The sequence below is a fragment of the Diabrotica virgifera genome, chromosome 1, assembly GCF_917563875.1.
Source record: "Diabrotica virgifera virgifera chromosome 1, PGI_DIABVI_V3a".
NCBI classification, from domain to species: domain Eukaryota; kingdom Metazoa; phylum Arthropoda; class Insecta; order Coleoptera; family Chrysomelidae; genus Diabrotica; species Diabrotica virgifera.
Window position 1 is genome coordinate 286,998,663 of NC_065443.1, and position 110,930 is coordinate 287,109,592.

Consider the following 110,930-nt stretch of genomic DNA (forward strand, 5'->3'; position numbering starts at 1 on the left):
TACTATCTATCTAAATAATTAATAACATAATTTAACCTTCTCCCTTTTTCTTTTTCTCTTGAAGTGCACAGATATTAATATTCTTCTCTTTAAATTCTTTGGATATTTTTTTGTAGTTAGTGATTTTACGTTCCACATACCGATTCTAAGAATAGTTTTCGTTTTCGTTTCTCTTAATTACATTTTTTTGGCAGTGTTTATCAAAAATATATATTTTGATAGTCTTCTAATAGAATAATAATTTTACTATCAAATAATAACCAAACATTATAAAATAGTGGTTTATTCAAAGATATACAAATAAATAAGTGAGATTGATACCCATGTACACCTCAAATGACTCAACTCAATCATCTGAAAGGAAAAACTTAAAGACAAAAGTCGTTTAACGAAAAGTCTAATAAATAAATACAAAATTCTAATAAACTACTCTAAGTAAATAATATTTTATCCAAGATTAAAAACAAAAGTATGTATTCAATTCTAAAGATGTACATGGGCAAAATTGTAACCTAACATAAAATATAGAAAAAAAATTATTCGTCGCATTCCTGTATCGTGGGAGGAATGGAGATAAAACTGACTTGCTGACTTAGATCAGTTAATCCGATTGGTACAGGCATGGGCACTAGATCGTGACCATCTTGCATCAAATGATTCTTACTTGATTCGTAAGACAAGTTCGTAAGATCAGTCGTGTTGGATTCCGTTATTGTCAAATCGTCCTTGAGAGATTCGTCTTCTGAGGAACCCTTCTGGTCGTAAGCATGCTCTAACGCCATCAGCTTCATTTGGAAGTAGCGTTTTTCTTCGTTGAGGCAGTTAAGGTCTTTTTCCTGTTCGGTTATGATCTGTTTGAGATCTGAAATAGTATTTATGTCCTCTTGACGGGATTCTCTACGTTCGTACCTTTGCCTGACCTCCTCGAATCTAAAATAGAGAAGAAAAATAAAATAAATAAGGAAAAGCTTTCGGAAAACTGCATATAAGAGAAAAATACATATTCTCTGTATAGTAGGAATCCCACTCAATAAATAAACTGATAGAATCGAAGAGAGAAAATGAATAGTTAATGAAAAACACGTAAACTCGTTTTTAAAACTAGTAGTTAATAATTTGACGAAAGGATAACATTTTTAAAGATTCATTTAGCAACTTTTGAATAAAAGACAAGAAAGTGTCATAAATGCAGTTGAGAAAAATAGCTGGGAAGACGAAGCTGGACAGGGAAAGAAACGGAATCAACAGAAACGTGCGAAGACAGGAACCAATAGAGAAAAAAATTGAAAAAAGGAAACTGACTGGTTTGGAAATATAACTAGAATGAACGAGCACAGACTAGTAAAGAAAGTGATATGCCAAGGGACAAGACAGAAAAAACGAAAAAGGGGCAGACCTAGAAAGGGGTGAATGGAACAAATCCAGGAAATCGAGACCAAAGAGGGAAAACAGCGCAACAGATGAAGGAAATGGTAGGTGATCGGAAGGCGTGGAAGAAATGGGTAAAAGATGGATAAGTGAAAGCAAAGTCCGACGCTGTTATTGGGCATAAGGACAGAAGAAGATTTAGCAACTATGAGTGTGCAAAACAAACAGAAAGAATAGCCCATAAGAGAAAATCAAATGTGCCTAGATACGTAGCTTACCACTTCCTGTTTAGAGACCCGAAGCAAGTAAGATTACTAGAGATAGTGAAAGAAGAAAAATCTGCTGAGCTTAAAATTCACTCAAACGAGACCCTACAGAATCAATAGGGTATGATGTTTTCCAAAGATCGAAACACAGAAAACCAAAGCAGCTAATAAGCAAACGCTTAAACAAATAACAAGATGACAAAATAACCATTTATCATACATAATCAATTACATTTTCTAAAACTTTTATTTGGAGTCAGTTCCAATACAGCCAGATGATGTTTTCTAGTTATATAGTCCGTCTAGATCCTTATCCGGAAAAAAGAAAGCAGAATTATAATTTTACGGTATTTATTTCTATCACTTGAAATATAAAATTTCAACAAATAATTCATCTCATTTACATATACAACCTCCATTTAAATCTAAACACTTAACTAAACGTCCAGGTACACCCGAAACTAGGTCAAGGCCATAATTTTCGGTAATGGTGTTCCAGGCCTGTAAAGCTGACCGAATCAAACCTTCCTTATATCGTGGCGCTGCTCGTTCCACTTAAATCTTCATCAGTCCCCATATGTTTTCAATGGGGCTAAGATCTGGAGATGCTGCTGGCCACGGAATTGTTGCCAATTCGTGTTCTTGCATCCAAGCTTGAGTATAAGCAGAAGTATGGCATCTTGCATTATCTTGCTGAAAACGCCACCCCTCTGGATATAAAACATGAGCCGTTTCAAGAAGAAAACCATTTAGTATGTCACAATATTTCGCACTATCAACAGTACCATTAACTATAAGTACACAGAGGTGTAGCACCACGCTAAGATATTGATCCCCAAACCATTATTTTAGTGGGAAATTTGGAAATTTGAACGGTAACATTTTCTCTTAATAAGACTTTTAGTTGATTTGCACCAAGCTGCAAACAACTTTCATCAGATATAAAGACATTATTAAAATTATCTTCTCGAAAACGTTGACAAAAATCTATTCTTCGTTGCCTTTGCAGAGGTGTCATTGTAAGGATTTTTTTTTATTCCTTGATATGTAGCCTTGCTTTTCCAGTGACATGCGGACAGTTTCTGGGCACACTTTTGTTCTTCGTTGATTTCCAAATCTGTTTCTAATTTTCGAAACCCTAGGCGCGGATTTTGTCGTCCTAAAGCCACTAAAGCATTTAAATTGTTTCCGCAAATCTTACGCGGTCTACCCGAAACTGGTCTATGTCTCATATCTATGCCATTTTTTATTATCTTTATTGTCTCATATACTGCATTTTTTTCCGAGTTTAGTCAATTGCACTAATTTTTTAACGTTTCGGACAACCTGTCTATACAAATATTCCATCACTTTTCTTTTTTCTACTTGCGACATTATTTCACAAACCTTAAGTCTCTTTACAAACAACAATATTTGACAGATGGTGTTGTCATGCGATTTTGTCCATAACCTACTATCGGCGCAACTTACTTGATGCATTACTTTTGTCTTAAAATGTTAGAAAAAGGAAATCTATTAAAATTGGGAAAAATATAAAATTCCGGATACTTTCTAGACGAACTATACCTTAGGCCCAATCACGGTATTTCATTTCCTTAGTACGATCCAGATTTGGGAACCATTATTCTATCTGTCATATATACTATGGAAACGCTGATATAGGGCTAGTAGAATAAATATTTACTATAAGATTATCATAGATTTTCCAAAAGACTCTGTCTGATACATATTAAGATATATTTCTCTTAAAATAAATAATATCCAGATAAAAATTCTTGTAGTAAAAGCTACGCCGACCGCTTTAATAGTGTTTTGTTAAAGAAAATCCGAAAATACGCCTACATTTTAAAAAAGAACAAATTATAAGAAGTAAAGAACAAAATAAGTACTTCTTCTTCTTCTTCTTCTTTCTCGAAACTCCTTATGCCCCTCAGGGACGTCGGAGAAAAATAAGTACAAGAGTATTATTATAGAAGATATTGAATGAAATTGTAAATCTAGATCAACTTAATATAGCTATGGAGTTAAAAGAATACTTACAATTTTGTTAGACACTGGTACTTTCTTTGCATGTGGTCTATGGATGTTTGATAGTTCTTCTGAGAATTTATAAACTTTAGTCTATATGCTTCTTGCTCCTTCTCGTTATCCTCTTGAATTTTTTCAATTTTAACCAAAATATTTCTAAAGACAAAATTATTAATAGGTGGTGAAGTTAGCAAATATCAGCGAAAAAGAAACTACAAGCCAGTTTTATATGTCGTCAAATAAAAATAGAACAAAAAAAGATATCAGTTTTAAAAAATTTAAACGAATTCACAAGGTAGTGTTACTGTTTTTATAATTTATATTTTATGGTAGGGGAGCCCAAGCGGGGATTTTTGCAGTTACTCGAGCGCGTCAGATTAGCATATAGGGAGAAACCTGGTACCCTGCAGATGTACCTCTACCATACATTGGTTATTAATATAGGGGGTTCGTTAAGAAGGGGTCCGAAAAAAAAGTCATTTTACGGAAAAAATGTTGCAGAAAAGCATGCTGGGAAAGATGTTGAAGATTTAAGTTCTAAAGGTAGATGTTTGTATAGGTTTTTTGCAGAATATAATATAGATTTCTTTACTAATTCAGTGGACGATATCGGTAAATAGACTTCAACGGTAGAATTTATGATGGAGTAGTCATGCTTAGATTTTTCTAGAAAGAAATAGAAAGCATATGTTTACGAATTAAGCAAACAATTTCTGAAATATATAAAGAAAGAAATTTTAAAATATCGTGACCTTTGAAGTAGCTTCTGCAATGTGTTGTTCTTCTTAGGCCAAACAGATACCTTATTGCTCTTTTTTGTAATTTAAAAGTAACATCGGATTGGGCAGCTGTACCAGAGGTCCAAAAAGGAAGACCATATCAAATATGGGACTCGAACAAAGAAAAATGTGCTATTTTCTAAGATGCTAAATTGAGTTCCTTTGAAAGAGATCTTATTGCAGAGCCAGCTGAGCTATGCAATAAGATTGCATTTGCTGAGCATTTCTTGCTTAGATATTAAATCGATATAAAGGGGCCATTAATTGAAAAATACCTTAAAGAGCTCCTCTATAGGATAATGCTACTGATTTATCGACGTTAAAAGATAGTAAATTAGAGTCGGACCAGCTTTTATTGTAAGTAGATCATAAGTTATAGTTGCATGAAGAATTGCAATATTTGAGTTGTTCCAAGTTACTCCAATTTTTCTATCGATTTTTAAATTAGTGATGTTATTAATAAAGATAAGGAAATTTAGAGGAGCCAATATTGAGCCTTGTGAAATTCCACATAAAATATGTTTGAGACTAGAATCTTTATCATTTGCTCCAACCACTTGTTTTCTAATATCCAAGTAAGATTGGAAGTAATTTAAATAAATACCTCGAATTCCGTAGAAATTTAGTTTTTTTAAATGTCGTGATTTACACAATCAAAAGCTTTGGCATAGTCACAAAAAACAGTGGCAGCGTAAAAATTACTATTCAACGCTTTTAGCATTGAATGCAATTTTATGCATCACTGAATTTGTTTAGAAATACGTTTCCTTCAACATAGTCATGAGCTTTTCAAAATATTCATTATCATTTTTCAAATGATTGCGTCGAAAGAATTTTGTTACGTAAAGGGGCAACACGGGCCCGTCAGACCCTATTTGTATTTATACCTAAAGTCTAAATCTTTGTTACAGAAGTTAATCTGGCAGTCAGGTAATGTTTTTGTGGATTATTTAAACTACTTTTACGATTCCGGAAATCCAATAATAAAGTCTAAACGTGAAACAAAAAACGTTAACATCTGTTTGATACGAACATTAAAGAGATGACATTACAGTAGGTGATATATCTATTGTAAATTAATTTTAAAAACTGATAATCATTGTTGAAATGTAATAATATTGTTAGGTAGGTACCTATACATATTTTGAAATAAATAATGCATCTGATATAGCAGTCGTTTGATATCGATGTTAGTGTCGACAACTTTGCTCCTAAAATTATATTGAATTACATTGAAAGAAGATAGTGCGAATAAAATGTCTTGAAAACCATTATCAGCTGCAGAACTGCAAAATATTGCTAATAATTTATGGGATTCCGATGATGAAGAATCTCCTGAAGTAGGTGGCTTTGAAAGTGACTCTGAAATTGAAGATCATCTTTCGGAAGCAAGTCAAGAGGATAATCAGCAAGTAGTATTGAATGATAATGAAGAAGAATGCGTAGCTACATGTTCCCAGCTTTCAGAGTGTGTAATTGTTGAAACTAAGGATGGAATTAACTGGAAGAGTCAACCACAACCGAGAGGACGTATGCGATCCGAAAGTGCACAAAGTAATGTTAGCCCCTGGTCAAAGTGTAGATGATCCTGTTGATTCCTTTTGTTTGTTTGTGGACGAAAACACTGTGAACGAAATAGTGAAGTATACAAATAAAGAAGCCGAAAAAGTCCTGGGGATAGAGGACTGGAAATATTGCGACTCTACAGCCTTTATTGGACTACTACTAACTGCAGGGCACCTGAGTGCCACCATCCATAATGTAGATATACTTTGGAGTAAGGTTTATGGACCTACTATATTTAAAGCTACCATGGGGTTAAAACGATTAAAAAATTTGCTAAGATTTGTTCGATTTGACGATAAGGACACGAGGTCTGAACGAAGAAGGAACGACAAATTAGCAGCAATATATAGCTTTCAAGCAGTATATGTCTTCAAAGCCAGATAAGTATGGCATGAAAATATGGTGGGCCATTTCATTATTTTGTGCAAATCTTTCAGGTAGATCGCACCCTCGAGGTAGACCGCATACTATAATAGCACCTTGTGCTAATCTAGACAACTTAAATTTAAGTTTAATAAAAAATCAAAAAAGAATATTAGACATATATGGGTAAATATGAATAATACATTCAAGAACAGTGGTGGGCCCAACAGACCCGAGTTACCAGGTTAAGTAAGTAAAATGTGTTTCTCGGCTAAGGGTTAAAAAGCCAAACTGTATTCTGAATATGGATTCGGTCAGTGAAATCTGAAGGAAATTAGACAAATTTGAGATGAACGGATGGCGTCGATAACGATGTCAGGAAAAACAATGTTGCAAACTGGCGCTAAACTGCAAAAGAATCTAGGACTGAATGGAGAAATAGACCTAAGCAAATCAAACCACAACTAGGGCCTTAGAACAAGGGATAACGATGATAAATAATTTAGTAAATGATTATTACGTACTTTAATTTTTGTTCAGATTCCTTCTTCTCCTTCATCATGACATCATTCTGTTCGGCTAACTCCTTGTTCAGAACCTGAATACCACCTTCCAGCATATCCATATTACTCTGCATATCTTGTATGATAGATTCTTTGCTTTGCACTTCGTTCTTCAAGGAATCTACAGTCTTTAAAAGCTCCACTTCACGGCCACTGTGAGATTTCTGGAGCTGGTTAAGTTGGTCCTCTAGCTGGACGCATTTGGCTATGTATTTTTCTTCCAGGAATTGGATAGCTTCCTTTTTCTGTTGAATGAGATTCTCCCACTGTTCTTCTAGAAAAATGATGTTGAGATTTTTATACAAGAACGGGTACATGCAACAGGATGCGGTTTTATAAATTTTATGTGGTTAGTATCAAATGAATCAGCCAAAAACTAAATAAAAACGAAACGCCAAAATAAAACAATAAAAACGACAGAGAAAAAATTAGTGAATTATAGAAATTATAGAGATTTTTATACAAGAACGGATACCATGCAACAGGTTGCGCTTTTTAAATTTTATATGGTTAGTATCAAATCAGTCAGTCAAAAACTAAATCAAAAACAACGACAAAATGAAAAAAAACGACAAAGAAAAAATTAGTAAATTATATAAATTGTAAATAAAAACCATTAAAATAAAAAAAAACAACACTGTTGCGTTTCGATTTAATTCGAGTGCCTTACCCTCCTCTAACACATGTTTCTAGGTCTACCTGTTATCAAAGAGGCTCTTGAGAAGACTGAACTGAATCAAAACGCACAGCTAGACTGATTGGTAAATATATTGAAATATTATACCAATGCGTCCTCTAACGAGGATAGATGAAGTGAGTTGCGATAAAGATTAAAAGGTAGAAACTCAAGGCTTAATCAAGTCATCAGGCGATGCTATGAATCTATTCAGCTAATGCATCAACAGTTTACCCACCTGATTTGACCTGATTGTCTATGTTTATTTTTGTTTCACGCTATACTCGGTGCAGAGTACAAAATAATAGCGATTTAGATGGGTAAACTGTTGATGCGTTAGTGGAATAGATGCCTAGCATTGTACGATGGCTTTATTAAGCCTTGGGTTCACAGTTTACTTTAATCGTTATCGACAGTTACTATTAATATGTTAACTAAAATTCTCACAATGACCTACCCAATTCACTTTGATGACTCTGAATTAGAACTTTTAATTTTTCTTGGTTTTCGTCCTCTACTTGTAGCCTCATGTTTGCTATCGTTGAGTTCAGTGTATCTATTTCTGATTTCCAATATTGTTCTCTATCTTCCACCATAGTTTCATATTCTTCCTTCATTCGTTCTAAAAATTATTTCAAAATGCTAATAAAAAATGCTTTCCGGGTTAAAAAGGGATGTCCAAGTCCAAAGAAAGACAATGAATGATAAGACGAAAGAGATGATAGAAGACAAGCAGGATACGAGTTAATAAATAACACAAAAGAGAAAAAAAAATATCGATGGCAAAAAATTTAAGAATACAAAGCTAAAGAATGTCTTCTTCTTCTTCTTGTGTATACATGACTATGTATATTTTTCAATGTTCCTCCAGTAAATTGTCATTTCATCGTCTTCGTTGTCTTCCCACTGATTGTCTTCCTATTGGGAAAACGTCTCTAGCCGTCGTTGCTGCTCTATTTGTTGTCATTCGGCTAAGTAAATTTGGAAAAACACTAAAATTTATACAAATTTAGAATAACAACGGAATTAAGACAATAAAAAGAAACATAGACGATAGCAAATTAAAAGCAGAACAGTCAGTAAAAAAATACAAAGGAACTGTAAAGAAAAAGAACAGACATAACGATAAATGTAATATCTTACCAACATACCTAATTCTGCTTCATGTTTTTGGGTTAACTTCTCATATTTGTCGTGATGTGACATATCCAGCTTATCCATCAATCTTCTTAGTTCAAAAATGTCTTGGTCTGTTATAGATTGCTGTTTCACAATTTCATCTTTGTAGAACTTATCTTTCTCTTCCAGTGCATTTTGTAGTGTGTGAACCTGAAACAATGAAACTTGATGATAATGGTTGAAAATATAGACAAAACTAATGTAGGTCTTGATCATTTTGATTGAATATTCTGTGTTACCTTTGACGAGGTAAAACTTCTTGAACTAAACAGTTGTTGGAAAATAAACATTTTGTTCTAGATTAATAAAGAGTTTTGTCATTTATTGCCATGTTTTATTCAAGTTTGTAACAATGTGATTTTGGAAAGTTTTATTGACACTGACAATTTTAATGTGTTTGTTATGACAAAAAGTCATCATTTCATATCGCTAGCTTGAAAAAGAAGACTTAGTATATCAGAAAATGGCAAAATTTAAAAAATGAAGAGAGTAAAAATATAGTTTAAAAAAGAAGAGTTATTGTATCAAAAAATTGTAAAATTTAAAAAAGAAGAAAGTAGCCTAGAGAAGACAGATAGTAGAGTAGAAATGAAGAAAGTAGAGAGATGAGATGAATTGACATTCAATCATATCATAAAGTTGCGGTTAACTTGTTAAATGAATTAATAATTGATAAATATGTTAAAATATTTTAATTTTTTTCTTCGGTAATATTCTATAGTCTCTTGTTTTCCTATCCTTCCCTTTTTCTTCTCTTATTGTGCTTCTTGTGCCTTATTTCGAAGGTTGGCCATCATATATATTTCCTATTAGTCCAAGTAATGAAGCTTAAAATAGGACAAAACCTCGCAATTTTTACAGAATGGATCGATTTGCTTGAAAATTTGCGAATAAGTAGTGGTTAGTCCAAGGATCAAAATCTATATCATGCCAAGAGGCGCTTTTAACATGGGGTTGGTTGCCACCCCATCTCGGGGTGGAAATTTTTTGTTATACTTTAATCGCAAAAGTTGGTAAAAACGTTCATTCTAAGCAAAAAATGTTCTATACATTTTTTTGATAAAATTGATAGTTTTCGATTTATTCGCTATTGAAAGTGTTAGTTTTATATCGAAAAAATCAATGTTTTTAATAAGTTTTCTGCTAATAACTCCAAAAGTTTTCGATTTATCAAAACAACTTCACTTAACGAAAATGTGCCGAAAAAATAAACAAAACCAATTTTTTAAATTTTCTTTAAGACCAATAGTAATCGAGCTATACTTTATTATATGTTGGCTCTTCTTCGTTAAATGCTAAATATTGTAGTTCCAAAGTCAAAAGACGGGAAAACTATGCATTTTTCGAGGAAAACTTGTTTAAACTAATTTAAAGAATTTAAAAATATCTCTCACCAGAAATAAAAAAAGTCGCTAGCTCAAAAATTAAGTGACATAATGAAAAGAACGTCAGTCCCCATTTTTTTTTCAGCGAAAAAGTGATCGCAAGCAACCCTCTAATCACCACCCTAATTAACCCGCCATTACACGCGCTATGAGGGAATCCCTCACCATATTTGTTTATAACCAATGAAATTGTGTAAACTAATACGATAACCTTAAGCACCCAGGAAAGCCTTTAGCATGGTTCATGAGAGGGTATGAAAAAGTTATAGAATATTTCAGGCAGTCAGTGTGCTGTGTGATAGTTGAAAGAAGAGACATCCCTCTTCAAGTGAGGGAATTCCTCATTGCGCGTGCAATCACGGTGAAATCACGTTTCTGTTATCTGAAAGAAACTTTTAGGTTTTTATTTAATATTTAGGTAGGTTTAATTAAAATATTATTGTTTGGATTAGATTAGGAACAGTGGCATACCGAGCGGGGGGTTTGGGGGGTTAAAATCCCACCCAGAGCATATAGAAATATATATAAAAGAAAGTAGGAAAATGTAACTTGTCTTTCACAAATAATACAAAAAACTTTCGGTGCCCAAGCTAACCCCCCCTCCCCCCAGAGGAAAATTCTAGATGCGCCACTGGTTAAGAACCCATTTTTAAATTTACTTATTTTAATTGAGAAATAAGCCACAATTAACTTGAAAAATTGATTTTATTGACGTTTCGAATTCCACCTCGGACGTCGTTATCAAAAACAAAATATTAATAGTTAATTACATAAATGCCACAAAGAAATAGCTTCAGAACAGTTCTTAATTTTAATTTGTATTTTTAGTAAAATGAATTCGCGTAAAGAACGTTAATTTCTTCAGTGGCTTGCTGAAATTGAAAACTAAGAAAACTTGCTTTTGATCTATGTATATTATGTTTACTTTTGCTTTTGTTAAATTATTAAAAATATTGGTTTACGAGACTTTCTATAATATGTGAGTACAACCCATTTTATATTTATACATGTTGACATTCATTCTTCCTCGAAATAAGTCGAATTGATGTAGGTGAGGGCGACGCTCATACGCGTGCAACCACGTCACAATAGAAGACGCGTGTAACGGCGGGTTAAAATTAGTCATTAACCTTGTTTGGTCTTTTTTACTTATGTATTATTAATAGGTTCTAGAAGTTTGGCCGGCTTAGAATGATTAGTTTTTAACAAAATGGAATTAAAAGCGAATAACGAATTTTTGTAGTTAGGAAAAAATGGCCTCTTAAAAAAAAGAAAGAAAAAAATATAGCAAAATTAACATCAGAGATACAAAAAAATGTTTAAATATGAAATTGTAGCTTATTTAATTCCCAACAATCTGGTTTACAAAAATTTTTACGGAAAAATACGGAAAAAATTGAGTGAGCTATTGACAATTAAAACTTGTAATAACATGCAAGAACCACCTTTACCAACCCTTTCAAAGTCACCTCTTTTTGTGACTGAGGATTTTAAAAAGATTTAATATAAATAGGCTTATAGACCTGGTAAAAACCTACAAAATTTTATTTTTATCAATTTTTCTAAGATAAAAATAAAGTCGTTAGCGGTGTTTTTGGTCATTGGGCTTATTCATTCTTTTTAATTTATGTATTATAAATAGATTTTAGAAGTTTGACTGGCTTAGAATGATAAGTTTTTAAAAAACTGGAGTTAAAAGCGAATAACGAATTTGTGTAGTTTGGTAAAAATCTTTTTTTTTTTTTTTCTTCGGAATATAAAGATTAGCGTCAGAGATACGAAAAAATGTTTTGATATAAAATTGTAGGTTAATTAATTCCCAAGAACTTGGTTTAAAAAAAATTTCTACGGCAAGAATTGAGTGAATTGTAATATCGAAAAACATTGATTTTTTCTATACAAAACTAACACTTTCGATAACGAATAAATCGAAAACTATTAATTTTGTCAAAAAAATGTCTAGAGCAGTTTTTGCTTAGAATGAATGTTTTTATCAAATTTTGCGGTCAAAATATAATAAAAAAAATTTCACCCCCGAGATGGGGTGGCAACCACCCCCATGATAAAAACGGCTTTCGGAATCATATAGATTTTGATCCTTGGACTATCCACTACTCATTCTCAAATTTTCAAGCAAATCGATCCATTCTGTAAAAATTGCGAGGTGAAAAGCTTTGGTTCCTGGACTATATAATATTTTTTCCACCTACCTCTACCGAAAGTATACTTTTCCGAACCTGATTGTAGGGAGCAAAGTTGTACTTTTCCTCCCTATGGAGAAAAATATTTTTCCTCCCTAGGGAGGAAAAGTAAAAGTGACGTCATGGTATTTCATTTATGAAATATAACTTATTGACGCCCTGTACAATATCTATTTTCTATTACGTAAGTATCTATACATTTTAACCTTTATTTATAAAACACCCTATATTTTGCAGAATGGTAAAAAACAGTAAATTGTTATTTTAATTTAACAATGTTTACATTAATAATTTGACTTATATTTGACAGTTGACAGTTATATTGTACCTACTTGTTCGTTTTAGTTCTAATAAACTTTGTTGGTTAGTTACATAAATAAATTAAGTAAAAATGAAAAAATGACTTGTTATTTGAGGAAGGTGGAAAAACCATATGTATAACATGGGAGTAAAGTGCCTTTTCCTCCCTTGGGAGGAATCTTCATTCTCGGGAGGAAAAGTAGCACTTTCCTCCCTTGTTATACAAATAGCTATTGTCTAACTGATGGTCAAAGTATTAAAGTTTCCGAAGTAGGTACCTAATGATATTTCTCTTGTTGTCCCAACGAAGAACAAGTAAAATATCTATTTCAAGAAAAAATTGGACAATAAATCGCAGACAGATGGAAAAAAAATCCGCGGGTTCCGCGAAACCAGGGCCCGAGCCCCGCAGGGGCCCGCTCTAACCCGATTTTTGCTCCTTTTTTTCTATTTTGATGGGGACATTTTGAACTACAAGTACACACTAGAAAAAGTAACTGCTTAATCAATTTTTATATTGTGTAGGTACAATACTTATAAATAAAAACGAAGAATTAGGGCCTATTTTACCACTAGGCCCTTGAGGCCCCACCCTCGGGCCCGCATTTTAATGAATCCCGAAAAAATCATTAAAAGAAAATTTTTATTGCAAAAACAAAATATTTTTAAAATTATTTCATTTTACGAACAGGAAATGATATACATGAAATGAACAATAAAAGTTATATTCATAAACCATGAAACGTTCTTATCATAAAACTGCAATAAGGGTGGGTAGATTGCCTTGTCGGCAAAGTCGGCATCAATATCAATAATTAAATTTGTTAGACACCACTCGACTTCCACTTCTACTTTCTATTCTGTTCTAATTTTTAGAACTTTGACATTTTAAAATTATAACTTCTTTCAAACCACAAACCTGTCAAAACTTTTATTGTAATTTATTGCTCATTATGTCATCACCATGACAACGCGAAAGTTAAGGATATTGGATTATATGAAAGTGTGCCAAAAAAGAGTGCGAAAAGGTAAATCCCATTTAAAATATGTACATTGTTACTTCACGTACACTTTAAACCCTTCATGCCCTGCTATCTATAATGACAGTTTTCACAAACTAAAAACTTGTACATAATATGACATAGAGTAGGTAAAATACATTGAGCAACGAATAGTTTAATCAGATTAGATGTTCCTACGACAAAGTAATAAACTACTGGTGCAAAAAAGGATGTAAAAATGCGCTGGAATAAAAACGATGATAGCTTATTAATCGAAGAATTTTCGATTATTCTTACCTCATTTAGATACTGTGCGTATTTCTTTTCCCACTGCGCTTGCGCCTTTTGAAAACACTCATCCTTATTCCTCTTAATGTTCTCAATAGCCGTAATCTTCTCTTCAATGTAAACCTGCTCCAGCTCATCCTTCAGTCTTGAAATCTCGTTCAGTAGCTTTTCCTCCCAGTAGATTGCAATCTCCACCTTCTTCTCGTTTAGAGTTTGTTGCAGTTTCCTCTCTTTATCTAAGATGTCTTGGTGATGTAGCCGTTGCATGTGCTGTAGGTTTTCTTTTTCGAGATCAATCATGTTTCTCAGTTTTTTGACTTCGTTTTTGAGGTTTTCTTCGTTTTGCTGCATTTTTTCGTGCTCGTCGTACATACTTTTCATTAATGTGTTTTGGTCGCTAGTTTTTTCTCTCAGTTCGTTTAGTTCTTTTTCTAGTAATGTCAGACTTTCCATCTGAAAATAAAAAAATATATCAAATGTATTGTGGGTGGGAACTTAATTATAGAAAACACAATAAGCAAAACCTTATCACCTTTATACCAACAAAAAGTTTAGTCTCGTTGTTATTGAAAATATTGCTGGCTCCTTTTTTGCCTAATATAGTTGAACCCGCTTATTAGAATACCGGTTAAAGGAATATCTCGGTTTAAGGAATAGAAATTGGGGGTTTCGAAACGTTTCTACTAGCCACCAATGATTGGTTATTAGAATTTCCCGGTTATAGGAATACTTTTGCTTGGCACGAAGGCTATTCCAATAAGCGGGTTCGACTGTACTGCAATATATATACCAACTTTACTCTACACCTTCTTCTTCTTAAATTTATTCACACAAGACTCATTTAAGTATCTGGCAATTGATTGTGAGACATTTGTACTATACCTTGTTTTTCCTTAAACTCTAATAAGTTTTGTGGTCCCAGCGAAGACCAACAGTTTTTTTATTAGTAGATTTAGGAACTCTTTTGGTTCAAACCTCGGTTAACCAGTTAATTCCTGCCTCACATCACTTAGTACACTGAAATGTGATGGGATGTGTATGGCAGTATCTTCTTTCATTTCGCACTTTTTGGGCCATAATTCAGTCACCTCACCTAGTTTTTATAGGTGTTTTCTTAAACGGCCATGTCCACTCACCATTTCAGTGGCGGTTTTGAACTCTTGTTTATCGAGCATCATCAAATTTTTCGATGGTTTTTTATCAATATTCTTGATTATTTTTTTAGTCTGGATTTGGTCTTGAGTAGCTCTCCATTTCTTTTGATGATTCCTTATCAGCCACTTCTGAACCTTGTTTTTGCAGCATCTTTAGTGATGCAACAAAAAGGTTCTGGGTCCACAAAGGTTTCTCCCAAGCCTTATTTTGCCAACAGATCTGCTCGTTCATTCCCATGTACCACTTCACGACCCGGTACCCATAATAAAGACTTTATTATCTTTTGACAGGTTGTTGAGGAGATATTTGCAGTTCCTTGTCAGTTTTGATTTGGGGAGTGAGTTCTTTACTGCCAAAATGGCCGCTTGGCTATCTGTATAAATGTTAATTCTCTTTGCTTTGGGATCTCCATGTATGATTTCAACAATACAGGCCACCAAAGCAAAAACTTCAGCATGGAACACGGTTGTATATTAACCTAGACTGTAAGATTTATTGTAATTGCATGTCTGAGCAAAGACTCCTAATCCAATACCATGGATTAAATTAAGAGACTAAAATTAAGTCCCTATTAATATTTGGACTTTTTGTTCTATAGATGGTATAATTATTTTAATCTTCTCAGTGAAGATTAGTTATGATATCATCATAATATCTGAGTTTATTATAAAGACAGATCTTTATTCTACATATTAAGCAGGATTACAAAAGTTGCGTATTTGTGGAGAAAATTTAATTGGTCAAAAAAGATTCAAAGAACTAATATTACCTTTTTGGTCAATTCTTCGGTCTCCTTGTCCTTATTCTGTGAATGTGTGAGGGACATCTGTAAAATTTCCTCTTTCTCATCAATCTTTTTCTTGCAGTTCTGCTGTACATCCCTCAGCTTCCACTCGAAATCGTCCAACATCTCCTGCTCCCTAACCATATTGACCGTTCTGAGATTCTCGAAGTCTTTTTTCCATTTTTCCTCCAGTTGTTCTTTCTGTTTCTGTGCCTGTTCTAGGTTGTCGGTTATCTGTTTGGTTTTTTCATCTCTCTCGAGAAATATTTCTTCTTGGCGTTTGGTTAGTTGTAGTTTTTCTTCTTGGAGGATCCGTATTTGTTCTTCTAAGCTTTCTATTCGCTTTCGAAGCTCTCCTATAACATTTTCTAGGTATTCTATTTTGGATTTGTAGTCTTTCTCTGATATACTAAACGATTCTGAAACAAAATGAAAAATAGATTATATATAACGAAAGAAAACAAAAAACTTGTTGAATTTGTTTCTTACCGGTTTTTTCTTCTAATTCCCGATTTATTAATATGTTGCGTTTCTTTTGGTTTTCGAGGTCATTTTCCAATATTCGTATGGTTCGACCGATAGTTTCGCATTCTTTTTGTGCCTCTTTTAATTCTGATTCTAACCCTGAAACAATATTTTCGTTTAAAGCAAGGAAACTGAAGGAACTCATGTCTTAGGCTAAGGAAGCACTAAACGAAAGAAAGATAACTAAAGGTAAGTCTCTTCTAAAGCAAAAAAAAACCGTGGTTGTGTACAGAGGTGAAGGAAAAATGCAAGGAAAAGAAATACATGTCACGCAAAACACAACAAGCGTACGAATATTACAAGAGAATAAGAAATGAAACACATGCAATTGTAAGAAGAATTAAAACGGAGCACTTGGAACTTTTCTTAAAAGACTGCATGATTTTTATGGTTTACAAAAAATGGTTTACATAAACAAGTAGAAAGTAAAAAGAGTTGGAAAAACTAACGAACAGAAAAGCTTCACGTAAAGAAGAGAAACGATGGAGCTAGCATTAAAAAGTAATGGAGATTGAGTACCTAGGAATTACAATGTCCAGCTATGGAGAAGTTAAAAAGAAGTAAGAAATCAAGTCGTCTTCTTCTTCTACGGCACTACAGCCCAAATTGAGCCTTGGCCTTCTTTATTTTTTGTCTCCACTCTTGCTTGTCTCTGGCTGTTCTTCTCCATACACGGACTCCTAAAAGGGCTTGTGCGTCGCTGTTTACTGTGTCTTTCCAGCGCTTTCTTCGCTTTCCAACTGGTATCTTTCCCTACATTCTAGCATTCAGTGCTCTTTTTGGTAGCCTATCCTCTGCCAATCTTATCACATGTCCGGCCCATTGCAATCTTTGTATTCTAATGAAATCTGACAGGGATGCTTCCTTATAAGGTTGATAAAGTTCGTTGTTGTATCGACTTCTAAAGATTCCGTTTTCTCTCACAGTTCCTAGTATTCTCCTCAGTACTTTCCTTTCGAATGTGTCGAGTTTGTTTTTGGATGTTTCTTTCAGGACCCAGGCTTCACTGCAATAGCATGTTATTGGTCGAATTAAGGTTTTATAGATTCTCATCTTTGTATTTCGGTGGACACTTTTAGACCGAAATATATGGGAGACGGCAAAATAAGCTCTGTTTGCCTGCGATATTCTCTTCCGTATTTCTCCATCTTCTGATCCGTCGGCATATTTTTCTACTCCCAGGTATGTAAACTTTCCAACCGTTTCAATGTCATCTTCATGTATAATGTTTTGTGTGGCTATATTTCTTCTCGTCTGAGTCATTATTTTTGTTTTTTCTGTGTTAATTTCCAGACCGAGCATTTTTGTTTGTGTTTTTAACTCTGCGTATGTTTCCTGTGCTCCTGTTGATGTTCTACTCATATTAATATCATCGGCATAAGCGGCCAATTGAACAATTCGGTTGGTCAGTAGGTTTCCTCGTCCAGTTTGCGTTTGCCTAACCGCATACTCTAGTGCCAGGTTAAACAATGTTGGGGCCAGCCCATCTCCCTGCTTTAGCCCCTGCGAAATTTTGAAATAGTCTGTTCGGTGGTTTTGTATTCGTACACATGCCTGAGTTTCGTCCATTGTGGTCTTAATGAGTTTTATTAGCTTATTTTTGCTATATAGTGTGGTATTGACAATTCAGCCAATATATAGTATAGTTTGTTCCTTTTGACTGAGTCGTATGCCTGTTTGAAGTGTACAAACACTTCCCATGATTCTCGTGTTCCCATGATTTGCACAAGATCTATTTGACTGTAAATATTTGAGCCAGTGTCGATCTTCCCCGTCGGAAGCCAGGTGCTTCTGCAGAATAAATCAAGTACAAAGAACAAATATACTACCAGGATGCCTTTTAACACAATATGGCGTAACCGACAGATTGAATTCACAAAATGAATTCAAGATGGATTCAAGATGAATTGACAAGATGAATTCAAGAGTCCAAATGGCCAGTATAAGACGAATAATGGTACACACAAGAAACAAGACCCGACACAGCCAAAACACAGATGCTGGAAGCAGCAGAAAAATAAGAATATTCAGAAGAATTACAGTAAACACACTAAGAGACCGACTAAGGAATGACAAGAGCAGAAGAAAATCTAATGTACAGGGTATAGACGAGTGCACACGAAATAAACAATCACATCAGGAGAATTGCAGAAACACGGGATGTTAAAATAGCAAGGGAGAAAGTACCAAGTGGTAGACGAAATATTGACCGATCGCGCAAGGGATGGAGTGACAATCTTTCATAGCTGAGTCACAATGAACAAACCTAATTGCTTATACAGGGTGTTTCATGGGAAACGGAAATACTTTAATGGTGAATAGAGGTCACCGAGCCGGTTCTAAATATACTACAGTTTTTGCCCTACCGACTTTTATAACCGAATTACAGGGTGTTTTATCGATTTTGCCCATTTTTTTCCTAAGCCATAACTTTAGAACCAACCTGTATATTTTCTTGATATTTGGTACACATATGTCTCATTCAAAACCCAAACGACCGACCTACTAACCATAAGAAAAATCCAGGTCCGGATTAACAAAAAATTATAAAGTAAATGTGACCTTAAAAAAACATTGAAAATCTGTTTGCATATTTGAAAAGAGCACAAAAAAGTAAGTTTAATGGTTCTCTTCAATTTTTCGGTCAGACAATTTCATGACTTTAATTTTGAAATTATATTGAATTTTTTAAGAACTCTGATATTAAAAAGCAGGTATTATTTATTACCTTTTAGTTATAAATTATTAAAGTTAATGAATAAATACCCATGTTATTCAATACTTATTTACCACATTGGAACGACCCAATTACTAATGACAAGAAAAATCCAGGTCCGGATTGACAAAAAAATATAAAGTAATTGTGACCTTGAACCAACCATTAAAGGTTCATTTTAATTTTTTCGCCGTTGATTTAGTTGAATCAATTTTGAAATTATATTGAAATTTTAAAGAACTCAGATTAAAAACCAGGTATGTATTATTAACTTTTAATAATTTAATGTTAATGAATCAATACTTATTTTGAAAATACTTAATACTTATTTACTACGCTGGCTTCATGGATTCTCTGGATTTGTAGCTGTATGCACATCATTAAAAATTAGAATTGCGAGAATTGTGATATTTTAATGATTTAGTAAATAATTAAAAAAACAGCTATACGCTCTGAGCTTCGCTGGTGTCGCTCCTAGCGGTTACTAATTCAACTTTCACCGGTAATTTTTAAATTTATTATTTAATTGTTATCGCTTAATATTTACAACGCTAAAAGTAATTAAATTGTAATAGATTTTTTTAAGATTTTGCTAATCATTTTAACGTTATATTGATGAAATATTAATTTCTTACTTCGGATACTTTCACAATTATCATGTAGATGGCGCCAAGATTAATTTATAATTACATATTACAGAACATTAAAAAACGCCAATTCAGTATTTAAAACGTAAGTATATTTAAGGTAAAAATATAAAGCACAGCTTTGATCAACTAATATTTTTTATAATTAATGTTTTTAATTTTAATTTAAAATTAATCACTTTGACATTTATGTCAAATTTCCGGTAAACGTTTACAGACTTGTCACTACTGGCGCTCACGAATTTATAAATATCCCCTCTACGTACGAGCTCACAGCGTATATCTAATAAAAAAAATTTGTTTAAACAATTCAACAATTTAACATAAATTAAAAATATTTTAACTATATAACAGTTGCTCAAAATGTCCGCCATATTGTTCGATGCATTTCCTTGCTCGTTTTAAAAGATTTAGAATCGATTTTCTAATTCCATTGGGATTGTTCTTCATTTTTCTGGCAGCTTCTTGTAAACTTGACAATTAATCAATATGATTTCAAAATTGCTGTAATTAAATTATCTGCACCCTTGACATGCACCCTTTAACGCAGTTTTCGATGCTCTTTTAAAATACACAAACAAATTTTAAAAATTTCAATATACAGGGTGTTGTTTCAAGGTCACAATTACTTTATATTTTTTTGTTAATCCGGACCTGGATTTTTCATGTCATTAGTAATTGTGTCGTTCCAATGTGGTAAATAAGTATTGGTTATTTATAAAATGAGTATTTATTCATTAACTTTAATAATTTGTAACTAAAAGTTAATAACATCTGCTTTTTAATGTCAGAGTTCTTAAAAAATTCAATATAATTTCAAAGTAATAGCTGTAAGTTTCATAAAATTGTCTGGCCGAAAAATTTACTTTTTTGTGCTCTTTTCAAATATGCAAACATATTTTCAAAATTTGAATATACAGGGTGTTGTTTTAAGGTCACAATTACTTTATAATTTTTTGTTAATCCGGACCTGGATTTTTCTTATGGTTAGTATGTCGGTCGTTTGGGTTTTTAATGAGACATATGTGTACCAAATATCAAGAAAATACACAATGTGGTTCTAAAGTTATGGCTTTCTGAAAGAAATGGGCAAAATCGATAAAACACCCTGTACCGCGGTTATAAAAGTCGGTAGGGCAAAAAATGTAGTATATCTAGAACCGGCTCGGTGACCTCTATTCACCATTAAAGTATTTTCGTTTCCCAATGAAACATCCTGTATAAAGGAAGAAGAAGAAATATTTCAGCGGTATCAATACGCCTATATACAGTAGGAAAAATGAAAGAATACCCATGAACGAACATATAAAACACGCTGTATTTTCCTGTCACCGTGTCACACAAAAAATTGGCCAGCGCAAGTACATGTAATAATTATTGTTACATGTACTTGCGCTGGGCAATTTTCTTTGTGACACGGTGACAGGAAAATACAGCATGTTTTATATGTTCGTTCATGGGTATTCTTTCATTTTTCCGACTGTACTTAGTCTCGTAGATGATATTCAGTAGGAGATAGCATACTGTATTGAGTTGTTTGCGAATCAACTTACGAATAATGATAAATAAAGGATCATTTCGTTGTAAAACGAAACAAGAGCCGTCTTATATTCCAGTTTATTAAGAGAGCATCATAAGCACCCTAATTGGTTTCAATCCTTATTATCATCAGAGAGTGCGTATATGATTATCTCTAAACAAACTAAAATTCGGGCCGCCATCAAGTATCAATTCACAACGAAATAACATGATGGTAGGGATGTATGTATGTAGATGTTTCTGGTAACACCTTTGTGGTTTCTAAAATTTGCAAACCAACCAATTGCCGGAGCAAAGAAAGCTAAGGGCGATCTATACTAAAAGTTGCATCTCACATCTCGCCTGTCCAGCGCGGTAAAATTCCAACGAAAAATGGTCACGCGTACTCAGATAGGAGTAAAACTAATATAAATAAATAATGTTGTTGTAAAACGAAACAAAAGGCTTTTATAATAGATAATGCTCAGTATAAAGTAATGTTCCCTATACATTACTTTATACTGAGCACTATCCATTATAAATGGCTTTTTTTTCGTTTTACAACAACATTACATGGAGTATAGGGAACAAGAAGAAAAAGAACAGGCTGGTTTCCGCGCTGGAAGGACTTGAACAGATAATTTCTTCTGCCTAAAACAATTAATTGAAAAAAAATCTGCAACCAATTAAGAGACCCATCTCATATTTGCTGACCTCCGTAAAGCATACGACAGCGTTCCTGTGACTAAATTGTAGAAATCACTCCAAGAAACTAACATCAGCTACACTCTAGTCAAAGCCTTAAGGTGAAACAGTAGCGATCAACAGGTAGCGAAAACGCGTTCCAAGATTGCGGCTGTAATTTTGAATATTTTTTCGAGATATTTGGCACACGTATTTGTAATATAATAAAGAATGGCGGTACAGAGCCCAATTTGAAAAATATATTAATATGTGGAAATTACTCTGTAATTAAATACAATATTAAAAAAACGAGCCTGTACCGCCATTAAGAAGAACAAAAAAAATACACTTTCTTCAAATAAACTTTTTTATCCGATGCCTAGATTTTGTGTCATTTTGGAACTACTAATGAAATAAAAAATTTTAGTAGTTCCAAAATGACACAAAATCTAGGCATCGGATAAAAAAGTTTATTTGAAGAAAGTGTATTTTTTTGTTCTTCTTAATGGCGGTACAGGCTCGCTTTTTTAATATTGTATTTAATTACAGAGTAATTTCCACATATTAATATATTTTTCAAATTAGGCTCTGTACCGCCATTCTTTATTATATTACGAATACGTGTGTCAAATATCTCGAAAAAATATTCAAAATTACAGCCGCAATCTTGGAACGTGTTTTTGCTACCTGTTGATCGCTACTGTTTCCTCTTAAAAAATCTATATGAAAATTCTACATCACAAGTAAAAATTATCAACACACTATCTAAAAAGTTCATAGTTAACAAGGGTCTGCGCCAGGGCTGCTGTATTTCACCAACTTTGTTCAAGATATATGTTGCAAAAGCACTAAACCAGTGGAAACGTAAATGCCACGGTATGGGTATAGACCTCGGAGAGGTTTGTTTATATACTGGGGCTTATATAAGTGGGGCTTGGAAATTAATGTGGAAAAAACTAAATGCCTACCCATAGGAGCTGAGCTATCCAATATCGAACTACAGGATAATGAACAAATCAGATCCTGTAGTGAATACATACCTGGGAGTAATCTTCGGGAAAAGACGATGAAGAAATAAAGAAAAGGGTAACGCAAGCTAGAAGAACAATTGGCTGCCTAAATGGAATACTTTGGAGCTCCGAAATAGGAATACAGCGAAAATACAATATCTATGAAACACTTATTAGAAGCAGTCTACTTTACGGAGCAGAAACTTGTAGAATAGCCGAGAACAACAGGAAAAAATAGGAAGCTGTAGAAATGGATGTGTTTAGAAGATTGTTAGGTATATCCCGTAGGGAAAGAGTTCGAAATGAGGAAGTAAGACGACGAATTGGAATAGATGGTTACTTAACAACAGACATTGAGAGGAAACAGGTGATTTGGTATAGTCATGTTCAAAGAATTGACGACAGAAGATTGCCCAACAAGATCATGCATTGGGTACCACCAAACCGCAAAAAACGAGGAAGACCCAAAAAGACATGGAAAGAAGGGGTAACCAAAGCAATGAGTACAAGGGATCTTAGAGATGGCCAATGGGATGATAGGAGGACGTGGAAGTTAAGCATCGGACAACGTCGAAAGACGTTCTAAAACCGATACATACATAAAGTAATGTTTTGTTAGATTAGCTTAGTTTACGCAATACTGCATTTTGTGAGATTATATTGTCAGTTTACCACAAGTTAGTTAACCATAGGTATGAATCAGAGGTTAGTTTAGCTTACTGTCCATTCCAGCTGATTTAGCAAAAGCATCTCTTTGGAGTTCTTCCATCTGAAATTTGAGTTTATGTGCTTCAGCATCTCGGATTGCGAGCTCCTTCGTGAGTTCATTGAGTTTACTTTGGAATTTGGCTTCCTGATTCACCAGGCTTTTCCTGTAAAAGACACAAAAGTTACCAAACAATAAACAAATTTGGATTTTTACCAAGTTTTTTATTTATTCTTTTATTTTTAAATATAGCTGAATTTTTATTTGTAATACCGTAACATGGCTGTAATAGTCCAGGAACCGAAGCTTTTCACCTCGCAATTTTTACAGAATGGATCGATTTGCTTGAAAATTTGAAAATAAGTAGTGGATAGTCCAAGGATCAAAATCTATATAATGCTGAAAGGCGCTTTTACCATGGGGGTAGTTATCACCCTAAGTCGAGGTGGAAACTTTTTATTATATTTTGACCGCAAAACTTGATAAAAGTATTCATTCTAAGCAAAAAATCTACTATACATTTTTTTGATAAAATTAATAGTTTTCGATTTATTCGAGATCGAAAGTGTTAGTTTTATATAGAAAAAATCAATGTTTTTTGATATATCCTCATTTACTATTCACTCAATGTTTACCATAGAAAAAATATTTTAACATCAAGTTCTTGAGAATTAAATAACCTACAATTTCTTATTTAAACATTTTTTAGTATATCTGATGTTAATCTTTCTATGCTGAAGAAAATGACATCTTTTCCCAAACAACAAAAATTCGTTATTCGCTTTTAACTCCAGCTTTTTAAAAATCAATCACTCTAAGCCAGTCAAACTTCTAGAATATATTACTAATACATAAATAAAGAAGTCTGAATAAGGCCAATGACTAAAAACACCGCCAACTTACATTATTATGCATCAAATTTGATTCCTCCTTTTTTTTTTTTCAAAAAAATATATTGATTTTTTTACCGTAACTTTTTTATTTTAACTTAAGAAGTTTAGTAAAAAAAATTTTTGTAGGTATTTACAAGGTCTATAAGGTTGTTGATATTAAATCCTTTTAAAATCCTCAGTCGCAAAAATTGGTGATTTTGAAAGGGTTGGTAAAGGGAGTTTTTGCATGTTATTACAAGCTTTAATTGTCAATTGCTCACTCAATTTTTGCCGCAGAACAAATGTTTGCAAACCATTTTCTTAGAAACTAAATAAGCTACAATTTTATATTTAAACATTTTTTCGTATCTCTGGTGCTAATCTTTCTATTTTGAAGAAATAAGCATTTTCTAGCAAACTACAAAAATTCGTTATTTGCTTTAAACTCCTTTTTTTTAAACTAATCATTATAAGCCGGTCAAACTTCTAAAACCTATTAATAATACATAAGTAAAGAAGACCAAATAAGGTCAACGACTAATATTAATTAGGGTGGTGATTAGGCGGTTGCTTCCGATCACTTTTTCACTGAAAAAAATAGAGACTGACATTCTTTTCATTAAAAGTCACTTACTTTTTGAGCTAGAGACTTTTTTTTATTTCTGCAGATAGATATTTGTAAATACTTTAAATTAGGTTGAACAAGTTATCCTCGAAAAATACATCATTTTCCCGTCTTTTGACTTTGAAACAACAATTTTTAGCATTTGACGAGGAAGAGCTAACATAAAGTAAAGTATAGCTCGATTACTATTGGTCTTAAAGGAAATAAAAAACAACGATTTTGTTTATTTTTTGACAAGTCACATTTTTGTTAAGAAAAGTTGTTTTGATAAAACGAAAACTTTTTGAGTTATTCAAATCAAATTTTGAGTTAATCAGAAAACTGATTAAATACATTGATTTTTTCGATTTAAAACTAACACTTTCGATAGCGAATAAGTCGGAAATTATTAATTTTATCAAAAAAATGCATACACCGTTTTTTGCTTAGAATGAATGTTTTTACCAACTTTTGTTGTCAAAATATAATAAAAAATTTCCACCCCCGAAGTGGGGTGGCAACCACCCCCGTGGTAAAATCGCCTTTCGGCATCATATAGATTTTGAGCCTTGGACTATCTACTACTTATTCTCAAATTTTCAAGCAAATCGATCCATTCTGTAAAATTTGCGAGGTTTTGTTCTATTTCAAGCTTCATTACTTGGACTATAATAGCTTTTCTCTAATTACGTACCGTAAAATGGGGCTACTTTGTGGCAGTTTTTTTAAGTTTTATGATAATATAGTTAATACATTTTCGGTTTATTAAAATGTTAAAAATACCACCTGAAAGCTCAATATTTCCTCTATGTTCAGTGAAAACTATAATGCGCTATATGTTATAGAAATCAAGACACTGTCAAAAAAGTTGTCACGAAGACGCCCCATGGGTGGGGGTTTCTTTGTGACACGTAAATTTTTCTGCGATATTTATATGGAATTCTAACACATGTGGCACGAAGAAACACCCGTACATTTTGTACAGACAACATTTTAATATTAAATGGAGGCAACATATTATTGTGTTAAAATATAAATTTACTTTGGTCGAAATATCTTCTGAAAATTTTTCTAGGTAAGTCAAAGTTTGCGCGCCAAACTAAAATCGCCTGTTTTGACGATGATCAAATCAGCTGTGGCATGACAAGCGAAGTTGCACTAAGAAATTTGTGTAGTGTCCCCTAGATAACGCACTAAGGGCCGGTTGTTCGAACACTAATCAACATTGATCACTATCAAATACTTAATTACTGTCACAACTGTCAATGTCAACTTTATTTGGGTTGCCGAAAACATAATTATTGATGACAATTATGAAATTAGTTAATCAATTATGTTAATAATTGTTATGTTAATTGACTAACTAATCTCATAATTATAATTAACTATGTTTTCAGCAACCCAACCAAAGTTGACATTGACAGTTGTGACAGTAATTAAATATTTGATAGTGATCAATGTTGATTAGCGTTCGAACAACCGGCCCATAGTCTACTATTGAATTAAAACATTTTAATTAATCCAGCATTTCTTATGGCGCAGCCAAGTTAATAAGTTTAACTTTAGAAGCCACTGTCACAAAGTAACCACATGTGTCGTCACAAAGTAGCCTCACTTTACAGTACCACAATTTTTCTCTGGTATTATTAGCTTTAATGGCTAAAATTAGCTAAAATGGAAAGAGAACTTAATGGAGAACATAGAAAAAAAACAGACTTGAAATGTCTAAGACCATACTTGGTATACCTGGTATTGGTGTTGAACAATTAGAAGATTTTCAAAATTAAAGGCACCAATAGAAGAGAAGTTGAAGACAAAACTTTGTCCAGCCTAATCAATCGACAAAAGAGAACGTTAAAAGAAAAATAAAAACGTTGGATTAAACATATTACCAAATATAGAATGATTCGAAATAAAATCTTTTAAGAAGCTTAAAAAATAATAAAGATCCAGGACACGACGCACAGCACAATAATTATTGCTGAGCTTTTGGATTCAAGCAAGTCACTGACAATCCTATTACTAACTAACCTATTTAATAGATATCTTCATAACGAACGAACAAATTTGTTGCAAATAAAAAAGAAAATTTTTGTTTGTTGAATAATTGTTATAAATAAGCATGTTTCTCTGGTAAACTTTGGGAAAACTTTTTACTGTATTGTTGCAGCATCATATCCTTTCGAGTGAAACAAAATCGAACTTCTAGTAAGAAATTTAAACGTTAAAATTCAGATGTTCGTCAAGTCTATATTATAAATAATATATCCCGAAACACAACAGTATTATATTAATATTTATATACACATTTGTTGATGAATTTTTTAACTGACTTATGCAATATAAAATCACAATGGAATAGGGCTTTTTATCGCTTCTCCTTTGTTTCGGGCACTTGTCATATAATATATATGATATATTACGTCGTATAATTTTAACATATCTACGTCATACGTTATTGGTATATGTATACCAATGTTATACATACCAAGACGTATGACGTGGATATATTAATATTATACGACATATGACAAGTGCCCGAAACAAATGAGAAGCGATAAAAAGCCCTAAGGAGCAATTTGAGTGAGTTTTCATATCTCATATTTTTTGTGTTGATAAATTCGGTGTCCAACCAATTAAAAAATGTCGAAAAACGCTAAAATTTACATTTTTGGCTTTTTTAATTGTTTATTTTCATCATACGTTTAAAAAAGCATTTTACGAAAAAGTTACAAAAATAACGTTCGCCAAATCCAAATAATTGGATAATAATCCAAATTATCAAAAAAAAGTGATTTCTAAACTGCCCAAATTTCAGTTCTTAATGTTTATAAATAATTGCGCTCTGTATTTAAAAAAAAACATAAAAGATATTTCTGGTTCTATGGGTCATACAAACTTTTTTTAAGATGTGTTTTTCAATAACCTATTTAGTCCAGAAAGCCACTGCGCATCCGCTAGGAAAAATATTCCGATTCGATTGTTTGCACAATCTTACTCAAAAAGGACTCCTTTTTACAAATGTGCATGTTGCCAGGACCAAAAGTGGGTCAAAAAATTTTTAAACGTTTTTTTTTTTTGTTTTTTTTTTGCCTAAAATTATTTTTTTTGCATGGAACAAAGATTTTTTAGGTTTTTTGGATGATTCCAGACAGAAAAGGTCTTAAATGACATTTCTCTAAAGTTGATAGTTTTTGACATAATATAAGCGATTAAAAATTGAAAAATTGCGAAATCGGCCATTTGTAACCTTCAAAAACTCTGTGAAAAACTGAAAATTTGAATGTTAGGTAGGTAAATATTCTTTAGACATCTATTGATGAAATCCCGATGAGTTTTTTGCACTATAATATTCAAAACTCCTTTGTTTTTTAATTGCTAATCAAGCGTGCGCGACACTATTTTCCATCGACAGTATGGTGCAAATGAAAGGAATAAATTCGTTATTTCGTAAACCGGCGACTTTAAGGAAAAATCCCGAAACAGGTCGATTTTTATTTTTAAGTTATGATATTGTGGCATATATTTTATACTAGTGATGTCATCCATCTGAGCGTGATGACGTAATCGATGATTTTTTAAATGAGAATAGGGGTCGTGTGCTAGCTCATTTGAAAGGTTCTTTAATTATCTATTCAGTAATATAAACATTTATATAATTATTTATACAGGGTGTCCTTCTACTTCTTTTTTTGTCAAATAATTTAATTTAATAAAAATTTTTTTGAACACCCTGTATAAATAATTATGTAAATGTATACATTATTGAATAGAGAATTGAAGAACCTTTCCAATGAGCTACCACACGACCCCTATTCTCATTTAGAAAATCATCGATTACGTCATCACGCCCAGACGGATGACGTCACTAGTATACCATATATGCCACAATATCATAACTTAAAAATAAAAATCGACCTGTTTCGGGTTTTTTTCTTAAAGTCGCCGGTTTACGAAATAAGGAATTTATTCCTTTCATTTGCACCATACTGTATACACATAGGTACAACGCAACGGTGGAAAATAGTGTCGCGCACGCGTGATTAGAAATTAAAAAACAAAGGAGTTTTGAATACTGTATTGCAAAAAACTCTTCGGGATTTCATCAATTGGTGTTTAAAGAATATCTACCTACCTTGGCAACTTAAGTTTTTCACATAGATTTTGAAGGTTAAAAATGGCTGATTTCACAATTTTTCAATTTTTAATTGCTTATATGTCAAAAACTATCAACTTTAGAGAAAAGTCACTACATACATTTTCTGTTTGGAATTGTCCAGAAAACCTAAAAAAACTTTGTTCCATGCAAAAAAATAATTTTAGGAAAAAACAAAAAAAACATTTAAAAAATTTTTGACCCGCTTTTGGTCCTAGCAACATGCAAAATTGTTAAAAGGGGTCCTTTTTGAGTAAGATTGTACAAAAAATCCGAATCGGAATATTTTTCCTAGCGGATGCGCAGTGGCTTTCTGGACTAATTAGACGGTATATCTTTTTTTTGGAAGGTTTAAAACGGCGCAGTTAATTTAATTGTTTATAAGGCGAAAAATGGTACTGGTACTATGGAAAAAACAAGAATATACTTTTTAAGAATATAAAAATTTGAGACCTTACGAAGAGAATGAGATCAAAAATACCCTTCTAAATATTGACGAAGCATCTATACAGCCATTTTAAAATGGCCATTTTTTCTCAAATGGGATAAACAAATAGAATCGTTTAAAAACTACTCGACCAAGTAGACGGACGGGTCTAAAACTGCAGAAGGTTCGGCGCAGGAATATTCTGTAGTGGTGGAAACTTCAACATTTCTATCCCACTGGGAGAATATACCTCTGTATTTTAGCAAAAAATTTTTGCAATCTTGCAGTGTGCAAGAGAAAACGACTTGAGGGCCTTCGAACTGCAGCGAGTTAACATATGCACAGATAGCCAAGCAGCCATTGGGGCTCTTATAAGCCCTAAGGTGAACTCTAGGCTAGTGTGGGAATGTCGACGAGAACGTGACAGACTGGCACAACATAACAGTGTTATACTGGTATGGGTTCCAGGTCATCGGGGCATAAACGGCAACGAAAGACCTGATGCACTTGCCACGAGAGCATCAGCTACAAAATAACGTTTGATCCAAAATTATTGTCACCATAAGTGGCTCTGAACGGCAGAGATAGCTATACAGTGCATGTATATTGTATATTCTTAATTCAGATAAACTTTCCAGTTTACGTCAACTTTGCAGTGTACGTCAACTTAACAAGAAAAGTTAGGATATTTAGAGATGTTGGTGGTGGACATATACAGCATATTGTTTGATTTTATTTATTATTGCTAGTTATAATTTTGTTAATTCTTTTTATTTTTGATTAAAGTTCTGTGTTAAAGGTTTTGACTGATTTTTATGTTTTATAATGTTAATCAAAATTAATATAAATAATGCAATATATTCACAATGATATAAATTCAGATTAAAACAAGACATACGTACATAATTTTAAAGTTCAAGCCTTATTTTATCAGGTACCGATAAGTAATTTGAACTTGTTTTATATTAAAATATTTTTTTAGTTGTTAATAGAGAGTTATTGCCACCGGCAAATAAAGGATCCTTTATTACAGGATACTTTAATAAAGGACAAATACAGGACGGGTCTAAAAGAGTGGTATTGCAAACGCAGTTAAAGAATCTTTTATTTTGACAAATGACATGAAATATTTTTGTAAATAGAAAAATAACCTATAAAATTCCATTTGTCGATATAAATTAAAATAAGATAATTGAAGAGTAAAACGTTAAATTTAATTATTTTGTCATTTAAAGATGTTTAGAGAACAACATAATATATCCCATAATACTCATCGTTCAATAAAATGGAAGTGCAATAAATTGGAAATACTATTTTAGGAGTTTTTAAATACTTTTGCATTATGGGTATATGTAATGGGGAATTTCTGGAGAATATATTATTAGGGAATAGTGGATATCCATTCCTCAACTACAACTACCGAATGACACCATTCCAGAATTTTCAGACAGAAGTTGTGTTTTTATAATCCATCACAAATCCCTTCAAGAATTGTTATTGAAAGAACATTTGGTATTGTGAAGAGATTTCCCATTTTACCATATGTAATGAGATGCAAGTTACCTTTTATTCAAAGAATAATATCAGTTTGTTCAGTTTTACATATTGCAGTAGTACATAATAGAGAAAACGTTGAAATACTGGCAAATGAGTGTGCTGTTGATATTGATATAGAAGCTGTGGCAGTACATTTTCAACCAGGAGCTAATCTAATGCCACTAAATTGTGTGTGTGTTTGTTTAAAATTATTGTTCGACATTTAAAGCTAGCGCTTAAACTAATTTTATTTTTATTGGACTGCAGTTTGTTAATAAATTTATAAATAAATATAAATATTATATTGGTGACTGATTTTAAGTATTTTATGATCATTAGCAGGTTTTAAATAATAAATTTATAAATATATACATACATGCTATTGGCGTTTGATCTTTTATCCATTATGGCCCTCTCTTTCTTTCTTTTCACCTCTGGATGACTAGTTATCAGGAAGTTTATCTGACAGATTAGATACTAATAGATATCTGACAGAGAAAAACTTCCCGTTAACTAGTTATCCGGAGCTGAAAAGACAGATACTAAGGATACTGTTATATAAACTTCCCAATAATTAGTTATCTGAAAATGAAAAGACCTCTAATCTGTCAGATAAACTTCCCGATATACAAAAAGATAATAGAAGAATTAGGCTTTATGCTGGTTTTTATTAATTTTTTTGGCAATGTTTAAATAAACAAATACTGATGGCATGAAATGGATCACGAACAAGGAGGAATGAAGAAGGAATTGGGAGATTGTGTTTACCGTTAAACGCATAAAACTGCAGTATCTGGGACACATATGATAAATCAGCACCGTTACTCCCTGCTGCAGTACATATTGCAAGGTACAGTCAAAGGTAAGCGAAGACCTGGTAGAGGGAGAATATCAATGAAACTGTTTCGAATCGCAGCTAGCAAGGTTACGATTGCTATATGATTTCCAACATTCGAAATGGATAAGAACCAAAAGAAGAAGTTGGCATGAAAATGAAAGTGTATTAATATTTTTGATTAAAAACTTTATAGATTCTAATCTATAAAAGATTAAATTTTCAAAAATAAATACTTGAACCTTTGTTTTATTTTGTTAACCTGTTGTTATATATCTGTTGAATAGAACTCTATTTTGAATCTAGAATTTTAACAAATCCCAACTTTCATTAAAATTTATTGATCTTATATCTTCAATCTCTTATATCTTCAATAAATATTTATTTCTATAGAAAAATGTAAAATATATTGAGTTTAATAAATGAGTTACTGATATTTTAAGTCTGATCATTGTAATTAGTAACAATTTAAAATTATTTACATAATATTCCTTTTTACAACTTCTTGTAATAACTCGAGCTTCAATAAAATGTTCTTTTCTATATTCGTTTGGGTCAAAACATAAATAATCTATATCTCAGAATATTACTTAGAGTTGTTTTTAATAAATAAAACCCAACATACAACTTTAATGATGAAAGTTTAATCAAATATCAATCCCACAATACATAAATTATCAATCCAAAGAAGCGACAAGATAAATTCAAAATACAAGTGAAGTTAGACCTTTCTTCACATTTTTGACACGTTATGTCAAAATAAAGGAACTTTTATTAAAATAAAGATGTCCTCTAATTTTCCTTAAATACAGGCGGCCTGTATTTTATTAAAAGACAAAAATAAAAGACGCAATACTGCGCATGCTTATATGTCAAAATAAAGGATATTTTATTACAGGTCGACTTAAAAGACGTTGGCAATAACTCTCTAATAAAGCCCGATCGCCCGTCCTCTCATATGCGCTTTATTAACAAATTAAAAAGCGATGTTTTAGAATAAAACGTGCCAAAAACTCTTATGGCGAGCTCCTAGAAAAAGGGTTGAGCTTGAATTTAGGTACTTCGTAATTTCTAAATTTATATTTTTTATTTGTGTTTTTGAACCTTGAAAATTATCATTATTCGATTTTTTTTTCAGTTTTAAATAATTGTTTATAACTCGGAAACGATTAATTGTATAGAAAAATTACAAAAAAACTTTGTTCCCAATGATCCAAAGAACCTAAAGTAATATTTACCTGAGCCGAAAAAAATGATTTTTATAATTTGTTTAAATTTTGTTTTTTAAATAAATGTAGCAATAACTCCGAAATTATGGCATTTAGGTATAGGGCTTATAACATGAAAAATAATCGGTATTTCTTAGGATTTCAAAACGCACAAAGTATACAGGGTGTTCCGTTTAAAATAAGAAAGTTCATTAGATTTTCAGAAAAACTGAAAATCTGACAACAATGTAATGGCCACTATAATATCAGCCGCCTCAGAAAACCTTTACTCACCAAAATCTATAAAAATAACTGCAGAACTGCAAAAGTAACTGCAGAAAAACTGATATTGTGAAATATATTTTAAATATTAATAATTTTTATTGTTTATTTTAATAATTATAAACGATTGAAAAAAAAATGCTTATTTTCGGGTTTAGTTTGCAATAACTTTTTTTGTGTATTCATTATTTTTTAATTCAGAAAATCTCATTTTGAAAATCAAGTATTTTCAAGAAAGTTGTCTGTTGAACTTATTCATCTACAATGCGTAGTTTTTTAACAATATTGAAATGAATGAAAAAGTTGCTTTTTTGCTTAAATGTTAATAAAAAGTGAAAATTCCGATGCCTACGAGACGGTACGCCTTTTCTATTGACTTCCCCCAGATATTACATTTAAAAAAATAGCGGCCAGTAATTTTTCGATTTTCAAGTGCTTTGTCGGTTTTGTTTCTTGGGGTAAAAATTAAAAGTGTAGGTATTAATTGTGGTATATTTCGATCAACACATTTAAAATAACGTATTAATAATATCTATAAAAAGCCCATCACAAATTAAGATCCCCGGAAACTTTTTACTGACGTAAATACAGACCCAAAATTTATGAGTTTATCTCAACTATGTAGTTGAGATTTACCAACACATCAACACTTACAATCAATACAAAAATAGACCACTAGATGCACCATTCTGCTTGTCTGTTTTGCGTCTGTAGCGATAAGGTTAAAATAAAAATGTCAGTTAAAAAAATACACATTTGGTTTGTCGATTAAATTCTTTGGCTCGATTTTTCCGTGACGAATTTGATGTATACAGGTGTACATTTTGCGCAGGTATCTCAGTGGTGTTGTCTGTTAATGTTATTTTGTTGCTGTCTTGTCTTATAATAGTCCAGGGCGGATCTGTTTTGAGATGGACGTTGAGAGGTGACTCAAATTTTTTTGCAGAAATTGCTTTAAAAAAATTCAAATAATAATATTTGAGTTATCCTCCCACTCAAAATAGTCCGGAACATTGTTTAAATAATCAAAATGTCAAAAAATGAAGGAAAAATTCGATTTTTTTTCTTCGTTTTTTGATTATAACTTTAAAAGTATTCATTTCCGAGAAAAGTTGTACTGATATAAAAGTTGCGTAATTAAATTTCCTACAATATAGGAATGGTTCAAAATTTTAAAAAATAGTCACCCTAGTTTCAAAATAGCAATAATTGCGAAAAAAACATACAAAAACAAGTATTTTCAATTTACGTTTTTCAACCATTTATGCTACACTTAGGACCTTCATATTTCACCCAGAAAAACTTTATGATACATTAAAACAATACTGTAAATTTCATTAAGATCGGTTCAATAAATTTTGCAAAATACATTTTGAAATCCAGCTTTCGCAAAAAAAATTCATTTTTTCAAAATGTTACAGGACTGAAAATAAAGCAGATAGCAAGTTGAATTTTTTTTACTTATAGAAGTGTACTGTACCTTTCATTTGCAATTTTCAAAATTAAAATCGATTAATTACCACGGCGTCAGGAAATTTTTGAAATAAACAATAATTTTTGGTGCTACGCGCAGGACAGCGGTGTTCGATTCACACAAGTTGATTTCCACCAAAATTTCTTCCAATCTTTATCTAATATATTATTTCCTTACTCTCTATTTTGTTGTATTTTAATATTTTAATTCCACAAAAATCAAACTAATTTTATTATTGTTTGTGAAATATTGTTTAAACAATTTCATATGTTTAAAAATAATAAACTTTTATTTTTTAAGTTAAAATATATGAACAAAGAAAGTTTTTGCTAATAAAAGTGTTATTTCAAAGGATAGAGTATGTGTTTTTTTTGCAATAAACAAATTTATTTATTTATATCGAAATGAAATAAAAATTAAAATGTATGAATCATTATCGAAGGTCATTGAAATGCCCAATCAGAGCAAACTATCCGCTGTCCTGCGCGTAGCACCAATAATTAATGTTTATTTAAAAAAATCCTGACGCCGTGGTGTTAATCGATTTTAATTTTGCAAAATTGCAAATGAAAGGTACAGTACACTTCTATACGCAAGAAAATTTCAACTTGCTATCTGCTTTATTTTCACCCCTGTAACATTTTGAAAAAATGAATTTTTTTACGAAAGCCGGATTGCAAAATTTATTTTGCAAAATCTATTGAACCGATCGTATTGAAATTTACAGTATTGTTTTACTGTATCATAAAATTTTTCTGGGTGAAATATGAAGGTCCTAAGTGTAGCATAAATGGTTGAAAAACGTAAAATGCCAATACTTATTTTTGTATGTTTTTTTCGCAATTATTGCTATTTTGCAACAAGGGTGGCTATTTTTTAAATTCCTAACCAATTCTATATTGTAGGAAATTTAATTACGCAACTTTTATGTCAGTGCAACTTTTCTCGGAAATGAACACTTTTAAAGTTATAATCAAAAAACGAAGAAAAAAATCGAATTTTTCCTTAATTTTTTGACATTTTGATTATTTAAACAATGTTCCGGACCTTTTTGAGAGGGAGGATAACTCAAATATTATTTGATTTATTTTCAAGCAATTTATGCAAAAAAATTTGAGTCACCTCTCAATGTCCAAATGTACTAATATTTTTATAGATGCGCCCTGGTCTATAAATCACTTGGTGATATTGAATAATATGTATGTGTGTATAACATTAACAGGTCTTTTAGGCCCATTGCTGGATGGATAATTTCCATCGTTGTCTATTCGTAGTTGTCAGATTCCCAACTCACTGATATCTTACATTATTTCATATCTCCATTTCCTTCTTGGTCTTCTTCTCTTTTTTTTGCCCTTAGTTGCTCTCCAACCAAATCTTGACTTGTCTATGCTCCTGCATTCTTTCTAGATGGCCGAGCCATTCTAGTCTGCGTTTTTTCACTATTTTTGATATCGGCAGGTGAGCATACAGTTGGTACACTTCTTCGTTCGTTCGTCTTGTCTATTATCCCTCTGCTACTTTTCCGCCAAATATTCTACGAAGTGTCTTTTTTTCCCAGACTTCCAATCTATTCTGTATGATTTTATTCATAGTCCATGTCTCGGCCTCGTATGGCATTGTGAGTCTAATTATCATTTTGTATACTCTTATTGTGGCATATACTTAGAGAAATGGGTACGCCAGAACATCTAATATATCTATTACACGCACTTTATGTAAATAACACCGCTAATGTAAGAGTTAATAATGTGGTTTCGAAAAAATTTAAATTAAATTCTGTAGTGCGGCAGGGATGTATAACATCCCCCATTCTATTCAATATATATAGTGAACACATTATGCGTCCAGTTTTTGAGGAATAGCAAGGTGGGGCAACTATAGGAGGAAGAAAAATAAAAAACCTACGTTATGCTGATGACACTGTTATATTGGCGTCTTCACCAAAAGAACTGGAAGAAATTATGAATAGGCTAGGAACGGTGAGTACGGAATATGGTTTAAAAATAAATATACAAAAAACCAAAGTAATGATCATCGATAGAATCAGAAACAACCAATTGGAGATAAGAGACTTGGCAGGATACGAAGTGGTCAGACAATTTAATTACTTAGGCTCCGTTATTACTAACAGTGGAGGATGCGATTGATGCGAAGACAAGATCCGTAGGCGCGTTATAATGGCCAAATCGGCAACAGCCAAACTCACAAAAATATGGAAGAATACTGACATTACAAAAAACACAAAATTACGCCTTGTTCGAGCATTAATATTGCCTATCGCCACCTACGCTTCAGAGACTTGAACCATCAAAAAAGCAGATTCAAAACGTATAATGGCATTTGAAATGTGGGTCTACCGGAGAATGTTGCGCATACCATGGACAGCACATCGCACAAATAATTCAATATTAGCCGAACTTAACATAAAAACTAGACTCAGCACAACTATCAAACAAAATATACTGAGATATTTTGGACATATAACTAGAAGAAGAGAAGGCATGGAACGAATGATAGTTGAAGGCAACGTAGAGGGCAGAAGATCCAGAGGAAGATCTCCATTACGATGGTCGGACCAAATAAAGGACATGACTGGTTACTCATTCTCCGAAGCAAAACAACACGCACAAGAGAGAGAGAATTGGACAGAAATAGTCAAACGACTTACATGACGCCACTACATTCTTACGAAGGAGAACAGATAGAGGAGGAGGATACTCTTATTATTGTTTTACGCGATATTTCTTTAGCCTTAATTATGTTGTTCATAGCCCCAGCGCACCTATTACTCTTAGTCAGTCTTAACTGGATTTCTGCTTCTTCCCTACATGTCTGATCGATAAGTACTTCAACGATCTGTCTGATAGATAAGTGTACCCAAATATATATTCGTTCTCCTCCCAAATTCTACCTCTGATCCATTCTCCACCTCCAACTTAAATGTGTCCTTTGCTGTTCCTTTTTTCTTTCCTCGCAATTTCCAGGTAATTGAATTTAGTTATATTCACTTCCAGTCCAATCTTAGCGCTATCCCGAAACAGTCTTTTTGTCGTACTTGCCAGTTTTTCTTTACTTCTTGTAATGAGAACCACATCATCAGTCTGAACCTACCCCAAAATCCCGACAGGTTTGATAAGTTCCTTTTAGGAACTAGGATAGGGTTTTTCATAAATATATATGATTATTGCAACATCCCTGCGGAAACTACCCCTATCCTTAAAAATAAACTGCAGAAACTACCCCTATCCCTTGTAGAGCATCTTTTGACGATTTTCTCATTACCTATGCATTTTTTAAAACAAAACTTATACAGAATTAAAGACCATTATTTTCTCTACAAATCAGGTCCTATGCATTTTTTTCGTATAAGTGAGCGTTACGGCACAGTGGCGCCGAAAACCTCAGAAATGCTTTGGCGGGCTCCAGTTTTTTTCGTCACCTATTAATTTTATGGATAACGTACTTATGGAAAATAAATGAACACACTGTCTGCTAGACATTATGACCTATGCATTTCTAAATAGCACTACTACATGGATAATCGCTGAAAGTTTTTTTACTCTAGCATAGGCGGTACAGATGGTATAAAAAGGGGTTTTTTAAAATGTAACATCCTGTAATTAAAAAAATTGCAATTGTCCTTAAATGAAACCTATACCAAAACATCAGCCACTTATTTGTGATTAATTACCGCAGGAATTCTTCTTAATTTTGATTACAGTTAGGAAAAAATAATTTTTTTAATCTTTTTTTAAAATTTGTCAACTTTGGGGCGCCACCCCCGCTAAACGGTGGGTGATAGACATATGCTGTCGGAAAATAAATACATAGTAGAAAATATAGTCCTCTTCATTTTACTATTAAGTAAATTTTTTGCAAATCGTACAGGAAGGGCTACGTTTCGCAAAAACCACAAATTACCCCCTTTAAGGGGAAGAAAAGGGGGTTCCGGGGCGAATTTTTTTAAGAAAAAGTTAGTCACATAATAAGCACCCCATGATATACCAGAAAAAAAATAAAACCGGACCTGTGTCCATTTTGCGAGTTTCAACCTCTGTTTCCTACACTATTGTTAGTCTGAGCAGATTATGGGAGAATAGGCCATTTTAGGGAAAAGTTATTTACCAGGAATTTTATGATTGTATATATTAACAATATAGGTATGCAAAGTCCGCAGATGGTGTGCTACTTTTTTTATAAACAAAATGACGCCCGAAAATCGTGTTTTTTCAATTCTTGCTCTATAACTCTAAAGATTTTAACTTTACACCAAAAACACTCAAATTAAAAATTCACCGTAATTAAATTCTGCATAGAGACGTGTTTTTCCCGATTTACTTCGACAAAAATTTTCCCCAGAAAATTCGGGTTTTTCCAACAAAATCTTTAATTTTCAAATAAAATGTTAGATAAGTAATTGTTTATTAATATTTAAATAACTTGGCAATATAAAAGTTCTTTTCGTATAGATTATAATTCCAAAAGCCGATAGAAATTGAATGAACAGTTTAGCAACAATCGAATTTTTAATTAAAAATTTACGGTCACTACAGTGCTTCCATAAAGTAACGCATAAATTCGTTATTTCGTAAACCGGTTACTTTAAGGAAAATTCCCGGAATAGGCCGATTTTTATTTTTAAATTACGGCTTTTTGGCATATATATCATACTAGTGACGTCATCCATCTGGGCGTGATGACGTAATTTATGATTTTTTTAAATAAGAATAGGGGTCATATGATAGCTCATTTGAAAGGGTATTCAATTCTCTATCCAATAATATAAACAACATTAACATAATTATTTATACAGTGTGTTCAAAAAACATTTTTTTAATTAAAATAACTGAGACAAAAAGAAGAATATAATGTAATTATTTAATTCAAAATACATTTTACTACTGTCAGTAAACAGAAAAAATTTTATTTGACAAATAAACATTGATTTTCTCTTAAACGAAATTTCTCCCAAGCGACAAGCGAATTTAAGCAAAAAACAATATTTATTTCTCAAATAAACATTTTCTTCCTGTTTTCTGACAACAGGAAAACGTATTTTGAATTAAATAAATTAGGTACTTTCTTCTTTTTGTCTCAATTATTTTAATTAAAAAAATGTTTTTTTGAACACCTTGTATAAATAATTAGGTTAATGTTTATATTAGTGAATAGAAAATTAAATACCCTTTCAAATGAGCTATCACATGACCCCTATTCTCATTTAAAAAAATCATCGATTACGTCATCGCGCCCAGATGGATGACGTCACTAGTATGATATATATGCCAAAAAATCTGAATCTAAAAATAAAAATCGAAACGTTTCAGGATTTTTCATTAATGTCGCTGGTTTACGAAATAATGAATTTATGCGTTACTTTATGGACGCACTGTATAATAACCACAATAATTATGATACATAAGAATAACTATGATTTTTGTATAACAAGACACTGTACCTATCTCATGTACGTTACAGAATTTAAATTGGACTATATAAGCGGCCTATAAGGAATATTTTAAAATTATAAACAATTCTTTGGCTTATAAACAAATAGAATATCACGGGAAATATTAAATTAAATTAAATCATAAAAACGGTCATGGAAAAAAGCCGCAGGACGCTTCTACTAGAAGAAGAAACGTTTAATTGTGATGACTGGTTCCTGAGATACAACTGGTCAAAGTTGACCGGCATTTACGGCAAAGATATAAACAATAGGATCATAATTTTTGAACCATCACCTTTTTATTTCGGATCTCTTTCTCCACATTAATTTTCATATAATTAAAATACTCATAACATATATTATTATAATAAAAACTATCGATATTACGAGTAAAAATTGCCAAAAATATCAAAATTCCAATCAAAAATTAGGTTGAAGAAAATGTAATTTCAAAGTTCAAAATCCGTATACGTTAAAAAAATGCATTTTCTCGGCTTCCCATGGAGCAATTTTCTTCATTCTTTTTTTGTTCCCAAGTAGGGATGGGAAAAACCTACCGGTTTAAACCTAAAACCGGTTTTTACTTCGCAATAACCGGTTTTACCGGTTGTTTTTTTTGTCCCGGTTATAACCGGTTTTTTCTTTTTAAAGTAAAAACCGGTTATTATGTTTTTACGGTGATTAGAATTAGGTTAGGTATTATTTTGAATCCCAATTATAATTATTATTCTCAAGTAATTATTCCAAACAAAACCATAATTCAAATTTTATTTTATATAAAATACAGAAGCAAACTGAAAGTGCAATCTCACATCAGCCAGAAACAATTAATAAGTTTTATTATAATATTTACTTGAAAAGGTATTTGTAATCATAATATTTACATAAGAAGTGATCTGGTTGAATTAGACGCAAACAACATCTATTTTTCACACTTAACTCTTGACATTGAAAGTGGGTGAATGACTTTTTCTGATTACCAAAAATAATGCTCTGACTATGAATATCGAATTACTGATTACGAATACGAATCTCCAAGAATTTCGCTACGTTTTCAAAACGACACACTCATACAGGAAGTATTCAATGAGTAAAAATGTACCTATTCTACAAATATACAAACGTGTTAAAAGTAATACATGTTCTTTCGATAGTACTAATTTTGATCATATTGATACGATATCGAGTCGAATGGAGTATCGTAAACTAAAGTGTATTGTAAATGTAAATTTGTAACCTATTAGATTAAAAAAACCGAAAACCGGTTTTTCCAAAAACCGGTTTTTCGGCCGGTTATGACCGTCAGGTTAAACCGTAAGCAGAAAAAACCGGTATAACCGAAAACCGGTGTTTTGTCAAAAACCGCCATCTCTATTCCCAAGTAACTAGAGTAGAGCCATCTAACTAATGCATTATTAAATGTCATAGTTGCTTTTGTTTTGTTATAATAAGTTTATTTATTTATTATAACAAAAATTTTTAATTTGTTTAAATAAGGATTGTTTAATAATTATAAAGCTTTCAAATGAGAATATTTGTGTTTTTAACGTTGAAAGGTACACTTGTAGTAAGTTTATCTAAAATCAGTCTACAAATGGAAAAAAATATGTAGTTTTCTTTTCTTAAAAATAAATTCTATGATAAGAAATTAATCTATGATAACAAAAAAAAGCAAGTTTGACATTTATTAATGCGTTAGTTAAATGGCTCTACTTGGGAACAAAAAAAGAATGAAGAAAATTGCTCCGTGGGAAGCCGAGATAATGCATTTTTTTAACGTATACCGATTTTGAACTTTGAGATTAACTTTTCTCCAACCTAATTTTTGATTGGAATTTTGCTAGTTTTGTCAATTTTCACTCGTAATGTCGATAGTTTTTATTATAATAATATATGTTATGAGTATTTTAAAGATATGAAAATTGTTGGGGACAAAGAGGACCGAAATAAATAGGTGATGTTTCAAAAATTATGATCCTATTGTTTATATCTTTGTCGTAAATACCGGTCAAGTTTGACCGGTTATATCTCAGGAACCACTTACCACAATTAAACGTTTTTTCTTTTAGAAGAAGCGCCCTGCTGCTTTTTTTCCAATATCGTTTTCATGATTTAATTTAGTTTAATATTTTCCGAGATATTCTATTTGTTTATAAGCCAAAAAATTGTTTATAATTTTAAAATATTCCTGAGGCCGCTTAAATAGTCCAATTTCAATTCTGTAGAGCACATTAGATAGGTACAGTGTCTTTTTATACAAAAGTCATAGGTATTTTTATGTATCATAACTATTGTGGTAATTATAGTGACCGTAAATTTTTAATTCACAATTCAAGTGTTGCTAAACTGTTCATTCAATTTCCATCGGCTCCCAGAATTATAATCTATACGAAAAGAGCTTTTATATTACCAAGTTATTTAATTATTGATGAACAATTACTTATCTAAAATTTTAGTTGAAAATTAAAAATTTTGTTGGAAAAACCCGCATTTTCCAGGGAAAATTTTCGTCCAGGTAAATCGGTAAAAGCATGTCTGTATGCAAAATTTAATTACGGTGAATTTTTATTAGGGTATTTTTGGTGTAAAGTTAAAATCTTTGGAGTTATAGCAAAAAATTGGAAAAAACACGATTATCGGGCGCCATTTTGTTTATAAAAAAAGTAGCACACTATCTGCGGACTTTGCATACCTATATTATTAATATATACAATCATACGATTCGATTCCAGCAATAAAATTGCTGGTAAATAACTTTTCCTTGTAGTTTACTAATTAGCCCAAAGTATGTTAGATTTAAGAAAGGGAACACACGTAGATGTTAGCCAATCTTGAGGAATTTTGCAAGTTTTATATTGAAGAATATTTACTAGTAGATAGTTATTTATTTCCCCTTTTTACAGCAAATAAAAGTCATTCAGCCAGTTGCAATAGATTCTTCAGTCAGCCAAATATACAATAATATCTCTAATACTTTAACGGATCATATTAATGGAAGAAAATACGATAAGGAAACTACGGCTCCCACTTTTCCTTTGGGAAAAAACTCGAACAAACTTACAAGTAGGTACTACGTATACCTGTGAATCTTGTCATAAACATTTTAACGATTCTTTTTATAAAGTCTTTTACAAGCTCATCCTCACATAATCCTTTGTTACAGAACTTAAAGAATTTTATCCGGACATTTATGTAAAATTACAGAGTCTACATTTGAGTTATAAAATAGTAGCAGTAAAGTGAAAGCTGTTAAAAGTTTCTCACGAAAATAATTGAAGCTTGCAGAAAGTAGGAGATAGCCCTAACGAAAACGATACTTGGATAAGGTTTAAACAAATTGTGTTTATGAAATAGTGGATGGTTGGTAAAATGTAAGAATAAAAAATTTTAGGGTAGCTGGTGATTGTACTTTTTACGCGACTGTACTTCCTGCTATTTTTAACGAAAAATGCAAATTTAATTATCAAGCACTGAACAACACACTGCCACTGTTTTTTGAAATTATGCCAAAGCTTTTCATTGTGTAAATCACGACATTTTGACAAAAATACTAAATTTCTACGGAATTCGAAGTATTTATTTGAATTGGTTCCATTCTTAGGTACTTGAATAATAGGAAACACTAATTAGAGTAAATAATAGAGACTAGTCTCAAAAACATTTTATGTGGGGTACCACAAAGTTCAGTATTGGGTCTTCTACTTTTTCTTATGTTTATTAATGACGTCACCAATTTAAAAAACGATAGAGAAAATTTTCTTTTTGTTGATGATACCAGTACCACTTAGAGCACCACAAATTCTGGAACTCCACAAGCAAATATAACTTCTGATCTACTTAAAATAAAAATCTGTTCCGAGTCTAATTTGCTCTCTATTAACGAAGATACAACTGTAGCATTACCCATTAAAGGAGCTCTTCAAGCTTTGCTTCTTAAAACAGTAGCGATCAACAGGTAGCAACAAACGCGTTCCAAGATTGCGGCTCTAATTTTGAATGTTTTGTCGAGATATTTGGCACACATATTCGTAATATAACAAAGAATGGCGGTACAGAGCCCAATTTTAGAAATATGTTAGTACGTGGAAATTACTCTATAACTAAATAAAATATTGAAAAAAGGAGCCTGTACCGCCATTAAGAAAGACAAAAAAATAAACTTTCTTTAAATAAACTTTTTTATCCCATGCCTAGATTTTGTGTAATCTTGGAACTACTAAAAATCGATTATTTTATAACAAGAAATCGAACGTCACTGACTAGGCAACATTTCGCGCCTATGTGTATAAAAGTTATTGTTTTTGATAGTATAAACGTCACTGTCAGTGTCGAATTACCGACGCATTGTTGCCTCACTTTTGAAAGTTCGCAGAACTTTCGCAATCGTGGACCGCGTTTGTTGCTACCTGTTGATCGCTACTGTATCACCTTAACAACAGGCAAATCAGGACCATTGATTTCGTAAAATTTCTTGGTATTTTTTTATACAGCAACCTTAACTCGTCTCTTCATATCGATTCTTGACAATTTATGTAATTTTAGTAAATTGTGTTAGTTATTGTTTTTTTTTTCTCTTTATCAGCCTTACCCATAAAATTGTAAAATTTACAATAAAAATAGAACATTGCTATATATTCTAGATGAATAGAAGCGCAAAGGTTCCAACAAGACATAAAAATGATGGGCACGGTAGATTATTAACATGATATATGTGAATTTTATTGTCCGTTGAGAACAATAAAATCGCACTGGAGAAAATGTTAAAGGAAAAACTTTATAGGGCAAGGAGAAAATAAATTTAAAAAAGAGAACCTAAAATTTGCGTATTTTAGTTGTACAGCTATAGCAAATAAAATCGTAATTGCTATCTTTACCTTTATCCCAACGAGGGGTTGGCTTTTATAATCACATTTCTCCATAAGTTTCTATTTTGGGTCATACCATTAAGGACATAGCCGCAAAATGTCGTCTGTAAACATGTTCAATGTGTTTTAAATGTATTGATTGTTTCGAAAGCTGAGAAAGCTAATAAATATTTTTGAGAAATTTAAACACAGAATGAAAGATTACATATCATTACTGAGGGCCAAAAGTCCCTTAAAACGTCTATAACGTTTATTTTAATAAGTTACAGGGGTGAAAATAAAAGGGAAAATTTAGTGTGATTTTTAATTGCAAATACTTTATTCAAAAGAAACTTTTTATTTATTCTAAGGGACTTTCGGCCCTAGGTAATAACGTAATCTTTCATTCTGCGTTTAAATTTGTCAAAAAAACTTATTAGTTTCTAAGAATTCGAAAAAATGTTTACATTTAAAAAACATTGAAAATTTTGACAGACGATATTTTGCGCCTTTCCCCTTAATGTATGTAGAATGCCACAGAATATATTCATCTTTTTGTGCTAATAACATTTATTTTAAATTTGAGAGCACACTGAAAATAATTTCCATCAATGCAATATAAGATTAGTTCAGGTGATGCCAGATTATGATTTTAATAGACATGAAGAGTTTGCAGCCATAATGATGGAAACATGTTTCAACCAAAACGATCCAAATTTTTCAAGTAATATGTTTTGCGATTAGGCCATTTTTTTTTTAATTAATGGAAACGTAAATTTGCATAATTGTATACGGTTCACATAACAATCCTCGTTGGATGCGTGAATACCACACCGTATCCAGAGGTTAGAGAGATTTCTCTCCAGACTCCAGGCCAACAACCGATATAGTTAGAAGTTATACGTTACCATTATGTAAATGATGTTAAAGTTCAAACATCATATAATCTGATCTATAACAATGTACTATAATAACTAACAATTTTATACCCATTGAAGGGTTTTCATCCCTATATTTTTAGTGGCTTTACCAAGTGTAAGCGAATAAATTTCCTCTTAAGCGAATGACTATGGATGGATCTCGAGCTAAAGTAACAACAGAGGAAGGTAGCACAAAATCAATCGCAATAGAAAAAATTATGCGACAAAGCGATTCCCTGTCAGCCACATTATTCAACATAGCAGTAGAAGGAACAGCCAAGGCCAGCAGAATTAAAGTAATAGTATAAGAGCTGTGAGACATTTTTGAGTAGGTATTTTAGGCAACCTGAAAATTTTTCAGGTGACTCTTCTATGATAGCCTAATACAAAAATGCCGGTCTGGCTGGAGGGTAGCGGTTATTTTCCCCAAAAATCCCCCCCAAATTTAAAAAAAGAGTAAAAATTTTTTTACAAAAAAATATCATTGATATGACTTGAAAGTAAATTTAAATATTCAAATATAAAGAAAATAAACAGGCCAGCCGATTTGATGGCGATTTTAACTCTGCAAGACACTTGCATGGGCGCCCCAGGATTATTTTCAGGGGGTGCATCTGAACTTCAGAAGATTTCATCTGAATCTGTACATACTATTAACGAGTATAAAATATACAACTATACATGCATAGCTATGTACATTCCTTCCGGACAGGGAGGGGCAATTGATATTTTAACAGGGTATTTTTTAATTTAAAAAATAAATATTCTAAAAAAGACAGGTTTTTTTTGGTGAAATTTTCCAATTGCCATGTGATCAAACAAATTACGCTTGCATATAAATGAAAACCGCTATAGGTAAGCAGAAGTGTGAGAAAGAGCGTATACCGATAGCTGTTTGCGTCCTCTGTTGTAGCTGAGCGAGTCCGTTCGCTCGAGAAAATCACGTGACCTGGCGATATCTATGTTGTTGTGCCTTGAAACGTTAGAGTAATTATTATATATATTATAGTTTTTTAGGTAGTTTTTCTTAATTATAGGAAAATAATACGTACTATACAATAGATTTTGCAAATATGATAGACAAAGACAAATTTATTATTATAAATATATAGGTAGAAAAGTGTAAAACTATAAACTAAATTAATTCTGTGTCCGAATCTTGTACTTCTTCTTCAAACTCCTCATCTGAACTTAAATGTTCATTCTCTTCTCCTTCGTCAGACTCCCTTCGAAACTCAGATTCCTCTTCTACATGATCTGTAAATAGTTGTAATATGTATTTAGAACTAATAAAAATTAATCGGTGATTAATTAATTGAGTTGCTACCTATTCCCTGTCCTTTTATACAGAGTCGAAGCCTGGAAAATCACGGGCGCATCTGAAGAAAGACTTGCCATTGTTGAGATGTGGTGTTATCTAATAATGTAAAAAATATCATGGACACAACACTTAACAAACACGGAAACATTAAGAAAGATGGAAAAGGCAAAAGAAATACTCAACACTATGAAGGAAAGAAAAATGAGCTAAAATAAATATACATTCTCTTCTTCTTCGTCAGACTCCTCTCGAGACTCAGATTCTTCTACCTGATCTGTAAAGAGTTGTAATATGTATTTAGAATTAATGAAAAATTAATTAGTGATAAATTGATTGAGTTGCAACGTATTCTTACTTATAAAACCAATGCTTAATACTTTTCCTTATATAACCAATCACATCACGTTTTTTATTTCTTAGTATATGACCAAAGTAGATCACGTTTCTTTCCTTTATAGTGTTGAGTATTTCTTTTGCTTTTCCATCTTTTTTAATGTTTCCGTGTTTGTTACGTGTGTCCATGATATATTTAACATTATTCGATAACTCCACATCTCAACAACGGCAAGTCTTAACTAAAAATTTAACTAATTAATCACTAATTAATTTTTAATTAATTCTAAATACATATTACAACTATTTACAGGTCATGTAGAAGAGGAATCTGAGTCTCGAGGGGAGTCTGACGAAGAAGAAGAGAATGAATATTTAAGCTCAAATGAGGAGTTTGAATAAGAAGTACAAGATTCGGACACAGATTTAATTTAGTTTATAGTTTTATACTTTTCTGCCTATATAATTTATAATAATAAATTTGTCTTTTTCTATCATATTTGCAAAATCTATTGCATAGTACGTATTATTTTTCTTTAATTAAGAAAAAGTTACTTAAAAAACTATATTTACTCTAACGTTTCGAGGACAATAACATGGATATCGTCAGGTCACGTGATTTTTCTCGAGCGAACGAACTCACTCAGCTACAACAGAGGACGCAAATAGCTATCGGTGTACGCTCTTTCTCACACTGCTGCTTACCTATAGGGCTTTTCGTGTAGGTATATGCACGCGTAATTTGTTTGCTCACCTATCAGTTGGAAAATTTCACCAAAAAGGAACCTGTCTTTTTTAGAATATTTATTTTTAATATTAAAAATACCCTGTCAAAATAATAATTGCACCTCACTGTCCGGAAGGAATGTACATAGCTATGCATGTATAGTTGTATATTTTATACTCGTTAATAGTATGTACAGATTCAGATGAAATCTTCTGAATTTCAGATGCATCCCCTGAAAATAATCCTGGGGCGCCCATGCAAGTATCTTGCAGAGTTAAAATCGCCCTCAAATCGCCTGTCCTGTTTATTTTTTTTATATTTGAATATTTAAATTTACTTTAAAGTCACGTCAATGATATTTTTTGTAATAACAATTTTTACCCTTTTGTTTAACTTTGGGGGGGATTTTTGGGGAAAATAACCGCTACCCTCCAGCCAGACCGGCATTTTTGTATTAAGCTATCATGGAAGAGTCACCTGAAAAAATTTCAGGTTGCCTAAAATACCTACTCAAAAATGTCTCACAGCTCTTGGACCATAACTATAGCCCACTCCTAAACACAAATAGTTGAATATGCGGATGATTTAGTTCTTATGGGAAGATTAAAAAAACAGTAACAATCCTGGCAAAGGAAGCACGGAAAAGAGGTCTAGAAATTAACGAAGGAAAAACAAAATATCTACTCTGCTCTAGAAGAGCAGATAACAGGACGAAAGAAATCAAAATAGAAAACTACACTTTTGAAAGAGTCCAATAATTTAAATATTTGGGAGTAATAGTGAATGACCAAAACAAGAGAAGTGAAGAAGTAACGGAACGAATACTAGCAGGCAACAAAACATAGTCTAGATATCACAAGCTTATGAAGGACAAGAACTCATCCAGAAATACAAAACTGAAAACATACAGAGTTGAAATCAGGCCAGTAGTTACGTACGCAGCTGAGACAATGTGCCTCACGGAAAAAATTAAGAAAAATTGAGAATATTCGAAAGGAAAATCCTCAGACGGATTATGGGCCCGATAAGAATGGACAACGGAGAATTGAGAAGAATAATGAACCATGAACTAAGAGACATAATGAAGGGAGAAGATATAGTTAGATTTGTTCCGTGGTGGTTGAGTTGCGTGTAATAACCATATTGTCCACGGAAACAATTAAATGAAATTAAAATAAATGTAAAAACATTTAACTGTCTGTCAATAATATATTTATTTCAATCGTTAAAAAGAACGTGAAAATGTCTCGAAAGGGGGTTTGTTATTTTAGCGAGAGTGTGACCGCACGGGGTGCCCGCTGTGACTCTACCCAACTATACCCCATTCCACGAATATACGACCCTCTTGAATTATCGCGACAACGAATATTTTACAAATTGCAAATTATATTGTTGTTTATTGGAGTAATTATTAGAGCAAAATACGTACTTCTTATGTTGCACACCAAAATATTCGTTGTCGCGATAATCCAAAACAGTCGTATATTCGTGGAATACACCATAGACCACAAACACTAATCTGTCATTATGTGGTTCTACCATATGGCCAGACAGGCGACAATTTATTAGATCTGGTGTTTTAAAAACTGGAAAGGCATTTTACCTGAATAAGGATATATTTCGTTTCTTAAAACAGGCCCTTCTATGCATATGGTTTGTATATTAAATGCGAATTTTAAATGGGACGTAATATTTCATTTTGAAAAAGTTATAAAAAATTAAAATATAAAATTAGCATTTAAAAAGTAGTCATTGAAACGTGTCGCCACAGATCTATTAAAGCGCAGCGACTGAGACGGCTGAGACACATATAGAGAGAAGGAAAAACGACCTACTGATTAAGAAGAACACCAGATGGAAATCAGAAACTGAAAAACCAAGGGGAACACTCAGAGAGAGATGGGAGGACCGGGTCATGAAAGATATCAAAATTCTGTAAGTGAGAAACTGGAGGGAACTATGCACATATCGAAATGAGTGGTAGAAAATTGTAACGAAAGCCAAGTCATATAACAAACTTTGACAACAAACAAATGGAATGCGGAGTAATGGAAAGTAAATAGGGTGCATGTCCTGGCGTCTTTATAATAAGGGCACACGCAGTGTGTTTTTAACTGCTGAATATTCGTGCCCAGTATGGGGCAGATCTGCCCACACTAAACAAGTTGATACTGCGCTAAATGAGATATGCCTATTAACGGTGTGCATGAAACCAACGTCACTCTCAAATCTATATAAAGCAGCAGATTTTGTAGAATCCTCATTACGTAGAGATGTTACAGAGCACATAGAGAAAATTAAACCGATCGTAGATGAGCGGCATGCCGCATACAAAGCTCGAACACCACGAAAGCGCCTAAAATCCAGGAAAAACTTCCTTGGAACAGTAGATGATGAACCTATCGAGTATTTTCCTATTCCCCGGCTTCAATGGACTGGCCAATCTGTAGACTTAAGTGTACCACATTACAAAACCGCTAGTTGTATCCAACAGCCGAACAAAGGACAAACTGGAACACCTTCAAATATACAGGGTGTCCCGAAAAGATTGGTCATAAATTATACCGCACATTCTGGGGTCAAAAATAGTTCGATTGAACCTAACTTACCTTAGTACAAATGTGCTCATAAAAAAAGTTACAGCCCTTTGAAGTTACAAAATGAAAATCGATTTTTTTCAATATATCGAAAAGTATTAGAGATTTTTTATTGAAAACGGATATGTATTATTATTATGTCAGAAACATCTTAAAACAAAATTATACTGAAATTTGTCCACCCCATAAAAATTTTATGGGGGTTTTGTTCCCTTAAACCCCCCCAAACATTTGTTTGTGTACGTTCCAATTAATTCATTATTGTGGTACCATTAGTTAAACACAACGTTTTTAAAACTTTTTTTGTCATCTAGTATTTTTTCAATAAGCCAATTTTTATCGAGATGCGGCTTCTTTTTTAATATATTTACATAAAAATTGTCTGTGGGTTTTGCTCCTTTAAACCCCCCAAATGTTTGTGTGCGTTCCAATTAAACTATTATTGTGGTACCATTAGTTAAACAGAGTGTTTTTAAAACTTTTTTGTCTCCTAGTCTTTTTTTGATAAGTCACTTTTTATCGAGATGTGACTTCTTTTTCAAAATATAACTAAAAATGTAAATTATAAATAAATTTTCAGATTATTAACAGGTCTGTATAATCGTACTTAACCATGCATATACAAATATGTGGTGGATTCGACAAATATTCAAAATATGTCGATAAACACTGGCTTATCGAAAAAGTACTAAGAGGCAAAGTTAACTAATGGTAATACAATACTAATTTAATTCGAACGTACACAAAAGTTTGGGCGGGTTTAAGTGAACAAAACCCCCATAAAATTTTTATGGGGTGCACAAATTTCACTTTAATTTTTTTTAAGATGTTTCTACCTTAAGAATGCCACATGTCCAATTTTCAATAAAAAATCTCTAAGAGTTTTCGATATATGAAAAAAAATCGATTTTCATTTTGTAACTTTAAAGGGCTGTAACTTTTTTTGTGTGCACTATTGTATATAGGTAAGTGAGGTTCAATCAAACTATTTTTGACCCTAGAATCTGTGGTATGATTTATGACCAATCTTTTCAAGGCACCCTGTATAATATCAAGTACTATAAATTTAAACCTATCACTAAAATTAAAACAAGTTATAGAAGAAGAAGTCAAACATTTAAGTGTAAAAATTCAACAAGCCGCATGGAAAGCCTCACCTGATATATCATGTGCTACCGGGCTCATACCCGCTATATATAAAAACCGTGATATACGAGAAAAGACAATTAATAAAAAGATAAATGTCAGACCACTCGTACTCTAGAAGAGAAAGCCAAATACAACAAAACAACTCATCAATTAAAAAATGTCCTGCAGGAACACAATGAACAAGAAATAAATAATTTTCTAGAAAACGTGTCAAGCTCTGCAGAAAAGTACTACTCGTTATGGAAATTGTTCAAAAAAACTTAAAACATAACCATAAACTAAAACACCGATTAGAAAAATGATAACACCTGATCTCGAAGTGACGAAGAGAGGGCTAATACCTTCGCTGAACATCTTCATACAGTTTTCCAAGTGCACAAGAGAGAGGTTCCAGAGGGCGAAGAGAAATTTATTCCAGATATAGCAGATGAACCCTACTCAATATGAGTCTTCCTACCAGAAAGGTCAAAATTACCGAAATCGAAGAAGTAATCAAAAACCTAAAAAAAAATCTACTGGATACGACCTCCTCAGAACTTAAAGAACTACCTGAAGAAGCAATAAAGTTATTAATGTAGCTTTAACCCTTAAATGCCCAATCGGGGTCACTATGGGACCCCAGACATACATTTTTGGCTATAATATCTTTATTTGAAACATTTGGCAACCGCGCAATCAGGTATTTGTGTGGACGTGTCTCCTACGTTTTCTGTTAGTATACCACGAACATTCGTGAGGTGCAGTGGTCTGTAAGAGAGATTTAGATAAGTGGGGTCTCGCTGTGACCCCGATTGGGCATTTAGAGGCACCAGAATATTTTTATTATTTTTAACATTTTTCGTCAGTTTACATTGAAAAATGGACCGTAAGAGAATGAAAATGACAATAAGCGACCAAGAACATGAAAAAATTATCCGAAATATAGAAGAAGGGATATCAGACTCCGATTTCGACTATGAGATTACCGACGAATCAGATAGCGAAGAGCAAGATGTTTTTGAGGAAAATGTTTCGGAAACTGAGGACAATTTAGAAGTCAACAGTGACGAGGAATCAGATGCAGAACCTACCGAAGTGGACGATAATATTAGTGAGGTTAGTGGTCCAACATATACATCCAAATCTGGAATGCAGTGGAATAGCCTACCTTTCGTGAGATCCAAGAGGCAACAAAAAAATATTATAAATGTACATCCAGGCTTAACAAACTATAGTAAAAATTCCAACACGTTTTTAGACTATTTCAATTTATTTTTGACCGAAGAGATGAAGAATGTCATATGCCTTCATACTAATGAAGAAGCTGTTAGGCGTTATCAAGAGTGGAACGAAAAACATCCGAATAACAAAAAAGAGTGGACGGTACTTACCAACAATGAACTGGATAGCTTTTTAGGAGCACTTATCAAAGCTGGTGCTTTAAGGTGTGGGAAAGAATCGACACGAGAGATATGGTCTACAGACACCTCAATACGCCGGTCATTTTTTACAGCCGCATTAGCTAGGAACCGATTTGAAGAATTATCGAGTTTCTTGAGGTTTGATGACAAAGTGACCAGGGTGAAGCGGAAGGAACAGGATAAGTTAGCGGCGATACGAGTAATTTGGGACATGTTCGTCTCTAACTGTGACAAAGCCTTTGAACCATACGAACATATAACCGTTGACGAACAGTTAGTGAGTTTTAGAGGAAAGTGTCCTTTTAGACAATATATAAAATCAAAACCTTGCCGCTATGGGATAAAAATTTGGGCTGCCGCGTATGTTAAAACATCTTATTTATCAAAACTTCAGGTGTACCTTGGAAAACTACCAGGTGGTACAATAGAGAAAAATCAGGGATTTCGTGTTGTGAAAGATCTGGTGGAACCATATCATGGCAGTTGGAGAGGAATTACAACTGACAACTTTTTTACCAGTGTTCCTCTTGCTCAATATCTTTTATCTAAAAACCTTACTTTACTTGGGACCGTCCGCAAAAATAAACCTGATACACCACCACAACTAAGTTTGACAAAAAGACCTGCGGAGTCGTCAATATTTGCTTTTACTAAAGAATTAGCTATGGTTTCGTACATACCTAAAATACACAGGATGGTACATCTTCTTTCAAGTCAACACGATAGTGATATAATTTGTCAAGACTCTCAAAACAAACCCTTGATGATTTTAGACTATAATAATACCAAGGGTGGTGTTGATAATGCCGACAAACTGATTAGGGAATATTCCTGTAAAAGAAGAACTGCTCGTTGGCCATTCAGGCTCTTTATGAATATTATAGACATATGTGCACTAAATGCCTATATTTTATACATTGAAAAAAATCCTGATTGGAAGAAAAATAATTTTTCACGAAGACGTATTTTCCTGTTACAATTAGGGGCTGAGCTTGCTCGAAACAACATGGAAAAAAGAGCGAAATATATAAAACATAAAGCCTATGTAAAATCTGCTCTAAAAGATTGTGGCATACCAATGGTAAACCCAACTACCGAAGTTGCAACTCAATCCGTCCATTCAGCTAAGAAACGTGCTCGTTGTTACCAGTGTCCGCGAAACTGTGACAGAAAAGTGAATACCGTTTGCTCTTTTTGCAAAAAATTTATATGCCAGGTGCACAGAAAAGAAGAAAAAACTATTGTATGTAAAAATTGCAACTAAAAGTTATATGCTTATATTATTATTTAATTTTAATTTTGTTCGAATTGAAAATAATTTGTTTCTAGAAAAGCCGTTAATTTTGTATGAAAAATAAATAAAAATTATTCAAATATGCTTAAAATTATTTTTAACCGTGTTTTCCTTTTAGTCAGTGCTAAATGACGTTACTAAATTGAAAATTTTAGTGGGGTCCCTAGGAGACCCCACATGGGCATTTATGGTTATTTTCATATCACGGGCATTTAAGGGTTAAATAAAAATATTGTCTGTGAAATTCGACATACATGTTCGATACATTACAATATGGCGGAAAAGCTAAATAAGAAAAATAAATGGACAATAATCAGTTTAACAGGGGAAATCTTATTCCTAGCATAGAAGCTCAATTTTGCCAATATTATCAATTTAATAACTAATATGAAAATCCTTGAAGTGTATAAATATAACATAACCTTAAAATTTTGACACATTGTCAAGGCCACTTTAATATTATTTTGACAAATACGACAAAATGGCATAATTTTACTACTGTTAATTGTTTTATTGTTATAAATATTCTATAATGTTACAGTTAATCTCAATAATAGCAAATTTCATATCGATCCGTAAAATGTATAACTGTTAAAGAGACGTAAAGTGGTAAATTTCAGTAAAAGCTAATTATAAATTGACAAAAACTGTTCCAATCTGTTACCACTACTCCGCTAATTGGTTAATGAAAGCGTCAATCAATCAAAGACCTATGAAAACAAATACCTCGTCAGCCACCCAGGCAACATATCAAAAACCCAATTAAAGAGACCTCATTGACACCTCGTAAACGCCGTTTCACTAAACATATTTTACATAATCACCGGCACAGAGTGAGCTTCCAGACTTAACCTAACATATTCCGACACAAAGAACAAACTGTGTCAGTTTGGGAAACAACCTACGTGGATACGTCAGCCCGCGTGAAATTCAAACACTTTTGGAGAGCTATTTATACATTCTGTAGCAGGTATTACGAAATTTAGAGTATCTCGGAAGCGCTGCATTTTGCTCAGTGGTTTCCAACATGTTGGTGGTATATTATAACAAACAAATAACAGTATACAGGGCTTAGCAATAAAATTTACCCATACTCCACTTTTTGCACTTTTAGGATTAACAAAATATCTTCTATAAGAAAGATTTTTCCCACGTCTTTTTTAAGATCCTCTCTCGATATCATTTTGACAATGTGACAATAAATCACTTTAAGGAAAATTAGTGAGACTACTGATTGACATTAGTTCCGTAACGTAAACCGCCACGACTGATGTAATCGACACGAGAGCGTCCAATCGCGAATTGTCGTGAGTCACTGTCATACTCCATTGCTCACGTTTACTCCTGGTTACCTTTACTCCCGAGAAGGTTACTCACGCACAGCCTATAATATTCCCGTTAGTTCACGGTACGTTCCCAACACTATTCTGAAGCGTTGGAATTGTGAATATGCTTTTGGAATAAAGCTCCCTTTAGAATAATGACGTCTGCTTTCACTAAAAATCTCTAAAAAAAAAGAGCTTAAAATCTCTAGCAGTACATATTAAAATGATGACAGGAGTTGTAAGTGACAGAAAGGGTCAGCATAATGAATAAATTCTCTATTTATTCTATTTATTCCTGCAGCTTTTTTATGTTTAATATATTAGGGTTCAGTTTCTAGTTTATTCATTGTCGTCTAAATTTGTGATATTACTTCTTGACTGCTTGACCATTCGGACTAATAGAATGACTAAAAAATTATGTATTATCAATGTTTAAACGTCTGCTGATATCTTGTTTCCTGTTGTCTGAAAACAGATTTTGTACATATGTTTTATATTATCCATGCTTATTAATATCAACCACATTGTCTATTATTTCTATTTCCAGGTACTTCCTTTATTTTCTAACAAAGCATGGCAGATATACCCTATTCCAAGAACATACGCCTGTTTTGGATTACTTCGACAACGAATATTTTACTGTGCTAAGTAAGAAGAAGGAAAGTAAATTGCAAATTACATTGTTGTTTATTGGAATAATTATTAGCGCCATTTACTTTCGTACTTCTTATGTTGCACAGTAAAATATTCGTTGTCAAAGTAATCCAAAACAGGCGTATGTTCGTGGAATGGCCCATACTGCTACATCACTCCTGCTATCGAGCACAATTATTAAAAATCTGGTTCGTAATAATTTGCGGGGGAGAAAATTATCTCTAGTTCGCTGATTGTTAATAATATAGATGGATGTCCTCTCCTCATCCTCCTAATTCATTGAGCCTTTGTTATTGCGTGGTGACAATCTTCAATTGTTAGCTTGCTGTCTCCATTGACTGCTATCCTGTACCAAATGGATAGCTTCATGTAGGAATTTTCACACCAGTCTTCATTTGGTGTGCCCATTTTTTTACAGATCTTCCTCTTGTTATTCGGCATTCTACCTTTTCTTCTACTACCAATAGATCCGTGGTGTATAGGTTACTTATTTTTCTAACTCCTAATATTGATTCCTCCATCTAGCAGCAAAGCAGTAATGGTATAAGATTATATTATCGCCGTTTCTATTATCTGTCTGGCATTCAATATCTGCTCACGCGTTCCTTTTCCTGGTACGAATCCACATTGTTCTTCGGTTATCACAGGAAGTAGAAAGTTCTTTAGCTGTTCATTGATTATATGTAGCAGGGTAATGATGATTCGAGAAAAGTTTATTCGCACTATTCACTTGCACTTTTTCCATGCATGTCATATTGGCAAATCCAGTATAACATCTACGCCAATTTTTCACATTGCTTTTAGAATCACCGCTGGTATGTCATCGTTCTCTGTGGTTTTTTTTTTCTAGTTGGTTGAGAGGCTTCTCCACTGCTGCCTGAGACTGATGCATCGTTTGTGTCTGTAGTGTCTGTATATGTCTGAGCAGTAATTTTTTCAGGTGTCTGCAATGCTCTCTATGTCAGTTTTTACTTCTTAATTATGGTTTTGAATGGCTTGAGTTGTGGCTTGAGCTCGTGGACCAAAATGTTCTTGACACACGTTATTTGTATGATTTTTTTTATCTCTGATGCCCATACATTTGATTTTTCAACTTTTTTAGTGGTTTGTCGTAGCATAACTCTTCTTCCTTTCACTAATTTTAAGGTTTTCTTTGACATCCCATATTTGTTCTTTTGGATTTTACGCGTTGTGCACTCTTTTTACGAATAATGTATCCATAGTTTTATTCCATTCTATATTGATTTATTTCTTCTAATATTTATCGTTTTTCCTTGTTTATCAGTTTCATCTGGAGATCATCTGTATTATTTACCACCCTTATCTTTTTTTCTGATGTATTTTTCTGTAGTTGTGATGTACTCTCGGGAAGATAATCAGGTGGTTTACCCTTGCCTGCTTGACCACAGTAGCAAGGCCAGTTGAATCATTATGTATGATATCTGCCCATCAGTGTCGATTCAAAAAATGGGAAAAGAAACTTGGTATAGCCTACTGGGGACAATGTTTCGGGCCAAAAGTAAGCAAAAAGGATATTACTACTCTCTACTGAAATATACTATTGGAGCTTCATTGTAATCACAGGTGCTCTTACTGGGCATTGCTCACTCAAACAATGTCTCTGTAATGATCGAATGGGCAAAGTGGACAGAGAAACATTTAGATGTTACGAAAGTTCCGAAGAAACAGCGGAACTAAATACAGCCTTCTTTGAAATATACAAGTGTATCACAGGATAAGCAAGAGTTTAGCCAACGGTAACCAATCTCCATTAATATAGAATAAAGGAAAACGCTGGACGGAAGAGCCGCCCGAGAACTTTATCGCACCGATCTATTATCGTTATCGTACTAGATACTGGCATTCTATAAAAATAACAAAGTTACTCGTTATTTTGATATTTTAGAAACACCTTGTATACTTGAAAATATTTTATGGTTCTACGCATCATTAATTCCTGCATTTGAGAGAATGTTCGGGGACACACTATAGTTTATTAGTCAATAGAATATTAGTCATACTTTCATTTCAAATTAGTTCATTTTTCTGAGAAATTAATAGTTTACAATATTTGCATTTTACTGCATGGATTTTAATGAAATTTTGGGAGTAGTCCAAAGCCCAATCTCCTAATTCAAAGTCTATCCTATATACTATGGCGCTTTTACCATGGGGGCGGTTCCCACCACTTCTCGGGGATAGAACATTTTTATTTTCGAACTGCATTGAGCAAAAGGAAGAATTTTAAGAAAAGTTAAAAATGCGCTCTATAATTTGATCTTATTTTTTTCACCCGTCCAACTGTTTGAAAGTAGAAATAACACTATATTAAGAGGTATTGCAAAAGAAAAACAATGCATTTAAATTCTGGTGGATGATGGGTTAAATGTATGTACTTCTCATTTTTCCTTAAAGTACATTAGTCATATATTCTTTTGCACCATATCTCGCTTAGTTTGAATGTAACTGACATTTTAACGGTGCTCGTTTTAAATGCCTTTTCAAACACTACAAAAGCATGAGTACTTTGGGCATGCACCAAAAAAACAAACTCTTTTTACCTACCATATCTCTTTTTGTATTATAAATAGAAAATTTACGAAGGAACGAATCTCTTTATTATTTATAATCTAAAAAAAATTATATAATGTTTTTAGTTTGATGCATAGTTTTTAAGGTATTCACAAAAAACCGTCCGAAAACGTGTCATTTTTAAATGAAAATGGCCAATTTTCAACTACGCATAACTCAAAAAGTATTGAGTTCTCAAAAAAAAAAGTATAGATCAGTTTTTGCTTAAAAATAGGTTCTCTAGCCACCTCCATGCTTATTTTGACCAACAAATTTTCCACCCCCTTGAAGGATTGGGAATTGCCCCAAGATAAGAGCGCCATATTATATAGGGTAGATTTTGTTTCTTGAGCTATTCCCTACTTACTGTGAAAATATCAAGTACATCGATGTAGTAGGATGGACTTCGGAGCCAAATACCCTCATTGACTGCCCTATAATAATGCTCTGCTATGATCGCGTGAGAGGGGACACACACAAGATTCTAGCAAAATTTCTATTTTCTGTAACTTTTCGAGTTTTTGAGCTACAGCAACGAGTTTATGTCATTGGAAAGATAATTTTACATTATTTCAAAATATGTAAAAATATACAGGGCTTATCTAAAAAATTAAGATTTTTTTTTCATTTCCGGTTCAACCGGAAGCCATATTGTGGGTAAAATTTATTGAACTAATAGATAATAAAGTACTCTATTTGTCTGCCAAATTTAAATTTTTAGTTTCTATTACAGAGGAAGTTACGGGCACTCGAATATTTTTTTATAAAAAATGTATAACTTCCCTCCTATGAGGAGATAAGAAATCTGACTAATGTTATTCAATTTAACGATAAGATATAAAAAATATATCAAAAAATAAACAAATTCCTTGGAGCCATTTTTGAGAAAATCTAGTTCAAAGTTATGTCAAATTTTGACCCCTTAAATATAGGCAACCCATAACTTTTTCTGAAAAACGATAGTATTCTTGTTATAGACCCATCTTTAGGCTATATAAATGTTTTTTCAAATTAAATTTATCTTAAACAAGTTTTTAGATTGGTAGGGAAATGTATCGGGTGGGCGGTAGGCCATGCTGGCCGCCATTTTGGATTTGGAAATGTCAAATTCCGTATTTCTATTCACCTATCGATAAGCTAACTTTATGTTAAATTTCATTCGTTTCGGTCAAAATTTGCAAAAATGGGCCCCAAATAACCCCCCTATTTCTGCCCCCCTTTGAGAGGTTTTTTTCAAAAGCTTAGTTTTTCGACAAAATTCTGTTAAACTTACTCATACCAAATTTCATCGAAATCGGTCCGGTAGTTTTTGCTGGGCGGTGGCGACATACGTACGTACATACGTACGTACAGACATACGTACATACTTCCGACATGTTTTTTTTATTTGCTTTTTACACTCAGGGGGACTCAAAACGTCAAAAAAAAGTGAAATCTGAAAAAAATTTTTGCACGATCCTATAACTTTATCTAGTATACTCATACTACGTATGTAGTACGATAAAGTAAAAAATCTAGCATTATTTAAGTAATGAACTAGAGTGACTAAATCTAAAATACCAATGAAATATTTCCAAAAAAAAACAAAGTAATGAAAATTCCTTTTAAAAACCAAAGATCCAAAATTTTTTTGGTGACGCTGATAATGTGCGTCACTTTGACGAAAAACATATTCTCTTTTTCATTTTCTAGAAACCTAAATTTAGTCTGTATATTTCGAATGACCTCGCAAAGGATTTGTGGTTGTTGACTTTTTATTTGTATCTGGCCCCCAAGTCCAGGTTTCCTGTAATTTTGCGTGGGAAGTAAATTAGTCAAATCTGAATGGTTTTTAGAAAACTGTCAATATATCGGAAGTATTGCGGACTAAGTTATAAATTGGCAATATATTTTTTATTTAGTTAAAATTGGAGAAACAAGGTATTTCAACAAAGCAGGTACGTTAGCGTAGGTTCTTACTTGCTAAAAACCTATAAATCAAAAATATTACTGAAATAGCACAGTAAAAATTTGATCAAAATGAATAGATTATTTTAGATTAAAAGATTTCAATAACAAAGTCAGTCATGAAATCACAAGATGAGAATTTTGAGAAAATATACTTGGAGCACACTAAGAACAGTTTGTAAAATAATGTAGATGGGTGGTTCGCCAAAATAAGCGGCATATTGTGTAACTCGCTTTTTTCTTAAGTCCTTTACATACTGTGTTGCAAATTGTGTTGCCAAAGTTAAGTTATACAATAGATGAATGTACGCGTACGCCACTTAACATTAATTAAAAAAAAAGTATTTTTACAAGCATTCTATGCAATTTTAATGTCAAAATATCAACTCCGAGGCTGTAACTCACCTTGGTTTTTGATCTGTTTTATAGTATTACATACTGAAAAGTTAAAAAAGTGCAGATTATTTTATCAATAATTAATTAAAAACCCAATGTAATTTAAAATTGTCAAATTAATAATTTTCGTTTTTGAAATTAAACCATAAAAATCTACTACCAAAACTGTAACCAACTTTGTGCATCAACACCGAGGCCTCATGAAAATATATGAAAATTTAGGCCAAACTACACTATACTGTATGGCAGGCAGCTTGACAAGAGAGGAACGCTTCAGTCTAACCCAAATTGTGGAAGAAAGTGGACGAACATAATATCGTTAAGCGATACAAAATTTTTCAAGGTGTCTTAAGCTAAGCGTATGTTTTTATACAGTCAACACCGAAGCCTTCGTAAAAGCTTAATTTTGCTAGTTTTTTAATATGTTTTCCTTCTAAGTATGCTCTATAAAGTTTTTTTGACACACGATGAATAAAGCAGAATTATTTTTAATATTTTGTAGAAAGTAAAATTAAAAATGTATGAAATCATCAACACCGAAGCAATCAACTCCGAAGCCCAGTCGTGCTTCGGAGTTGACGAACGTGCCTCGGAGTTGTTTAAAATGTGTGAATGGTCATTCTTAAACTAAAAAAATACAATTTAAATACCCGTGTTGAGCTGCCCCCCCCCCCACTTGCAAAAATTAAAAAACAAATAGCCCTGATTTATGAGCTATTTATGAGCTCTCATATTCCGCAAACTAAAAATTTTGAGCTCGTTCCACTGAGCAGGAATTTAATACCCTAGTGGGGGGGCTGAGTCAGCCCCCCCCCCACTACTTAAAAATAGGAATATTGAATCGGTTTTTGCGGCAGAATTACGAGCTATTTATGAGCTCTTGAAATTATATACTTTCGATTTTTGAGCTCATCCCCTTCACCCCCAAACAACCCTTTAATTGATTTAACTTAAGAGAAAGATGCTGAGAAAACTTAAAATATATCGTATTGCGAATATAATTCCTATAGCTTATATACTCTAAGAATAAACTATTAAATCAAGAGCATTTCGATTATTGAGCTACAACCCCTTCGCCAGAAAACCACCCTATCTTCCCGGCTTAAGAGAAAGTTGTACTTAAAATGCGTTAAACTAATTATTTGGCGACTACATATCATTTAATAATTTATAAGCTTCCAAATTACGCGCATTTAGATCAGTAAATTGCAATTTATTTTGTATAGTGCAGTCACTGAAAGTAAAAATAAACGATTACCTTCAATTTCGGTGAACCTTCATCGATTTTCACGAAAATTGGTCAGTGGTTAGAGGATACGTCAAGAAAAAAAGGTGGCATGGTACCACCTTGCGCCTTTACCCTGAGGGTGGATACCGCCCCTTCTCGGGGGTGAAAATTATTTTATAAAAAATAAGTGCACAAATCAATAAAAGAACAAATTAAAAGCAAAATTTATTATATAAAGTTAATAAAATAAGTAAATACTTTTTAAGTTATTAAAGATCAAAGATTTTAATTATTTGTGAAAAAAATGCATGTTTTGAAGAGGTTTTTTGTAAATCACTGAAAAACTGTAAGTTTTTACAAAAAAGTTAATAGTAGTTTAATTCGTATAGCTTATATTCTAAGAATAAACTCTAAAATCACTCGCCTTTCGATTATTGAACTACAACCCCTTCGCAAGAAAACCATTCCATATTCCCGGCTTAAGAGAGGGTTGTACTTAAAATAATTTAAATTAATTATTTGTCGACTATATATTGTTTAATAATTTATGAGCTCGCAAAATATACGCATCTCAATTATTGAATTGCCATTTTCTTTCTATAGTGCAGTCACTGAAGGTTAAAATCAGCTATGACCTTCGATTTCGGTAAATCTCCATTCATTTTCACGAAAATTGGTGAGCGGATTTTGATACTATCAACTTTTTCTGGATCTTATTTTTCATAGGTATTTCTAAGTACTTTGACAAGTATTTAGTAGCTAAGTGTTATAAAATGTATCTCTTTTCCGTTATTTAAGCTTGAACCCTTAGATTTGAACAGTCGCGGAAAAAAATATACATTTAATTACCAATAACTTACTTTAAATTAACATTAAAGGGTTTTTCAAGTAAGCAATTTATTATATTTTTTATTAGCTTCAATTTTAGTGATGAAAACTTTTTTGTAAAAACTTACAGTTTTTGAGTCATTTATGAAAAATCGCTCTAAAGCATGCATTTTCTTTCCAAAAATTAAAATATTTGATCTTTAATAACTCAAAAAGTATTGATTTATTTTAATCACATTATATAACAAATTTTGCTTACAATTTGTCCCTCTCTCGATTTGTGGGGTTATTTTCAATAAAGTAATTTTCACTCCCGAGAAGGGGTGACATATACCCCAGGCTAAAACCCCAAGTTGTTATTGTCAATTCGTGAAAATAAATGGCGATTTACCGAAATCGAAGGTAATAGTTGATTTTTACCTTCAGTGACTGCACTATAGAAAGAAAATGGCAATTCAATAATTGAGATGCGTATATTTTGCAAGCTCATAAATTATTAAACGATATGTAGTCGCCAAATAATTAATTTTAATTATTTTAAGAACAACTCTCTCTTAAGCCGGGAATATGGGGTCGTTTTCTTGCGAAGAGGTTGTAGCTCTATAATCGAAAGACGCGTGATTTAACAGTTTATTCTTAGAACATAAGCTATACGAATTAAACTACTATTAACTTTTTTGTAAAAACTTAAAGTTTTTCAGTGATTTACAAAAAACCTCTTCAAAACATGCATTTTTTTCACAAATAATTAAAATCTTTGATCTTTAATAACTTAAAAAGTATTGACTTATTTTATTAACTTTATATAATAAATTTTGCTTTTAATTTGTTCTTTTATTGATTTGTGCATTTATTTTTTATAAAATAATTTTCACCCCCGAGAAGGGGCGGTATCTACCCTCAGGGTAAAGGCGCAAAGTGGTACCATATCACCTTTGTTTCTTGACGTATCCTCTAACTACTGACCAATTTTCGTGAAAATCGATGAAGGTTCACCGAAATTGAAGGTAATCCTTGATTTTTACCTTCAGTGACTGCACTATACAAAATAGATTGCAATTTACTGATCTAAATGCGCGTAATTTGGAAGGTTATAAATTGTTAAATGATATGTAGTCGCCAAATAATTAGTTTAATGCATTTTAATACAACTTTCTCTTAAGCCGGGAAGATAGGGTGGTTTTCTTGCGAAGGCGTTGTAGCTCAATAATCGAAATGCTCTTGATTTAATAGTTTATTCTTAGAGTATATAAGCTATATGAATTATATCCGCAATACGATATATTTTAAGTTTCCTCAGCATCTTTCTCTTAAGTTAAATCAATTAAAGGGTTGTTTGGGGGTGAAGGGGATGAGCTCAAAAATCGAAAGTATATAATTTCAAGAGCTCATAAATAGCTCGTAATTCTGCCGCAAAAACCGATTCAATATTCCTATTTTTAAGTAGTGGGGGGGGCTGACTCAGCCCCCCCCCCCCCCCACTAGGGTATTAAATTCCTGCTCAGTGGAACGAGCTCAAAATTTTTAGTTTGCGGAATATGAGAGCTCATAAATAGCTCATAAATCAGGGCTATTTGTTTTTTAATTTTTGCAAGTGGGGGGGGGCAGCTCAACACGGGTAATTTAAATTTAGTCTGATATAGGAAAAAGGTTACTACTGGGTAAGTTGTCAAGATGTTTCGGTCGGTTTGGTAATTATCTTCTTTTTATAGAAAATGGCTAGTATACACCGGAGTACGACGGAAAAATGAAGGCGAAATCCCCCAAAATCGTTAAATAAAGATTTTATGAAAGAAAGTAATGTTTTATGCAGCTATGCTTATTTCTGTAAGAATATACCATTTTGGGCAATCTTCTCTAATGTTGATAAAAGAGACATCTGCTGTCTATGTAGGCACATTATGTGAAAACATGGAGCTCATGTGTGGAAGCGGATAACAAATAATTATGTTGACATGGAGAAAAGACAGAAGAATGTGTAGAAAGGAAATGCCAAGATTGTGTTCAAAAGCCGATTAAATTTTTAATGTTTAACGGCAAAGACACGGCTACATATTGGAAAGTTTTGTCAACACGAAGGCCGATCTAAATCAACTCCGACGCAATTGATATTTTACCTATTTTTCATGTTTTTCTGTAGTACTTTATATCAAAATGGAAGTGTTTTGTATAGTTTTATTACATACCAGTTTTTTTAATTATTACGATCATAAACTTCAATTAACAGAGAATTACGTCAACACCGTGGACACTTGTCAACTCCGAAGTTACAACATTTCCGTTTTTTGGAAAATATTTAAAAACGATCTCTGCTGGTATCATGGGTAAGTTAAATAGCTCATTTTATAAAAAATATAAACCATGTTTTGAATTAAATTTCTCTACCTCGAAATTGCCGTCTATTTTGGCGAATCACCCAGATATGAATCAATTCACGACGTCTTACAACGTCTTTCGATACCCAGTCGCCATCCTCATCTAAGTTTCAGTCTCTAATTCCCCTATCTAGACCTTCTCTCCAGCTTCTTTTTGGTCTTACACGTTTTCTACATCCAGGCGATACCCAATTTAACAGTTGTTTTGGTAGTCTATCTTCTGCCATCCCTTGTACCTACCATACAATTGTGTGATCTACTTTTATTTGTCTTATAAAGTCATTTTATTATCCGTTCTCTCTTGGACTTTCTTATGGATCTTCGCCAAAAGTCCATTTTTATGGCTTTTAGCATTTGTTCTGTTTTAATTTTAATAATTTTATTTGCCAGACTTCTATTCTTCTACGAGTTTCCTTATCATATATTCCAGATAGTCCTAGTTTGGTGCTATCAGTATCTTATCGTCTGCGAAACATAGTGTATATAGGGTTTTCTTGTTATTTATTGAAATTCACATTTCTTCACATTTCCTTCTCCTTCTTCTTCTTAACGTGCCCTATCAAGTCCCCTTGACGTTGGCGATTAACATGGCGAAACTGTCTCTGTCTCGAGCTATTCGAAATAGGTGTTCTGCTTTCTTTATTCCTGTCCACTCCCGAATATTCTTCAACCAAGAGGCCTGCTTTCTACCAATTCCTCTGCGTCCTTCGATTTTACCCATCATAATAAGTTGAATTCATTCTGTTCTCCATATCTTCAAATGTCTGTTCAAGGTTTGTGAGATGTAAGTGTTTAAGGCCTATGGTTACCTTGTGTTTTCTGAGAGTTTATTTCCTATTTTGAATCGAGCCTGTTTATTACTATACCTACAGTTCATTAATTGCCTTTATGATGTTTATGTTAATATTTCTTAATTCTAAGGATTCTCAGAGTTGTTTAATGGGAACACTATGTTATGCTTTTGTATAGAAAAAGTAAACTTTTTTACAGTAAATGACTTTTTGGTCCTAGCGGTTTTCTTTTTTATTAGTTGCGTAACACAAACTAGTAGTCCCCCCTCAATCTTCTGGCTCTAAAATCTGTTTTCTCTCCTACTTTAACTTATTTTTATACTCTCTTTCAATTATATGAAAAACTTCATCAAAAAATGTGAAGTAGTGTAAATTGTTTTCACAACAAATTGAAAACTAAAGATCAGGAAAAATATTTATGTAATCATCGTCATTGACTTTACACCCCACAGTGAGTCTTTACCTGTTCTAAAGTCAGCTTCCATTTCTTCCTATTTTGATTCGTCTGGGTTACCTTGTGTTTTCTGAGAGTTTATTTCCTATTTTGAATCGAGCCTGTTTATTACTATACCTACAGTTCATTAATTGCCTTTATGATGTTTATGTTAATATTTCTCAATTCTAAGGATTCTCAGAGTCGTTTAATGGGAACACTATGTTATGCTTTTGTATAGAAAAAGTAAACTTTTTTACAGTAAATGACATTTTGGTCCTAGGGGTTTTCTTTTTTATTAGTTGCGTAACGCAAACTAGTAGTCCCCCCTCAATCTTCTGGCTCTAAAATCTGTTTTCTCTACTACTTTAACATATTTTTATACTCTCTTTCGATTATATGAAAAACTTCATCGAATAATGTGAGGTAGTGTAGATTGTTTTCACAACAAATTGAAAAATAAAGGGCAGGAAAAATATTTATGTAATCATCGTCATTGGCTTTACACTCCATAGTGGGTTTTGGCCTGTTCTAAGGTCAGCTTTCATTTCTTCCTATTTTGGTCCGTCTTGGTTTTTCAATTTCGTACTCTTAACATTCGTAAGTTGTCTTCAATCTGGTCCTTAAATCGTGCTCTGGATCTGCCTTTTCTCCTCACTCCTACGGTTTTTAGTTTTAAATATTTTCGACGGCTCCATCGCATTCATTCTCTCTAAGTGGCCTAGCCACCTCAGCCTCTTAATTTTGATGGACCTACCAATACTAGATTCACTATAAAGACAGTAAAGCTCAAAATTATAATGCCTATCCCATAATCCTTTTTTCTTCACGCCTTTATAAATATTTCTGAGGATTTTGCGTTCAAAACAGCCTAAACTTTTTCGCTTTTTGCCATCGTCCACGATTCTAACGCGTAAGTAAGGACGGCTTGATAAGAGTTATGTTAATATAATTTATGTAAACAGGTAGTAAACGATAGAACGTAAAAGACATCGTGCTGATTTAATCAAACATTAAGACAAGCAGATAAAGATGAAAATCAACTCAATAAGAAAACGCTGAAAACTAATAGGAAGAGAACACAGCTAAAGATAAATAGAGGCAAGTTATAGCAAAAATCACAAAGAAAGTAACAAGCAAATGAATGTAAAGCCTTTTTCAGCAGGGTAAAACGTCTTCTCATTACATCATACAAAATAAGTAAATATACAGTCAAATATTTGATCAGTGGCAGAGCCATTCAGATAAGATATGGATCAAAATTAGCTATATCTTTATATTCATGCCCGTTTCTTAAACTCGAAATGCGTCTGCAGTTCCTTTCTCAGAGATAAGACAGATAATAATCCACAGGCGTGCGGTCCATGGAAGCGGAGGAAGCGCCGCTTCCCTATTTATTCGTCGATATAAGAAAATATATTATTAATTAATATTTAATAATAAATTTTTTTCCCTAATCCAAATAATCTACATATTACCTAGCCAATAGGCATTGAAAAATATTAAAAATTAATCGCGTACGAACGAACTCAATATGCACACAATTCAACTATTTGGTCCACTCCTGGCAGAAGCGCATCTCAAAATCGCCGCTTGTCATGCAGTTGTCCCTTTTAAAATTGGTCAGGGTTCAATGACCGCAGCCACTAGTCGCGCGAATTTTGGTATGCCATGGAAGCGCTCGTCGTATCGCCTTCCCGAAAGTGAGATGCTCCGAGTGTTACTGCTGCTAAGGGGTGCTTAGGTATTACATACATTCGCTTAAAGAATATTTCGATTTAAAATTTTGCAGAGATATTTCCTTTTACTGATCTTTTATTTCACATTTTACAGAAATAAAATGGTATTGCATTTTGTATAAGACAAATTGAAGACTTTATTAATACGATAATTAAAAAACGAGAGCATTTTAAAAATATTTGGGATAAAACTGAACATATGGGGTTTGAACATGAAAGAAAAATAATGAAGATTGATAATTTCGGAGACAGAGACACAGAGAAAACAGAGGAAACAAAGAGACCTTTTGATAATATTCTACAACAAATGAATTCTAGCTTTCAAAATTTTAACGGTTTAAAATTTGTAGAATTATATATAATCTTAATATTTCTAATTATAATTCATCAAAATTTCCCACAGAGGAATTTATGTCATTACGATTAAATAATGAAAATTTTTTGATATCCCAGCTTTGCATTCTCAGTTAAGTATCATTTTTGAAACAACTGACATGAATGATAAAGAAATACCCAGAAATCTGGGATTTCTTTATAACTACTGGTTTAAACAAGTCGCTGTGTGAAGTGGTCAAGTTGTGACCAGTTGTGTGAATTAGTTTGGTAAGTATCCCAGCCACAAGTGCATCAGTTGAACGAAGTTTTGCAGTATTAAGATGCATTAAAAGTTTCAAATTAAGAGTTTAAAAGAAATTCAACAAGCGAAGACAGACTTTGAAAGTTAGCCCTATTATCCATTAAAAAATACCGCATTCAACAATTATCAGAAGTTGATAGGAGAATAGACCTCGAGTATAAATAAGTGTCATTTTAGTGAAAGTTGTGTGTTGTGGAAAATGCCTCGGAGTATATTTTTTTAATATGATTCTTCTTTAGAAAACCAAGCCCGGCGCGAGGACTCAAGGCCCGAGCTAGCAATACAGATCAATGATAGGTCACTAGTCACTAGAAATAGCGGGAATAGAGTGCCTCACGCATTCACGCGTCACGGATTTAGTGTGTGAGTCCTTGTACGCAGGACGTCTCACATAATTAAGTACTTTGCTGATAGAGAGCCCCTGCGCATCAGAGTGTTATCAGGTGGAAAGTTGCTCGACCCTCGACCCTTAAGAAAATATTTTTATATCCTTATTGAATCGCTTCCCCTTTCGAAAAAGTCACCGCACGCCAAATCACTCTATTTTTTCCAATACAAAACTCAACAATATAACAAATCCTAGAGAAAATGAACGGAATAGATGAACAGAGTAAGAGTTAACTTGAAATCCGCTAAGAGATTACAAATACACGTCTTCAAAAATCAAACTAGAAAAGAGGGAAAAACGGAGGCTGACAGATCAAAAACATTAATTAAAGAAAAGAAAGCATAAAATAAAACTAATAAAAACACTAATGAAATAAAAACGGATACGAAAAACGTATCTATACTTAAAAAGAAACACAGAAAAACGACAAAGAAGGAGAAAATGGGAGACGTAAGATTGATCGATAGACATAAATAGACGTAACGAAAAGAAATTAAAGTATGAAAGATAAACCCTGAAAACACGGACTAACAACAATATGTGAAACGAGAAAAATATAATTAGAGGAACTAAAAGATAGAACAGATGAAAGGAGTAGAAATAAACTTAAATGATTCAAAGAGAAACGCAGACAAAACGACGAAGAAGGAAAAATACAAGTAAGTATATGAAACACTAAAACAAAATATGGTGAGAAAAAAATAATGAAATACTAAATAGTAGTCTCAAATGTTAAAAATACAGAGTAGGGATGAAATATAACCATGTAAAATAGCTAAAGTGTGGTAAAATAAATTTAGATGGAAAAAAGCAATCACACATTTCGTTTTTTCTTACCCTGTTAGAACAGACGAGACACTGTTAGTAAAAAACTGAAATACGTTATTCGCTGATAGAGCCATAGACACACCCTACACCGAACTTTTTATGAAAAAAACCTTCAGTCGGACATCTTTTTATACTTGTTCACGTGGTGACATTTGTCTTTTACTTTTGCCGGCCTTTTACTTTTTATCACAAAGGAAAAGTTCACTGATTTCACGAGAATACATCTAGAGACGCAAATAGGTAGGTATTTGGGTATTTAAAAACAAACAAAGTGAGCTGGATGTTTTAAACAATAAGAATGTTGATGTGGTACGAAGCGCAGAGCAAGTGGATCTCGGCTTAGATATTTTTAATACAAAGTAGAGAGTGTAGTAAAAATCGGCAGAGATTGACAAATACTGAGCTAAAAATATTGTAAAGAATGTGCACTGTGCATTATTTCGGGTTCGATAACTTTTGTAACCGCGATTCTAAATAGATAAGAATAATGTTCGCGACGACTCAATCTTGGCAGTGTAGTATAACAAAAGATGTGCTAAAATAGAGAAAACAGACAAAAACTCATATTACATTTGTTGCCTGTTCCATATCAAAGTTCGCTCCATCTTTTCAAAAGGCTTCCTATACTGTTTCGTCCTTAGAGTATGGAAAATTTTTTACCCTCTCCCAGAGAGAACAAATTTTCCATACTCTAAGGTTTCGTCCTTTCCGTTTGTAATTTAGTATTTGTATCGTTTATAATCATGGCATCTACACTACTACTACTAGCGGAGTGATTGCCGTCCTCTTTGGGCTCTTCCGATTCATTTGTCACGGAGAATCAGTCCGCATTAACATGGAGATTACATTATTACATTTTTAAAGATTGCGTTATTACTGAGGGCCGAAACTCCCTGAAAACTTCTATGTTTATTAGAATAAGTTACAAGGGTGAAAAATAAATTTAGTGTGATTTTTAATTTCAAATATAAATAGCATTGGACCAAGATTTTGCTCCTATCTCCTTAAGTATTTTGTTTAATTTTGATTTATTTCCAAACCCCTCTTGGATACTCCTAATGCTGAAAACGTGGTGATAAAGCGAAAAAAGTCCCTATCTAGGGATTTTCATGTGTACAGTTGTTTTCTCATACTATCGTAGAGTCCTGATATGCAGGTATAAGGATCAAACTGGATGTATTCTGGTTCACAGCTCAGGAACACGTGGGCCATGTTCGAGGTTATTTTGGCCGGCAGAGAAAGTGAAAAAGAACGCGTATATTGAAAACGCTGTAAAACGTTTTGTAGTTTATCAATTTTATCGCTGTAAATCAGATTCTTCTTTTTAAGGATGTAGTAATGAAGTTAACTTAAGATTTAGTAACAATAAATGCCTTAAATTTGTTAATGCATAAGTAGTGAAAATTTAATTGAAATAATCAAAATTTTGTAAAGATACATTCAAAAAGTAGAAAATTCTGCATAATTCTGCGACTAATGTTGATTAATTTTAAAATATAAGGTAAGGAGATACATAATCACTTTGGTTTAGCTGCCTATAACTGCCTATGCATTGCTGGCAGTTGTTTGAATACAATAGTGGGAAATTACGCATATTACATGATTCTGGCGATTGTTGGGTATTAAAGGGCAGTTGTACATAAGTAATAGGTTATGATTAACTATTATGGAATCTCTAACGCGGATATAACTCTAATATAAATGGAATCTCTAACGCGAGAATTTTACTGTCATCGTTGCATTTGGTTGTCTTTTAAAGAGAGATCACATGCTATAATTTTTTTGTGACGGATATTCTTGAGTTGGGATTGATTTCATGTAATCGAATGAACTATCTTTTAGTAAAGTCGTCCCAGGAACGCAACTCATAAATATTGGTGATATCATTTTAGAGTCTTCTACTTTAAAATGTATAATATACCTACGTCTGAATTGCCAATATAAATGAGTCAGATTAAATAAATTTTTAGAAGAATTTTTTTACTTAGCAACAACATTTTTGTTTATTTTAGTAGTATTTTGTATTTTTGACAACGAAACCCGATTTGGGCTTCGAAACGTTAATAAAATTATTGTTTCAATTTATTTGTGGCTTATTTCCCATCTAAATAGTTAATCATAAAAATGCTACAAGGAAATAGCTTCAGAACAACATTAATAGGTTATGAATATTGTACTTCATAAAGAAAATGTATTGGTAATTAGCAGTTTCAGAAGTCCCTTATAATATAAAATTTTAAACAAATATGCGTTTAAAATAAAATTTTCGATTTTCTTTCGGTTATATTGCATCCGCCATTTTGTTTTAAAAAAAGTAACGTTAGATTTGCAATCAGCGGCCTTAAACTACCAAATTTGACAAAAAAATTTTCTTTTTTATTGATATTTTCAATTTCTTTTCGCCATGTTGGATCTGCCATTTTGTTTTTCAAAAAAAAATGTCAGATTCGTAATCAGCGATGCCAAAAACCCTTAAGGACGAAAGTAATTCCGAAGTTTATAAACAATATTATGCTTTTAAAGGTTCATGACCACGTTTTCGGCATTTGAAACCACGCGTCGATGTTATAATAAATTGTACCTTTTTAGTCCAGGGCGCATCTGTTTTGAGATGGACGTTGAGAGGTGACTCAAATTTTTTTGCAGAAATTGCTTGAAAATAACTCAAATAATAATATTTCAGTTATCCTCCCAGTGAAAACGGTCCGGAACATTGTTTAAATAATCAAAATGTCAAAATATGAAGGAAAAATTCGATTTTTTTATTGGTTTTTTGATTATAACTTTAAAAATATTCATTTCTGAGAAAAGTTGTACTGACATAAAAGTTGCGTAACTAAATTTTCAACAATATAGAATTAGTTAATAATTTAAAAAATAGTCACCCTTGTTGCAAAATAGCAATCATTGCGAAAAAAACCATACAAAAACAAGTATTCGAATTTTACGTTTTTCAACCATTTATAGGATCCACTTAGGACCTTCATATTTCACCCAGAAAAACTTTATGATACAGTAAAACAATACTGTAAATTTCATTAAGATCGGTTTAATAGATTTTGCAATAAATTTTGAAATCCAGCTTTCGCAAAAAAAATTCATTTTTTCAAAATGTTACAGGACTGAAAATAAATCAGATAGCAAGTTGAATTTTTTTTTTGCTTATAGAAGTGTACTGTACCTTTTATTTGCAATTTGCAAAATTAAAATCGATTAATTGCTAAGGCGTCAGGAAATTTTTTAAATAAACATTAGTTTTTGGTGCTATGCGCAGGACAGCGGAGTTCGATTCACACAAGTTGATTTACACCAAAATTTCTTTCAATCTTCATCTAATATATTATTTTCTTACCTATTCTGTTGTATTTTAATATTTTAATTCCACAAAAATCAAATTAATTTTATTATTGTTTGTGAAATATTGTTTAAATAATTGCATATGTTGATAAAGTTAAAAAAAATGGATGACGGAAGAAACGGGTTCAACAATGCTGAAACAGAAACCAGATCGCAAAAAAATGCTGTTAGTTATAAAGAATTTGAGGGAGAAGACTATGAAGAAGACAATGACGATGATAGAGACTTAGATATCAATGAAGACATATGTATATTGTGCGGAGAATTTGGAAAAAATAATGAAATTTGGTTAAGATGTGTAATGTGCGGACAGTGGGCCCATAAGGCATGTACAGGCACAACAAAAGAAAAAAGGTTTATTTGCGATTTTTGTATGTGAAGACGGCTGGCATTACCCCGACAAGCTGGGTAATATCGGCCACGGACACTTTTTATAAAATATTTTTTTGAAAATATGTGTTACACATTAAAAAATATTTTTCATTAAAATTACATTGAGAAATATGTGTTCTTATTATTTCTTCATTTTCCCTGTTATAACTCACTTAAATAACTAACAACTTGATATTTTGCTTAGGGGGCCGCCATTCCCCCGCTTTACCCTAATCTTTTTTGAAAACAATTTCCACGGTGGAAATTAGGATAAACGTCAAACATTATTTAGTTAAAAACGCAATTTTAATTTAAATCAATTGTAGCTTAATTTATAAACATAACGTTAATAAACTGGAATTACATTTTTGCGAACCTTCGAAGGTGAAGAGCATTCTAAGGCCAAGCTCACAACAAGAATTTCAACACAAACAATAGATAAACACACAAAGATCGAAAGATGATATGTGGTGAAGCTGAAAGACAGTACCAAGTAGAATTAAGAAATAAGTTTCAGGTTTTGGAAATAAATGAAAATGAAAGTGAAGATGTAGAACAGCGATGGGACTCCATAAAAACAACTATTACAGAAGCAGCAGAGAAATCTATCGGAAGAACAAAAAAAAACAAAAAAGAAAAAGTTTGACGAGGAATGTGAAAGAACACTAAAAGAAACAAACAAAAGAAGAATTGATTATCTGTCGAACCCATTAGAAGAAAAACATATACGATTCCACAGAGAGAGAGCCGCAGCTAGAAGAACACTTAGACAAAAAAAGAGACAATATCTGCAACAACAGATTGAAAAAGTAGAAGAACACAGACGTAATCAAAGTAAAAATTTCTACAGAGAGGTAAGACAACATAAGAGAGGCTCGTATATAAGGACACCCAACTTCGTAAGAGATAAAAATGGAGAAATGCTGGCTGCCGAAAACAAAATAATAGAAAAATGGGCTCAAAATTTCACTGATAAAAACAATGAAAATGGTGGAAACAACGGAGAACATGAGTATCAAATGGCCGAATTAGAAATACCCCCACCAAGCATGGAAGAAATTACGAGTGCCATAAAAACGCTTAAAAACGATGAATTCCCTGGTCTGGACAATATTGATGCCGAGCTAATTAAAACAGGCGGTCATGAACTCATAAGTAAAATCCATCAATTAATAGAAAGGGCCTGGCGACAAGAAATAATGCCGAAAGAATGGTGTGGTAGTATTATTGTACCTATACACAAGAAAGGAAAAAAGGAATCATGCATGAATTACAGAGGAATCTCACTAATCAACACTACGTATAAAATATTGGCTTCGATGTTATTAAAAAGATTAGTACGCCGAAGAAATAGTTGGTGACTGCCAGTGTGGTTTCAGGCCTGGCAGATCGACTATTGATCAAATATTTACAATAAGACAAATGCTTGAAAAGTATTGGGAATATAATCAGGACGTGCATCAGATCTTTATAGACTTCAAAGAGGCTTATGATTCAATTAATTGTGCAACATTATGGAAGGCAATGATCGAGCTCGACGTACCCAAGAAACTAGCTGCGGTAACACAAATGTTTGTAAGTATTTCCTTTGCACAAGCTAGAATAGGGGGGGGGGGATATTATATGCTTTCTGCGTTAATTCTGGACTGAGACAGGGAGATCCGTTGTCCCCATTGTTGTTTAACCTGGCCTTAGAATATGTCATGCGGAAAATATATCACAAAATTAAACCAGACATAACTGCTCGAGGAGCAAAAATCATACTCGCCTTTGCCCATGACGTAGACGCAGTCGCACAATCAACATTAGAAATTAAGGATATTTTATATATATATATATATATATATATATATATATATATATATATATATATATATATATATATATATATATATAAACATAGTATATACATTAGCTGTAATGAGTAGGTAAAATAAGAAGTAAAAAATTGTAATATTATTATAACAACCATGTTTCACTAATTGGCAATATCTTTAATACATTTACTTTTGATTGAGACTGGCTGAATGACTATAGTCCAAGCCAAAAAAGAAAAGAAAAAAAAGGATATTTTCTCGAGCTTTGAGAAGCTGTATTAAACATCGGTCTGAAAATAAATGAAGACAAAACAAAATACATGGTCGGTACAACGATCACAACTTCGAAGTGGTTAAATAATTTAAATATCTAGTAAGAGCAACAATCACAAATGACAACAAATTAGAGCAAGAAGTTGAAATGAGAATAATGGCAGGAAACAGATCTTTCTTTGCAATGCAACATCTAATAAGGTCAAAACTTCTTTCACGAGGTTCAAAAATCCAGATATGTAAGACCGTAATACGACCAGCAGTCACGTATAGAAGCGAAACATGGACGCTAACAAAAAGAGAAGTAAATAAATTGCTGATGTGGGAACGTAAAATCCTTCGAATGATATATGGCCCTTGCAGAGACAGCGTGACAAACGAATGGAGGCGTAGAAACAATAACGAGCTAGAGTCTCTATTCGAAAAAGAAAATCTAGTCAGATATATAAAGGCCAATAGACTCAGATGGGCAGGGCATGTGATACGCAGTAACGACAATCGCCTTATAAACAATGTGTTCTGGAAGAAGGTCTATAGGGCGGACTAGAAAAAGGTGGAAACATGCAGATGAGTGCGACAATGGGAGTTAGTGGCACAGGACCGACAAACATGGAAGGCAATAGTAAACGCGACAAAGAGTCACGAAGAGTTGTAGCGCCATTGACGATGTTGATGATGATGATGATGATGATGATGATGATGATGAAGGTGAAGAGCTTGTTTGATATGCCGCACTCTCCTAGTGAGTTTCTATGGTTCAATTTTCTTAGAGCTTCTGTTATCTCGTTTTGTTAGATATTCAGTTCTTTGTTTATTTGTAGGTCTGGTGTGGTCCGGTGTGGTCTTCCTCCCATAGTCCGTTTTGTTCTCACCTTTACAAATAAGGAGTGTAAGCAATTGCTCCATGTTTTCTTCTGAATTTGCTTTATTTTTATTTATTCATTATTTTCATTATTTTTGTTTATTAATCTCCGTATTTATTTCTGCGTTCCATAGAAATCGTATTCCATTTTCGTTTGGAGAAACTTTCTTAGTACTTCACTTTAAATTTTCAAACTGAAGCGTGTGATTTCTTCTTCTTCTTCTTGATTTGCCTGTCTGTGACAAATGTTGGCGATAATCATGACAATCTCTACCTTATCTGCAGCAGCGGGGAAAAGCTGAATAGGTGTTGTGTTGAACCAGGTTCTGAGATTCTTTAACCAAGATGTTCTTCTTACAGGGCCTCGCAATATTTTTCCTTGCAGCATTATGAGTCGTTTCGAATTACTTAATAAAGGTCGTATATCTGTTGTGTTTTTTGGGATTTATAATAAAAAAATCCCACTAAAGTAAGCTGGTCTTAAATTCTATAACTTATCATCGCATAAAAAAATATCGTGATGTACATCTCAAGTGTGTAAAATAAACTTAAATTTTATTTTAACCTTGGTAAAAATAAACATTTAATACGTAGCAAACTTTTTGTGAAGCATGGTTAAAAATATATTAGGAAGCCTCTAACGAGAATGAACAATTTGAACAATTTGAAAGGGAACAGGTTAGTACGGGTTACCTAAACAATGGATTTACAAAATATAGCACTTAATATGAAACAAATAATATAAAATCACAAGAGTTTTGAAAGCCCATGACTATATCTTTGTTTGTTCCTGGTAAAACATAAACATTTGAAATATGTAATATAATTTTTTTTGTGTGTGTTTAAAAATGCATTGTCTATTGCGCCAAAAATGTGAGTTAAAAGCTTTAAAGACAGTTTGAGTTTGGGTCCCAAAACATCAGCTTACCAATATCCAAAGAAGTTCGAAATGGTCGAACAGTCCGGCTCCCCGGTACCATTGGAGCCCAAACTGCTCTCCAAGTCGCTGGTGCTAAGGTTGCTCAAGAAGCCTGTATCCGAGGACGAGGAAATCTCGTCACTGGTGTCGTCATCCACTTCCGCGTCTTTATTATCACTACCACCGAAAATACTCCTCACAAAACTCATTACTTCGGTTAATTGCACGTAGAGTCAGCTTCTAAATTCACGTTGGCACGAACGGTGGCTGATATTTTAGGCTATTTCTGGCTCGAAACACGCGAGAGAGGCCTTGTAATCGGTCAGTGTTTGTTCGTGGTGTAGATCAGTCTGTGGAAAAGTTGAAAGGCGAGAAATCCAGACGAATATGTTCTAGTTACAGAAATAAGAACGAGTATGACGATTTATTCGCAGATATATACTCATTGTTTATTATAAAATGGGAAATGTATATCTACATGGTGCGCCAAAATGCTTGAAACTTTCTGAATAATACACTGCCGAGCATAAAATTATAGTCACTCAGTATTTTGAATCATTTATTTTAGAAATTATTATTCTTTTTTAACTATTTTCGCTGATAACAAAGTTTTCTAACGGATTGCTTAAACAAGGCAATATTTTTGTCCTTTAAAGTTTATTGAAAGTAACGAAAATGAACATGTTTTCTTTAATTTGCTAGATATTGAAAAGGGGCCATTTTAATTTGATATGCTTTTTGTTGAAACAACAAAAATTTTAAGAACTGCGGTAGCGAGTATTCCCTCCTCTGGCAGTGATAACAGCTTCCAAACGACGAGGCATGCCTTGGGTCAGATTTTGGATTACATTCTACGAAAGACTCTGCCATTCCTACACAGATATGTCTGTTGAATTTCTAGAGGAACAAATAGAGCAAAGAAATCAAACAAGTTATACTATGCTTTATCCCCAATACTGGGGAAAGGAGAACTTACAAGAGAGACAAAAATAAACATAATATGGATATAACACAATAGTGATACCGACTGTGCTCTACGCAAGTGAAAACTGGACAATTCTGGAAAAACATAAGAGCAGAATAAATGCAATGGAGATGAGACATTTAAGAAGGATAGTTGGAAAGACAAAATGGGATAGATTAAGCAACGAGACTATTAGGAGAATGGCCAACCAAAAACCAATAATGAATAAACCAAAAAGGAGACAAATGAATTGGTATGGGCATTTGATGAGGATGCAACCCAACAGAATTACGAGAAGAAGGAACATTGCAAAAAAAAAAGAGGCAGACCAAGAAAAAAATGGATACAGCAAATAGTAGAGGCGGGAAAAGTTAAAGGAAAATCACTTGAGGAATTAAAAATAATGGCGGAAAACTGAAAAGAATGGAAGAGATGGGTGAATGTAAATTAAAATAGCGATCCCAAATCCGACACCCTGATAGGGTACAAGGAAGGGGAGAAAGAAAGAAAGAAAGAAAGAAAGAAAGAAAGAAAGAATTTCTAGAGGCTGGCACGTGAATCCGTAAACGTCTTTTCATCTCGTCCCAAACATGTTCTATGGGATTGATATTTGGACTGCAAGCAGGCCAAACAAATCGGGTTATTTGAACCTCGTCCAGATACTCAGTAACTATCCGAGAAATGTGGGACTGTGCATTATCATACATAAATGTTACGTCATGTTCAAGAATAAACATAAATGGTAACACATGGTCTTCTAGAACCTGTGTCAGGTACCTATGCGCAGTCAGTGGCCTATTCTCAATAAAGACTAACTTCGAGCGAGCGTCAAACGATATCTCTCCCCATGCCATGACTAACCCTCCACCAAATGGAAATCGCTTCAGCCCCAACATGTGCTTCAGCATATCTTTCGCCTGGACGTCGGTCGCCAAACTCTTACACATTTATCTGAGACCGTAACACAGAATCTTACTTCTTCTTCTTCTTCTTGACTGGCTTTACAACTCGGGGTGAGTCTTCGCCGCATCCACTATGGCCCTCCATCATCTGCGATCTTGCGCTTCGATTTGCCATTGTTGTACCCCAATCCTAGATAGATCGGTTTCAACATCATCCTTCCATCTTTTTCTGGGACGGCCCACTGATCTTATACCGTCTGGTCTCTCGAAGAACACTGTCTTTAGCACTCTGTCTTCCTCTGATCTTACTACATGACTTGTCCATCTTATCCGATTAGCTTTTATATGTCTGACGATGTTTTCAGTACCATATAGAGTCACCAATTCAGCATTGCGGCGCCTTCTCCACTCTCCTGTCAATTCATCTCTTTGAGGACCAAATATCATTCTGAGGACTTTCCTTTCAAATATCAGCAATTTATTTATTTCTCGCTGATGTAGAGTCCATGTTTCACTCCCATATGTAACAACTGAGCGAATAATTGACATGTACAGTCTTAATTTAGATTGTCTTTTCAGCAGCTTAGATATTAATAATGATAATAGGGAGTATAATGCTCTATTTCCCGCAGCTATTCTTGCTGAGACCTCTTTTTTCTATGTGATTGTCCTCTGTGATTACTGCTCCCAGATATTTAAACTCTTTTACTACTTCAAAGTTGTGGTCATTAATAGTTACGTTCTGCCTAACTCTTGGTCTTGGATTTTTGGTCACCAGCATATATTTCGTCTTCTCTTCATTTATTCGAAGGCCCAGGTTACTTGTTTCCTCCTCGAGCTGTGAAAACACCTCTCTTACGTCTCTTGTAGAATGAGCGACTGCATCTAGATCATCGGCAAAGGCCAACAATAGTTTTGATCCTCGATTTGCGAGTCCCCCTGTTAGTTCAGACGATATTTTACTTATTGCGTATTCTAAAGCCAAATTGAATAGCAATGGTGATAAAGGGTCTCCTTGTCTAAGCCCTGATGTTATACTAAATGGCATCGATGTTCTGTTTCCTATCTTTACCTGTGCATATGAGTCTGCCACGCACATTTGAGTGAGCTGCACTAATTTTCTTGGTATTCCCATTTCTAGCATTGCTAGCCATAGTCTGCTTCTTTTTATCGAGTCATATGCTTGCTGGAAATTTACGAAGATTTGGTGTACATCTCGGTTGAATTCCCAGTTTTTTTCTAATATTTGTCGGATGGTAAATATTTGATCTATTGTTGACCTTCCACTTCGAAAGCCGCATTGGTAGTCGCCTAGAATATCTACCGAATACTATTGAGTCTCTTTAGTAAGATAATTGATAGAATCTTAACGCTGTACTAATAAGCGATATGCCTCTGTAGTTTCGGAATTGCTCTTTATTTCCCTTCTTATGTATGGGTATTATAACGCTTCCATTCCATTCTCTAGGCATTTTCTGCTGTTGCCATACTCTGAGAATAATGTCATACAATTTTTGATGTAAAACGTTTCCTCGTTTTTTTATCAATTCTCCATTTATACCATCATTTCCTGGTGCTTTGTGATCTTTAAGAGATGCTATTGCATTCTTTACTTCTTGGAGTGTTGGTGGTGGTATTTCCACATCTGCAGAATGAAATGTAGTCTCTGATTCCTCCATCTCACTTTCAATATTTAGTAAATTCCGAAAGTATTCCTTCCATCGCTCTACGATTTCTGTTTCCATCATTATCAGTTCACCTGCTTCATTTCTCATAGCTTGTGTTACCCCAACATTTCCACCTTGTCTGACTGTCTTCACTTCCCTAAAGAATTTTCTTTGATTCCTCTCGCCACTTATTTCCATTACTCGTATTTGCTGTTCTATGTAGCTTCTCTTTTTAGTTCTGAGTAGTTGCCTTGTCTGTGCCCTCGTTCTGCGAAAATCTGCTTTGTTCTCATCTGTAGGGTTTTGTAGCATTTTCATTCTTTTGTGAGTTTTTGTTTCCAGCATTTCTTAGCATTGTTTGTCAAACCATTTCTGTTTTGGGCGAGTCCTCTTTTTCCCAATGGTTTCTTTCGCTGCTTGTTCTATCACTGATGCCACTCGCTGCCATGCATCTCCTAGGTCTACATTTTGGTCTTCTTCTCCCAGCAATTGAAATCTGTTGCTTATGGCTACTTGGTACTCCAGTTCTTTATTTGGTGTTTGAAGAGCTTATATGTCCCATCTTTCTCTTTGTTCTTGTTGCTCCATCTTCTGTACTGATATTCGTGTTCTCAACTTTGATTTTAAAAGAAAATGATCACTATCGCTGTCAGCTCCTCTCATACTTCGTGTATTAATAATGCTACTAGAATGTCTTGCATCAATGAGGACATGATCTATTTGGTTACGTGTTCTTCCATCATTTGACACCCATGTGACCTTGTAAATGTCCTTTCTTTCAAATTGGGTGGATTTAATAATCATGTTATTAGATATTGCGAATTGTGTTAGCCGGTGTCCATTATCATTTGTTGTATCGTGTAGGCTATGTTTACCAATTACTTCTCTTAAATAGTCTTCCTTACCTAGTTTAGCATTACAGTCCCCCATTACTATTTTGATGTCATGTTTTGGCGTTGCTTTATACTGTTGGTCTAGTAATTCGCAAAATTCGTCCTTCCTATCTTCTTCGGCATCTTCTGTTGGGGCATAAATTGAGAATATAGTGAGATTGAACCACTTACCTTTGAGTCTAATATAGCAGATACGTTCGTTTATTGGCTTGAAATCTATCACTGCTGTTTTTAATCTTTTTGCAATTACGAATCCACATCCGTATTTATGTCTGTTCTCACTACCCGACCAAAAGACTATAACATCTTCCATTTCTAAATTTCCCGTTGCTGTCCATCTTATTTCCTGTATTGTCTAATGGCTCTTCTCGCTTAGAATCAGAATCTTTTTTTTTTTTTTTTTATTTAGAAAGTATAGCCGCATCCACCTTAATGGTGATTAGCGGCGGCTACAGAATACAAAGGTAAATTCTATAAAATATTCCTATGGATTTCAGAAATGTTACAATATTGTCCATTGAGTAATTAGTGCCCAATAAATTACTTATATATTAGGTATATCCACTTGCACAAAACACGATTCTTAATGTAAGCTTTTATATCACTCGCGGTATTTCGGCACTCATCTTTTCTATATTAGCACATACGGCAATTTCACTCGCGCACTGGTTGGATTTTTCGTTGCCTGTAATGCCAATGTGGAATGGTATCTATAAAAATCTGATTCTTCTAGCGTTTTCTTGAGCCTGCATCAGTTCGAATTTATGTGTTTCTCAATAGGACATTGCGGATAGATCTGTTTAAGGGTTTGAAGAGCGCTTAGTGAATCTTAACTGAATCAGAAATGCCATTAGAATTCATATGCATGATAGCTTTGAGCACTGCATAGAGCTTAGCAGATAAAACCGCAATAGAAAATTCAGAAGTAAGTGTTTGAAAGGTTGGTAGTCGATGGAAAAATTTATCTATATTCTACTCCAGTAGCTTAGTGAATTTTATTATATGAAAATGTAAGTTTACTGGCTAACCTGAGATGACTCGCTCTCGGATTCAGAGAGCTCGTTACCCAAGTGTCGTAAGATTTTCTTTCTGAGAGTGGTGATAAAGCGTTTGAATGATCTGTTTTTCAATTGTGTATAAACTTCAGTTAACATATCGTGTAACTGCATTAGGTCGGGAGTAAAATCTTGAATAATAATATCAATAGGATTTTTCGCTCCAGTAATATTGCTAATAAGAAGGTTCAGTTGGTCATAATTGAGGACAAAAGGGGTCGAACGATTTTGGATAAAATTTTTGACAGGTTCAAGGTCATATGATTTTGATGATTTTGATGTTACATGCTCCTCGTCGCTTTTAATCTTCTTGGCTTTAGGTTTAGATGTAGGTACAGTAAAGGGTTTTTCTGTATGACTTGTTTCTGGAGAAGTGAGAACCTCGCTGATACTACGTTTCGACTGAAGGTCGACATTAATGGCTATGGAGGTGTCCATGGTGCTATCTTCTTGACTTTCTTCTATATTAGGATTGTTTAGATTATTTGCGGAGCTTTCTTCGATAGGAATTTGTTCGTGAGATAGAATTGTAGCTGTAGGTTGAGGCATAGTTTCGGATAAGGGAGAAGAGATTGGTTGACTGTTATTTGAATTTGCTAGTGATTCCATTTTATCGGGACAGTTTGTGGCGATATGTCCAGCCTTTTTGCAGGTATAACAGGCCATAGTTTCTAAGAAAATTCGATATGTTGTATTATCGAAGTCTAAAAGGAATGAGTCGGGTAAGGAGATATTGTGAGGACTAACGTAAATTTGTCTTCTGAAGCTCAAAATATGATTGTATTCAGGAAGATTAGAACTGATTTTTAGGAAGGTGACTGGGGAGAGAAGATTAAGTCCTATTTTTTGTAAATAATCAGTTAACAAACTGTGTGGTATACTGGGACATACGTTTGACAAAACAATACGTTCGGCTGGAGAAATCAGTCTTCTAGCTTGTACAATATTATTCTCGATTTTTATTTGTCCGTGCTTTTGCATAAATTCGTCCACCAGTTGTTTGCTTGAAAGGTACATACATATCCGATTGTTCGACAATCGAGACGAAAATATAATATTTTTTGGTTGAATTAGATTGCCCAACGGAATTAAGTAATCTTGCAGCTTCGTATTTTCTAAGGCGCTGAAGACAATCGCTTGCAGTTTCGACGGAAAAGAAGAAGAAGTTGCTAATGAATAGGTTTTATTGGTATTTGTCTGCGGTTGTTGTTCATGTTGCGAGTCAGAGAGACTCTGAATGTTAGGTTCCATTTTTAAATTTAACACGAGACATGTGTTCAAAACTAATACGGACCTGACCAGTAATTAAGCATGTAATTAAACCAGTAACAAAACTGGAATAAATTGTAGCTTATATCCTACCTTATCGATGTTATTAAATAAGAATTAGCCAAAACTGGTTTACCACGTTATGTTAAATAAAAATAATACGATGGATACACTTACTGGTATCTAATAAACTTGTCACTGAACTATTTATAAATAAACTATTACTTTTTCTGCACAAAATTTGCCATTTTGTTGAGACCAGAAATAAACACACCTTTCGTTAGGTCATTCAGGGCCGTACCAATCAGAATCTTACTTCATCTGAAACAAATACATGACTCCAATCCTGCATTGCCCAAGCCAAGTGTTCTCGTGTAAAATTCAATCTGGCAAATCGGTGTTCACGGGAAAGCAGCGGTCCAGTTACTCTTGTTCGAGAAGATAAACCAACAACATGAAGTCGCCTCTTAACTGTCCATTCACTTACGTTTACATTTCTCACTTCTTGCAGATTACGAAGGAAACTGCGGTGACCGTTTGGTCAAAGGCTTCTCAAAGCACAAGACGACAAACTGTTCATCTCCAGCTGTCGTAATTCCGCCTCTTTAACGTTTTTTATACTTGTTTCTTCTTCTTTACTAAATCTTTAATATATTTCTTCCACTATTTCGTTCTCTTTAGCTTTCCATTATACTTTCTTCTTCCACATATCTTCTCTGCCTTTTTGAGTAGTATTTCCCTAACTTTTTCACATCTTTCTTTCAATATCCATCTGTCTTTGTGATTGCCTAGTCTTGTGAATTCTTCATCTGTTTTTTTTTGTATTTATTCCTATTGTCTGTGTCTTTTAGCTTATAAATTTCAATTTTACTGTATTAATTTTCTTCATCTGCCTTTGTGATATTAGCTAGTAGTGGCTGCTGGTTGATATTTTAGGCTATTTCTGGCACGAAGCACGCGAGGTAGGACTTGTAATCGGTCAGTGTTTGTTCGTGGTGTAGATCAGTCTGTGGAAAAGTTGAAAGGCGAGAAATCCAGACGGATAATATGTTCTAGTTATAGAAATAAGAACGAGTATGACGATTTATTCGCAGATATATACTCATTGTTTATTATAAATTGGGAAATTTATATCTACAGGGTGCGCCAAAATGCCGGAAACTTTCTAAAAAAAAATAATAGGTTGATTTGAAGAATATCGAAACAGTTTACTCGTCAATGAAGTTCTCCTTGTCGTAACTATGACGGTTTTTTATTAAACACTTAAGCTGTGTTTATACCACTGAAATCTGGTCACAGTTGGCCAATTATCAATTCTACTTTAACATAAATTACTACATGATACATAAATTCTAAGAGCTTACCCTATGATGCCTTTTTATTTTATCTAACAAGTATGCATACAACATATGCATACAACATATGCATACAGTATGCATACCTTACATACAACATAACGCTATGCTCTGCCTTTTACACCAGTTAACACTTTACACTAACTCAAATGGTTTTCTTCGCTTGAGTCTTCTTTCTCTCTAAAACACAGTTTTATCGAGAAGCTGGATGGTCTACCTAGTTGTTTACATTACTATGGAGCTGTTCGTAAGTACCTGCCATCCTCTTGATAACTGTATCTACATCTTCCATCTCAAGGTCCTGAAGGTCGGCATTTCTCATATACCAATGAGCATCAACGATATTCAGTAACACTTTATTCTGGTATGTATCTTTGGATGATTGGATATTACTTGAATTGGCAGAGTCCCAGCATTGGCATCCATACGCCCATACTGCACTCAGTATTTGTTTGTACAGTAGTGGTTTATTATGTACGGATAATGCTGAGTTACTTCTCATCAGCCATTACATTTTTTGTACCGGATAAGTAGTTCTTCCATTTTCTTTTATATGTGGACTTTCCAGCGTAAACTAAATGTAAGATTAGATACTTACCATGTCGTGATAGTATGCAGGTTTTTTCATGTGATCTTTAAAAGCAGGAGATTTATAACGTGATCATTGCATGTGGTTATCTTTTTAGAGACAAATCACACGCTATGATTTTTCTGATATGTATTCTTGAGTTGATTTCATGTAATCGAATGAACTATCTTCCAATAAAGTCGTCCCAGGAACGCAACTCAAAAATATTGACAGTACCTATCATTTTAAAGTCATCTACTTTAAAATATATAGGTACCTAATAGGATATTTCTGAATTGTCAATGTGAATGAGTCAGATAAATTTAAATTAATAGAAGAATTTTTTTAAGAAGTTACAAAAACAAAATTTGTTAATGTCTTATATTTTGGGAACAATTTCCGAATTTCAAGTGTCAAAACTTCAAAATAAACTTATTTTAAAATGGGCTGATTTCCAATAAAAATAGTAGATAAACCACGATTTTAATTAAAAATAAAAAGTGTATTTAGTTAAAAGTGTGGTTCGTTCTAATTAAATAAAATATTAAATAATATACACATGTCATATCATAAGCAAGTAGTTTGAGAATCATACTTATTAGCTCTACTCCCTTTTAACAGATCTATTTATATTTATCACCTGGCCTACCACCGAACACAATGAAAAAATCAAGCATTTGTTTAGAAAAACAAATAATCCTAATCATCTGCTATATTTATTTTTGGTTTCTGGTAAATTTGTTAGGTTTTGCAATATGAACCCGACCCTGAAAAAAGTTTTGCTAGAAATAATGCATGACAAAAATAATTATTGTTTGAAATTACTCGTAGAAAACAAGAAAACAATTTTACACAACAGGATACAAAGCTATTAAATTAGATTAAATTAATCATATAATTTTAAATCCCTAAAAGGCCTGACTAAAGATAAACATGAACAAGACGCAAATAATAACTAATGTGGTGCAATTGTTGATTGAAGGGATATTGAGCAAACTGCATCTTATAAGTACTTGGGACATGAAATTCTGTTGGGCAGAGATAACCAGACATGTGAGCTCCCCCGTCGCATAGGATTAGCCTGAGCAGCATTTGGTAAATTAAACTCAGAGCCTATTTTACTTCAAATCAGGCCCGAGGAACTACACAATTTTTGGGCCCCTAAATATGTATGATTTAATAATACTAATAACTTTTTTAAATAAATTAATTATTTAATAGAAATATAGTTGCACCAAAAATTTAAATTTTAAATAAGTTTAAATTCACATAAGTTCACATTTTTTAAGATACTCAACTAAAATTTAAATTTTAATCGCGGCCTACTGCGAATCCTCAAACAGGGTAATTTTTCTATATTTTACTTCGCGTTAGCTAGATATCGGAAAAAGTTATTTGAAAAAGTACTTCCAAATCTTATTCTAACCCCACATACCAAATTGCATGACAAAATTCGCATTTTTAGTTTTTTCAGTATTTGTAGTCAGGACCCTAAAATTCGTCTGTCCCGTGATGCATCTCAGGCCAACCAATTTTAAGTTTTAGGATCCTGACTACAAATAATGAAAAAAACTAAAAGTGCTAATTTTGTTATGAAATTTGGTACGTGGGGTTAGAATAATATTTGAAACATCTTTTTCAAATAACTTTTTCCGATATTTCTAACGGGAAGCAAAATATCAAAATTGTACCCTGTTTTTGGAGTCGCAGTAGGCTGCGTTTAAAATTTAAATTTCAGCTTAATATCTTAAAAAATGTGAACATTCAACCTGCATAACTGTACAAAACTTCTCATTTATATTTATTTTGATAGCCAAAATGTATGGCTGTCTTCGTCTATAATGCGACACACTGTATATATACATATGTCATTTCCTTTTGTAAATAATTTGGTTGTTGAACCATAAAAGGATAGACCGTTCTTCGACAAAAATTTAATGGTTGCTATTGCTGTTATTCGTTGAATAAGGTTTCTCCAATGTGCCTTTTTTTCTAAATAACTTTTTTCCATTAATGTTACAATTTTTACTGCTATACTATTTTTCTTGACTAACGTACCAATTGATGAAATATATTCAGGAGATCGCGCGCTCATGTTGAATAACTGTCCTATTAATATTTTTCCAGTCATTAAGTATACCTATCGAAAGTTAGAAAAATAATAATTTTCGTGGAAATCAGTTTACAAACGTAACAAGGCTACTTAGGACTGTACACTAACCACTCACGAAGAATTTTTCTCCATTAGCTTTCATGTCATAAAAAATTGCACTTTGCAAATGTCTTGGTTTTATTATTATCCAGTTATGTAACACATTCACTGATATTATCAATGTATTGATTCGGTCGATTATTTATATTTGAGGCCTATAGAATCAAAACCGGCTAGATCCATGTTTTGAAAATTTTCAGGAGAAAAAAACATTCAAAATGTAAATTTTCCAAAAAGTATCAGGCATTTCTCAGTCAAAGGGGCATCAATAAATATCATAAAATGGCACACTAATTTGTCATTTTTCTGCATGCCCCTTACATCTTCAGAAATTTGTACTTTTAGTTTGGATTTACATAGCAGAACGACAAATTTAGGATTTAGCAGGTTTTGATTCTGATGTGCTCATTTATAAGATATTGTTGAAATTCCAGATTTACCTAAATGTTTTGGTCAATCCCCTATATCGCTAGGAAAAGAGATATTGACATTGTCGTTTTCTATAGGAGATGACGAAGATGTACTTGTGGCAGGTGAAGTCGCTTGAAAGTCAACAGTGGAGTCATCAATTATTATTTCCTGTTCGTAAAATGAAAGAATTTTGAAAATTTATTTTGTTATTGTAATAAAAATAAAAAATTTTTGGTGATCTTTCCGGGCCCCATTAAAATGCGGGTCCGAGGCAGGTGCCTCACGGGCCTAGTGGAAAAATAGGCCCTGATTATACTATGTATTTAAATCGGACTTACCCATATGCCATGCTTTAAAAGGGAAATTTTTGACCAGTGTGTGTGACCTCTACCTACTCACGCGGAAACATTAACACTCACAAAAATAGGTAGTTAATAAGATTCGCGTCACTCAGAGGGCTATGGAGCCCCAGACGTTGGGTGTCTTCTTAAGAGACCGAATCCCAAACGAAGAAATATCTCGCAGAACAAAAACAACAGACGCTGTCGAAAGAATCGCGTCATTAAAGTGGAACTGGGCAGGACACGTCGCTATATTATCAGACAAGGAGCAGTACGGAGCAGAGGACGCCCACTAACAAGATGGACCGACGATCTGAAGCATGTCATTAGTAACTGGATACAAGCCGCAGAAGACAGAGACAGATGGAAAGAGCTGAGGGAGACATATGTCCAGCAGTGTACGCGTACAGGTTTATGATGATGAATCATATAAAATGGTATAACAAAGATACATCCCATTTTACCTTTCATCTACAAAAGAATATACAGAGAGAGTCTATAAAGTGGACTAAATTCAATATCTCAAATACTAATTGTTTTTTTGGAAAATGCTCAGACCCGTCGATTAGTATTTCAAATTGTCCTTTTTGACATTCAATAAAAATGTATACAGGGTGTCCCAATTTAGAGATATGACGTCATCGTCGATTTTCTTAAATGGCAACACTGTCATTTTGATAACTAATTTGATAGGGTTTGTAAAGTTATACATAACTGCAAAATTTCAAATTTTTATTCTCTACCATTTACAAGATAATAGAAAATAACAAAGTTATATCTGTAATTTGGAATATATTCAATAATTAAAATACTAACTGTTTTTTTGAAAAATGCTCAGACCCGTCGATTAGTATATCAAATTGTCATTTTTGACATATAATAATAATGTATACAGGGTGTCCCAATTTAGAGATATGACGTCATCGTTGATTTTCTTAAATGGCAACACTATCATTTTGATAGCTATTTTGATAGCGTGTGTAAAGTTATACACATCTGAAAAATTTCAAAATTTTATTCCCTACCATTTACAAGATAATAAAAAATAACAAAGTTATGAAGAACAAGAAGTAATCAAATAATAATTGAATTTATTTATTTCAATTAAGCAAATGCTCATAAACGTTGCCCATTGACAATTTGACAATAATTGAGGGCAACATTATGAGTTTTTGCTTAATTTATTGAAATAATTAAATTCAATTATTAGTTGATTACTTCTTTTTCATAACTTTGTTATTTTTTATTATCATCTAAATGGTAGAGAATACAAATTTGAAATTTTGCAGTTGTGTATAACTTTACACACCCTATCAAAATAGCTATCAAAATGACAGTGTTGCCATTTAAGAAAATCAACGATGACGTCATATCTCTAAATTGGGACACCCTGTATACATTATTATTATATGCCAAAAAAGGACAATTTGATATACTAATCGACGGGTCTGAGCATTTTTCAAAAAAACAGTTAGTATTTTAATTATTGAATATATTCCAAATTACAGATATAACTTTGTTATTTTCTATAGTCGGTTCGCTAAACTCAGACGCAACTGGCTAGATATTTTAGTCGATATTTTTTTTGTTTTTTGCCAATTTTGCAAAAATTGGCAAAATTACTAAATATTTAGTGATTATTAACTATTAAAAAATTATTTTTTGCCAATTTTGCTAAAATTGGCAAAATTACCGACTAAAATATCTAGAAAGTTGCGTCTGAGTTTAGCGAACAGACTATATTATCTTGTAAATGGTAGAGAATAAAAATTTGATATTTTGCAGTTATGTATAACTTTACAAACCCTATCAAATTAGCTATCAAAATGACAGTGTTGCCATTTAAGAAAATCGACGATGACGTCATATCTCTAAATTGGGACACCCTGTATACATTATTATTGAATGTCAAAAAGGACAATTTGAAATACTAATCGACGGGTCTGAGCATTTTCCACTTTTTTTTCCTGAATTTATTCCACTTTACAGACTCTCTCTGTATAAATTTCACATTGGTTCCGCGAAATCGGAAATCTTTTTTGTCTAATTATTCGTCTAACTAACTGGTATTGTAATGTATTCAACCGTTTTTTGATAGAAGTTCAGAGTGCCTGTTGTGATGTATTTTTACTGTACGTCTACACTTTATAGTTTTTAACTGAATAAGTTGAGGAGGGAGCTATTTGACTCAAGTTAGTCATTCACAGGGCCGCCAAGAAGGCGGTACAGCCGGTACAGCCCCGGTAATGTAAGGGGCCCGGCGTCGACCAGACCAAAGACGTAATTTTTTCCGATTTTTTTTTGCTCTTCACTTTATGCCCATAATGCTTTTAATTAATACTCGGCTATATTTAATATTATGACCTTTAATCGATTTTGTTTAAAATTTTCACACCAATAAAACACAGGAGATAAATACTAAAGTGCAGTCAGATAAAACTATGGTATGGATATGGAGATTAAAAATATATTAGGACTTCTAGAAAATTTACAAAAAATCAAAAGAATCTATGTTGAAGAATCTAAATTAGTTACCAGCAATTATGGAATAAATCCAGAATTTACATGACTCTGACTCTATGTTAACCTTTGTCCATAAAATTGTGATAATTTTCAGTAAAGCGTATTCAAATAAAGCATATTTCTATTTTATTCTGTTCTACTCTATCAAGTAAAGAAAAACGGTTCAAAAAGCTTGTGAGATTTTTTGATGATTTGCCTGGGCTTAGTAGTGATGCGACTAATAATTTTGAGCATTTTATATTGTCATATAATAAGCAATTTAACCAGAATATTTAATGCGGAAAATAAAATTCATTCGCTTGTTAACATTTTATGGATATTCCGAGATGAAGATGACGACAATATTAAGAAAAAAAATTGATATAGGTACGTATTGCGCAAGTTTTATAAAGAAGACATCAGTGAAGAATTGATAGATGAAATTTTTCATTTGAGAGCGATATACAAGGATAAGTAATGTTGGTGAATCTCAACTTTCTCCAATATATTATTATTTGCTAAATAAAATTAAATATCTCAAATTTGAATCGTTATTGCGTTAAAAATATTTTGCACATTACCGGTGACAGGACAGTCACAGAAGCAGAAAGATCCTTTAGTTTTCTTTTTCGCATAAAAAATTCTATGAGGTAATGATAGCTAGGTACATTGAAACAGGATCGGTTAGCTACCTATCAACTTTGCGAATTGCGAATGATTTGGCAAAAACATGCGATTTTTCAAAAATTAGAGACATTTTATTTTTGCCAATCAGAAAACTCGAAAAGCACCTTTAATACATATAAATATTTTCACCATTATAAACAATAGATATAATCAAAAATTTAATCAAATTTATATTTGAAATGTTTCTTATTAATTATTAATAATTTGATTTCTATAAAAATTAAACAATTTTTTCGCTCTTCATTTTTTGCCAGGGGCCCGCCCTTCACTTTTTACCGGTGCCCGGTCATCCCTCTCGGCGGCCCTGGTCATTCACAATTATATTTGTATTTTTAATTTATTAATTTTCGTAGATTCTAATAATGATTAACTTAAGCCTTTATTTTGTTTATGGAAAATTTGAAATTGGTCATTAAAAGATTAATTATGATCTAGAAGGTAAAGTATGTACGTAGAATCTGTTTTTCTATTATTGAAACCCCCATTTTGGGTTCTGCTATACGGTTGTTAAAGGTTCGACCAGTTTGGCCGATGTAAGTTTTCGAGTAGTTATGACTTCGATTTGTATACACTACTGTGCTTTTTCTTTTGGCTCTTGTTCTTAATATGTTTGCTTAAGTTGTTATTTGTTCTGAAAGCTAGTGTTATTCCTTGTTTTTTGTTTAGCTCTTTTTGTTGATATTTTTACTGTATGTGTAATCGAGCAAAAGGGACTGAGTTTTTTCTGTTGGTGGAAAGACTAATTTCAGGGCTTTCTTATACAATTTTGGGTTTAAAATGTTTATTGTTTGTTCGCTGTACACATACTGTTTACTGCTATTTGTTTAATGATATTCAATTCTACCTCGAAGTTATTTTTTGACATGTGTATTTCTGTTAATCTATGTAACATGCTGACGTATGCTGCTAATTTCTGTTGTGTAGAACGGGATGATGCATTGTGTATAGTTGGGTCAGTATGGGTAGGTTTTGAAACACTGAGAACTCATATTTTTTGTTTTCAAGTCTGATAATTTTTAAATCTAGAAAATTTAGGGATTAATTCTGTTCTCTTTCTGTTGTAAATTCAACATGACTATGGAGTAAATTAATGTAACATAAGAATTGGCCAAGTTGCTTGTTAGTTCCTGTAAAGCATATTAGTAGATATGTCATCTACGTATCTCCATCAATATAAAAAATAGGTTCAGAAGCTGTTATAAAAAAGATATAAAATAATAAAAGTACGTTTATTAAACGTTACTTAATGTTTATATATTCGTTGCGTCAGAATTACAAAGTTCTATCTGCAATTTTTGTCTAAACTGAGATTTTTATGTAACTTGGCTCTATTTTATGTTCTTTACCTTTATGATACTAGCACTGACATCTATTATTAACAGGTGGCTGAAATACATAAGTTACAAGGTTCTATCTGAGAGAATTTTACATGTTGATAAGTTAACAAGGTTCTAACTGAAATAAAAAACAGTCAACTAAGTACACAAGGTCTTATCTGCAAGAACTAAAAGTGTTTATAAGTTAACAATAAGGCTAAATCAAATAACTTGAAGTTGTTTAATTATATAATAATTGTTAAACAAGTGTATATGTGAAAGATAAACCTTTATTAAATAAGTTTAAATCATTTCTCAAATCAGAACTCCGTTGTATTAACTCTTGAAGTAACCTTTTAGGGTTAATAAAAATATTTTTTTTTTAATTTACATTGTTATCACATACAGGTGGCGATAATAGTAAAATAAATACATAACATAGAAACTTTAAATAGTCATAACTAAAAATGGCACCTGAAACAGATAGAACTTTGTCATTCCAATGCAACGTATTGACAAATGTTCCGGACAAACTGCACGACTTGTCGCATGAAGCTTTTATAAGATTAGATTTGTTATAAAAGTAGAGGATGAGATATAAGGACCACCTGCACCGAACTGTTTAATGGATAAACATTATTCGATATGTAATTTAGTATGTTAGAAATTATAAAAAAAAACAAGGGTTGCCCACTATATATTTGTCCCGACTATAATAATTAATTAATAATTAAAATATAACTTTTTTGTATAAATTCTACAAAAAATATTTCGGGTTGGGCAGATTGTACTATTTTAGATTTTTTTGATCATTCTAAACAAAAAAGATACTTTGTTATTTTTCTCTTAAGTTGGTCGTTTGCGAGTTATTTATAAACAAATTAAAATTTTTAAAAAATTAAAAAGTGACTATTTTTAAGGCTCAAAAACAAAAGCAAAAAATATTACTTTTGTAATCATCAAGTACCTAATTTCAATTTCAAACCTTTTTCTATAAGGTTGCGATAACAATTTTTACCATGTTGCATTCTAAAATACACTCACCGGCACAAAATTCCGCCACCCAAAATTTTTGTTTAGGTTTGAGAATCTATAACTTTAGTATTTGTACTCCGATTTTCAAGATTCTTACATCAATTTGTAGGTACATGTATTGATGTCGTTTGATATTATTCCGGTAACAAAAATGTTTGCTTAGATGGCATTATACGGGGGTGAACGAAAGTGTTGTATTTTTTCCTAACTTTAAAAAATTGTGTGGAAAAATTGGAGGTCTGATTTCGTTTCATACTTGGAGGTATCACTAAAGATCTGTTTTTTGAATTATCTGAATCGCTCTTTTCTTGTAAGAGCTGTAAATAAAAACACTGCTTTGGAGGTTTATTTAATTAAAAATAACAACCACACTAAAATTAACAAAACAAACCAAAATTAACAACAAAACTAAACAATTCAATAGCGGGTTTGTCCACCTCTTGCAGCAACGGCTTCGCGCAATCTGTTTGGCATCGAATAAAGATGTGTTATCCTTCCCTGGGGAATAGTCAGATATTCCTCTACCAGGGCCATAACTGTACCAAATTTTCTGGAGGCCTAGGATGACGTCGAATAGCTTTTTTTAATTCATCCCATAAATGCTCAACAGGATTGAGATCTGGGCTACATGCGGGCCATTCTAATCCTATCAATCCAACCTCTATTTTATGAGTCAATCAGTGTTTTTATTTACAAAAAATTGTACAGCTCTTACAAGAAAAGAGATATTCGGATAATTCAAAAAAAATTTAGTGATGCCTCCAGGATAATATGGCAGGACTATTTGGTGCAAGAATCTTGAAAATCGGAGCACAAATAATAAAGTTATATACTCTATTCCACGAACATACGCCTGTTTTGGATTACTTCGACAACGAATATTTTACTGTGCAAAATAAGAAGAACGAAAGTAAATTGCAAATTACATTGTTGTTTATTGGAATAATTATTAGCGCCATTTACTTTCGTACTTCTTATGTTGCACAGTAAAATATTCTTTGTCGAAGTAATCCAAAACAGGCGTATGTTCGTGGAATGGCCCATACATTATTAAACTTAATAAAAAAATTTGGGTGGCGGAATTTTGTGCCGGTGAGTGAATATTTTTTAAATTGTTAATAAGGAAATGGGAAAGCGAGGGATCGGGCTTCATTAACAACTAAAAAACAATGCTTTAAATGAAATAAGCCCAAAATAATACTTATCAAGGACTGGCAGAATAAGGTTTGAAATTGAATTTAGGTAGGTACTTCGTTATTTCAAAAATGATATTTTTTACTTAATTATACCGGCCCCCCCCTTGGTTGTTATAGTTTTTAATATACTAAATTATATATCTATTAAATAATTTTTATCCATTAAACGGATCGGTGCATGTCGTCCTTATATCGGATATATTCAAATGGGAAATAAGCCACAATTTTACCTAAAAATGATTTTATTAACGTTTCGACGCCCAAGTCGGGTGTCGTTGTCAAAATACAAAATAATGATTGACAACGACACCCGACTTGGGCGTCGAAACGTTAATAAAATCATTTTTAGGTAAAATTGTGGCTTATTTCCCATTTGAATATACTTGATTATAAAAATGCCACAAGAAAATAGCTTCAGAACAACATTATATCGGATATTAGACTATAACAAAAATTATATTTTAATCTTTGATGATGTGATAAATAAAACACCCTACACCTACACCCTGAAATATTTTTAGTCAATTTTACATATTTTTCCAGGATAAAAATAGGCCTTCTTCTATCCGCAATTATAAACAGGAACCTCTGATGCTTACGTCTGGGTATTATAATAATAAATATAGCACAGCGGGAACAAAAATCTTGTTAGGGAAGTCAACAGTTAATAAATTTCAGTTTCAAAATGGTTTGTGGTAGGAAAAATACCCAAAAAATTTCAAAGGCGGGTTTATTTATGCAAAAATGGGTTATATTGAGAATAGTTTTGCTATTAACAAATTCGCTTCCACTGACGCCAAAAAGCGTTTTGTGCTACTTGAGTCAGGTGCCGCTAACGCCTTTTGGCGTTCATAACATATGGAATTAAATGATCACTATTTCTTCCTCAGTCTTCTTAATTCCATTTTATCTTGAACGTCGCATATGTTATGTTTATGATTAGTTCATTCTTTGTTTATTCGCTTTTCTCGTTCCTTTATTTCCATCTTTTTTTAGAGTTTGGCATAAATATACGTCATATACCTACATACTTCTTGCCTATTAAGTTTTATACATATTTTTCCTAAATTCCATATAACGTATTTTCTACGTTATATGGAATATAAAAATTCTTATAAAAAATAAATACGTATTTTCTAGTTGTAAATAAAGTTTATTTTATTTACTAAATACACGAAATTAAGTCTACGTAGTTAAGGTTTATAATGTATTTTTATAGAACAAAAAGAGGTCCGTGATCTTCGATGGCACGTACATTTGGTTTTGCATGTGCAATAAGCCTTTGAACTGTTTCTAAATCGATCTCACGAAATTTTTGCAAAATTCTTCGCCTTAGCTGATCTTCATTTTGGGCTCCCCAGCCATTATTATACACCATTCGACTCAAAACAGCCCAAAACTCTTCTATAGGCCTCGCCTGAGGCACATTTGGAGGGTTGTCGCGCTTGGGATCAAAATTTATATTTTGAGCAGTTAACCAATCTGTCGTTCTCCTGGCGTAATGGCATGACGCTGAGTCGGGCTAAAATATGATTTCATCATCGGGGTGATGAGTATTTATAAATTGAACAAGCTTTGTAAGACACCTCTCAACTCAAATGTCAACATTGAGAGCTTCACCGCGAACACGTCCAACAAACGGCTGTGAACCACCAATTTCTGAGATGGCACACCATGTATGGCAAATTTCACTTTTCCCTTAAACCTAACTTCGTCCGGTGCATCTTGTACATTGCGTGTATAAAATCCGTCGGCGTCGTTGCCCTTCATTTCGGAATTGGATAAAGTATAGTATATTAAGTATGGAGAACGGTAAGGGACGATTTCAATTATTGTCTGAGATCGGTTACCCTTAACGTTCGACATGCTTATAACGTTTTTTGCACGATTGATACCATTATAAATTATAAAATTAAACATTTTCGTCATATTGACTAGTTTCATTCATTTTATCAAGTTAGATACTTTGGTTGTTAGGTAGTAACTAGGGTGCATAACAACAATGGAGAATTGAGTTTTTATTTAGTTGTCAATAATTTTAAGTACAATTTTGATTATTATAAATTAAAATATGAGCGAAAGTGAATTTGAAGAAATTGAACGGGCTTGGGAAGGAGGGTGTTCCGCAATTATTCCCGAAAAATCCAAAATCCGTTATCAAAATACCTACCAAAGTTTTAAAAAATGGTGCGAAGGCAAGAATTTAAGAATCGAAGAAAAGACTATTGGCATATTTCGTTCAAAGACATATGCAGTTGAAAGCTCCTGGAAGCCTCTGGGCAGAATATTCAATGATTAAATCCACCGTTTTTCTTTATGATGGCATTGATATTTCCAAGTTTTCAACTTTGATTGCGTATTTGAAGAGAAAAATTTACAAATTGTACCATAAGTTTCAATATTAATAAATAATTCGTTAGTTTTTTTTATTCTTTCAAAAAATAAATTAAAATTAAGAGATTTTTTAACTCGACGGTAAGTGAATTACTTACCGTCGACTTGGAGTACTTACCGTCGAGTTGGATTACTTACTTGCTAGTAAATGTCACCTACTGACGTAAAATATGTCACGGTAAACAGTAAAAAATGATCAATCGTGCAAAAAAGTAGTTTTCATCATCCATAATGAGAATTTTACTAGGAAAATGAATACATCTCAATGCACGGCAACATCTAGGAACTTTTTCTAACTGGGCTGGTGTATACTTAGGAGCTTTTTTTTCTTTTATATTGTTTTAAATTATTTCTAGAAATTGTCCTACTTACAGCCATTCGTAAAACATTATATCTTCGGCCAACATTTCGCAAAGACCTTTCTAATTGATTCTCCATACATACTCTGAATTAATATCTGTTCCCGAGCAGGAGTTAAAACTCTTGGTCTTCCACTTTTGGGCAAATTGAAGTCATGGTATACCATTTTCGCACTCTTTAATTGTCTGGTAAATCGTTGACATAGAAATATTTTGAGCACTAAAAATTCTTACAATATCGCGTTTTGGTACATGTCCAACTAAACGATAAATACTTTGACGAATATTAAGTTTGTACGACATTTTAACGGACCGTATTTGTCAAAACTGACATTGTTTATATCGTTTAAGTTGTTTACTAACTTTTGTTTCCAATGGCAACTTGATCCAATGCTTCCTACCAATAATACTTTTAAATCTAAAATTTTCCTAAAACTTTAGGGACATACGTTATTGCTATGAACTAACTTCTGCAAAAATAATTGCAAATTCATTCTGAGGGGGAGAGATAGTTCATCTTTCTCTTTTTTGTATGTTTATTCTTGCTTTCAAGAGAGAAACATATTTTTTATCAACTGTAAATCGTTCCACTTTGTAAATCGTCGTTCTCTAAATGTATTTTAAGAATAATTTCCAAGTAGAAAATGGTGGCTTATTCCCAGTAAAAATAGTAAATTGTATTAAGATAACACCAGGAAATACCTTCAGAACAATATGCAGAATATTTAGACTTCTTGTTCTTTCTAAGATGACTTTTTTGTTTTTACAAGAAGATATAGACTAAATTTTGTCGAGGTTTTTAACATTCCTTTGCTAATAGTAACACGTTATAATACGTGTTATATATTCACGTTATAATATTGTTTATTCTATCACATGGTCTGGAGTAATCAACAAGTCATTACGAGTCTTTCCAGCTTGAAGATAGTTAAAATAACTTTTAAGATCCTCAGAGTGTTGTTTCTTCTTGAAGTGATGATGTAGCTTTGAGTCTAGTAGATTTCCGTCAGGGAATCAAGGCAATAATAAAACGCAAGATAAAGGCGTATTATATATTCTTCTTGACGTGCCTATCCATGACGAATCATGGCAATTTTTATATTATCTGCCGCAGCGCGAAAAAGCTGCACAGATGTTGTGTTGAACCAGGTTCTGAGGTTCTTTAGCCAGGATGTTCTTCTCAGTTGCGCACCCAGAATTTTCCTATGGGGTGAGGCTGAGGGGGGGGGGGTTGGCTTGGGCACCGAAATTATTTTGTATTGTTTGTGTGAAAGACAAGTTACATTTTCCTACTATTCTTTATATATTTTTTATATGTCCTGGGAAGGGTGTTAACCTGCAAAACTCCCCTAGGTGCGCCACTGGTTCTTCTTCTTCCTGTACCTCGCTATCCAAATATTTTCGTTGCAAGATGGCTTGTAGGAGGGATTATCTGGATTTGTTTTGCATAATGTGGCCGAAGTATTCTAACTTTCGCAATTTGATGGTGGTCATTGACTCTCGGTTCTTCTTCATTCTTCTGAGGACCTCCTCATTTATGACCCAGTCAGTCCACGGGATTTTAAGTATTCTCCGATGCTGCCACATCTCAAATGCTTCCAATTTTCTGCACATATAGTCGTTCAAGGTCCACGATTCAACACCATAAAAAATAGACAGAGAAGACGTAGCATCCTTACTTTTACGCCAAGAGAGAGGTTGTGGCTCTTAAAGAAAGTCTCCATCGGGTTGAAATTGGATCTAGCTTTCCCGATGCGCCCTCTTATCTCTTGGTTGTTGGTCCATTCTTCATTTATTATGGTCCGAGGTAGTTGTAGTGCGTCACTCTTTCTACAGGGGTTTGGTTGATGTAGAGTTGACCTTTTTTTGTCTACGGTATTATATCTACCGTAGACAAACATACATGGCACTTACGTATCTAAAAGAAACTGTCACAGTCTACTGTAGGTACCAGGCCATATCTCCTGTCTATGGACGCCCATACCCATGGGCAGGGTGCTTTGAACTATATAAATATGGTTATCCAAAGTATACAAAATATAATGTGCAACATCACGTCTGGCCCCTCCCCTAAAAATTTTTATATGGGCGCCCGTGCTCCTGTCACATCCTTCTTCTTCAGCCTCTGCGTATCCACTCCTAGACAAAGTTCTTCACCCTTCTCTGTTTTGTGCTCTTTGAAGCCAGTTTCTCCTCACTTTTGCTTTGTTGTCGAGCTATCATTTTTGCGTTATATTTGAAAATGCACCGCACACTCCAAGAAAATGAACTATTTTCTAGTCTGTTTGTCCAGCGAGCATCGAGATAAAAGAACTTAATCCGTTTCTTTCTGCTTACAAAAAGTCTCTATTGGGACCGTGCAAGTTCGGAAAAGCGACACCTGGTTTCTACGCTCAGCAACTTTTTTCGCACTTTTAATTATATTGGCCAATTACGTTAGTCCTGGTTGCTGGATAATTGTCAAGGCCACAGCCCAAAAAAGTTATAAGAAGAAAAACTAAGACTGAGGTTATGTTATTAAAAAGTAAACAATTGCATGTAGTAAATAAAATTAATTATTAATGCAGTACTGCAAGCAAAATACAATTAATTAAATTTAATTTTATTATAATATTTGCATATCATATCAATATTGTGGAGCAACATATAATTTTTCTTCTTCAATGACATTAGGTGTGAAATATACGTCAATTTGACAATTCCAATTGACAATATGAATTATCATAGATAAAAGTGTTGTGATGAATTATTTCAGAAAGTTTCAAGATTTCTTCGACATTTACGCACGATCGTTTCTCATATCCCCTCCAAGTACTTGCACACCGCCAATAGTTTTTGACCCCAACCGTATATAGTGCCTTTACCGACTACAAGATCCATAAGAAAAACTTTGAACCGATCCATCTTTGTCTAAGCGCTAGAAGGTTTGTTCCAACCAGAGACATGTTAACAATAGACTAGGTTAGTTATGTCACTCAATGCATCGGGGTTTAACGCCAATATCAAGTACGGTGGTCTAGCTATCTTTGTCTGTCGTACGAGTGTGAGCGTATCTACCAAGAGGTGGGAGTAACGGAACGATACAGGCACGGAGGAGACAGCCATCATATGCTAGAGAGAGAAAGCTAAGCGCCGGTAAAGAGAGATAGATAGACCACCGATTCGAACTGCTCCGCGTTACGCTATTTTTCGGACCTAGCCTAATCTATGTGTTTTTCTGAAGTTATTTCCTTGTGGCATTTTTATAATTACGTATTTTTTATGGGAAATAAGCCATAGTATTTAACCAAAATACAAAATACAATAGTATTTTGTATTTTGACAACGAAACCCGATTTGGGCTTCGAAACGTTAATAAATTCATTTTTTAGTAAAATTGTGGCTTATTTCCCATAAAAAATACGTAACTAATCTATGTGTATAATATCTTTGGTTCCAACACAACGAGAAACCGTCCATGTAACGATCGCATTACCTTGAAACGTATTAGAGAGATATTGCTGAGTCTTTTTTGCACTTGCTGTATTACAGCACGCGTTATTTTGACAGTAGAGCATGCGCAGATGTGATATCTAGCTTACGCTGCGTTATTGGAAATACGGCCTGCCGTTATTAGGGGAGTCGTTACGCTGTGCGGTATTCGTTGCGCTATTTTGTTTTCAGGTTATGTTTGTTGTTTACCTGTCATTTAAACCAAATTTATTCGTAATAATTTGCTAAAATGGGTACCTAGACAGTAGCAAAGTAGATTTACGTCTGATGACGATTTGTGTTTATTAAAACAAGTTTTATGTCAAAATCCATTGACTTCTCCAGAAAATTTTACGTTAGATCAGGAAAACATGAAGAGGATCAAGGATTCAAGGATCATTTGTTTCTCTTGCTCGATATTTGGAAGAAAATACAAACCTTTCTTCCATCTAAATTAAATTCTGGATTTTGAGTACAAATTAGATAAACAACAACTAATCTTAATCGAGCCGTAAAATACCGCAACCAAAATGTTAAGCAATATCTGCATTTATGAAACGTCTGAGAAATGTCAATTCTGTCAGCATAGCGCGGTGTAAATAGCGCAACGTAGGCTGTGTTAAATTTGCAATATCTCTCTAATAGAGAGATATTTCGTTCCCATGGAACGTTAATTATATAGTAACGTGATCGTTACATGACGTTTCTTCGTTGTGTTGGAACAAACCTATAAGTCGCTGTTTCATTGTCACAAAAGTACGCTTTCGTTTAGCGCTTATAGGGCTTTTCATCGATTGTCATTTGTTTCGATCTACTGTCATGTGTCACATAATAGAGAGATATTGCAAATTTAACACAGCCTACGTTGCGCTATTTACACCGCGCTATGTTGACAGAATTGACATTTCTCAGACGTTTCATAAATGCAGATATTGCTTAACATTTTGGTTGCGGTATTTTACGGCTCGATTAAGATTAGTTGTTGTTTATCTAATTTGTACTCAAAATTCAGAATTTAATTTAGATGGAAGAAAGGTTTGTATTTTCTTCCAAATATCGAGCAAGAGAAACAAATGATCCTTGATCCTCTTCATGTTTTCCTGATCTAACGTAAAATTTTCTGGAGAAGTCAATGGATTTTGACATAAAACTTGTTTTAATAAACACAAATCGTCATCAGACGTAAATCTACTTTGCTACTGTCTGAGGTACCCATTTTAGCAAATTATTACGAATAAATTTGGTTTAAATGAAAGGTAAACAACAAACATAACCTGAAAACAGAATAGCGCAACGAATACCGCACAGTGTAACGACTCCCCTAATAACGGTAGGCCGTATTTTCAATAACGCAGCGTAAGCTAGATATCACATCTGCGCATGCTCTACTGTCAAAATAACGCGTGCTGTAATACAGCAAGTGCAAAAAAGACTCAGCAATATCTCTCTAATATATCTACGCCATACGTCTTGGGTTTGTATCATTGGTATATACCAATAACGTATGACGTAGATATATTAATATTATGTGACACATAACAGAAGCTCGAAACAAATGACTGTGAATGAAAAGTCCTATAATGAAAATATAGTATTATTCGCGATGAAAAACAAAGTATCTGACCTCTGGTGGAATAAATTTTAACCACTATAAGTGGTATAAACAAACCTGAAAAATTGTTGATTTGAATGGAATTTGGTCACTATTAAGAAATTTTTAGTAAATTTCAGCATTATGAGTACATTAAAATATTTTAAATCAAATCGGTATTGTTCTGTTCCTCAAATGAATGTTTGTTTATACCATTTATATCGGCCATTTTCCTGCATTCGACCTGCCCTCTATATTCCGTTTCAATCGCGAATATTGTACATTGTACGTACACAACACAAAGTAGCAGCACACCACGGAACAACTCAATATAATACACAAACGTTTTACTCACGAAATGGAAAAGAAGCCGAACGAGGAGTGTGCTGTATATATTTTATTGTAAGGATCAATTTTTTGTGCGACTTACCTTGTGTCTGTTACCTTATCTTTCTTTTCTATTATTTACGTCACCAGCAATAGTTTTTACAACCTCACAATTTCTTCTTCTTCTTCTTCTTCCTCTTTATAAGCAATTCTGCTTGTTCATTGGCGGATTGATACCTCTATGGAAGGTTGTCGCTCCATCTTTTGCGCGGTCGGCCGATACTTCTTCTGCCGATTGGTGATTTATCTCGTGCTATTTTGACCACACGTGTCTCCCCCATTCTGGTTATATGGTTGTTCCATTCTTTTTTTCTATTTAGTGTCCATTCGTTTATACACTGTACGTTACATTGTCTTCTAATATCTTCGTTCCTCTTTCGATCTCTCAGTGTATTTCCTGTAATTCTTCTCAGTACTCTCATCTCTGCCGTTTCCAGTAGTCTTTGTGTTGTGGCTGTATCGGGTCTTGTTTCTGATGCATGATTACCGTCATGGGACGATAACTGGGCGATACAATTTAGTACATCTTAAGTTTTTAAAAGATACTGCAAAAACTTCTTTGAAAATCCATTGTAGCATCGTAATTTATAATAGGTTTGTTCCAACACGACCGAGAACCGTCAGGAAACGGTAACGATCCTGCGCAGTAAAGAAAATCCGTTCCAACAAAAATATGATCGTCATCGGATCGTCCTTCCCACTGTTCCAACAAGAATTGTGATCTTTCGGTGACGGTTTCGTGATGATCATTTCAGTAATCGGGCAAATGCATAATGTGCTGGTTGGACTGACTTGAGCACTAGGATTTAATTCTTTAAATTTTTTGAGCCTTTGATCGACTAAAAGCACACAAGCTGTCACCAACAAAAATGACAAATATATGATTACCGTCATGGGACGATAACTGGGCGATACAATTACGAACATGCGCACAACAAACGGTACAAGCAGTTTCGTGACGGTTTTTGGGCCGTCCAAAAGTTCATGTTGGAACAAACCTAATATGTACCACTATTTCCGCCTCTTTTAATATGTGGAGGTCACATGTCTTTAATCCATGAATTTTCTCCAGCTCTTTGTTATGTAGACTAAAGGCCCCGTCTCACCATCAAATAATTGACAGTTATTTGATCAAACTTGACAGTTAGTGACACAAAGTGACAGTTAGTATGTATAGTTTGTGTCACTAGTCAAGTTTGACTGTCAAGTTTGATCAAATAATTGACAGTTATTTGATCAAACTTGACAGTTAGTGACACAAAGTGACAGTTAGTATGTATAGTTTGTGTCACTAACTGTCAAGTTTGATCAAATAACTGTCAATTATTTGATGGTGAACGGGGCCTTAATACTTTTCGATGGATTGTAGACGATAGCTTTTCTTTATGACAGATGAAGGGTTTCTTCATTTACCTACGCATTCCAGGTTCATTACATTTCCCTGTAGAAATAACTAGAAGTAATCTGGCATACACTACATATTACATTTTGTACCAATGATACCAACTATACTCAATTCATTCTTTGGTGGTTTTTATGAAACAGCTAAATATATATTTTTGATCGTAAATCTATCCGAAATTGAAAGTAATTGTTATATTTGGCAAAAGGCCATGAAACAATTGTTACTTGGTTTTACTAATAGCTGTACGCTAGCCAAATTAGGTTAAAAATAAAATACCATCATTGCTATTATTAAATGTAGTTTTACACAAAGCATAATTGATAAAAGCAATGCATGAGTGCGTCATTTACGCATATCTTTTAGTCCAGTTCCTAAATGTTTTTCTCTTTGTGCGCATTGATTATACATATTTTCTATTTTCGAATTATTAGACATAGTTTCTACGACTTCTTCTTTTTCTTTTGGCATTATAACCCTGGATGGGTCTGTATTTAGGAAAAAATTGTAAATTTTAAACACTTTTCAGCCATTCAGATAGCCGTATTTTGCTCAGTAGTCAGAATTTTCTTAAATCGGATAGGTCGGATTTTGTTGAATTTGAAAACAGTTGTCATTGCTTCCAATGATTTCTGTCAGTTTCTGACGGATTATAATAACTTGGTGCAGAAATGTATACTAAATTTACAATCAAGATGCAAAGTAAAAGATGGTTTTACTAGTAGCTGGTTTTCGCTTTAGAGTTTAGAGGTGTGCATGCTAGCTCTGTTGAAGAAGCCTGCAATGGCAGAAACAGTTGTCCAGGGATTGTGCATCCCTCTGAATCGAAAACAAGCAAAACCATTTTTTACTTTTCTATCTTTACTCAGATTTGAGGATTTACTAGGAAGTTTCTATCTGTCCTTTTCCTAGACGAATGAAAACGGAATGTGACTGCATATAGTAGAGTCCTTTCGGTTTTCTATATTCGTCGTCTGCTGTCTTATAAATTGTAAAAGTCGCAGATTAAGGATGTATGTACCAGAAAGAACTTTCAACAAGAAAAGTTTCAGATTTAAATAACTATTTACCATTTTGGTTTTTATTATAATGGTGAATTCTGCATTTGAGACTTTTCAGTTTGTTTAATCAAGATGCAGTAGAAATAAACAAACCAAAACATGTTAAATGCTACTAGGAGCACTCCCGAATCATAATTTATCATGTATAATTAATGGAAATTATGATTTGGGAATAACAATGCATATACATTGTAAATTAAGATTCCGAAGTGCTCCTAGTAGCATTTAACATGTTTTGGTTTGTTTATTTCTACTGCATCTTGATTGTAAATTTAGTAGTTTTTAATTTTTTTAAATTTGTACTCTTCTTGAATATTGTCAGTTTTGGCTATTCAAGTAGTTGCACAGCCTAACTAACCGGTTCTCCACACAGTGGCGGCTCGTGGCCTTGGAGACAGGGTCGGCAAGGTTTTTTTTGTCTCCTCATATAGGTAGGGGAGAATGGGGGAATGGGAACCACTTAACTATATTCTTTAATAATAAATAAATTTTAAGTTACATAAAAAATCGGTCCAGGTTAAGAGCTAGTTTAAAATGTTAATTATCCTTCCCTATTATTATTGCGTCAATTTATTTAGTTATAAGTTATTATGGAATTACTAAAAATAGTGAATGGCTCCAATTGCCCCAATAGGTCGGGTAATAGGAACCACAATTTATTTTAAGTTTTATCTGTATTAAATTTTTAATTTTCATAACAAAAATAGTAATAAATTGTTTTCAACTCATTTTGTTTAAACAAAAGTCACAGAGATAATCTTTAGCAGTGTCAACCCCCGAACAATCTGCACGTACCTACCCATCGACCACAAGCTGTACAGCGATACCACAGTTCTGCCACTAAACGCCTAATGGTTCCCATTACCCGTTTTGTTTAGAAAATTTTAACCTATGAAAAAAATTACCAAAACCAAGTGATTAAAAAACAATACACATGTAGTTATTCTTTAGGTAGTTAAGTTTAGTTTGCATAAAATAGTTTTTAAGAAAAACATATTGGGACCAACTTACTGTGAATTTTGTAAACCACGTGTATTATAACGATTACTGCAAAAAGTCTATTATGCTCACACAAGAATCAAAAACAACACTGAATAACATCTTCAACGATGTCGCTGCTTCTCTGCATTGCTGGTAGCGTGTCGCCAGTGTCAGCAAGTATTTAAAAGCGCGTAATTTAAATAAAACTGGGTGGTTCTCATTACCCGATGGCTCCCATTCCCCCATTCTCCCCTATACCATCAAATTAAAAGGCTTAAATCATCATAGGAGATTTTGCTGTTTTTTGTTTTTTTCTATTTGATGTACCTTCATTCTCTCTTGTTTCATGGTGTTTCGACAATACGTGTTGATTCTTTTGAGACAAGATAAATCCCGTTTATTTGAGGCAGAATTTGGTGGTAATAAGAAAATTTATGAACAGTTTGTTGTAATGAATTGCAGTACTTACTACATAGAATTATACATACATATTTTGTAACTTATCCCACTTTCTGAAAATATTTGGATCTGCATAATTTTGAAGAACCTAACTTGTAATAATAAATATCTTGGAAATTCTTTGGCAAAGGGAACTTTTAAATTTTGAATCGTAAAAGAGGTCAAAAATTTTCAAATCCTCAAAATTCGAAAAACGAGTATATATTTGCATATAATATTAGGTATCCAAAATTTCAAGATATACCTACTCGTTTTTCGAGATATGTATCATGTCGGTGTCTTTTTTGGGATGGTTCGGAAATATCAAGCGAATCCAAAACGTCACTGCGTATATATTGGAAACTACTATCATTACGGAAATCTCTGAGATTTTGCACCAGCTTTCGTATTCTATTTTTGGAATTAATAATGTCAGTTGACTGATTTTGAACAACAATAAATATCTTGGGCCAACTCTGTCTTAAAAATATTTAAAAGAATATTAAAAGAGTAATTATTTAATAAAGTTCTCAAACCGATTGCTTCACGGATCGAGGTATCGTCGCTTTCAAAATCGTCGCCTTCGATAATAAAATCAAAAACTTTCAAAAGCTGTTCACGAAAATCTGCTACAGATACTAAAACTACTAGAGATAATCTGCTTAGATAAAACGAACCGAGATTTAAAATTTCATCGCGTCTGACAAACTGTTCGCTTTTTTTTCGAAACAAATTTGTTCTAAAGCAGTAATCCGTGAGCTAAACTGGCAAGAAAAGACGATATTCTTTATTTTTTTACACGTAACATGCAAAACGAAATTCATTATATGCGCATCATAGTATAGTGAATAAATAAAGCTTGTGATGCAATAGTTTTAACTTTTGCCTGGAGACCATTCAATTCACCACACATCACAGCAACGCCGTCATAAGATTGCCCCAGTTTGCCCTACCAATTTATTTTTGATATCAAAAATTTTTTCCTACAACCGTGTTAAAAATGCAAACTTTAAGGCACTAGTGCTTTAAAATAGTTTTAAGGCACTGCAGTTCGTATTGACCGTATAGACAATTTAGATGTAATGTCAAAAAAATATAAAAATGGAATGTCAGTCACGTTCAAGTAAAAGTTTTTGTAGATAGTGTCCTGTAATTATGTTTGTAGAAAAAATATTGTATATGCGTGTTAAAAAGTACATTTTAAGGCACTCATGTGAATTGCAGAACTCGCTATCGCTCATTCTGCAAACTTTCACATGCGTGCCTTAAATGTGTACTTTTAACACTTATATCATAAATAACTATTAATCTGTTCTTTAAAACACCAAAAATATATTCTGCCTTATTGCTTTTACTCACGTCTCTAAAACCTAAAAACCTCTCATAAATATTACCACGCAACGCGTATCGAACAACAATAATTGATAATTGTGAATGACATGATAATCAGAAGTTTCATCTACTTCCAGCGAAAAGCAAATGGTTTTCTAAATCTCAGATTCAATAACGTTATTCAAAATGTAACTATTTGATTATATGTATTAGTTCATTCTGTATTACGAATACACTTCGAATCAGAAAGTAAATATTTCTA

At 33.2% G+C, this 110,930-nt stretch overlaps 1 protein-coding gene across 3 annotated transcripts; it reads right to left on the bottom strand.

The window, feature by feature from the left end:
* Positions 1-267: 267 nt before the first annotated feature.
* On the bottom strand, positions 268-79,267 carry LOC114324299 (protein FAM184A). Of its 3 annotated transcripts, none has more exons than XM_028272105.2 (10): positions 78,889-79,267; positions 23,723-23,874; positions 16,392-16,526; positions 15,888-16,321; positions 13,973-14,416; positions 8,761-8,938; positions 8,067-8,231; positions 6,895-7,204; positions 3,675-3,818; positions 268-930 (listed from the first exon to the last, which is right to left on the bottom strand). In XM_028272105.2, exons 1-10 carry the CDS (start codon positions 79,086-79,088, stop codon positions 537-539), a joined length of 2,556 nt encoding a protein of 851 aa, XP_028127906.1. In that variant the 5' UTR covers positions 79,089-79,267; the 3' UTR covers positions 268-536. The 3 variants fall into 3 exon arrangements, with proteins under 3 accessions (XP_028127906.1, XP_028127904.1, XP_028127907.1); XM_028272103.2 differs by having other exon boundaries at positions 6,895-7,207; XM_028272106.2 differs by lacking the exon at positions 78,889-79,267 and adding an exon at positions 55,866-56,061 and having other exon boundaries at positions 6,895-7,207.
* Positions 79,268-110,930: the final 31,663 nt, after the last annotated feature.

Bases quoted from the DNA above. Each gene is read 5' to 3' on its own strand.
- LOC114324299 (XM_028272103.2), bottom strand. From the start codon at position 79,088: ATGAGTTTTGTGAGGAGTATTTTCGGTGGTAGTGATAATAAAGACGCG. The intron at 16,322-16,391 runs GTAAGAAACAAA...ATTTTGTTTCAG, and splicing joins GGAATTAGAAGAAAAAACCG to AATCGTTTAGTATATCAGAG. The intron at 3,819-6,894 runs GTACGTAATAAT...TTTTGTCTTTAG, and splicing joins GAATCTGAACAAAAATTAAA to AAATATTTTGGTTAAAATTG.